This window comes from Vidua chalybeata, chromosome 1, assembly GCF_026979565.1.
Source record: "Vidua chalybeata isolate OUT-0048 chromosome 1, bVidCha1 merged haplotype, whole genome shotgun sequence".
NCBI classification, from domain to species: Eukaryota; Metazoa; Chordata; class Aves; order Passeriformes; family Viduidae; genus Vidua; species Vidua chalybeata.
In genome coordinates, this window is record NC_071530.1 from 36,348,385 (window position 1) to 36,492,563 (window position 144,179).

General features: G+C 39.0%; 1 protein-coding gene and 1 long non-coding RNA gene across 7 annotated transcripts; one reads left to right on the forward strand and one right to left on the reverse strand.

The window, feature by feature from the left end:
- Nucleotides 1-9,951: 9,951 nt before the first annotated feature.
- On the reverse strand, nt 9,952-102,063 carry SATB1 (SATB homeobox 1). Of its 5 annotated transcripts, XM_053945345.1 has the most exons (13): nt 83,286-83,515; nt 83,124-83,193; nt 80,178-80,413; nt 76,202-76,378; nt 75,272-75,398; nt 74,429-74,552; nt 56,443-56,554; nt 53,666-54,120; nt 44,982-45,194; nt 36,568-36,723; nt 14,759-14,962; nt 14,163-14,258; nt 9,952-11,670 (listed from the first exon to the last, which is right to left on the reverse strand). In XM_053945345.1, the coding sequence occupies exons 3-13, from the start codon at nt 80,386-80,388 to the stop codon at nt 11,188-11,190; spliced, it is 2,358 nt and encodes a 785-aa protein (XP_053801320.1). In that variant the 5' UTR covers nt 80,389-80,413; nt 83,124-83,193; nt 83,286-83,515; the 3' UTR covers nt 9,952-11,187. The 5 variants fall into 5 exon arrangements, with proteins under 5 accessions (XP_053801320.1, XP_053801338.1, XP_053801328.1 ...); XM_053945363.1 differs by lacking the exons at nt 83,124-83,193; nt 83,286-83,515 and adding an exon at nt 102,009-102,063; XM_053945353.1 differs by lacking the exon at nt 83,124-83,193.
- LOC128789415 (uncharacterized) lies at nt 85,005-87,456 on the forward strand. Of its 2 annotated transcripts, XR_008431406.1 has the most exons (3): nt 85,005-85,184; nt 85,831-86,081; nt 87,171-87,456. It is a non-coding gene; the product is annotated as an uncharacterized LOC128789415 (long non-coding RNA). The 2 variants fall into 2 exon arrangements; XR_008431405.1 differs by lacking the exon at nt 85,005-85,184 and having other exon boundaries at nt 85,356-86,081.
- Nucleotides 102,064-144,179: the final 42,116 nt, after the last annotated feature.

Sequence of the window (144,179 nt, forward strand, 5' to 3'; positions counted from 1 at the left end):
GACCTCTTGCTAATGCAATGGAAGGAATGGTAAGACATTGTAAGACATTATGCTGGCTCTTAGGGCTGGAAACTGCTGTGAGAAATGGGAAGAGAAGGTAAGCCCAGAAGAAGACAGGAGAGATGTTATGTAAAGGCTGGAATACAGTCACCCTCTTCCCACTGAAATATTTCTCAGGTGTAAAAAAAAAAAAATTGCTACGCAGTGTAACAGCCCATTAAGGAAGTGGTCACACAACATCTTTTTCTGAGGAGGAATTTCACTTAAAAACCTCATTCTCCCATACTATCTCAAATAAATCTAATAGACATTTTTCTGTTACTTTTCTCCCCCTTCTCCCTTAAACTCTTCTGAAAGTGTTCTTGCATGGTACAGTAGCTGGGACAGTGGAAGCAGCCTGTATTATTTGTGTACAACTTAATACTCCCTGCTAGCACCAATGAAGGGTTAACACAAAGGTGCAAATGAATGCAGATGCTCTTTAGACTATGTTGCAGTTCCAGTTCCAGAAAAGTTATATGTTCATGAATTTAAAACTGTGAAAAGCCATCTCTCCAATATCTAGAAAGTCCTCCTTCCTTTTGGGAAGTTTCTAGCCCTCAAGCTTCTTTCTGCAAGGATAATCATATGCATTGAGTGTACCCTATGGAGTCAAGAACTTGGAATATTTTTACAGAGGCCCTAAATATTTTTTAAAATGAAAAACCTAGGAAAGAATCTCAGCCTACATATCAGTGGCCTTTGAATGCTTTAGACATGACTACACAGTTCACTATCTGGAAAAGAATTGCTGCTTTTTATTTTTTTTTAAACTGAGAGTTGTATTTCTAAAAGAAATGCTTTAGCTGAATATTTTGTGTGTATGAGAAAAGCATCATCTTCCAATTGAAATGTTCAGGTGCTGTGCAAGAATGCTCAAAGAAAATAAATTTTTTGAGTTAGTATGACTTTTTTTGCATGTATTTTGAAATACTAGTACAAAATCAAATGCAAATTTAAATTTCTGTCATACTTGCCATGAGAAAGCAGGTTTTTCTAATAAAGCAATAATTTTTCTACTGGCTTTGTATTTGGTTTTTTTGGTTTTATTTTCAGAAGAAAACATATGGGGGTTTTGTCATGGTTTGTTTCGTTTTAATCAGATTTAATAATGATTAATACTTGACATTACTTTTACTGGGTCTTTATTGGCATGTGCCAAAGTTAGCACATATATTAGACATTGGCTCCAGAAATAACCAATCCAATCCAGGTAACATTAGCCTTTGCAGGTGCTCATTGCAGGAAGATCAGACAGGAAACGCTTTGCTCCTCAGACAGCTCGGTTGCTTGTTGCCAAGGAGCTGTTGCAGAGGGGGCCTGGCACTGCCGAGTAGCCAAACTTCTCCTCAGCTGAACCAGTAACACTGCAGCAATGCCAGCATTTGTGGGCTCCCAGGTTTTTGGTGGCCTTCCTGGTCACCAATACCCATGCTGGGTGGAAGCCAGCTATTTTCATCTGGGCCAGGGCAATAGTTTTCCAAGGGCTGGTCCATCCAAGAGACAGGTGATGTCTACTGTATTAACTCCTTCAAGGAATTTTTATTCAACTCCATAGGAGCTGAGTGTTGGTTTGATTTCTGCTGCATGTTTGTCTCTGTGTAAAGATGAGGCAGGACTATTTTTGCGCCAAGGAGAGGCCCATCATTGCAGGAGACAAGAGAACAAACATTCTCACAGTATAATCAATCTTATAGACCAGATGGATACAGTAATTAGAGCAAAAACAATTTTGCCAAGAATATTAACATTTCAACAGTTTATCAGAAAGGGGGTGTTGACACCGGTCAATAATTTTCTGATTATTGCAAAAACATCTTAAGTTGTTGACTATTTTGTGCAAAATAGGACAGACTAATTTTGGCCTCCTGACCTTGTTTACAGCGATGGGAGGTAGCATTGCCACCAAAATATTTTTTTAAAACAAACAAACAAATAAACATGTGTTTTTCCAGGATTTGAAGGTATTGTAGGCCATAAAGATGTATGGGGTTTCCAAAGACCATATTTATTTATATTTTACTCAGTCTCATGATACTTGGGTGCATGTTGCAAAAAATGAAACAACTGTTGTCAACAGTTAGCACAAGTCAAGCCTACCCATTCCTCCCCCTCTTCCCATACGTGGATGAGATAAACATCATGTGTATGGACCTAAAAGAAAGAATAATAATAAAAAATAACTCAGAAGAATCCAAGTCCATCAAAGTTTAAAATACTTCCCTCACTGGGGAAGCAATAGCTTCTATTTGTTTCGTTTTTTCTCTCTCAGTATAAAACTAGCAAGTCTGTGCAAGACATGAGAGGAAATATTGGAATAACATTAGTATAGATGAGGGATAAGACATTTTACTGACATTAGTGTGTATTTCTGTTGTCTTTTATTTATTTTTTTTCTCTCCTATTTTTATTATTTATTCCACTTTTTCAGTATCAAGGAAATCCTTCCCACTTGCATGTTTTCTCCTGTGCTGTTCCTCAGCCTCTGATGCTACTCTCTTGGGGCACTTTCAGTGGTGGGCCATTAACATGCTGCTACACAGACCCAGCAGATCCATTGCTCTGTGCTGAAGGACCCACTCATCTGCCTGCTGGAAGGGACACCTCTGTGGGGCATCAAGGTGCCTTGATGTAACAGCTGATTACACAGCTGGATAGAAAATTTGAAAAAAGCACAAATCCTCTGAAACAATTTCCTGACCCTACAGCCAATCCTGTAACTCACTTTGAGGTATTGTGAAAGGACTGGGCACGTGGATATGAATTCACTTTGTCTCTTGCTTTGCCTTAATGAATCACATGAACCAGGATCTGGAAGAACCCAGGAAGGAGAAATCAGCAGAAAGAGGGAATTTCCTTGATGTCAGGAATGCCCTCCTGCCTACCCTGCCAGATGCCAGTGCTGAAGGAGTGGATAAAAGACCACATGTTCAGGCAGAAAACTGCAGTTATAGCTGCTTGACTTGCATGTGGCACGTAACTTCTTACTATCAGCAATAACGCTTTGCAGCTATAGCTTTATATCCTTCAGCTCTGGCTGATGACCAGTGCTTTCAGCAAAACCAAGGAGGTGTGGGCTAGTGTGGCCTTAAATTAAATATTTTTATCCCCAGTCTCAGTGTTCTGTGACTATAAGACCAGGAAAAGCTTTCCTGTTGTGTCCCATGCCTCTCACTCATTTTCTGACTGGGTCTGCATCATGACCATGCTGGGTAGGACCTGACCATGGCATTTCACCTCCTTTGTTACAGCAACAGTGTATACTATGATGCCTAGAAAACAAGGTAGTTTTCCTCTTGCCCTAGCAAAGTAGCCAGAGACCATCAGGAGAGCAGCTCAGCAGCTGCAGTAGAAAAGGGACAGCTGCTACTCAGAGCTCTTGCAGCTGCTCCGTGTTAAACCCTGTGGGTTAAAAGTCTGGACTTGAAAGTCCTTGTGAGAATAATTGTCCCATCTACTGGCTGGCTGGCAGAGGTTGTGATCAACAGCTGACATATTGATTAAAGAGGAGAGACAACGGGTAAGCAGATAAACTTTTATTTCCAAAAATAACAGCAAGTGAAATTGAAGCTAAATCACTGGAAATATGCCCCTTCGAATCTTTAAAAGTCAGGTGTGTGGATCAAAGATCAAGTAATTGAGGAAGTGAGAGGGTAATAAATGCCCCAAAGGGCCTGAAACAGCCTGAGCTTTGGCCTTCAAAGTTTGTGCAAAGCATCTCCCAAAAGGAGGTGGAAAGCAGGAGGGCAATCTGAAGCCAAGCCCTAGGGCAGAGGGTGGCAGATGCTGCACACTGGAGCAGTGCTCCATGGGACACGATGCCAGCCCAAGGGTCTGCCTGCACAGAAATGATACATTGGATTAGGCAATTCACTCTGGCTTCAGGAATGAGCTGCATCAAATGTGAAATGCAATCACATTGCTTTGATCGGCTTTCACACTGTGCTCCTTTTGTCCAACAGTGTTTGCAAGCGGTGTTAGGCTCATGGGCTGTGTGGTGCCCTGGGGAAGTATCCCCAGCAGTGACCATCTCATCACCCAGAGTGTGTTCCAGAAAACCCAGGGAGAACTGGAGGAGGAGACCTGGAATCAAACCAGTACATTCCTGTGATTCTTCTCCTGGCCATCCTGTAGTGCATTCTTAAAAAGCTTGGGAGTGATGGCCTAGGTAAATACATACATTTTTATTTTTCTTTTTGAATGCTGTGTGAACCTCTCCTCAGGGCTTTTGAAGAAGAGAAAGGAACAGGTCAGCTAAGCCTAAATGGAAGTGGGTTGTGCAGAGAGAAGGCTGAAAGAATGGTGGTAACAAGTGATAAAAAATGGCCCAGTTTTGTAGGCAAATGGGGTCAAAGGAGTCCTACTTTACTTTTGCTGCAGTTGAAGCACAGTTGTGAACAGCGACTATACTGGTACCATGGCAATGACCAAAATGATTTGGGTATAAATTTTCATGCTGGCATGCGTGGGAGGGAATGTTTTGTAAATATGAGGTGACCTACTCCTCACTGAAATGATTCAAATCAGTTTTTTAAAAATCTGGTTATGAAGAATATAGGGAATAAAGTACACAAACTGCATTTAGCATACCTGACAAAGAAGACAGCAAATTTCAGCCCAATCAAATTTGTCACTTTTGTGCTTATGGAGGACTCAAAGCAACTGGTTGGATGCTTGACACTGCCCATATGGATGCCATCACTGTGTTGCCAGTTGTCCAGTACAAGAGTGGAAAACAGGCCTCTACAAAAGAAGGTCAGATCAACCCTTTCTTTTCACAATTTCTTTGCACTTTTAAAAAGCCATTTGTGCTCTTTGGTATGAAGGAGTGTGTATAGCAGTGAGTTCAGCAGTTGGATGTACAGAAAAATGCTCCCTTTTACTTATTTTTAATCCTGCTAATTGATAATTTCAAACATTGCCTCTAGATGTGTTACAAGAAGTTTTGAAGTTTCTTTCTGTATTCACCTTCCATGCATCACTTATGGTTGTGCAGCAAGCTGAGCTGCCTTTTTACAAGCCTTTTCTACTCAGTCTTCCCTCTGAAACAGCACTGTGTTCAATCTTTACCCATTTTCACAGGACATCCAGTATGTGAACCACAAAGTGGTCCTCACTTAGTTTTTCTTTGTGGCTAACTTAGATTTCCTTTAATTTAAACTAGTCTTGTAGTTCTCCAACCATCTCTAGGCATGACTGCCCCCAGTAAGATTTTATCTAAAATATTTTTTCTCACTCCCTTTTCCTCCTTTTCTGTCTCTTTACTCTTCTTCCAGCTGATATGAAATCCTTATTAGGTTGGAGATATAGCATTTTTCCTACTAAGGCAAGCCAACAACACATCTACTTATTTCACAGTACAAGCTGCAATGCTGTTAATGACAAAGAATCACTTCTTCCTCTGTGAAAAGACAGCCCAGATTACCTTTCCCTGCTCTGGTTTGCTCTGAGGTAAGTTGTTTTCTAAATTGCTTTTCCCAGGTGAAAATGTTGACTGCAGGTGAAAGGCCATGGCTGGTGATGGGAGAGTGAAGAAGAGTGAAGCTGTTTTGGGGCATGCTATGTTCAGGGGAACCCTCTGGAGATGGGGCACATATGAGGGACAAATAGCTGAGGCAGTGCTGCTTGTTATCAGGACAGGGTCCTGCTTTAGTGTAGATGTGGAAGGGCAACAAGGTTTGTACTGCAAAGAATCTTTATTTTGTAATGCAAATAACAAAACAGAGTGCCCTTTGTTTCAAATTCTGTTCTGGCAGAAGGTCCTCTGCAAATATAGTAGGATTGTACATGAACTTTTCTGGCCCCAACAATTTCCAATCATTGCAACTGATGTTTTGAGACAGCTACAGCAGAATGAAGTGTCTCTCTGAAGCCTCTTGGGGCAAAAATCCCAAGAGCAAGCCTCTTGGAGGAAGCCTTGGAGCAAGCCTCTTGCTCCAAAACTTCTGATTTGTGTGTGCTTCATACATCTCTGCACCTACAAAAGTCATGTTTTTTCTGTTCTCTTGCGCTATGATACACATCTGAGCTATACAACACATTTGCTGTGGCACATCTGGTCTGAGGAGAAGGAGCACTGCAGGAGACAGCTCCAAAAAGTAGGTTTGATGCTGCAAGTGCACTGCTTGTGTTTGGATGTGATCCTGGAAGAAAATGAGAGGGCTTACAGCCTGGATACTACTTTAGTACATTGTATGGGTAAGCAAGTAACCTAGAAAGAGAGTCTCAGCTGCAACTGCCATGGTAATATGTCAGCAGCTGGCAAAAAGAATCCTGCATATCCTATGCACAGGGATGGTACCAGAGGACAAACTGATAGGGGACCTCTTTAGCCATGGACTGCTGAGGAGGTTTTGGTATTAATCTAGATATTGCCCTTTGAGGCATATCCCTCAACTGGAGACAATTGTGCGTTTTCCATGGAGTCTTGGTGGTACTCTTTAGTATTTTGAGTTTTCCCACAGCACGCCTTGGAAAAAAACTTGATCGCCCATGCAATGGTAGCTATTGTGACCTTTCTGACTCTTTCATCTTTCTCTGGCACCTTCCTTCTTTCTCCCCTATGGAATGCACGTCCCCTTGCCCTCTCTACTCCATCAGCTCAGAAGCAACCTGTCTCTTGGTGGGTTTGCTCCAGGTGCCATTCTCTTTCCTATGCAAGTGGCTTATTCAAGCAACTCTGCAGGGCTCCCAGCGTGAATGGTGATGACAAAGGGCAGGTGACATCAGACACATACTGTCCTTGCTGCCTCATATTAAACTGTGGCACATATACCTGAGTAATGGCAAATAACCAGGAGAGATGACATTTGGCCAAGATGACCTGGAGCAGGAAGAGTGCCTGGGTCAGGCCAAAACTAAACAATGCAGCTTGAGATAGTGGGAGGGCTGCCAGAAGCAGAGTGGCAGGAAGGCTCCCGTATGAACCCAAAAGCAAACAAACTCACTGCCAAGTAGCACTACTCCTGCTCCAAGGAGGATCACTTATTGCAGTTTGAATTATTAGCTCATTTGTTGTAGTAAAAGAGTGTGTGGACGCAAGGCACCGTGAGGAGACCAACCTAAATTACCTCTGTGTGCAAAAAAAGGCCTGGGAGTATATTTATATCCCTGCTTTGCTATGGGACTGTTATTCAAAGCACAATATAAATCATTATGCAAAAATCAAAATACCTTTGGTCTCTCCAATGTACCTGACTTCAAAGCACAAGTTCAATAAGTTAAGCAGGATTGGTAATACTTGATGTTCTAGTAGAGCCTCTATAATATCTCATTTATACTGCTCTTAACATATGGAGCATTTGCTTTGGCAAATGAACTTAGTAATATTTGGTGCTTTCCCAGCACACAATCAAAGTACTGACTTTGTAAATCATTGCAACAAAATCACTGGTTTGGAGGAACCTTTTGCTTTCTCCATTTGCTGCACCTTCCCAACTAAAAGAAAAAAGTGCAATAATTTACTTTTATACACGGACAGTTTTTGCTGGGTCATCTTACCAATTTAAGTAGTTATACAAAACACAAATCTTAACCCGTGCATTTTATGGTAGTGAGTCTTTATAAGTAACTTGTGGATGTGACTGGGTCTTGAAACTGTCCCCAGGCCAAGGACCTTTTGGAATCTGGGGCCTATTTGGGTTTCTTTCAGGGTGGAAAAACACACACCAGGGATTCTAGCATATACATATTAATCTTATTAGTTAAATATAGAATAATGGGAATCATCAGAGAGTAAAAATACTCCATTTTTTTTATAGTAAACACTATTACATAAAACATGGTAAATACTTAGCTTCAGGTTTATAGTAAAAACTAAGTCCTGCCATCCCCTCCCAGCCCTCAGTTCCCTCTTTTTTAGGCATTTGGCTTTCTTTGCACCTTAAATTCTATTCCTCGTAATATTCCTTCCCCATTCTTTCCTAAGTGTATATGAAATACTCATTTCATACACTCAGAGAAGTCCTACTCAGTGAGTTTTACTAACAATTTCCCTACTAATAGTGGTTTTATGTCTCAATTTTTGTGCTTCATTACAGAATTCCAGTCTGATTTCTTAATCTTTGCTGAAGTGGAAAGGTGTTCGTTAGAGTGGTTTTTTTTTGTTTTTTTTTTTTTTCAAGGTGGCATATGCCTGTTGTAGCTGAATTTCCAACAGTACAAACCTCTTGCATTCACAGAAAGCTGGAATCCTTAATACCCATATCACCTTTGAAAACACTGCCAAAGATTTAACAAAAATGCTTTTGGTCACATAGGCCAAGTTAAAAGACTGTACTTGCAGCCCACCCATTGGGACACAAAAAGGCAATGATTCGAACTTCTGTGCAGGTAATGTGTGACTATAGAGGCTGAACCATTTGGAAGATAACCTCAGCTACAGCAGGAGAAAGAACAACGAAGATAATGGAAAAGAAACAGCTATAATAACCATCTGCAAGCACACATGGCCTCTACTTCAGCACCCATAAAACTTAAAATGATAAAAGAAAAGGAAATTGCTTGCAAAATAGCAAAGACTACTTCAAAACATTTCTTATGCTTTTGTAGGGTTGCCCTCTTTCTGGTATTTGGAGTGCTGTGTGTATTAGCATTTAGCGTGGAGAGAGGTACATTCAAGTCTTTCCTTCACTTCCCTGTCTACCTTGCATCTGCACACATTGTTATTTATAGAGTGTACCCAAGGGTGCCAGCAGTATCGTCCTGCCCACCAAATCAGCTTGCATTGCCTGGGCTACATACCCTGCCCCTTGGCTGTGTACAGGGGTCAGTCCTAGCTCCATCTGCATGGCTGTACACAGCAACAATGTCATTGAAATAAGGGAAGAAATCCAATCATGATCACAGTCACTTCCCTAGACTAGACTTATTTTTGTGTTTTAGTGACCACCATAGCTTTGGGCTATCAATAATTTTATAGCTACTACAAGTCCCTTAAGCAAGAGCATAGTTTTATTGCCTTTTTATTGGAATGCAATGCCAAATTACATAGATGTGTCCCTCCTAAGGCTTATTTCCCTCCCAGAGTGGTACTAAGGCTTTTTCATTCAACTGGACTGGATCCCAAGCCCAAACCATGGTGCAGCCCCAACACAGTCCTGGAAGAAGCCAAGAGGTGCCACAGCTGAGAGCTGCTCAATGGACCCACAAAGGACATTGAGACAAAGGACAGCCTGCAGCAGTTTTAAATTTCCTTATGAGCTTAATGGAACTAAACCAAGACTTTTGCTAAGAGTCATGTGTGCCTTTGAAATTCACGTTGAGTTTTGCAAACTTTTAGTCATTTCAGGAAGAACTGAGCTGAATCCCCATCCCAAGTCACACCACTTGTGAGTTATTTATCTTCTAGGAGAACAACAGTGCAGACTGCTCTTTAGACTAGACATGAGCCTTGCATAAATTCAGAGGTCACCAATTGTTATGGCTTTATCAAGAACCTTATTAGTGATCATTACAAATAATCTTGCTTAGAAGGAGACTGCTATGAGCAAAACCCATCTTTCCTATTTATTTTATGACTATTAATGTTTTTTTTAATGTTTATACATTAGTGCAAGGAACAGTGTTAGCATAATTCTAGTGTAAAATAAAACCAGCTGTATCCATTATAAGTGCATTACTGCCAGGAACTGTAAATATGTTTATGCCTGATAGCCTTCTGACTCAATAATATCCTGCTATCTCTGTTGGGCAGGCAAGTTTTTAAACCAAGAAAAGACAGGTTATGATTTTCATAACCAAACTGTGTTTTTCCTTTTGAAGTATGTTATCTAAATTCAAATTTTAAGAAGGTCATTAAAAAAAATCCGTCTGTGATTTTAAAGGAGAACAAAGTGGTGGCAAGAAGGTATGATGTGCACTAAGAACAAGTTATTCCTCCCAGATATACATATACGCAGACAAACCCTGCCATATCATACCATACAAACAATTTTAATTGTGTAGTTACAGTCAATAACCACTCCTAGTCAGAACATTTCTGCATAAAGAAAATTGTGATACACTTATAAAAACAGCCAGCTGTAACAAAATAACTGGTGTTTTCATAGCAATAAACTCATAAAAAAGAAATACACCTTTATACAGAAAATTTATACAGCTGTAGCTTTAAAATTGATTGTAAACCAAAGGAAGACACATTGCAAACATCAATTATTTTCACATTAATTGCATAAGTTTCTAAGGTGATCTATTAGTTTTATTTACCTAAGCTTATTTGCATGATAGTAAAAATTGCATACAACAATAAGAGTGAAGCTTATAGTATGAATTGCTTGGATAACATAGAGCACTTTTTATAGGCAACTGTGTAAAGCACATTTTCTCTATTTAAAACTTTTAAGACACTTTGTTTTACTGCCCATCAAAATACATTTATAAATAGAAAAAAAAATCAGTATGGTAACAAGAGAAGCAATATTACATTTAACGGAAACTTCCAAAAAAATTAATTACAACATGATGCTGCAGGATCTACAAATAAATAATGAGGACTAAATCGTGTTTCACATTTTCTTTTTCTTTTTCTCTAAAACCATGTAACAATGAGAATGGAAAAAAAAAATACAGTGACCTTTATTTCCAAAAGAAAACAAATCTGAATTACGGCAGTGCCATATAATACAAGGCATTTGTTGGCATATGTTATCTTTAAACTGCATTCCACAGTCTATAGTTCTTTTGTAACATACAATAGAACAAGAGTAACAAACTCTTTTTATTTTATTTTTTTAAATAAATGTGATTTTTCAAAGATCAAGTGTGGAGTGCTACAGTAATAATTAAAAAACAAGAACAAAACAGAAACAAAAAAACAGTAAATCACAAAAGTTGTAATGCTTGTCTGAAGGCTCCAGAATCAAAATCACTGGTATCATGCTTATTGGGTACACTCACAGTGTATCCAGTGAACACAAATTAATATCAAACAATCCTCAACGCTTCATCTGTTGCTGCGAAGCAGTTTGTAAAATAGAGTAAAACATCTAGTGCAGTCTGCATTATCCTTTTTTTCAACTTTTGTGCAAGTTTTGGAAGATTCATTGGCCAAACAATGAATAATAAGGGTTTTTGACACAACGCAAGATGGAATTTTCATTTCATTAGTAAATACCAGCGGCACTGTTGAAAGAAAATAATACTTTTAGATCAGTCTTTCAATTCAGCATTAATCTCTGTGTTCCCTTCTGCTGATAACTCTTCTTCTAGTTTAACTGAAAAAAGCGTGTTTGCATTTTTGTCTTGAATGCTGTCTTCTAAATCCTTGAGCAGCTCTTCTTCCTTGTATTCTGCAACATCCACCTCCAAACCAGAATTGTCCTTCAGCTTCCCATGGTGCTTGAGATAATATCGCTGGTTCTGAAAGAACTTGATAATGGTGTACTTGGGCAGGTCAAGCTGAGCGGAGAGAGTCTGGATTGCTTCTTCATCTGGATACAGGCCTACATCTTGTATGAAACTCTGTAGGATCCCTAGGGCCTCAACAGAAATCTTTGTTCGCGGTCGGGGTTTCTGACGATTTTCATCCTCAGATTCAGCTGGTGATGCTACTGTCGGTTGCCTTGGGGGTAGTCTGGGACCTGGTTGTTGTTGCTGTTGCTGCTGCTGTTGTTGCTGTTGCTGCTGCTGCTGCTGCAAGACAAAGAACAGCATTTTTTTGTACATGTATTCTTGCTCATATTTTGTTACTGAGAAAATCCTGAGGAGGGAGTGGGGGGAAGAAATTGCAAAGCTACAAACAAAGGCTTAGTAAGCTTAAAGAAAAAAAAGGAAGAGAAAAAAAGAAAGAACAAAAAAGAATACAGACCAAAAGCACCGATGATACAACATTGGTGCGGTTTAGCTCACAAATTTTAATGAACATGCTCCATGAATCAAGTGCAGACAAGACAAAATGCTAAATGACATAGTATAGGATTAACTTGACCAGCTTAGCCAGAACTGTAGCGAGGGCAAAGTGAGAAAAGTGCCAGATGAGGGCAAACGTGCCGGAGCTCTGCCAGCAACAGCAGCTGCTGCCCAAAAACAAGGGCTGCAACTCTCTAGCAATAGCTAGACGAATGGGCTGGGGAGTCAGGGGGAAGGAGAGCGTTTTAGCTCTTTAAGTACAGAAATATCTCACTGCTGATCTGACCTCAGCATGCACTGAAGTCTCGTCAAACTTCCAAACATTACAACAGAATATGCTGGCTGGAAGTGCCTAACGTGGCGCTGTCAAACCCAGCCTCAGCAAGGACAAAGGGATCTGGAGGTAGAAAATCTGTGCTTCCCCTTCTGGATCTGATCTCTTCTGCCTGTGGTCTCTGAGCAGGCCTGCACTGCCTGTATCCCAACTAACAAATGGGGAACAGACCTATTTACCTGCCTCTGGGTTTGTGCTGGGGATTATTTAGTTAATATTTATAAAGCACTAAGATGCAAAGCTCTAAATAAGTTGCACTATTATTATTAGAAGGGAACATGCTGCATTCCAAAAACTCAGGCAATAAAAATGAGCCAATATGCACATCAGAAGAATAAGATAAAGCAATTCATGATGTAAATAATTAACAAGAGCTTAAAATGAAGTTTTGCAAGCATGGATTCAGAAACATTTTTAAAAGGTGAGGCACTGAGCCCTAGGGATAGAAATGTTTTTCTCATCTACCACCAGAGTACAGTACACTATAAGATCACGTTTAAAGTCAAAAGTAAATTTATCAGTTACTGTTTGTGTTGACAATTCTTTTGCTGTGTAGCACAGGAAGCACTGGTTAGTAAGATATTTTGGATCAGCAAATTTCTTGTCATATGGTACAAACCACCAGTTATTATTAAAAAACAACCACAGCAAAACAAGCAGTTGCTATCACTGCATTTTATTTCCCTTTGAGAGTCTCCCTTCAACAATTTTTGTGTTTTGGTAGTGGTTTCCAGGCTTCTAGTAGCAGTTCTTTGAGACCCTAAGAAGCCAAGAATGCCGTACAAATGGTATAAATACTGGAGGGATTATAATTCTGTCCACTTCATAGGGACTCTTGTGGTTGTGGAAGCTGCACAGACAGACATCCACAACGGATTTAGAAGCCACTGCTTTAAGTGATCTTCATATTTTAAGATCTGACACAAATGCCCTGGAACTGGGGCTCCTTCCTCATCCCTGTTCAGGTCTTTCCATGTTTTATGGTCTGTGCGCAGTCTCATTCAAGGCTCCTGTCCTGAAGAGATTCAAGACTACTCCCAGCACATTAAATTCTTATAAGACTGGAGGCTTTATATATACAGTTTGAAAACTTGTGTCTGAGCTACATATTTATGCATCTTTAACAATTACCATGTAGAACAGCAGAGACAAAACTCAGGCCCAATCTCCCAATCCTTACTCTTACAAGTCATATTAAGAGATTACAATGCAACTGCTTATGTGAATAATATTTATGAGATCAAACACACAACTTTTATCAACAAGGCAAGAAAATCTAAGTAAGTGGCATAGTGGTTGTATGTTTATACTGTGCATAAGCTTCTCCTTTTATCCCCTTAAGAAGCGATTTTATTAAAAACAATGTACATTTTCAAACAAGTGCTGTTTTATTACTCAATATAGATCTTTCTCTCTCTTTTTGCTAAATCAAACAGCAAGTTTCCAGGCTTTCACAATTATTTTAGTACTTGATATCCTAAGGGATTGTCTTATTCAGTTTGCTTTATCTTTAATATACACTTGTGTTGTTTCTGGCTGTGAGATAACTCTATCCTTCCTAGCTTTGTAAATATTTTTCTGTATAGGTAATACAAGTGATACACAGGGTCTCAGCTGAGGCTGGAAAAGCGTGGGGTAATATCTGCCCTTTAAGAAGGAGCAGTTATAAGGCTGACCTCAGGCATTTTGTGAGAAGTGATCAAAGAGTCCCCAGCTCAGAGAGACAGCAGTCCCCACTGACAACCTGGGCTACCCAGCTTAGCACAACAGCCAGCTCCGCTCCCAGCTGGCAGTGCCTGTGCCAGCAAAAAGGGTGTGTGCAGTTCCTGGAGGAGGCCCCGCTAGGGCTGCCCTGAAGCAGAGGGAAGCTCTTCCAAGTCTCATCGTGTGGGTCTTGCATCCCCTCCTCTCTCCCTGACATGGTGCCCTTGTGCCAGCTCACCTGCGGAGCAGCACCCAGCCAAGGTCCAGTGGTCAGCAGGCCTGGTAGGAAAGCTCCTCTATGCTCTCCTTTCCCAAGGGTGGTGGGAGAGGGGCTCTGAAGGAAAAACAAACAAATATTGACTCACCCCAGTCTGAACTGGGGTTAAAGTGGGATTAGAAATCCCCTTCCCTTCACTCCTACCCAGGTCGAGCTGCTACTGCTAAGGGTTCTTGCTTGGTTTTCAAAAAGCAGCACAACAAGGTCCTCCTGCTTTGCTGGGAAGGAAGAACTTTGACTGGTGCCACACACCCCTGCCTTCTGGCTCTGGTGCCTGTCCAGCCAGGCACAGCCAGCACGGGGCTCGCCCTGCCCCGCACACAGCTGCCTCTGCACTGCCACCACACACATTAGCAAACAATCGGCGAAGCGAAACAAGAACTGTGGGTGGTCGCACGGTCTCCTTTGAACCGCGGTGGTGGACGGCAGCGCGCTCTTATCTTGCACCGGGAGACCTGCGTTTAGCCTGACCAGGAGGGAAGAAACACTAATTTCCTTTGCTCCGTTTAAAGCTTTATTTACTTAGCGCTCTGTGGGATTGGCCAAGGTAAACTAACCTGAATCTGTTCTGCTGGCACATGGATAATGTGGGAAGGCCTGTCACCATGGTGATGAACTGCATTGCTTTCTTGTTCATAAATGGCATCGCGTTCAGGCTGAGGAAGACTGAGGAACCTTCGGATCATGGAGAGATTCTCCCAGAGGGTCCTGTTTTCTGGTGATGGATCTTCTTTCCAACGTAACAGCTCACAGAGCCACCCCTTGAAGACAAAACCAGCAAAACAGTAGGTTTTTTTTTTGGTCACACTGCAAGGGGCAAAATGAGGGCAAAACATGTACTTTAGAAGTGCTGCATTCTCTCATCCTCTCACCTGATCAAAAGCGCTTTCACTGCACAGGCTGGGGTTAAAGCAAAGACCAATGCACTGAAAGGCTGCCCAGCCATTTCACAGACCCTTACCAACCACAGGCATTTTGGAAAGCATCTTCTCCTTGGTCTCACACCACAGTGCTGCTATTTGTTTGCTTGACTGTAGGGCTGCCTAACGTAAATCACAGCAGTACAGGAACTCCCTAATATCTCTTCAAAAGACAGGAATCCTATGACTAGATGCAGTCAAGCAATAACATCTTAATTTCTGCTACAAGAAGAGGTTTCTCTGCAGGTGAACTTATTTCAAGTGATACATAACTGTTTCCAGACTGTCCTCATAGACCCAGAAAAAAATCAGTCTCTCAGTTTTACATACAGGATTATTAGGGGTTGGGGGAAGGAAGATGTGCTCTAGCTTCTGATATACATTTCTACATCAAGGACAGCAAGGTGCCTAAGAGTCTTTGGGGTACATAATATGAAGTCGGCTACAGAATCCCTTGCAAGAATTGAAGCAGTTGCTAATTTGCTTCCAAAAGAGACATATGAGTTCATCACGAAAATTTAATGTTTCTTTACATCTTCTTAAAATTTAATTGAGGATTTTTTTCTCAACTGTGCACTGGTAGTTCTAGAAGAGGAATGCAAACCCTCTAGCTAGGACAGTGTACATCAGCAGAAATTTTCTAATATATTAAAATTTAGGAACAAAATATTACATGTATAAAACATTTATTTTAGCTTCAAGGATCTGTTTTCAAAAATAGGTCCATGCAGTTTTCTTTCTTAATGCTGTAGGAAAGATAATGTGACATTTTATTGAATCAACAAATAATATAAATGTACAGAAGCTTTTAGGTCCTTTTTATATGTACTCGTAGTGGATTAATGGTTTACTAACACATACAATAGACTCATAGATACAATATAGATATGTATTTTCTTGAAGATCCTCATATCTTTAGCTAATAGTTTATAAATGCAGTGTAAAAATATTGCCACAACAGGAAGAGTAAAAGTAAGCAAATAATGCTAATGCATTCATATTGTATATGAAGATATTTAGTGAGGTGTGTATAAAAAGTTGAAGTACATTTGCTTGGATATAAGTGAAAAACTGAACAAATGACACAGAAGAAAATGCCCCCAAGAAACTATCAAAATGACAAATGTTATAGAGATGGTGGTAGCAGAGCTGAAAAAGCAAAAATTTAAATGGGGCCAAAATCTGCCAGGTGCTCATGAGGTGTGCGAGGGAGGAGCGGAGACAGGGGAGAGCAGAGGCAGCAGAAGGGCTCCCCTACACCCTAGGGATGGAGCACACCCCATTCCTTGACCGTGCACTAAGTGGGGATGCTGGGTATTGCCCCAGGGTTTAGCAAAACGACTTGGAAATGTGGCCAAATGCCTTCACACAGAACACACAACCCTCAGCCTGTCCTGGCTGGAATTGTATGGCATGTTTTCAAACCAGTAGCAAGGGTCTCTGGGATCTCACTGGAATGTATTAGCAGGGCGAGCTCTCCCTGCCCCTAACAAAAACAACATGTTGCTTCGGTGGCTCTCTGCTCACCTTGCATCCACAGGGACACTAAGTGCTGGATTATGCTCAACAGCAGTATTCATTTATTGCAGTAAGTTAAAAGCAGTGCACTCAGCAGAGGCAGCTTCTTGGGGACAGAGGAGAGATGATGATGAAGATAAACCAATCTAGATCTTTTAACTGAAGAGCAGTTACAAAATTTTTAATTAAAGAACCCCAAAGCTGCAAACTACCCCATGCCAAAGCATAAAAATTGTCCTTTGGTTGTCTGGAATCTGCACTGCTTTACACTGAAACTGTTGGTTTTCTTTCTAAAGTGGTGAAACAAAGAGCAGAGCTGTCTATCATGACAGTTTGGTTGAAGTTAAAAAAAAAAGACAGGATAACCCATCTCCACTCATGACACCTCTCCAAGGCATACAAACAGGCTGGAAAAGAACTTTTAGAAGCTGCAGATGTTTTGTCTGCTGACCACAGGAATCACAGGGTTTGTTTTTCCTTAAAAATGCAGTAGAGATCCTTTAAAAAAGCATCCATTAGAAAAAATAATTCCTATGCAATAACATTTTCTGTTCATTAAACATATTTCACAACAGTTTTTGTTAACTAAGAAATATCTTCTGCCCTTACTGTCTTTTCTGTTTCTGTATTTATTAGGTCAGACCTTATTTTTATTAACTACTGATAGCTAACATTGTATTTCTAACGCTTTTCTCTCATTTTTTGCACTGAAATAATACTTCTAATGCCTTATCTAAAATTATTTGATGAATTGTAACCTGAAACATGTCTCTGCTAGCCTTTCAGGGATTTTGAGATAATGAAGACAGATACTTCTGACAGGGTACACAGAAAAGATTACTGTTCTACCAAAATGTCTCTATTCCACTCGGCACATTTTTAAAGAAGTAGACACACTCTGATGAAACATTTGATGGAAAACATGGAAACAAACAACTGAATTATTTCACAATTACAAGGATAGAAACAATTTTTTAGTCTTTACTTCAATAAGTATTTCTATACTTATTTTTGAAAGCTGATCTCACCAATGTTCTCAGAAGAGATAGCGGACGGACAGTAGGAGAGGCTGTAGGGGCTTAGTTTGTTAAGAGAGTAAGAACTTTATCCCAATATGCTTTCTTTTGGTTCAAGATAAACAATTAAAAATAGAAGTATTTTATTTAGTTTCTGGTTCAGAATTCTGGACATGAAATAAAGCTCATTCATAAAAGTCACCTGCATGAGAAAGCATTAAATGTTTTTACAAAATTTAGGGGAAAAAAAAATCATCCAGATTCTTTTAATGGTTAATTTTAAGTTCTGTAAAATTTATAAGTTTTGTTTCCATTTGTTCTAAAAAAGGAATGACTTGTTGCAAATAGTGCAGTTGAATTTATAAGTGAATGTAACAGGGCCAGTTTTTCTCCTTTCATACTTTTTTAAGTCTAGTGCAATTTCTGCCTAGTTTCCTTTTTTTCTTGTCTTTATAGTTTTACAGGAAGTGGAAATGGCCACAAAATAATAAGGAAATATTTATAAATCAGATTAGATCACAGCCAGTTTATACAGTATATAGAGTACATTATTAAGAAAACAGCATTAAAATAATGAAGTTGATACATTTATGCAGAAAGGCAAACCCCCCAAAAATTCTGCAATGACATTGGGAACAACCTTGATTTTAAAACAGAGTAAATTTGCCAGGCAACATTACACTGAATATAAAGAGAGTACAAAGCAAAATATAAACATTAGCCACATGTAAATATGTTTGGAGAACTTTCAGGATGTTACTACTTTTCAAACTGACAAAGTTTAATTTGACACCTTCTGTTCTAAAACCTTTGTTTCTATTCAAAATCACGCCTTTAGCTGCTATCAATCACTATGCTCTCCCTATTACTTAAAATACTGGCATGGGCCCTGGATAAGCTGAAAATGCCATGCAGATGAATTCTGAGATAATATGTTCAAACCTGTTATATACAACACAAATCCTGTAAAGTTATGTATTGTAAACCTACATTTATTGGGAACTAAAAGTCTTAAATCCATCTGCTACAAAGAAAATACTGTTATGCACTTTCAAGTAACCAAGTACCATCTGCAAAGGTCTTGCTACAGTAAGCAAGAAAATGGTGAAAAAAAAAAAAGATGCTAAACCTAAGATATTTAAAATAAATAAGAGTCTTCTGTCTGGTTTTCTGATAGGGATTTAGTAAAGAAACACAAGACATTAGAGGGAAAAAAACCTGTGAAAGCTGAACTGCTAAACTATTGCAGGAAAAGCGCAAAGAGGATAACTGCCAAAACTTAGGCTCTGCAATACCCATGAGCATGATTATTTTAAAGAAAGCATCTATGCATTTTATCCATATATCCAAATTCTATTCGTTTCAGTTAGACCTCTGCTGTGCTTAAATAAAATCTGCTGCTCTTTCACAGAGTTTCTAATAAAATATTCTTCCATTCTTTATTATTGAAAGAAAAAAAAAATCTACACCTATTTACAAGGTATAAATATCTACCCTAATTACATCAAAGAGGATAGCATTACAATAATGAAAAATGTTCTCTGGCCAAAGCTTTCCAAATCAGCAACAAACACATCTAGTCTGAGAAGGGAAGGCAAGGTGAAGTAATTGGACTTGTTTGGTTAATTTGTTACATTGATAATAATTTGCCAAATTATTAATATTTCTTACAGAATAACAATTAATTCAGCATTTTTAGAAAGGCTGTAGCTTAAATCTAAAATATGAAAACATTTTTAGAGTATCAATGCTAAGACATGCTCATGTGTTTTTTGGTTATAGTATATTTAAGATTATTTTGTATCATTCTCTGGGGCATACAGTATAATAAAAATATATGGTGTTAAAAGAAATCAAGCTAAATAGGGAGGTTTTTGATACAAACATTTTAGCAGAAAGTGTGAATTGCATTTCAGCATCTACTGTGAACAAAGACTAAGTACGTAATCCATTAAACAGTACTTCTAACTAAAAAAAATTGAGTATTGTAGACTAAACTAAAGTAGGCATTTTGAATGAGCACATTTTCAGCAACTAACTAGAAAGCTAGCAATTTATCATTCAACAAATAATTTTCTACTTTTAAAAGAATCTGTAAGTGTTACTTATGCTAATGAAGACTGTTTTTAATCTGCCCACAAACATGCTAATAGAGGGCAATTTTTATTATTTACAATGCTGAAGGCACTCCAGTTTATAGAACGCAGATATGAAATTACACTTGGTAAAATGGGCTCTTAATTGTCTGAGCAATCCAAATCCTTCACCTTTAACAGGAAAGCTTATAGACAAAACAAAGGAAAAGAACTCATGGACTAAACTTTAAATATTGACTTTTTCCCCTTCAAAAGCCATCCAACTTGCTTTACAATCTCATTATTGTTCCAAACAGCTGCACTCATCTTAGATACTTCTATTTCTTTACCCAACAGATTCCACATATACAAGGGAAGAAAAAGGGTCAACACAACCACTACCATATAGATAGTATTAGTCTTTAGTATTAAACTTGTAAGCTACACATTGCCCAGAAAGGTTGCTTTTGGAAAAGTCATAATACTTTGAGTGAGATACATAATGGTAGCAAAGGAGTACTGAAAGCATTTTAAATTATTTACTAGGTTAAAAGGGTGAAATGGTACTTTAAATACATCAAATTTCATCATCTGGGCCATTTTTTGGTGGCAAAGTGGTATTGATCTTTCCAAATGCTTAAAATTAACTATTTCCAGAAGGTCATTATTTGATTAAAGGCATTAAAGTTGAGGGCAAGAAATGATGCACTTTGTCTTCTTTCCCATTCAAATAATCGTGTAATTTAATCAGAACTATCCCTTCATGTCATGTAATAAAAATGTTTGTCTTAAGATATTGTTCTTTACCTAACATATTAACCTTTAAATGTTATGAAGTTCTTAAGAATAATCTCTGCTTAGAGAAGATTCTTCCATAATGCAATGAAAGGATCTCCAGCATTTAAATTGATAAGGCCAAATTTCCCCTACACATTGATTGGAAAATGCATTAAACCCTTCAGCTGAGATTTCTCACAGTGTTGAACAGGATCAAAAATTCAGGAAGTTCTGAATCAGTACACTCATGCATATGGCATTGAGAAGCAAAAATAAGCAAATGTCACTTCAGCACAAACAAATATGACCAATAAGTAACAATGGACACTGCTTATTTTCTCTGGGAAATGTTGTTTGTGCTACGTTTACATTATCTGAAAAAACAGAACAAGGAAAACAGGGAACACCCACTGCAGGGTAAAAACAGAGCATTTAATTCAAAATTCATTTTCATGCTAAAATCCCTTAAATCTGACTTCCTTCAGTGTGAAATACCTGTGGGTTCAGACGTGGGAACAAGCCTACATGACAAGAGCAGTCCTTTTTACCCTTACATGTTATTCTGGAATTTCCTGCTGCAGGAAAATTCCTTCTGACTGCAGGTTTATCTTTCCTAAAATACATAAAGTGTCCTGGCTAGCTCCTATGCAAAGCTGAATAGACTTAAGGGCTTCACAGAAGAACTGAAGTCTATTAAAAGAAAGGCCACTGAGTATTTTTATAAAGATCTGGGAAAACTAATAACCTACTGGACTTAGCAATTTTTGATACTGACCAAAACATTTGTTAGAGTTCATTTTAGCTTATTTTCTCAGGAAATTTTAAGCACCGATTTCCTTCTGTGAGGCATAGTTTTGACTAATTTTAAAAACTGCAGTGAATATTCAATACTTTGGGATTTCCCTATTTTTCTAAGAAAATTGTGCATCTTGAACTTAGGAAGCAAAAGCTCATTTTCAGCTGGTTCCAGAAGATGAATAGAGATACCAGGATACGAATTCTCTTCTTGATATGTGGCCTAAAGTGATAATAAATGTGCCCATAACAATGCTTGCATTAGTATTTTATTTATGCTAATCAGACTTAAGTTTCAGGCTTTGCCTTTGAGCATTGTCCTAAATCATAGAAAGTGTGAAACCTGAATCTGTCCTTTATCTCCAGATATTCCTGGTTCATCTATTTTACTGGCTTTCATTACTAGAATGTTGAAAAGGGAAGCCAGATGTGGATTTTAAGTAAATCTGTATCTACCATCATCATAGATGAGATTTGAAACTGAAAACCCCACAACCTCATACAGCTTTTCAGAAGAAAGGTAAACTTCACTGGCAGAAAAAAAAAACTTCCTTTGAAGAATACTGAGACAGATGATGCCATTCCTTAACTTTCTTATCCAACCTATTATTCAGCTACACCATCTGTCTGCATGGTACCTCCACCTTTTGTCTGTGTGGTGAAAAACAAATGACCAAATACCTAGCAGTGGTACACAAATTTTCAGTGATATTTTAGGGGAAAATATGTCTCTTCATCCTTCTGCCCTTTCCTCTCCCTAGCTGCAGCATTTCAAAGTTAAATACATATATCTACGCTTGTAAACATCCAAACAAATAAACAGGAAAGGGAAATTTGCTAAAGCAACCTCTAAAATTCAGTGACAAGCATCTGACAAGTACAGAAGCAAAATGACATGGAGAGCTGTTGTGCTGCTCCCAGAGCCTTGTCTGTCATACCATACCTCTGTTTCTATGCAGAGCCACCCATGGTGAGTGGCCAAAAGCCAGTTCTTGCAAAAGACTACCTAGATTAAGGTCTGAGGCTGTATCAAAACTGGTCCAGGCATCCCCCATGTATGAGCACTACAAACACCACCAGCTCATGGACAGAAAAAACCTAACCTGTAATTCTAAACCTGACTGAAAACATAAGTATCATTACTTTTTAGTTGAGTAGAGAGGAAATTCAATAATCTAAATGAAGGGCTTCTCCCAAGCTTGGTTTTTCTGCTCTCAGCTTCCTTCACCTTTTCTTTCTCCTGTTCAAATGTATCTTTTTTACAGCATTGCCTTCACTTACCTAGCAATGATAGATAGGCACAAGCCCTCATCAAAACCACAATGTATATATGTATATACCTTTGAGAATCTTATATAAAATGCAACTACATTCATATGCAAAAAGAGAAAAAAGTAACAGATGCAAAAAATAATGGGTGCAGCTTTACTATGCCTTTCTCTCTTCCAGATCCTTCCTCTTTCACACACACCTGATTCAATTGGCATTGTAACCATGAGAGAACATCTGACAAAAATGGACTTAACAATAATAAAAAAAAACCTAGAAAGGAAAACCACCTGCTAATTATTAAATAACCCAGTCTTAGTCTGGTACATTACTTTTTATAGTACAGTCATATAAAATGGGTCAATGGGTTTCACAAAGGGTGACTGATAATATATATCAGCCCTTTATCTTTTATTTAAGCAGAAAGAAGTACTGATTTCACTGCAATATCAATGTGTCCCTTGAAAGTAAATACAACCTGAAATTCAACCACGACCCTTAACAGCCCACATTTATTTTTTCTTAAACATGCAATCAATTTTGTATGGCAGCTATATCTGCAGTTTAGTTAGAGAAGAGTCTTTAATAGAAAGAGCCTGGCAATTTTAAAAATCTTTTTTACTACTATCAATTTACAGTGAACAGCAAATGTTTATTATTACATTGCTTACAGAGATTTAACATTTGCTTTGGGGGAAAAGACCTCCAGTAAAAGAGCCATTGGGCCAAAGTGTCACTTTTGTAATTACTTATATGTTAACCCATCATGTTGTTATATATATATATATATTTAATATTATAATTTCCCAGATGGAGCAATTTAATTTCATGGCTTCTTGTCACTTGTTTTTTTCTTTCCAGAATTCATTTTGGATCAGGGGAAGATCTACCACACATTGAGGAATCACAGGCTCACAGATATTTGGACTTCATTGTAAATGCAGTTCAGCTGACAAGATATTCCAACAAGTGACATCATTCCAAAACATACACAGCTCAAATCCATTCTCAGACATCCCTTCAAATTTTCACATCCTAACTAAAAGCTTTCATATAGATTTGAATTAGACATTTAAATATTCTGAGAAAATGTCTTGTCTCTTGCAGTTAAGCTGGATTCTGTGGGTCTCAGTTTCACAGTGAAGAACACTTAATACCCTGATAAAGCCAAGGGTGAGGGGAGTCTTAAGAAAATTGAAAAGAAATTTTTCTCTGACTTTCCCCCAGATTTTGTTAACCACAGCAAGAGTCAGAAAATTAATAATATTCATTATCTCAAAGCAGTTAAAAGAAAAAAATCTTTAAAATCCACACCTGTGAGACTTGATGCCTCCCAGCAAACAAGAAGGGAGCAGCCAGAAGCACGTATCTCACTCATGGAAAAAGGCAATGAAATCCTCAGAAAGCTAAAATACCCTTACTTGGAGCACAATTGCTTGCAGCAGAAGCTTAAAATAATAGGAAAGCTGGATCAAAAGGGAAGCTGGAGAAATCAGGTTTCTCTCTCCTGGGTGGGAACCAACACAAGAGTACTTCCAGGTAGTTTGCCGTCAGGATGAGGTCAAGAACAGCCACAAGGGAAGAGTTCGTAGAGAGAGCAGTTCTTAGTGTTACAATTTTCCTCACTGGCCAAGAAGAGTGCCAGCCCAGCTGTATTTCCAGACAGCAGTTTCGGCAGTACCTTCTGCCCTTAAGAGGGACTGCAGGGAGCAGCACGTGTCTTCCTGCCCTGATCCCTCCCATCTGGTTCCTCAGGTGAAAAAGATCAATCCTTTTAGACTCTCTCTTTATGTAAAAATAGGAGTAGCAAATGATTCATTGGAGGTGAAGTAAACTGGCTCCCTTAAAGCAAAAAATATAAAGAAACTAATTCAAGCCTTTTCATAATTTTTTTAATTTTTTTTTAATAACTGGTCTTACATAAAGAGTGGAAACTTCCTGTATCACTAGAGCTTTCTCTTGCATGCTATAGATACTAAAGATGCTAAGCACCAGGCTCAGCAAAATAACCAGTCACCTGAGTAAACCCACAGATGTTAACTGACATGTGTATCATTCTTGCTAAGTTGGGGTCCAAAACTTCAGGGAATTCTGCTAAGGACTTCTCAGTCCAAACATTTTTGCTTTACAAAGATTCTGAAAATTACATGCTTTTAAAATTCCATCCTGAAGTAAGGGAACATAACAATGCACAGGAATAAAAATGAGATGACCCCCGAATAACAATGTGCTTTCAGATAGAATCTGGCAGATTTGAAATTAGGTAAATATTTGTAAATTGGAAATTTCCCCACTTAGCTAGCTGCATGCCTGCTCTAGCCTATTCAATAGATGCCAACAGTTTGGGCTAACACATAACCAAAAATCTGAAGTTTGACTTAGAGGTGAAATTTGAAGAAAATAAATTAAAAAAAAAAAAAAAAAAAGGATGCAATAAGAAATTATTAGGAACAGCAAAATAAAAATTTATCTGGAACAAATTATCATCTCCTTTCTCACCTTGCATCTAGAAATCCTGCAACGTTCTTTCAGGTGTATTGTGTTTTGAATTACAAAGTTTAGGGGAGAAAACACGCATCTGTTATTTCCTGCTCCTGCCTTTGCCCAGCAGCCCTTCACCTGATTTGTGATTGGTCACTCCTTCAGCAAATTACTTCTCAGACCGTTAGTGTATATTTGTGCTTGCACAAGATGCCTTTACTCTTTGCAGTTACATATTTAGCAGCTTTCGGTTTTTCAGCAGGAATTCTACTCTGTCATTTCCTGTTTAGTTACGGGTTGAGCTTGCTTTTGTTTTCTGTGCTGTTTACTTGGTACCCTGCTTCCCCCACAGCCGGGAACCACAGGCTGCTCACTAACTCCTCAGCCTCCTCCTCGCCTCTGCCACCACAGCTTTGTTTTCTTCTATGCCCCTAGTTAACTCTCATACATCTCACTCAAACTTTCTCCCTTTTTATTAATAGTTAAAACACTGATATACTCAATCTTCAAAAACCTCCTGAATCAGTGATCTGCTCACAGAAGCCACAAGCAACCTGAAAAATCAAAGAGTATGGCTCTTTCCCTGGCTAAATCTGTGTCACCACACAGAGAAAGGAACAATGCTTCACCCTAAAAGCCAGCAGTGTTGGTGACCAGTCCAGCAAAGGCCAAGAGCATGGAATGCCCACACTGTGCCCCACACACAAAGGAATATGTGTACAAAATCATGGAGTATGTGGGGATGTGCCTAGGGTGGGATTCCAGCAGTCAGGGGACAGGGGTGGGACAGGATAAAGAGGCAGATGGTGCAAGAGTAGGTGGTGAGGGTATTTAAGGGACAGGAAGGTGTGGGAAAAGTCAAAGGCGAACTAAAAGAAAAGCTATACTGAGAGGAATAAGAGAAGGTGGTGAGATAAAAACAAAACAGAAGGTGAGGATATAGAAAGCAGGAAGAGAGATTAAGAAAATCCATCCTGCCAGAAACAGCACCTCTTGTCAGGCAGACAGCAGGTGCTGCCTGGGGAAGAGCTGATTCACACATCTGGAGTGTAGGAACCAGAACACCTCTACCTAAGAGAGAAAAACTAAAAATAAAAGACTCAGAAGGTGGCAGAGGGTGCCATACTTTCTTCTTTTGGCAACCCAGTGCTTCCCAACTGCATGACATTTTTTTGAATAGCTTTCTGGAGAAATGAGTGCTGTATTTCCAGATCTTTGCAAGAATCTTGACAGTTCATTTCAGCATTTCCTCATTCAATATGAACCCTTCCTGTCCTCCTCTTCATCTTACTTCAGACTTATTTTTCTGATATCTACAGCCATAGCACTTCCAGGACTTTGGCTGCTCCTCCAGAATATGATTTTCACTTTTTTTGGGGCCTGCACGGATCCTGAGGGGGCAACTAATGGAGATGCACTGCCATGCAGTGAGGGACACTGATGGCACACCTGCATCGACCAACTCAGCTCTGGGAAACTAGTGATGCAGTCAGAAATGCAGTCACTAGCTGCTGGCCAACTGGAATGAGCATGGGTCTTTGTCTGCATCAGCCTGGGGGGGGCATCTAAATTGCCAAATTTCCTGCTACAAACTGCACCTTCACCTGTCGTGTTCACCTTCTTGTAACTGACTTCGAACACTGAGTCTTAGCTCCCTGGCTCTTGCACTTTCAATATTGCCACTGCATCACAAATCACTGCCAATGGCTAAAACAACCTCTTACTAAAGCTACCTTTTTTTAAACTGCCCCTGGAAGCCTTATTACAGATTAGACTTGAGGAATTTCTATCCAGTGTACTGCTCCATTCTTCCTGCCTGATAATACCTGGAACAGCTTTCAGAGAATCTGCTCAGTTCCATTCTGTACACTTACTTTTTTTTTTCCTTGCTGCAAAAATTGTTTTAGAATCTTATAATTAAAACTTTCTATCAAAATAGCATTGATTTTTTTTCTCAGTGTAGGAAAACTAGACAACTGTGATCTACTAAAGAGTAGATGGTTAAAAAAAAAACACCTTACCAAGTACTGATGGCTGTTTAATAAGGGAAAGCTGAACAATTTACCTGAAAAAATGAATTTATGAAAAAAAGACAAAACAATTTACAGAAATTTCTAGTTTCCTAAAAAGTGTTTTCATAAGAAAATATTTAATTTTTCAAAAGAAATATGGGAGTATTTTAATAAAAAAACTGATCAATTTTCCATTTCCAAAAATTTCTAAAGACTTTGAGGATTCTTTTTTAAAAAGAATCTTTTCCCCAAAGGAAGAGGTACTGGGAAGGGTTAGCAAGGAGACAAAAAACACGGTGAAAAACTTTGGCAGAAAATTTTGTTTCTGCTAAATTTAAGTAGCAGTGAAGACTACATTTTTTGGTTAGAAGCTCTTCTTAAAGTGAGGTGTTTGCTGGCATGTTATTTTGAAAACCAGCACAGTAGGATGATTTCTTTAATAAGTGGGCATAAACCCCAGATATTAGAAAGTCTCAGAGTGAGTGACAAACCCCTGTGCAGTATCTGATTTCTTTGCCAAAACAGGGAAGGTTTTTAATAAAGGTCAAAGAGAAATAATCTCCAAAGATGGTAGTGTCTCTTCCCCCTGTATGTTTACTCTTTTATTTCACCCCTTTACAGCTAAAGGCAAACCTTAACACACACACGCACACACAAAAGGAAACAAGAACCAAAGAGGAGGGGAAAAAAAAAAAGCGCCTGAAATTTTAGTTACACCACATGTGGTTTTCATTTGTGAAAAATGAACAAGCTGTTTGTGGTTAAACTGTCTAATCTGCTGTTATCAATCTAGCACTGCATTCAAGATTTACAGGATGCATCAGCTTCTGTGCCACATTAGCTGTAAAAGGGAGAGGGGGTGGGAGGAAAAAGGAGGAGGAGAGAGTTTATCCTGAGGAATAATATTTCCAATGCAGCCACACTCACACTACATCTGGTTGTGCTGGTAGCGGCAGTTAAATTGAAATATTTCACAGCGTGTGTCAGAAACATGCAGAATGGTAATTATGACAGATCTGATTAAGCCTGAGTGCCACTAGCTCCCTGGCCAGCTCCGGTTGTGCAGGTGTGACCTTGTGCGTGCCTGCGTGTGTAAATAAAATTAATTACAAGCGAGAGGGCGAAGGCTTCGGTGACATCACAAAGCGGAGAAACTCCCAAGGGGGAGACCTAATGGAATATTTTCCCTCAGTCTAATAATACAGTTCATATTGACTTGAGGTAATTAGTGGGATCATTAAAGCAGTTTTCCCGGCGTATTTGGCTGCCTGATCAGATTAGTGAAAATGTTCTTCAGAACAAGCCCTGTGTGGTCTGCCAGAGAAGGAGGAAATAAAAAGCAACAAAGCATATTTTGGAATGATAAGCAGTGCTGGACTTTTTTCACGGCATTTTGCAGGGTCAGTCCCAGGAGCCTGGGTGCTTGACTCTCCTGACCAGTTCAATCTTTCATCCCAGGTGCACATGCTCCTGCTGCACATCACCTGAGACTTTTAAGTTTTTGTTCTTCTATACTTCAAAACTATGCCATCCCTACCCCTCAATGCTTAAAAAAATCAGATAAAATCTTCTAGGGCTTGTGGGATCACAAGCCCTAGAAGAAATACATTAAGATAACTGGGGGAAGGAAGAATAAATATGTGATCAGATCCTCCCCACCTCTCCGCAGAAGTCTAACAGAAGATTGAAGGACTGGTTTGAGAATCATTAATGTTTTCATTTCCTAATGAGCTTGCCCCAGGAGAAGAAAAAGGGGGAAAAAACCCAAGAAGTTTAACTATGATATAAAGTCTTCCACAGTAACAGAACACAGAGCCCTAATCGAGAAATGGACCATTTGTTTAAAAACAGTCTATTGAGCATGCTCTACCTTGCAAATGGAATATGCCAAGCTCTGTCACAGATGGCAAGCTTTGACAGTTCCCATCCGTAGCGTCGATACTCGACAGTTCAGCACAAGATCAGTGACATTCTGTCTCATTAGAGCCACGCTAATTATCACAGCTAGTTTCAGGGGAAACCATGTGTTGCAATGGTCAATTTGAAGGAGTCTGTGCATCAACAAACTGGTAATAAGGATCAGACACCTTATTATATGACAGCATGCTGCCTATGATCTGATTTACTGAATCAGAGGTACTGAGGCAACACTGAAGCCTGATGGGTTATGGAATCGCGTGTACACAATGAGTAGCTGAAATATGCTTTAAAAATAAAAAGGAGCTATATAGAAACAATACAAATAAAAAATTTAAAATGGTGAAGTTATAATAGGGAGTTTTTTTCATTTGACGTTAAGACATGCAGAGATGTTAGAGATCTTGTCAGCCAGTTTTATCTTTAATCAAATCATATAAGATAAATAATTCAAAATGAAAACTGTAAAATTATGGATTATGCTAAATTATAATTCATTCCATGCTCTGATTTTTCAGTTTCAATAACATGTACCAAACATTCCTTATGTTGTGCCGTCTTGATGCTTTAACATAATTTTATATTTTGTAAAGAGCTTTCTCTTCTTGGCTCTCTTTTTTCATTTGTACATTTAATGACTTAAACTTGTACTTCTCCTAGCTTCTCTCATTTATGCTCTTTCCACCAGACAAAAACCATCCAACCGAAACCCCCTGCTCTGCTGTTTCTGGACACCTGCGGGCCACATCCTGCCAGGCACTCAGCGGTCCCAGAGCCTCCCAGGGACGCGCCACAGGCTGCGGCCGCGAGAGCGTTGAGCATTAACTCCCAACCAGAGCAGGGCAGGTGTGCACTGTATCCCTCCAGGGAAACTCTCCTCAGGGCTCAAATACACTCCATCTCCTGAAGCTGCTACCAGTCCTTTAAACAGCAGCATTTGAACAGCTCCTGCTGCCACCCATCTGACTGGGAATCTCCAGCCTCAGCCGATTTGACCCCACATGTAAAGCATGTTCAAGGAAGCACTCTTTTTCATCAGTGTGTCAACAAATCTAGCCTCTGCCTAATGTGTTGAAAGGGCTACCTGGCTCCAAGGAGGTGTTTGAAGAGGTCAATATAATCCTCTTAACAATTAAGTATTCTCTGTACCTGTTTATTTTTTCTTATTTCTATTTTGTTATTTCAGGTTTTAATGACTTTTTCTCCCTCCCTTACATAGATTTACATGGGCAATTACATGCTGATGTGAACCACCTTGAAGATTTTAAGGTGGTTTCTCTTCAGTGCACCTTTGTTCATTCATGAAGCTGCTGTCTGTTCTGTATTAGGGGGAACCCAAGGTTCACTGAAGTCAAGCCACTTCACCAAAGCCATACCAATAATGTGGGATATAGTCAGGATCAATGCCAGCCCTTTCTTGGGACTATCATGATCAGGAGATAAGAGAGTCAACTGAACTCGATTTTCTACTCCCTTTCTGAGAAGTATTTTTTTTTTAAAGCTACAAAAATTTCCTGAGCTTTTAACCTTTATTTCTGAGAAGAGATGTTGTAAAAAAGACTAGGACATGGGGCAGAGGAAGGACATGGAACATTCTTTTTTTTTTCCCTACCAGAAACCTGAAAATCTTTTTTCCTCTGACCTGGACAAGACAGAACACACTATGACTCTGTAACTCGATATTTTGTGAAAGAAACAAATCAGCTCTATCTGCCAACTTTCACAGTTTCACTGAATGACATGCTGCTTTATGGGGCAATTCTTGATCGCATGCAAAAGCCCATCTTGCTTTCTCAGTTCACACTCTTCCTCCTGCATCCCGATCCCTCCCGGACTCCTGCTGCTCATGGCACCTCTTCAACTGCCAGAGCAATCACCCCCAGGCAATGAGGGGGGAGGAAAACAACATTAAAAAATAATAAAAATATATGTTCTTGTGTGTTTTTGCAGCTAATGTTTTCTAACTACTGTATCTCACCTTTGCACTGGGGTGAGGGGTTTATTTCCAGGTGGATCTGTGAAACAGCAGACCTCAGAGTACATTGTGTTTCCACCTCGCGTCTCCCCGTGCAGCATCCCTCCCTGCTCCACAGAGAATCCATTGTACACTGAGGTTGGAGGGGGAAGGGGGGTGGGGGGGGAAGGAGGTTTTTAAGCCAAGATTTAAACCCAGGAAGTGACTCAGCTGCTCTGAGGGAGACAAAGGCAGGAGAGAAACTGACGGAGAGCAGGGTGATGGGCAAAGGACAGAGCCCCCTCCTGCCCTGCAGGTTGCACCCCTCTGGGCAGCCTGAGGTGCAGTGCCCTGAGGAAACAGCTTTGGAAATAAATTTCAAGATCCTCTTCTAAAGCCACATTGTTACCAGAGGGTTACTCTTGGTGATAAAAAGGTTTCTTTTCCTCCAGCTGGAAAATAGTTGAATAGATTGTTCTATATCTGCGGTAATGGCATGTTACATCTCTGTGCCAGATCCACAATACCGTGCTTGTTCAGTGTGGGAAGCTGTTTAAAAATGACTTTCCTATTAGAGTATATAGCTTAGTCTCTAGATGGAAAAAGCCAGATCAAAGATATAGCATTTATAAAACTGCTGGTTAAAAAGATAAAAGTGAGATAACAGACATCAATTCTTCACTATAAATCTCTAGGTTTACTACAACATTAAAATTTCCAGTAAAAGCAGGGTTTTATATACCTGAACTCTAATGGCCTATTCTGAAAATATTTATGTCAGGAAAAGCATGGTATTTGCATGCCAAAAGCATTTTTAGTGCCAATGTTTAGCATTCCCTTCCCATTTAACTCCTTCCCATCTACTCATGAGTGCTAGATGCTCTGCCTAGCGCCTACCTGTTGGATCTCCTCACGCAGCCTCCTGGAAGACAAAACTCCGGGTGCATACAAAGACAAAAAGTCAAATGCTTCTAATTAAATAGCCACTGCATAAAATACTTGCCTGATGGCTCAGGATGGAGTCTCTAGCATGGTCTGAAACCCATTATTTTACCTCCACACTTTGTACATGAAATGACTACTAATCAAAGCGAAAGCCAGGGACGGAAGGACAGAAAACTGGGCAACACAACACAACAGCTCAGAAGTAACAGGTCAGAACTCTACATCATTAGATGAGGTTTCTGGAGGTATGGGTAGTACACCATTAGATTTATTTTAAAATCAAAGCATGATCCTGTGAGAACCAATTGTCTCACCCTCCACATACAGGCATTTTCATTTGGTGAGAAGGGCATTTGGCACCTATGGGGCCATAAAAAGAGCCATTGGTAGGATTGATGCTGCAGAAGAGTATTGATTTCACCCGTTTATTTCACTAAAAATTAAACTTCTTTAGGCAAATAATGCAGGCTAGCGGCCTTAAACTGTAGTGCATGGGACTCTCAGAGGTATGGAGCTTGATATTACTGCAGTTTTTGTAAACTGTAATTTCTGAAATTTAAAAAAGCTTTAGAAATTTAACTTGAATTTCAGCAAAGTATTGCTTTCTTCCCTGCTACATACTAGCACATGCAAGCCACAGGTTTTCAGGATAAACCATAACATAAATCTAACTTCTCAAAACATAGCAAACATACAGAAACGCTTCAAGTCTCTACCTGCCTTATCTCTCACGGCTCTTAGGTATGGGGGTTTTGTTTGCTTGTTTATCTGTTTTTATGGAATAAAATTAGATTTCAGCATCTGTCACCATCAAGGAAAACTCATCCCTGGCTCCCACATGAGAACATCGTAACCACTGCAGAGTTACTGAACCATGATACCTTAATGATCATTATACAAATCAACTTTTTTTTTTTAATAACAAAATTAAGAATGTGCTTCCATAAGTACTCGAATCAGACTTTCAGGTTACAAATTTAATAAAAACCCAATACGATGAAATTGTAAAAGTAACGTACTCCACAAAATTTTATGTGTGGATTCTTTTAATTTAGAGTTATTCAGGTGTGCTGATTAAATTTTAGCAAATAATTCTGTTGGCATTGCCACTCTACCATTAAGAATCAACAATCTGCGAGAAGAGACAAAACACTTGGTAAACCTTTCTGTCTTCCTTTTGTGTGCATTTTTGCAAAGCTTTCTTTTCAACATAATCTAACAAAAAAACCATGCAGGCCTATTAGAAAGACAACCTACAATAAAAGCATAAGATTTTAAACACGGACATTAGGTGTTTTGCTAATTAAAGTTTTAAAATTACCCAAAGATATGTTGTATTCAGGAATTTGAATTGTAATATCTTCCTTAGCTCCTCAGTATAATCATATTAACTTTTGAAGTCTATATTTTGAATTTAACAGATTTTTAATTTATTCTGTAGATAATATATCATTAAAAACATAGAAACTTAAAAAAATATGCAGAATGTATGCATTCCTGTATGGAAAAAGACTTCAACAATTGAAGGAATGTCCTAGCTGTCTCCCCAAACCCATTCAAACCCATGCACCAGATAGGCCCTTTCCTTTGGGATCACCAACAAGCTGCCAGTAAAGTGCACTCTGAAACTTCAAGCAGGCAAATCATCCCTCACCTGAGTCAGCAAATAAACTCTCTAACAGCGCTGCAACCTCTGCCTAATCCCACGACCTCTGCCACAGCAGGCCCCAGCACCCAGCTGCTTTGTTGAGCATCAGGTCCACATGCGGTTGGTCCTCCACAACTCAGGAGGATTTAAAAATAAAACTGTTAATAAACACATTATTTTCTAATATGTTTCCTCCAGACTTTTCACTGTAATGAAGTGATTATCCCAGGATTTCCAGTTCCACTCTTGCCAAAGGCACAAACACAGCGCAAGGGAAGACGCTAGTTTTTTACCTTGGCGCTACCCAAATAGAAACTCCTCTAGCGCATCATTTAGTAACAATTCTGTACAAAGTGCTCTAGTCAGCAGAACATTATCTGCAGTCTCTTGGCTCAGGCAAGCCCAGCCACCTTGCAGATGCTGGCTGCTTAGACATCCAATCTAATGTTGCCCCAAATCAGTTTATTAAGGGAAAAAAAAAAAAAAAAAAAAAAAAAAGGCAAGGCCTTCTAGGCCTTTGTCCTCTCTAAGAGCTGGTTTAGGTCACATATGATTTTATACCACAACTCCAGACTGCACTCAGAAATTAATTTTTGATATCCAAAATAAGATAAAATCAGCAACGTTCAATTTTAGCAATTTTTAAAAACAAAAATGTTAACCAACACATCATGTTCTAATATGTGTCCTTCAGACTTTTTACTATAACTTGGGTTGTTTCAGGATTTCCAGTTCTGAGTATGGAACCAATACCTCCAAATTGAAAAAATATCAGTAAGAGATTTCTCTCAAGAGAGGCTCTTTTAGAGAATATGTTTGAACAAGCCTCCTTTTGTGCAAGGGAGACTTTTTTGCCCTAAGAAATGTTTACTTATACCACTGAAGAGTTCCAATGAGAATCTTTTACAATACGTGTACCTCCTTTAGTATATGTGGCAGTGCTACCTATTCAAAGATTATTAATTGGGTTACTAACAGTCAGCTAGTTTGAGAAGGCCCAGCACATCCTAGTCTACCTAGGAGGTTACTTCTGCAAAGCAGCTTTCTGGTACAAATAACACTATCTAACTACAGACCTGAAAACTTGCTAGACACATAAATTAACATTACATTGCTGAAATTGGGAAGAAAAATAACCCCTGAGAACACAGGTATGATCACCAGAATAAAATGGAAAAGAACTATGTGTTTGGTGTTGTTTTCAGTACTTAGTAGCAAAGTTTGTACAAGAATCTAAATTTTATACCAATGCTCAAATAAACCTGCACTGCATCCTCTGGAAGCTTTCAGGCTTCATTTTGGTTGCCTGTCCCTTGGAAAGTCAGCACTGGAAGAGCTGACCCACCTAGAAATTTTAAGGCTTTGCACTTAAATAAATACACTATCACACAAATCAGATCAGAACAAAATTATGTGGGCTGACAGGTTGGCTTCATACCTTAGCCATACAGAAGACTGCAGTGGAAAGGAGAAGGTGCAGAAAACGGACAGTTCTCTAACCCCAAGTTTTGACATGTAAATAAAGACATGTGAAGAGTACACAGGTTGGAAGCTGCTGTAACATTCTATCATAATTAGAAACATTTCAAGAGCTCTGTAATTTCCAATCAAAATTACAGTAATTTCTGATATACAAGCCATGATTCATGATAGAATTTTTACATTCCATGGGAGATTATAGTGGCCTGATGTATGACACACTGAGTACAGCACTAACATAAACAATTCAGTTTAATGTTTAAACAGCACTTGGTGTTTAGAATCCCACAATAAAAGAAACATATTATTGTTGAAATTATCACTTTGACAGTGATTGAAGGGTAGGCAGGCATGTGGCCTATAAAGCTATAATTTTTACAGTCCACAGCTTGAGTTTAATCATTTTGATACAACATTTCCAAAATATCCCTTTAAGTGCTCCTTACACCATATAACTTAAGAGACAACATCCTTTCTGTACAATGAAGTGAACTCCAAAATGTGAACAGCACAGAAGTCAAAAGTTAAAGCCCTGTTAAAAAGAAAACCAGCACTAAAATGCTGATGGCCCAAGAAACATCAGTCTAACTGAGCTTCACTAGCATTCCCTGGAGGATGCTGAATTTTTCTATGAAGTAATTTTAGAAAAATAAAGAAGTGATTAAGTGCATTTAACACTTAATCTAATATGAAAATTCAACATTTGCAACCATTGGTGCCTTTTCTTTCAAGCATTTGTATAACCGTAGTCTTTCATTTCTCTATATGTTTTTCCTTTACTTCTTGAGTACATTCTCACTTAAATCAATGCATTCATATACTCCAGTGATCCTTCTCAGAAGACATGTCATTTATGAGAATCACACCCAACAAGTGCTTTCTGATTTCCCTTTTGCCACTAAACTTGACAGAAAATCTTCAGTTAAAGAAAACAGAATAGGAAACCACAAAACAAAGGCTAAAAAACTGAATATGCAACGTATACATATGCAACCAAGCAAACATTGTGCTCCACAAAATTATACATATTTTCTCAGCTATAACTTGTACAACTGTAATTTTTGGGGGGTCTTTTTCTGTTGGTATTCTTTTTTTTTTTTTTTTTTTTTGACAGCCACACTCATGTGTGGGTCTGTCAAAATTTTTTTTTTTTGCAAAAAATACAGCACCCCAGCATTCCTCATTGCAGCACATGTAATTGCAAAACACCAAAGCCTCAAGATGACTTTGGTAGCAATACCCAGATCCTGACCATTACTTTTGCCTGATCCACACCAGCTAAGAACTGATGAACCTCATATCCCTTCTGAGCCATGCCACAATCCATGGGCACACAGGGAAGGTGTCTGGCTGGTGCGGAAAAGGGAGTGAGAGATCTCAGGAAGCTGCTTCTCTACCCTGCCTGGGGAAACAGAGGTTACCTCCAGACTCAGCAAGGAACTCTGAGTTGTTGTACTGGGCTGATACACTGACCCAGCTACCCATTTTAACTCACATAGAAACTGATCTGGGAGAACAAGTGCACAGGACATGGAGCTCTTTGAGCCCTGGGAATTTTACCTGGCTTTTGGTTGCCGCAACCTTCGCAAACAGTGCTTGGGACACCTTAGCTCTCTTCATTTCCTGCTGAATCTCATCATAAATAGAAGCATTAATGTTCATGGAATTGTTTTCTGGTTTTCCATTCCTCTCTGTAGCAATAGTAGCAGTTTTGACCTAGAAAATATGAGACATTTTTCATTATGAAAAAGTTATTTTCCTCTCTTTCCCTCCCTAAGCAGTTCCCCTTTGCATTTTATTCCTTTTATCCAATCTTTCTCTGATATTCTTTCAGAGTTTTGCAGAATAAACATTGTAAGTCATCTATGGTTCAAGCAATTGGGAAACAGGAAAATTCAGTGCATTGTAAGAGGTGAGTGCATCTGAAATACGAGTTACCATTAACAGATCACTGCAAATTTCAATATCATAAATTAGGTGGAAACCTGTCAGTCTTGTAGAGACTTGTGAATCCTTACATGATTTCTTTGCCCCACACAAATTAAATAAAAATTGTAAGTGCAACATAAAAGAATCTCTAATGAAATAGAAATCTGACAGATATATCTTGATTCATGTCTTATGCCCAGTACACTCAAATGCATGATAATGTTGAAAAGTTGTGGCGTTAGATTGAATTTTTAAAAAATTATCTTATCAGTTTGGTTCTTAAGCTGTTTTTAAGAGACAGTTTAGAATAATGCATACTTTAACCACTCCTTCATGAAACCAAGATAGGACTTTCTTAAAGCTACTGATTCTAGTTGTATTTCACTTACATACATCAAATATTTATTCTTCTTCCAGTCCAGATTAAATAAACACCAAACATGTAAACAAGACAGAATGATTACAGTACCACCTTTATGCTGCATCTGCAGCATTAAGGAAAACAACAAAAAAATAAATCAGTAGCTTCGTGATGTGCAGGAGACTATCCTTTCCTTCATCCTCTGGAAATGATGGAAGTGATGTTTCAACACCAAGCATCATCCCACCAAGGTTAGACTGCAGTTTCTGCAATATCAGTTGAGAGGTACAAAAAATCAGCAGGTACTCAGCTTATCCTACAATACTCTCAGTAGTTAAGGATAACGTCTGTCTTTAGCAGTTACTTTTGCAAGACTTGCTCAAGATCAGTGGACCTAATGGGCCACTAATCCTAAAGTGGATCAGAGGAAAGGAAAACTGGATTTCTGCCAAGAACCCACAAGGTGATGATGCAAACAAAATCAAACCTAAGATTTAAATTCTAACCTACTGATTCATACTGAGGTTATTGAGAGCTGAAGTTACACAGCTAGTTTAAGACAGTCCTTCAGGCTAATTCTAAGTCTAATGGACAGAGCCTAGCACTTCCAGAAGGTGATTCAGCCTACTCTTAAGTACGTGTCTAAACCCACACTTTCACTATCAGTTTGATCCAGTGCAAGTCAGCATCTTCCTGTGCTCTGAAGTCCCTTGAGGTTCAAAAGGAAACCATGACAACATGATAATTCATCTTCTAATCTCACTCTCTATGAGCTTTCATATGTCACAGGTCTCACAATATGGAGAGTTGAAGGCTTTGGATGAGAGATGTACTTAGGCAAATCAGCAGCCCATTTTTTCCTAGAAATGCCATGCTCAGTTTGTGTTAGCTATCATCCATAGTGCTTTTAATATAAAATAATCAAGCCCAGAAACTGGGAGTGCATGCCACTTTTGCTGAATGAGATTTGTCCATCAGGCTTTTCAGGAACTGTGCTAACACATGCCCATTAACTACAAGGGGCAAAACACCAGAAGAACAAGGTGTCCACAAGCACTTCCCCTTGCCCCTATTAGGGCAGGCATTAGCACTTTCTGGTGTCTGAAAACAAGGGTCCTAAGTAGAAATAGAGAAAAATCCCAGAATGTGGCATACAGGTAATCATGTGATTTTTTTTCATCTAAAAACAATTAGTACTTTGCAGCCATGTCTTTTTCTGCAGTAGCAGAGACATTGCAGAAGAGGATGGCCAAGCCTGGACCAAAGGCTACTGAGAAACATTTGAGGCACCTGGCAGCAGGCAGTGAGGAGCAGCACCATGAAACTCTCTCCTTCCTACTGCAGAGCAGGAAAAGGTATGCCTCACACCAGACAAATCAGTACAGGACTGCAAGAGCAAGTGCATCTCCTAAACATCATACGGTGAAATAATTTAAAAATACAAAATCAGTGGCAATTTTATAACCTTTAAATAAGAAGGACATGATAGAAGATAACTGACAACTGGTGGGGATGTTAAACATACAACTGAAGACAGACTTATTTCTGTGCATTTTTCTGTAAAAATCAGCCTAAGCTAAATTAGAGAATGAAAAAGTGATGGCTTTGTCAACATGCCTTCTTGAACCTTGGGTTTAAATTTTGGGAAACAAATTTCAGTCCTTCTCCCCAGAAATAATTTTAACTTGAAACTAATCTTTGAAGGACCCAAGAGGAAGATGAAAAGATGAAGGTATTCAGCTAGCATACACAAGTTTTTTGGGAAGGAAACACTTTGCTCTTGTGATCTTGATCAAAATGTGTCTCTTCTGTAAGCACACTGCCTTTTTGATTGCTACTGAGCTTCAAAGGACAGCTTCATGTTGTAGCAGTACTTCACAGATCACTTAACTGAGCTGCGAACATGCAGACCATCAAAAACTATCACACACCATGCTGTAGACATAATTTAAACTATGCTACTCGGTTCACACTTCTCAATGTCCAATTTAATGTGGATATGCATTTAACCCAAGGGAATTACTGAAAATCCTCATTCTGGTTTTCAAATCACATCTGTCTTTATACAGGTACAATAAATTCAACAGCATCTAATATGTCATCAAAGTTAAAACAAACAAACAAACTCCTATTGCCTTCTGTTGATATTTAATTAGGGAACACTAATTGAATTCAGAAAACACAAATATCTGCATCAAAAAGCAGTATTAGCCCAAAGATCTTCAGGGGAATAAAGTCTTAAAGTTATAAAATGATGGGTTTGGGGATTACCTAGAGTTGTGATTTGCAGTCATACCTTCTCCCTCTCCAACTCAAGTATAAAAATTCTTCTCCTGTGTCTTAATAATTTCTCTTCAAAGATCAGGTATAGACTCTGGCTGGTCTAGATGGACTATTGGTCTTCTCTGGTCTGATGAATTCCATGCAATAATGCCAATTAACCTCTTGGAGAATATCCATACATATAACTGTTTCATAATTTATACATAAGCAGCATCCAGGCTGTTGTGTTGAATTTAAAATTGAGTTCAAGACAGAGGCTGTTTGAAGCTGGGTTGAAAAAACACCCTCCTCCTCAAAAAAACCCAACAGAAAACAAAAAAGCTCTCAACGGTGCAACTTCAGGACTTGGGAGAGGAGGTGGAAAAAGTATTCATTTTGGAGAGAAAAACAAAACAAAACATAATCTCTCATCTCATCCACACTTAAGCACAACCTCCCACCCCACCCACACCTACAGCCACATTTTCTGTTTAGGAAAGAAACCATAGATCAGCTAGTTTTTTTTTTTTTTTTTTTTTTTTTTTAGTAACCAAATTTTGCAAATACTGACTGAAGAGGGGAGCATTATTTTACAAATGCAACACACTGAGAATCAGGAATTCATTTGGCCATCTTCCTATCACCAATCAATCTAGTCTTCTAAGAATACTTGAAACAAAATAACATTTCCATCTCCTCCTGGCCTACCCAGATATATCTTCTCATCAAATAAGACTGATTACAGCAGTAAGAAGTTCTGGATTAACTCAATTTTCCTAAAAAAAGGGTAAGTTGTTGTCATAGAAGGAATAACCAGTATGAAGAGGTTTCACAAACACGGAAGTTCATTCCTTCCCCATCGAAACTGAAACAAAAAAATCTTATATAACACATTCTCATAAGTACTGTTTTAGCTTGGGAACAAAAATCTTCTTTAATCCTGGTTTAGCTTTTAATATTACATTGTACATTAAAATTCATAAAGTAGTTCATTCCAGGCAAAACAAACTACTTTTCAGTTCTGCTCTGCAAATAGCAGAGGAGGTACAATAAACGCTGTTGCTTTCAGAACAGCTTTTATCAGGACAAGGTTTACTACTCCATTATTACAGTGGCGCCTGGAAGTGCAGTTATAGTTAAGTGTCAGGGTTTCCATTAACTCTCCTCCATGGTGGTTTTTGTGGGGGTGGGAGGAGAGGATTGCATTTATTATTTTGTTCATTTTACTTTTGTTAAAATGCAACTTGGCACAAAGATTATCAACCTAAATCTAAAATTTTGCCAACTTGAAAAAAAATAGAAAAAAATTGTTGGTGGTGATACATGGCACATGCATATGGGACTCCACCATAAAGTTTCAGGGAAGCTGGTGTTATCCAGAACTTCTTGCAATGGAGATTCACTGGTCCTCAAACACCACCAAAGTAGTGTTCTCCTAGATAGCAGTCTTTCAAGAGTAACATCTTATCTCTGAGACCCAACCCACGATTGCTTTAACTTGAAGGAACTGTAATTTATCTGCAGTTAGAGAGACCAGGATTGTATTTATGAGATGAAGGTTTTGGTCAATGAATACCTAGAACCATGACTCATGCAAGATTTTGGCTACTTCTTAAAACATTGCCTTATTAAAATAATATTCTACTCTTGACATTACATGTACTCTATTTTTACACAGGATGATGACGGGCCTCAAGAGTTAACACAAATTTTCTTCAGGGAATATGGGTGGCAAGAAAGATTTCTTCCTCAGCTCTGCGGAAATGGGGATTACTTGTGTTGAGAAAAAAGTGCTTGTAACTGCAGGATGGCTAAAAACCTTTAAGCAGAATATTTTGGAAAAGAAAATCTGTAACTTGGCTATCTCTATCCTCCTCCACAAATTGTACAGAGGAGGGGGGAATCATCTTCCCTCCACATCCCAAACTGCCCTTACATAAAGGCCATCCCTAGCACCTCATCATCCTCTAAAGTATCCCCAGATTCTCTCATTTCCACATAACATGCAATAGACTCGTTCTCTCAGCCTGACCTAGGAATACCCCAAAAAGGCCTCTGTGGGGTGATCTGCAAGATGAAGGTGTTGAAGAATGGGGAGAAATTATTAAAATAAATAGAACATGAAAGGACCTTTTCCTTTCCTTCTAGATTGCAGAGGTTAAACGATGTCTCCATGCAGTACCTACCTGATGGAGATGCTAATACTTATAAATTCCAGTGCCCCAGGAAACAGCCTGACAGACAGGCTTCTGCCCCAGGGGTGGCAACTCGAACAATGTCCAAGGGAAAAATCCTTGTGTACGCCGTCTCCTTGTGCTCAGTCCACCAGTGTGGAAGATAGTAGCAGACTTTTACAACTTGACCAGCTTAGAGGGCTATATACGCATCCCAAAAGCTCATGCATTAGAGGCTAATGATTTCAATTAAAAAAAAAAAAAGTAAGATTTTGCATTTTGTTTAAGTCAGAGAGAAAGGGAGAAGTAACGGGGACAAAGAGCTTCTTAAAGGATTTCAAAAAAGAATTGGAAACAATCCAGATACATTAGCTCAAGTAGCAACTAGTGAGAATGCTGTAAAAATGAGATAAATTCAACAGTGTTCCTTCTAAGTCAGACACCAAGGTTTATGCTTGGTGAGTTCCTACTATCCAATCAGACCTGCAAGGTCACAATTTCTGTTTTTGCATACAAGAGAATGCAAAATTTACACAGAACAAGCTCAGTTGCTAAATGGTTAAGTCTGCTCTACTGTCTGGCCACCAGTTGGCAACACAAAAATGCAAAATAGATCCTTTTCAGGATGTTTATTTTCACATCCTTCCGAAACTGATAACTTGCAATTGCAAAATAAACCTTCATGTGTGGCATATTAGCTCCCATTTTACATGGTTTCATAGTTTAATTGTTTCAAACATTGCACTGGTCTAAAGATTTAATATTAAATATGTTGGCTCTTGTGTAAATTCTGTTAGGATAAACGGTCTGTTTTCTCTTTCAATGGTTATCCGAGAAGCTCACAGTCAAGCTGGAAAAATATTATGCTGTATTCCTGCAAAGTGATCTTTAAATAATTTCTTATAATAAATTTAGTAGCAAGGATGATAGTAGTTTTATTTCCTTAGCATCAAATATTCAATAAACTGTGGACATTTTGGGGAAGGTATCACAGTAGCAGTTTGCACTGAAAATTTTGCAGTATCCTGACTGTAATTTATTTCTGCTGTGATTTGTAAAGTTATACTTGCCAGTCTTACAACTAGGACAATTTCACTATTATTTCAAACATCAAGTATTGTAGTTATCTTACCAACACAGATATTTCAATTTTCAAACTTAGGACTCTGAACACTTAGCAGCAGGTGAAAAGTGCTTCAGATGTTTATGGTGGGGAATTCTGGAAACATGTAAGAAGGTCACAAAGAATCACAACTCAGAGGTTTCAACATTCTCAATCTATTCACTAGGGAAAACGTGAGTGTTTTGCTGAATGACAGAGAACAGCACAACAACTGGAAAAATAAGTGCTTTGTTCTGTAGACCTCAAGAATTAGTCTATAATGTTTCCTTGTAAACTTGCTTTCCTTTTGAAAAGGATTAAAACAAAAACGTATGCTGTTTCCACTTTGAACTGTCACAATTAGGTTAACTATACTCCTGACTCACACTAAAAAAATGAAATGTAATTATGAACAAGAGCACAGTAGAGACAGATAGATTTAGCCCCCCTTTCCCACCGAATCTGGACTTACAGTATGTTTTGTCAGAAGAAAACCCCTAAGTCTCACTTTCTTTCTGGCTGCAAGGGATTTATACAGTTTAAAGTGTGAATTAAAACCAGTACAAGGACTACCTCTGACTTGACATCCTTCAGGAAGGTCCTGTAATTAACTCTGTTCTTTAGCTGTGAAATTGCCCAAGACCACTTGAGACAGAGTGAGACATTACCTTGGCAGAAAGAGATAAGTTAAGAAGGAGGGTTAGCCTTGGCTCTGAATTACCTGGGCTGTGGGAGCAGGTATAGATATTAAAACAAACTCAAATGTTATTTTAAACAGTTATCTCTATTTAACTATTTCCCACAAAAGCATTACTATGTAAATAGATTTTTGTCCTTTATCTTGAAGCATATCTATAGTGGATTTTATAGACTAAACTCAGTTAATGACAACAAAAACTACACCATTAGTACAGTCTGTTTTTTCTGCTAAAAATTTCTTCTGTTGTGGAAAGTACTGCAGCAGGTCAAGGTGATCTTCTGTCCTCCCTCCTACAATTTTGTTATTCGTTACTTTAGTGTGGTCCTTAGTATCCATTAGCTGAAGGAAACTTAGAAAAATAATCTCAAGAGGAATTTATAGCATTCTGAATGGGTATGGAACATAGTCACAGTCACAAGCCTATGACTGGATAACAAAAACCTGCTGTTTTTGTCAAAAAATCACCCGTCACAAAATTCACACAATCCTAAAGCTTTGCTTTGTTTAGCAAAACTGGACTGTGTATACAGCATGATTCCCATATATCTGCAGATCAGTTTGGATTCTCCTTGCATAAGTACAACCTTGAGCCAGAGCAACGCAGAGTATTTCTGAAAATATACAGGTTTTGGAGTGAACCATGTTTCTTTGTGGAAAGCCTGTGCATTCCTATGGCTCACATGCATTTCTCATATACCTTAAAACAAGCACCAGTTTCCTTGATCCACACAAGGACTGCCCCATTGAATCTCTCGATCCTACTCTATCAAACTCTGTAATTTTTGAAGAATTAAATAAAATAAATTTTAGAGAAATCAATAGGAGTTTCATTTTAACAGGTACTACATGAAGCTTTAATGAACATATCCAAATCATTCAGAGCAATGAATATAGCAAGCTGTTATTTTAAGCAGTTGTCAGTAGCTCAAGATGGTAAAAGCATGCCGAGCATTTTGGGACGGGATCTTCTTCCCCTCATCACTTTAATTTTACCTGTTTGCTTTCTGGAAAAAAAATTTTTAAGGCACTAGAAGGTACTCACACTTCTGTTTTCATTCCCTCTCAGCTTAATGGTCCAAATCCTTCAAAATCCCTATCTGAAGTTATAACATTAAGAACCTAAGAATTTTAAGAAAAGATGACAGCTAAAAGCGATTATCTTCCGTGCCCAGTAAAGCTTGTACCTCAATAAAATGAGCAAAAAATTCTGTAGGAACCATAATGGATAGAATTTATCTTAAAATTAGAAAATAGGTAGTAATAAAGTGCTACTATCATCCATTATATTTCTTAAATTTAATTTGCAATATGCACTGCAAGTAATGATTCTGAGAGTGTTTAAAAAGTGCAACAGCAAAAGGTTTCTTCTTTTTCAGAAAGGTCTCACCCAGAGGGACAGTGAGAGAACACAACAAGCAAATCCCAAAGGCAGAGAGAGAGGTTTACTTGTGGAGGGCGGCTGGGCGGTGTGCTTATGAGAGGTGCCGGGCCCATCGCAGAGGCTGCGTTCAAGCTCCTTTCCCTTTCATCCTGGTAAATTCGATCTCGTTCTGCTTCCGGCAGCTGCAAGAAGTTCTGCATAGCCCGAAGATTTACCAGCAAGGACTGCGAGGCAGTCTTGGGATCCTCTTCTTTTCGGAGTATTTCTGAGAGCAAGCCCTGTAAGGAAGGAAGAAAAAAATAGGCTCGAGAGTTAGCCTAGGTGAGTGTCTGTAAAACTGCCCTCTGTGAAGCCACTGCTCATCAGCCCTCATTCTTCTTACCTATAGTCTGGGAATGAGAACAGCAAATGCACAGTTCACTCCACATAGGATTATATTAATGGCATTTTAGGTAGCAGAGAAGAGAGCCTCAATTGTACCCTTAATTTTATTAAGCATCTATTTTAAATACAACATAAACTGAATCTTCCTAATACGTCTTCCTCCTTTTACTGGCTTAACTTGCCATGATATCTTTCACAGTTCACAGATAATCACGAGACATTAAGGGTAAGTGAGATACACTGGGGGGTTCTCAAGCTTCACAGGCAAAATGCATACCCAACCTTAAAAAAAGGCTTTCCACATTTCTAGCGACTTAAATAGATCTTTGAAAGGATGTGATATTTCACAACTAATCTGAAACTATAAACTTGCAAGGTTCCTAAAGTACTGCTTCACTGACTCAGGGCCATATTTTTTATAAGTCAATATTTCTTTCTAAGAGTTGCATATTGGAGTTTAACAAGTAAGGAAACTCGCTGGATGCTGTCACGCTCCGCCTTCTTCTTGCACCTTCCTCTCTCTTCATGAGGATAACCCTAATCCTCAAACAGTCCATTGCCTGGACTATTTATATTTAATGTCAACAGGTTCTTGACACCTCCTCTCCCTGTCAGATTCTCCTTTTAAATATTCAGGCATTCAAAATGGTCTGCTGTCTTGGATTAACAAGATGGTGATAAGAAAGGTAACTTTTGGAAAACCAGATGTGGACTACTAAGAATAAATATTGTTGCCATGCTGGGAAAGAGAGAGGATTGGCATGGGAGGCTCTTACTCATAGTATAACAAGGAAACACACATGGGAATTTCAAGCAATAAAGTAACCCAATGTTTCTTTTCCTAAAGAACTGTTGTAAGTTATTCAGGATAATGGAGGGGTAAATAGAGAGAGGGAAGCAGACAATAAAAAGCCAAAACTAAGATAGGCAATACTGACTGAGAATATATATTCCTAAGGGGGTACAAGAGAATGATATGGCCAAGGGAATCTTTTTGGGAAGTCTGATGCCCACAGCACCTGTGGAAGTTGTCACCTCTCTCAAAGGTCTTATCCTTTCAGGCAAAAGACCCTTAGGGAGGTGCTGCTGCAAAGCCACTGCTCTCAAGCAGCTGTGCTTAGGCAGGTCTAGGGCCCACCCAGTGTGGTGTGAGCTCTGCACTTCCCTGTCAGGCGATGAGGACAGGGGTATCAACCACTACACCTCAGCCAGTGTGGTCCTCATGGCCCTGTCAGTGCCTGCACACATAACAGGGAAATGGGATGGAAAAAAACAAACAGTCTTTCCAGCATTAAGCATGAAAAATATTTCAGAGGAGGATAGAAAAACATAATATTGGGGGATTCTTTCTTACCACTTTTCATGATCCCTCCTGTTTTCTGGTATCCAGGCATAAATTTCTCAGAGGGTAAATAAACAAGTTACTGACAAAAGTAGCATTTGGGTAATGTTTTAATTTTTTTTCTTAATGGTTAGTCTAATAATAAATTTACTCATTAGCAAACATGGAAAATAAATTTGTGTCTATAATTTTTTCTACTTTTAAGTACTCAAACCCACAGTTACCAATGTTTGTTAGTGATAGGGTTACACAATCCACCTCAAGAGGAGGTACAAAATGATTTTGTTCTACTGGAGACAAGGCAAAGCTGCCTGTAGAGCACAGGATATGGAGAACATAATAGAAAAAATTAGGTTGGAAGGGACCTTTAAGATCATTGTGTCCATCCATTAACCGTGCACTACCAAGCCCACCACTAAACCACGTCCCCAAGTGCCACATTTATATGTCTTTTAGATACCTCCAGGGATGGTTATTCCACCACTTCCCTGTCTGCCTGTTCCAGTGCTGGACAACATTTTCGAAGAAGAAATTCTTTCTAATATCCAATCTAAACATCCCCTGACATAACCTGAGAACATTCTCTCTCACTCTGTTGCTTGTTACTTGGCAGAAGAGACCAAAGCCCACATCGTTCATCTCCTTTTAGGTAGTTGTAAACATGTGTGATTTCTGAGTGTTTCTGTGCTATAGACATCTCTCCATGAAAAAATGAGCAAGAAAAACTAAACTCAAGTGGACTGATCATTATCAGGAGAGAAGACGCCTTACAAACAGCCACCCCACTGTCAGCCAGAGGAAATGTCCTTAAAAAATACTTTAGCCCATAATAGAAAATATTTGCTTTTATAAGCCTTAGCCACATAGTGGACAGCTAAAAAAGTTAGAAAAGACTGGTTTACTTGTATAACTTTTCCCTCTTCAGTGAAATAAGTAAATAAAGTAAATGCTGTTGGTGGTTTTTTGTTTTTTGTTTTTTTTTTTTTTTTAACACTTGCCTGCATTTCCACTGCTGTGGGACACCTCTTGGTGATTAGAAATGACACTAAGTATTGATTTTCCTCTCTTGCCCAATCACTGTCATGACTCTTTGTCTGAGCTGGAAGCAGAGCAGAGGACAGCAATACAGAGAGAGGAGGGGAGATGACAGAGCATGAAGAAGGCAAGGAGGAGTTTGCTTCTAGGCTCTTAACCTAAATGTCAGAATATGTGAGGAAAACCCATGAAAATGAAGATGTAGTACCAGGGCAGGCAGTCTTAGAACACAGTTTGCCTGCTTCATATATTATTTCGTTGCTGCTACTTCAATTTTTGAGCACAAAACTTTAGCTAAAAGTTGTTAGACAAGATGTACAATGGGAAAATCCTAGAAAGAAAATACTGGCTTTCACATTGTGGCCTGTGCTGATGTGCACAGACTAACTGTTCATTTTACCAAGCTCGAACTGGTTTTCCAGGATACTAGTCTTGGTGTGATCTCCCGATACTGTACTCCCGATACTGTTAATTGCATAAAAACTAAGCTTGTTTTGCAAAGAGATTATAAACACTGGTAGGCTCAGAGCCCTTATCACTGTTCCTCCCTTGTATTCTCTTTGCAAAGGAAATGTATTTTTAAAAAATATTTCCAGGTTCCATTGAAAAAAAAAAGGAAGTTTACATGTCATCACAAGTATTACTCATTACTAATGGCACAAAAATGTTCAATAAAAATTATCAAGGCTTTCAAAAGCTCATTACAAATTCTTTAAAAATGGAGATAAATTAAAGTGTCTGCAAATATGAACAAAAACACTGCCTGTCTGGCCCCCAGTTTGTCTCCTCCTTGAACATAATCACTGATTCAAACAGATTTTTATCAGCGTGATAGAACTTTAAAGCTTCCAGAAGAAACATGCAATTTGCCCAAACCTTCCCAAACATGCAGAATATCCCTGAATACTATCCCTCTTGGTTGCAGGGCCCTCCTATCCCATGTCCAGGTGGAAGATTACTCCCAAACTCCACTCCCAAGCCTGGAACCTAGCCAAGTAAGTTATAAGCAGACACATTTATCTATGTCGCTTAGTAGCAAGAGGAGAGCTGTCATGATAGTGTAATAGCACCTTTTTACCTTTTATTCAATAGTGATATGGATAGTGTACTTTTTCTTAAATTACACTATGAAGAATTATATGAATACAGTGGCAATTTCTGTTATATTTAAGCAGGCAAATTTCTCTCTACCACATAATTTACAGAACTCAAATTCAATAAAACATTACATGATGGTCCATTACTGTTATCAATTTTGAATAATCCATCTTCATTTTTCATTTTACTGGAAAATAAAGTGTGCCAAAGACAAAGTGGAAGGGAAAAAAAAAAAGTAGTGCCTGAGAAGGTGGTTTGTGTAAACTTAGATTTTGTTTTACAATTACACAGAGCCGTTTAGTGCATCCAAGCATTCTCCTTTGAAATAGCATTTGCCCAGAATTAGCATGAGAACAGTCCTAAATACACAGAAATTTTCACATATGAGAAAAGGCATTATACATGAACAAAAGACAGTACATCCTGGCAGCTAATGTTTTAAACAACCATGAGGCTCAAGAAAGAACGGAGTGAGAAAAGTGAGAAACACTGAGAAATATTCAGAAACCTTCAGATTAAATGATGTCACTTGTGGGAAAAAGAAGAGTATCAAAATTCAGACACGGAAAAGCGGCAAAAAGCACTCTTCCTTCTTTCATGAAGACAGAGCCACGAGGTCACCTCCATATAACAGCACCCAAGTCCCTGCAACAAACCTTACAGCTGAAAGTGTATACAAACAGAGACAGGCAGCCCCCAGTTCCAGTTCCAACCACAACCATGACTAACATAATTCCTTTCTCACACAGTGCGGGCTCGTCACCCTGCCATGCACCATGCTAAGCTACATCTTCCAGTCAAATGTCAGACTGGTTGTGGGAACCCAAGCCTTTCGCTTCCTGACTCATGGTAACATTTAAAAACACAAAATACAAATGGGAGAGGAGTTTATTTATTTGTTTAGGGCTCTGAGGTCAGTTCAGCCCAACAAATGTTGATGTTGCACTCCAGCTTTAAGAACAAAACAGAGTAGAGGAACTCCCAGTTTAACTTAATATTTGAAAGAGCAGGAGGAGCCTCTCTGCTGACAGGGGCCTGTGGCACCACACTCTAGGGGGCTACCCCAATGCATCATCACTGTCACCCTGGCTGCCTGGGGCTACCCAGGGCAGCAAACTGATCACAAATACCATTTTCTAGCCTTCAAAGCACAAAAAAATACTGAACTTGCTCTTTCAAGACAGTAGTGGTATCTGCACAGTGCAATGACATCAGCTAAAACAAAAACAAAATATTGTATTTATTAATTTGATGAACTGGCAACAGAAACATAAGTGTCTCAATTTACCAAAATTATCCTGGCAGACTGGTGACCTTTGGACACCTTGCTTGAGGTGAAACTCAGATCTGCCTGCACAAGTACTAACTCAACAAAATTTTCCACGGTGCGCTGAAAGGAGGTGCTAACAGGATTCAACCTGTTTCTTTGCATCCAGTGAGTTGGAATAACAACTGCTGAAGGACATGCAAAACTTCAGATCCTACTGTACTCTGAAGATTTCCTAGAAGGACCACAGAGAAATTCCTCCCACCAAAACTTCTTCTGCTCTCTGCAACAGTTGTCCTATTGTGCCTGTATAGATGTGAAAGTTATTTCATTGAAGTTATAGGTATCTGGACCTTGATTAAAGTTTACAAGGCACATTCCTGAGAATTCAGTTTTGAAATTACCATTTGGAACTTCAGGGTGGGGGGGAAATTATTCAAGAACACATTACAGTCACACTCTTTCTTAAGGACACACTTCTAAGTTGTAGCTGAGGGGGGTTTTTTTCTGCTTTATAGCTAATTAATATCAGTTAAAAAAAGAGACACTCAGTTCTCAGAAGTATTTTTGCCAAATCCTTGGGTTGTGGAAAGACAGAAATATTTCTAGTTGATGTTTTTGCAGCCAAGTTAAAAAATCTTGAAAATTAGGATTAAGTGTTGAATTACCACACTGTACTGGTAAAAACTTCCTACCCAAAATCATCACCAAATTTTGTATTCATATTGTAGAGCCTAAGTCTGAAAAACAAAAGCATCTTCAGCCTATTTCAAAGTCCATTTTATTGCCTAAACATTAAGCTAAATAACTCTTAATTTATAGATTGCTTCCTTCCTTAACTTTTACAGTGAAAGCAAATCTCTCCCTTCATCTGAGACTGTATCTTGACACCACGGTTTTCTTTGTACAGAACTCCTAACCAGTTTCAGAGAGTTCTTATGTCTTTAGAAACTGATGGCATGATATGGTCCCTGGACACAGCTCAAATATGCTTATGACAGTTTCAAAAATGTCAGTGGCAAGCCTGAGTCAGCTTTCTATCTCAGAAAACAGAACATGAATTTAAACAAGCATTTTTACTTTTCCAGAAAAAAAGAAAAAAAAGCTTAGGATATTACATCACTATTAGAAAATAACTCCTCAACAGCATCAGTTATTAAAGTACTATCTGAATTTTAGCTCAATGTGATGTATCCTTGAATAATAAGCTGTGAGGAATTCAGAAATACAGCAAGCAGCACAAATTTTTAAAGTTTTCATGTAAGAATTGCTGGTACCTGTGTTTACCCTTGGATATTAGCTGTCACTGTGGATAAAATTAACAATTTCCAGGTTTGTTAAGGTGAAATGCACCCGCAATAAACTACTCTGTATTTCAGTGGGGCTTTGCTTCATATAAAAAGTATGCTGAGATATTTTTCTTGGCAAAACTGAGGTTGACACTCTCTAGGCTCCTAGTATTTTTCCTTTTTGCTCGTTATGTTTGCCACAAAACATAACAAATACTGCAAAATCTTACCTAGCTAACAGCAAATACTAACTTGATTAGCAAAAACAACTTGTAGAATGTAGGTATACTGCTCTGTGTTCTTTCATATAGATTTGATTGAAAATTGCCGAAATATATGGGTGTATTTCATATAGGGAATATTTCATTAGGGAATTGTTTTCAATGTTCATTTTGGGGTTTCCTGTCAGTTCTGGGTCACTTTCAACACATTGTACCAAGTTGGTTAACCACAAAGTCTGGGGAAGAATTGAACTTTAAACAAATATTTAATAACATTTGTAGTAAGAAAAATACATAGCAATACATATTTTAATATATATTTAGTGAAATAATACTAATATTAAAGAATCAGTATTTGCACTAGAAATCTTTTTCTACAGTTGCATTCTTCACATTGAAAGAGCATTTTCTCCTACTCTGCCATATAAATTCAATGTCCAGTCAGAAGCACTCATCTTTGTTTTTCAGGTAACAAGTATTGCTTATGAACAAAAAAAAAAAAAAAAAAAAAAGAAAGGCTGTATGCAAAACTAACTGACAAAAACTGACCACTTCAGAGAGGGGAAAGTTCAGATAAAACAATGTGCTTTTATGCAAACCTGAGAAAGAAGTAAATATAAAATAAACTTTATTTTCTGAATTACTTGCTTGCCTTTTTGTCCAGGTAAGATGGCAGCTGCAAACCACTGTAACATGAAGGTACCACTATTGCTTTAATACTTTAGAGTATTAATAATTAATATTTTAAACACTGTATGAAGCAAGACTCACTTATTTGTAAGTATAACAACTAACACTGTCTGGACCTAACTTAATGCAAATAATCCTTAATGAGTTCATGTAACCCATGAAATTTGGTATGAGAGGCCCAGATCTTGAAAACCTCCTCTGCTGTAAAGAGGAAAGCCCCCCACCACACACACACACAGAGCCCTACAGAGAATTCACACAATGCCTCTACTTTCTTTTAGCTAAAGGAGGATGTAAAATATTGTAAGGCAATAGTAATTCAGAACAATTATAAATGACATGCTGATTCAAACCTGCACCAGGGCATATGAATCAGAATTTTTATTCTCTAAGCTATGCAGGGAGAAACAAAAACGTTTCAAGAGAAGCTCAAATTATGATATTTTTTGTTATACTATAATCTACAACAGGCAAATTGTTCCCTAAGTATGTGTTTTCATTTAAAAATAGGGAACCCAAAGCAAATTTACCTATGTCTTTTTGAAATGTTTCCCATTTTACAAAGTCCTATTAAAAATATTTTATTTTGTGTTATAATATACTTCTAAAATTTTGAGATCTTATTATTTGCATCCAATATACTGACATTTCTTCCATAATTTCTGCTTGATTAAATTCCATGCAACATGGCATTAAGTTAAATTCATAGAGCAGAATAAATTATAACAGGGTTAGCTTCTAAAACAGGTGTAAAAAATAACACATTTTAGTGTTACTTATCAGCTTTGCTAGGGCTGGCTTTTTCTGCATTGAAGAGCTGAAGTATATGTTCTGACGTGGACACCGGCAAGCTCAGCAACTACTGTTTTTGCAACAAACTACAAAAATACATGAAGAGAGTAGATGATCTAGAGATAAAGCTTTTAATTTTTAATCTTTTCAAAAGCCTGAAAAGATGCTATTGGGACTTTCACGGGGAAATAATAAAATTAAATGCAAGTATAGATAAAAGACCATCTTCAGTACACCTGTGAAAGAAGCCAGGTTGTTCAGTGCGTGCAGGTGGTCAGAGCGGGTACAACTCTACAACACAAAAGGCAATCTCTTGGGTGACTTTGTGAATGGTTCTGCATAGAGGTGTTCATTTCCTTTACTGGGATATTCAGCTATTCATAAAACATCACAACTGGAGAGGAACCATGCTTTCTGTAAGAACAGTGGATATTTCCACAAACCAATCCCTGAGGATTTCAGTACTGTGTCAATATAGACAGTGATCCTGCAAGGAAGCATGGTTCCTTCAGAGGAGCTAAGTGACAAAGTAGAAATGAGAAGACAGACTTCGAAGATGGCAATTACTAATTAGAGAGAGAAAGAAGGGTCTCTTAGACTTTAAAAAAAAATAAGAAAAAAGACAACTGACCTGAGTTCGGTTAAAAGCCACGCGTGCAAATACTGCCTGTGAGATTCCTGCTCGTTTCAATTCATCACGGACCCACTGGTAGATTTCGGAAGACACCTCTGTGTTCGTTGAGACCTGCTGCTCCAACGGCTTGTTCATGGATCTACTGACAGGAGGAGGGTGGTTCAAGTACTGTTGGTTTAAGGACTGCTGGGCTAGAAGTCTGTTCACTGCATACTGCTGGTTCAGCAACTGGGCCATTACCAGCTGCTGATTTACCAGCTGAGGGCTAATGGGAGTAGATACAAGTCCAGGGTGCAGGTTTGGAAGCGGGGTCCGAACTGATGGTTGACTACCATGAGAAAGCTGAACAGGAGATGGAGGCTGTTCGGCTGTGTTCCCTGGGACTGGCTGCTGACCGAAGTTGACATGGTTGGCACCTTGCTGGGATAGTTCAGAAAGGCTATCCATCTCAACTACAGCAGAAAAGAAACATTGAAAAGGCCAACATCAGACTGAAAATCACAACCTTGACTGTCCTCACAAGACATGCTAACAAAAATAAACAAATCTAAAATGATGCAATGCAACGCAACCATGAGCGGGTTGTTGCATCCCACTGTGACAGACACAGGGGACTTTGGACAAAGCAGTAACGAACTAGAGATGGGGCAAAGCCAATAGACAAAAACCCACTCTGTGCTGCAGATGATGCAGGTGAAACAGCAAGTGCATCTGTGCAAAGGGTAAGGAGGGCTTTTGTGGGAAAACGTGTCCCAGCAGGAGAGACAGAAACCCCCAGTGGCTGGTTTTGCTCCTCCCATGAGGTCCCTGCCATGACATCTGCAGCTCCCAGCCACTGGAAATCTATAGTAAGCAGGGTGAGGTCCAGACCTCCCTATGCTCCTCTAATTTCTAGATGCTGCATCAATTGTATGGGACTGCTAGGAACTAGTATAATTTATGTAAATTACACAGATGGGCTGCTTTATCTTGCAACCATGTATGCATGTTTTTTTTCAGTGACTTGCAACATGGTTGAATTTTTTTCTTATATTAACTCATCTGTGTTTGACACACCCTCCTTTTTAAATAACAGCACAGTTTTTTTAAACTACAAGAGTTCTTCCAGTTCCCCTCCTGTGCATGATTAAACAATATAAAATAAGTCAAGGTTGATATGAAGGAGTCTCCTTTTTATCAGCATTTGTAACTTTTTTTATTCTAGAGCTTTAGCAGCTCTGGTCTGGAAATAGCCTTAAGAAAATAAACTTTATTTAAAAACCAAAAGTCCAGTATTTTCACAAAAGTGTTATAGCAATTTTTTTTCTTATTTTAGTAAGGCTTTTTTTTTTTCCAAGGCAGTGTCTGAACTCGTCACAGTAGTTATGATCTTCACTAACAATCATCAGTGCAAGGCCACCCTTTCCTTCACAAGTGTCAGAGCTGGATGAAGAAATCAGCACTTGGATTCTCACCTGCATACTCATCTTCCTCCCGTCTTATCACAGGCAGAAATTTGATAAATAAAAAGCAAGCCACTTGTTCTGCAGAGAGTTCTGGTGTCCATAGCCTGGATCAATACCCAAGCAGAGGCCCAGCTACTCCTCACACATGTAGCTTTGGGGGCAATGCTGCCTCTTGTGCCAGTATTAGTTTACACAAGAATACACTAACACACATTTTCTATTCGCTGGCTTCACTGGCTCCAAATGAATGGAAGATTAACCTGTCTTGTCAGACCATTTAAGTAAAATTTTGCAGGGGTTGCCCCATGTATGAGCACTGCTGCAAAGGACATGGGAGAGGCTGCTGTGGAAAGGTCACTCTGCCCATTTGGCCACTCTGCTGCCTCACGCATGGACCATCTGAAACCAAGTGAAGTCTTACCACTAAATTTGGTGGTCTCAGAAGAAGGGTTCCATGTTGCACAGAAGGTACAAAGTAGATTAAGGAAAGAAGCTGCCTTTTTTCACTCAGGGAAAGTAGAGATCAACCCAAGTGGGCCATTTACTCGGAACAGTAATTCAAGCAATTATCACAAAAGTGATGCATTGTCTTCATTACAGCCTTAAGCTATAAAAGGCAAGGAATCCGTTTGGGTAGATGAATGATTTTGCGTCAAATACTGAAAGCTAAGTCAAGCTCAAAATTCAATCCAAATTGAGGTCCTATTTTTCCATTCTGTTGAAATCTATGTAGAATTTTCTGACATAAAGTGTTCAAAATTATGTGAACAGGTTTAAGAAAGATAAAAGGTATCACAGAATTGATAGATTTTTTTTCTCCAATAATTTACTTGTGCTTACTACAACAAGCAAACAATTGTCACAACCATTATTTGCTAAAATTAATTGAAATTAGGGTCCCAAGGTTAGAGAAAGCTATGAATTTATAAAATTACAGCATTCTTGCTGGAAGGTAGTGATAGCTGTAGAAGCCTGTTTCTTTAAATATACATTAGCCAGCACAAGAAAAAAAATATATACATTAAAAAATCAGTTCGTCACAGTTCCAGGAACAGGTTTTCTAAACAATTATTCTGGGTGGTAGAAGATCTCTAGATTTACAGAATGACAGCTTTACATCTCTGGCAACCCAAGTCAGCTTGGCTGTTTCAATAGCAAATATTTATTTAAATGAATTCTTTCACTATATATGTACTTTCTACATCTACTCATCAAAAGCATCCTAAACTTATCATGAAGGGAACTGGCTTCTTATATGACTGTGACAGACCTCAATGTGACACATAATGGTATGTAACCACCATCAAGGCAATTTTTTTTTTTGCTTACCCATCATATCTTTTGCCTTCTTGAAATGTTTATACCACCTTCCAAATTCCTGACATTTTGCTGCTGAGACATTTGCATAGTAAGTGCTGTTCACAATGGAAGAAATCATACTCTGTGTGAAAATGGGAGAAGAAAAAAAAATCTGTAATACAGAGCAGTACGTCAAAGCACAAATTATTTCAATTGTTGAACCAATATATTTTTAAAGTTTGAGAACCATATTGCATTTTAAATCCTATCATCCAAAGCCTTTTAAAAAACTCATTAATTGAGCATGACAACAAACCAAGGTATACTATAAAAGGGAGCAAAAATAGCAGATGTACTAAGGGAAGAACAAAGTTATCGACCAAGAAACATCAAGCAATGGGATGGGCTCTGGACAGAAGATGCTAATCTTGAAAGTGAATTTTGTTCATCCTATTTCTGCTTTTAAATTTGATTGACCCTTCACACGCCACACAGGCATATAGTTCCTACACTGCCTTTACAAATGCAAGCAGTGACCCAAGTTACCCATGTCCAGTTCCTCTGTGCCACTTATAAAAGAGTAGACACCAAAAAACCACATAGATAGGATAGAACTTTATATGAATAACCTATGAATAGGATAAAATACGGGGTTTATAGTAGAATAAAATATGTATCTAATAACCCAAGATGAACCCTTGTTTTTCCTAAACAGGGTATTTTAAGTGATTTGCAAAAACAGGCTTATGAAAAGCTTATTGTCATGTCTAATTCTGTAACTGAATATTAGCTGTAAAATAGACCAAAGGAAGATCAAGATGATTTTTTTTCTCAAAGGTTCTCGAGATATCAGATAGCTACAGTGAGAAATTTACCTTCTGCTCAGTTTTGACCAATTTTAAAATAGTGGAATTTTTAATGCATAAAACTTTCAGTTCCAGTACATTCTTTTACAAATCAATTAAGACTAAGCCTTGCAAAATGAGATAATGCTCCAACTTGAAAATTATACTCAGTATATGATGTATGAGCAACAAAATTAGCAAATATAATTTCAACAGACTGAACTTTGCCACCCTTTAAATGTCTATGCGGAAAGTAGTTACTTTTGGCTTAACTACAAGAATTGTCCAGTGTATCAAAACAGCAATGACAGTCAAGAAGACAAAGCCTTGATTATCACATTTTTTCACTATTCAGCATGTAACATTTAGATATATTTCTGCTGTCTGAAGAATCATTTAGAGCATCAACCCTTTGTTCCAGCAACTACAATAGCCAATGGAAGGAAGAGTCTGGAGTAAAAATGCAAAAAAATATCTTCTTTCTTTTAAATGGCTAATTCAATTTCTGACTAAAAGTACCTTCCTTACTGATCTTAGTGAAGTTCAATATAATCATTTTCTAAGGCACTGCACAGTAGCAAGGTGTTCGTGGAGGCTCAGAACTGCTAGAGTGAGGCAGTATTATTTATGCCAAATGTGGATATCCCCAGGCAGGTATTTTAATGATTCTCCAAATCACCAAAATTCTTGCCATTTCTTGATACTAATCTGGCATTTCTGAAACTAGCTAGAAGTCTTTTGTCAGTGGTATAAAAGGAGAGTGAAATTTTAATAGACTACCACAAGTCTAGCCTGAATAATCAGAACCAAGCTCAGCTGAACCCAATTCCAACTTCCACTATAACAGCAGTATACATGTTTAATATGTACCAAATTATCTTTTAAGCTCTTTTATAGATTAAACATGGGCACACGATGCATAAGGTGTGATTTTAAAAGTCCTGTGGATCTGAACTGGCAAATTATATGACTGCACAGACTACTGCAGAAACTGCAGATCTGTATGTGCAAAATGGGGAACTGTACCTGTCAGAGGCCATCATCCCACACCACCTCATGTGTATTTTGCAGATGTCATTTAGATTTCAAGGTGGGTTTCTCTTATTTTGTTTTGCCCCTTTCAGATGTGTTCTCCTGCCTAACTAACTTAAAGTATGAAAACACGTATATTAATTTTAGTAAATTACCTGTTATTGAAGACGTTTGTCTAAGATTTCCTAGTGCTCCCTTCCATGTCATTTTACAAAAACAATACACAAATGACATGGCAGTTTGCAACACATTCCCTGCTTCTTCACGAATAAATTTAATGCAGTGACTTTACAACCAAATAGGGGACTGGTCTGTTTAAGAAACACTGCTGGGAGTTTTAGCTTCTCTGACACAATGTGAATTTCAAGCTTTGATGGCTAACACTGTGATGGCACTCCTGCTCTTCGAAGTAGATTAAAAAAAAAAAAAAGACAGACATTATAAACACATTTAAAAATGAAAATTATCCTGCATTTTCTTTGAGAACACTTCATGCAAACATTCAAGTGATATTACCTACGCTAAGAATCCTCATCAGGAGGAATCAATGATTTATTTACTAATTCACTGAAGGCAAAATTTTACAAGCCAGATAAAATATTATTACCTTGTTAACTCAGAAAATATCTTGACAACACTGAATTTCATTGTTTCTATTCTTTATTTATTGTCATCAAATGTGCAGTCACATTAGTGCAGAGAGATACACTTGGCTATAGAAATTTCCTGTTGCTATAGAATTCTTGTACATTTTAATACCAATCTACATATATAAATGTCTGGTATGCTTATGGCCTAAAACTTAAGATTAACCCCAGGAGTTAGTGGTCTTCAGAGATTTACTATCTAGACTGAAGGCATATTGATGCTTTTCATATTACCTGGGTCATTACAAATGAGGAGTTCCCCATGCCTTGAATTATCAATAATCAATATCAAAATTATTTGAAGCACATCATATCCTGGTACTACTGCACATATCCTCCTTATTTGTGAGGCACAGAGGCAGATGCCCACCCCCCCACAGAATGATGACGAATATAAATATATCATACAAATATTCAAATGCATCACATGCATCACTCACAATCAGATTTCTTTTTCAGATGTTGCAAAGAAAATTGAGAGAACACAAAAACTGTTCACAGATAAGCAGTCTTAACTTATCTCCTTGTAGTTTATCCATGAAACTAAGTTGTGAGCCTTCAAGATCTCAAATTTCCCTCTTTTCCCTCTCCCATATCTCCCTCCCCCCAACCACATCACTTGCAGTCATGTTCTGAGAATCGGGAGATCTCATCTGAAATGGTGCCACCTTCACAGAAATCCCACTATTCTGGAATGATACCATCTGCTGCAGCCCAAGTGCTCTTTTTTTAGCCAAATAAGTTAATTATAATTAGGCATCCAACAACTGTGTGAAGGTAGGGGTAGAATTTGTTCTGAGGTTCAGCTGAGGTTCACCCAGCGTAGATTGAACCAAATCCCATTTTCTCTGGAAGATTAAATACCAGAGATTAAATACCAGACACCATCTTTTTCTCAAAGAAGTTGGGGAACTCCCTGGGGAAATATCATAAATCTCAAGCAGGAATCGTTTCATATGCCCATAAAACAAAACCCAATAAAATGGTAGCATCAGACACCTTTTGTTTTGTGCCAGAATCTAACGCAAGGTGCATCCTGCAAGATACGGGAAGGACCCGAGCCTTTCATGCCGGCTCGTTGCTGCAGCCACCGCTGCAGGTGCTTCAAGGGAGGCATTTCTGAGTCATTGCCTCTAACACTGCTCTTCAACCAGGTGAAGTGTTGCTCGATCATCGCTAAAAGTATACTGTTGTCCTTTTTGCAAAACAACAAAAACAATGTTAATCAGGTTAATTCAATCATCTAAACCAAAACTGTTCATGCTTTTCTGCCAAATCAACCAACCACAGCAAAATCTGTTATCAGTGATTGCTCAGCTTCCAGTCAAAAAAGCTTTTAACCCCCACAGTCCCAAAACTTCCACTAAATAACCTTAAAATTATTTTTATATGGGCAGAATAAGGTTGTTTTCATGCCTCATGAAGGGGTACTTGGGCTGCAGTATTTACACAGAGCAAACACATGCTAACAGACTTAGGAGAGAGTAACAGACACAGCAGCTTCCTAGAACAACTCGGCTGAATTAGATATCAGGGATTCCTTTGCAATTTAAACATTTTTCTCAAAAGAAGCACTGTAACCAAAACTTATTTAGGCCTTCCAGGTTGTTTAACTAGGGAAAAAAATATCTGAGCTTTTTCGCAACTCATTCATTGGTGTTTAAAGCTTCAAGCCTGCTCAGTGGAAGGGGCAAGGGCTGCAACAACTTATTTACACAATTATCTAAATACGATTAAACAGCTGATGGACAAATATTAAACTGGAAAATGTATAGTCATTTCAGCTTAATGTAATCCCCTTTCTGTAAACACCCAAGATGATTTTTTTTCAACCAGAACAGTCCTGACATCTCATAAGCCTAAGGGTGAATAGCAAGAGATTGTTTTTGATAGTTATAAATATTCAAAAGACATGCAGACCATCTGCTTTCATAATACAGGTAAAGCAAGACTGAAATGGTGACTGCTGTATAAAAATGGTTCTTTTAACAAAGTCTTCCTCTCCTCGAAAACTATAAAGACAGATGTCAAAAACTGTTTACACAGGGTAATCAGGAGCGTGCAAAATGTAATATTCCTTTTACACACAGTGCTTGCTAAAGAGATTTTTTTTTCTTTTTCTTCCCATCTGTGTGTTGCAACACATTTCTACAAGTTAAAAACATTTTTTCAAACAGAGATCTCATGAATACCCAAAAACATGCTATCTGGTTTCTGAATGCTAATTAATTTCAACTAAGGAATCTGATTTTTTTTTTTTTTCTGTAGAAAGGAATGCATGCTTTTGAAATGGAGTATTTCAACAATGACAGACACTGAAAACAGAACACCCCACAAGTTTAATTTTGCACTAGTTTTACACTGGCTATTTTCACAACTGTTTTACATTCAAACCCGCATCTGCTAAATCTGGCTATAAGACAGGCAGCAACTATCCTCTCACTTTTCAAATGAGATTTTATTTACATTTTACTATTTATCAAGTTTTTCAGTATAAAGCCTTGTAACAACATAATAGTTTTGTAAAGCGGTAAGTAGAAGATACCTCATCTTACAAGCAGAGTATGAACAGTGCTGCCCATAAACCCTACAGTCAATTTTCAGAGCTGAAACACTAATCTTGACAGTACCCTTTTAATGTCTTATATTAATGGTACAGAGGCGTTAAGCACCTTTTTTATAATTCTCAATAAAATGAACATTTACTGAACAATCTGTCAAACCACTGGCTCCATTTTTTAAAGCCAAACTTTTAAGACTTGATTCTATTTTGTCTCCCATAAATCCTCTGCTTTACATCCCTAGACACCAGCAGGGAGGCATGTTCCAATGCTGCAAACTTAACATGCTTTTTATAAAAAAAGTAAAAGAGAAAAGCTATAAGCTTTTGTCCCTAGACCTAGTTTGAACAGTGATAAAGTTCCAGAAGAGAACTTAAAGATTTGGGGGCAGATGGGGGGGGGGATCTTTTCATAAAGGACAGAGAAACTTTGTTTCCCCTATTCTAGCCACTATCAGTGGCTTTTGTTTGCATGGAAATAGCAAGCATCAGTTCTAACAGAAGCCAAACACTTACGAGCCCTTATTTCTCAGGAGGTTCCACGTTAACCTTTTTTCAAATGAGAAGGGAACATTCAAGCCCCAACCAGATAACACAAGATTATCCCCAAATCAAAAGATTTTAGCCTGCCTGAGCCTATGCCAGACCACATACTACAAAAACCCAACCAGGGCAAACTGCTGTTCCTAGTATTATGACATGGCAGAGAAATATCATCTTCCATTCTGAATAAAAGCAGGACAAATATATCCAGCCACTAGCTGTTTTTTTTGGGCAAGAAATCTTGACACAGACAGTTTAACTGCACTGTACAAAGAATTATGTGAAATTCCTTGGTCCATTAGCTTGAACTATAGCAAATAATGCAACTGAATTTGTTGTCATATGCCCTATAAACATGTAGGATCAGGGAAAAACCCACAGATGGACAGAGAAGAAAAAAACTTTTGTTTGTGCCTTTGGCATTGCACTTGGATGGCTATCTGACCTCCACACTGTTGCCAGGGTCAGGAGAATAAGGATCTGCATGGCAAATGCTGGTCATATAAGTTAAAATGGAATAAAAGGCAGATTTACAGTGACGGCACAAGCTTTTCTTCCAATACATTAGTATGTCTTTCCTCCTTTCTCCTATCCTTGAAAAACTGAAATTATCTCCTCCTCCTTTTCTCTCTTATGTTGTCTTTAAGTATTATAAATGTATGTATTAATGTAAACATAGAGCTACATTGGTGTAATGAGGGAAGATATAAAACTAAAAGAACCCAAATTATATATACATATATACACATATATTTATATATGGATAGAAATATACCCACACATGGGAAGATTTTGAAAATCAGAAATGAGGATTCAGCATCTGAAGGAACTGATCCTTGCACTATTTTTACCATTCTGTAATGTAAATTCCCAGTTGCTGCATGACAGAGCAGCATTCTCCCAGTGTTTTCTGAACATCTCCCACTGATGGATATAAATAAAGCTCAAATAAAAAGCTGCTTCCCAAGATACTACTCTTATATCTACAAAGGTTAAAAGCTTAAAAGAGAGAAAGATAGGTAGGTGGGAAATGTTAATTCAGATTTGAAGAACTTCATAACTGCGTTACAAGCTTCATGGCACAGTGCCTTAGACTAAAAAATTTAAAAAAAAAGAAAGAAAATGAAGTCACAACCTCAACCTATAAAAGACAAGGAGACATAACGCATTTTTGTCTTCATTGTCAGATGTCCAACACAAATGTTTTTAAGAATCCCAATTCTACTGCACACGATTTGTAAATGGCAGATACTTAGTAGTAAAAGTCCTGGCTAAACCCTTCCTAAAAACAACTTGGATAAAATACAGAATGCAAAATAATCACTATTTAATAAGTTAATTCTTGGTTTATTTCACAGAATGAAAATGAAATTGAGGGGTGAGTTATTACACCCTAAGATTTTGATTATGCAAGTGCCTTTGCCAGCAAAGCCCTGAAATTTGAGAGTTCCATGGGTAAGAAATGTGCTATCCATTTCAGCCAGAAATCCATTTGAAAGAGCTGTTATGAAATGAAGAGATTGCTTTAAACTTCTCTTTCAGCTTGAGCTGGGGATGCATGTTTTCAGGAGCTCTCCCCACTGGTGTCCACCACAACACTATCTGGTACAGGCAGAATTTGTGCTGGATGAAGACAAACCCAGAAGCCATGCTCCAACGTGGGCTGGACTTTAAGTCCACAGAACCAGAATTAAACTACTCCACGGTAAGATACATCCCTCCTTACCAGTTCTGTGTGGTGACAGCCTCAACCTCTCTCCAGAAGGCTGCTGTTCTTACACTCGGCTATGGACTACATGAAGCCTGTGCACCTGCAGTCGCCTCTTCTTGGGATGCAATGAATGGGACTAGGGGAAACTAGAAACCCAAGAGGACAATCCGAATAATCCTAGATACAAACCAGCATTTCTTGTATGGGAATAGAGGTAGTTCGGGTCTTGGAGACCTCACAGACTGGTTTGGTGAAAATATGAGACACCGTCAGCATTCCTCTCTGGTGAATTGCTTTTCTTTCCAACCACTCTGTTCCAGCCAGGTCAGAGCGCTTCTGCCTTGTTTCCTATCTGGGATGCTTGTCCTAAATGAATGTGCTTTCAAATACTAACCTAATGCAAATGCTTTGTGCGATACAAGACATTTTAGACCTATTAATGCATTAAAGTCAGCTTCGTGTACTGTAAAATTTTCTACAAATCTGCAGTATATACATACTCCTGATAGAGATGTTGATAATTGCACTACGTTTCTCCAGCCACAATGTTTGTTTTCATTTCAGTTTTTGCTTAATATTACCCACCATGTTAAGGAAGATTTCCTTTCTGGGAAATAGGACATGATTTTCAGCAAGTCTCTTCTCAGATTCCACTGTTCTGCTAAGCAAAGCATCAGATGTCTGGCATGAAGATGAGCCCTAAGGCACAATGTCCAGACAAGAAGTCATCAGACTCAGTAGCACTAACAGTTGTCTTGCTGAATTTCTTTTGGTGTTAAGGATAAGCCTTTCCTTTGACCTCTTTTCCATTTTCTACATAAGTTTTTGCAGATTTTTAAAGTCAAAAGAGGCCAATTTGAGCAACCATTTTGGAATCTACATAAAATGAGATCCTAGAACTTCATCCAGCAATTTCTGAGTTCAGCCAAGTTACCAGTGGCTGAGCTAGAGAAATCATCAAGTATTTATCTGAAGACTTCTTGTGCTGGATCTTTCATCACAGCCATTGTAATCTCTTTTTGTAACCTCTAAATGTACCTTTCATCTACCTTTTTTCTTTCTTTTCTTGAATGTATGACTAGCTTTCTGAACTTCATTGATTTTTGCTCCTAGAGAGTGCATTTCTCATGCCTCTGCTTGCTTAAATACCCCTCTTGTGCCAAATGTAACATCCCTTATCTATCCTTTGTTCAAATGGTTAAGTCTCAGTTTTGCTGTTTCACGTCACATGCCTCTTTATGAACCACATGTACATCTGATTATTCTTAATCATATAGACCCAAATTCTATGAGGGATGTGCTGCTAAAAGCACACAAACATACTTCTTTCTGTACTGAGAAAACCATAAAATTTGTCAGGAGAAAATTAATTTATAGTATGAAATTCACTATGGATTCTTAACTTTTGCTGTGTAAAATTGTAAAGGTGACATTGTAAGCAGCTGTGTAAACCAAGGGATTAGTTTTGCCTCTGTGTTGCTGTCTTTCACTAACAAGAGTTTGTGAAAAGTGTAAATGCTCTGAAGAATTCATAAAAAGATCCAAGATTCAATGAAGGTATCTCAAAAGAGAAATGTTCCAGCTAGCTTTCTGTAAGGAATATGTATGTGCACTTTAGGGTTCTATTCTAGGGTTCTACTAAATTTTTTTAAGTAGTCAATGCATTAACATTAAAATATATAAATTAAAAAAAATTAGCTGAATCAGACTTAGCACACAAAGATTCTCCTTACAAGAAGTGCAGAGTAAGGAACACACCTTTAGGAGCTTGGGGATGTGCAAGCTGGCACATATATCTTGGTGGAATTTTATTGTGAGATATATATATATATATATGTATATACAAATACACACACAACCCTTAAAATTCTAAGGAAGTCCCAATATACTGATTCAAGTACAAACACCCTAGGTAAACTTATGGAGCTGAAATCTTCTCTCTGGCTCTAGAAAGGCCATTGATACCAATGATACCATCCTTCTGATGGGTTTTGTGATGATGAAAAACTGAGACACATGCAAAGGACATTGGTATCAATGGCCTTTCTAGAGACCCTGACAGTTTACTGTAAATTATCAAATCCCTTGGAACAGAGGCACAGCCAGGCACGCTTTCCCCTCTTCTGGTACAAGCTTATAGAAGAACTGCAGTTCTGAGTGTAGGAATTCTTAGTACTTAAAAAACAAAATAAAAATAAATGAGACAGGTGTACATGAGGAGAACATTTCATCCTTTCCCACCTCTGAGGAAGAGAACTTTTCCCTTTTGAGCAGTTTATTCCACGGCTTCGAGTGAGGCATATCTGAGGTTGCTACTGTCCTGAAAAACCTGTCCTCCAATCACTGCTGCAAGGCACCAGTGGAATCTGATACCATTTGTGCTGCTCTTAAGGAAGTGTCCAAGGAAAGAGAGACAAAGTTCACCCTTGCCTTAGAGTTCTCCTATCATGGTTCTTGGATATAAAAAGGAAGAACTTAATTACTAATTAAAAAAGAAAAAAGTGGTGATGGTGGGGGAGCAAACTTTCAGAGTTTTGCTCAGTCTGAGAAGCTCATCTCTTTTCTTCTAAGTTACAATTATAGTGAAGGCATGCAATGAGTCTGGCCTGACAAGGTGAGAGTTGCATGTCTCTGAGCACTGCCTCTCAACAAGTGGGTCCTGTTTGCTTTTGCTCCTGCCAGGTAAAAATTATTACCAATGCAAGTAATTTTTCCCTGGCTCATCTTTATGCCTACACCCCTTCGTCCCCTAACACAGATGTACTTCAGCTTCAAATCTGCTGACAGTGACGCTACAGCACCTACAGAATTTGCTCAGCTTTTGGGTAGGTTTTATAACCACGCTGATCCCTGTGCCTCCCACCACTGCTAGTAATAACTGAACCAGTCAGAGAAGGTCTCTGCAAACCAGTCACAGCAGTGATTAAGATGTAGACATACGTATCTCCTCGCCCTTTAAATAGAAGGCTTAATTGGCGATGTGGATCGCAGCTTTCTAATGGACAGAAATTAAACTCCATTTAATTCCTGAGCAGACACTTCCAATGCACAAGGTTTACCACACATTTGGAGTGGGGAGGGAGGGGGGAAGGAAGGAGCCACATGCACAGCTCTCTCTACCTCTGACAATCACTGAGGAAAAGCAACATGAGGACCAGAATGGCATAAGTGTGGCAGGTGTGAATTGACCTGCACTGGCAAAGCTGCGAGCTGGGAAACTTGCAAATCACATGATTGTGCAATACTTGGCTCCAGTCAGTGCTATCGTGTTCTTTATTAAAAAAAAAAAATCTTAAAGACATGTACATCAAGTTAAGGGATTAACTGTCAAGTGACATTACTGAAAATAGAGACAATATATTTCTTTATTGTTAATGAAATTCAGTTAAAAGTGAAGGAAGTGATAAAGAATGTACTGTTTTGTAATGTATTTTACATAAGAACATAATATAGAAAGGGAAGTGCAATTAAATCTTAATGTGGACTTTTTTATTTTTAGTTTATCATCTGGTTTACATTTTGAGCCCCTTTGCAGCAGTAAATTATGCTGGCATTTCTTAGGGAATAACTGCCATGTTAATTTAGTTTAATAAAATAACTGACAGAAAAGGGGGAAAAGAAGCAAGAAAAGACAGTACTGCCCCCCCAACTCCTTATCGTTAGCTAAGTATTCAAATGCTTTCTCTATGAATTGTCCGTGGTCCAACTCCAGTACCATGTAATAATACAATACATTACAACACAGTACAATACAATCTTGGGTTTCTGTAGCGCCCTTCATGCAAGCATCCCAGGGTGCTTTACAATCATTATGAGTTAAAATTAAAACTGAAGCACATACAATTCCTAATAGAATCATTTTAAAAATGCTAAACAGAACAAATAACTTTTAAGTCTAGATTTAAAAGTCCCAACAGCCAAGCTTTCCTTACTTCAATTGGCAATGAGTTCCAAAGCTAGGGAGCAAAGCGACTAAAGGCTCTCTCATGTTATGTTAAAGGATCTCTCATGTTGTTTATACTTGTGCAGTACTCCACAGCCAAAAATTTGCCAATAAGAAGAAAAAAAAAAAAAAAAAAAAGATTTATTTGCAATCTTGCTTTAAAGAACACTGGAGAAGTGGTTTGTTAACTCTCTAATAAAGTTATGGAAAAAATAAATGAATCAGGGTTTGCACTTGGCCTTGACTGTGCTAAGAGGTATGCAAGAAACATGAACAAATAGGAATGAATACAAAATTCTGTAGAAGTGCATTATTTGACTGCCTCTTAACCCATTAAATTTACCCAGAAGAAAAAAAAAACAAAACAAAACAAAACATGGTTATGTGTATATGTCTATCTACAAAAAGAAGAACATCACTACAAATACTTGAAATGCAAGTTATTCTATATACCATTCTCAAGAACACTGAGTGAAAACAGAAGTCAGGTAGGGCTCAGTTCTACAACACATGCATGCTTTAGGAGGAAAACAGAAGAAAACGTGCTGTGTTTCTTTTGCATCCTGTAACTTCCCTACAACTTGAAGTCCATATGATGCAGATACTCATTCATGTGACACAGTTCTCAAAATTGCCGAGATACAATCAAAAATGGTTGGTACTCAAAGTGGGATGCACAGTCCCAAAAAAGCATTAATTTTGTACTTTTCACAAGAGAGCCTGGTGGAGGACAGGTGCTTTTAACTCCTGACTTTAGGAATGTAAAAACAAAATTTAAAAAAATCAAACAGCAACAACAGCAGCAACAAAACCAAAACAAAACAAAACAACCTTCAACACTAGCACCATTCCTCTCTTGGACTCCTCCACTTTTCAGAAGCAGAAACAGAAGATCACATTACAGCACAGATACCAAGGTACACACTGACACCTTACAGACTCCCCTGAAGTCAGATACTGCATTTATTTGAAGAACAAAGCGTGTTTTCCCCCTCCTCCCACAATAATTTCAGGCCACATAACTGATTTGGAAAGTGACTTAACATCCTTGTTATACTTAATTCTTATGAAGAGGCAGAAAAAAACAGCTATATATTTTTGCTTTTCATGATAGCCTTTATCAACGCAGATAAAACAGTTGCAGATAGACTGGCATAGCTTTAACACTGAGAGTGTTTAGGTGCATCTAAAGAACATAAATCAAACGATCAATCGATTGAAAGGTTGAGTACCCTGTGAATGTCCTCACACAGCTCTACCCAAACACCTATTACATACATCTTGCTCATCCCATCAGCAATAGGCTCTGCAGTGCCCATTCTATCTGGATGACTAAAAATTCTAGGCACAAATTTTAATAGTTAATTAAAAATATTTTAAAAATCCAGATACCATGTCAGCTTGAAGAGACATCACAGTGAATGCTCTTGAGTACCTGGGGGGGTGGGTTGAAAAGCCCTGCCTGCCAAAAGCTGAGCCCAGGCCCTCAAGGATTTACTTCCCCGAAATAATTAATGACATCTTTAAAATCTAAAATACAGTAACTTCTAAAGCAGAAAAAAGAGCTGCATTCCTTACTTAGGTTATTAATTATTGGGGGAAGGGAGGAAGACAGAAGAGACTTACAAGCAACAAAGAAATCCAAGGACTTGATCTCAGGTCTAGGCAGGTAAAAGTGAAAGGGGAGGGGGTAAAAAACACCTTTTGGTTCAGTAAAGCATGAATCAAAAACTTCTCATAAAAAGTATATATTCTGGCAACCCTTAATAGCTCATTCCTTGATTATCTATAGGTACAGAAATTTTAATTTTGGCAAACACAACTTTTTGCTTAGGATTTTGGAAGGGTGGATCAGAACAGCAGTGTGGAAATGTGAGAGGATTTCTATTGAGCTGCCTATTTGCTATGATGGCCAAGTGCTTTCACATCAGGTGAACTCAGAAACACTGATGTTCCAAGAAAGCTTTCTGTCTGTTGTCTCTGCCAGATCTCATAAAGTCTGAACAAAACAGCATGCAAATTCAGGGCAGGGTATTTGAACAGAAAGGAAAATATATGACCTATACTATGCCCACGTCAGGTGAAGAGAATCATTCACTACAGCATGTAAGCTTGTTAAAAATGCAGTCAGAATCGTTATATTTGTCACAAGTGCAAAGCTATGCAGACTTGGGTACCGTACCAGCACTTGTACTGTGTATGCATACGTTTCATGCAATACAAGCATACATCCCTCTGACTAAAATAACACTATTCCCTCATCACCAAGAGCAAAATTATGTAAATGCCATTATAGGTGGGGGAAGGGGGGGAACACACAAATATCTTCCAAAAATTTTAGAATAGTCTGTAAATTACTGTGTCTCTTAGTATCACAGCCTCTGGATACTTTTTTTTTTTTTTTTAAACTGCATGTCGCCTACAAAATATTGAACAAAAAGCCATTGAGATTTAAGATTCTACTATATATCAGGCCTGGAATTTCTCATCTATAATGTACTGACTTGTGGTTGTCCTGAGAGTCAGACTAGATACAAGCAGTGTCAAAGGATGAGCAAAAGGGAGGGGGGAAAAAAACCCCAACCAAATACATTCACATTTCAGGATACTATGGGGTAAGAAAAAGAATACCTTGCTTGAGAAGGGCTTTTGCAGTGCTTTGTTAGTGCCTGTTTGTGAATACTAACAACAATAATTTAGAATATCTTTTTGTAGAAACAAAATCAGGAAAGATAATACCAGTAGAAAAGTCAATGTTATTTGATCACTGCCATATTTTTAAAGCAGTGCCCAGATACTAATTAATCTCTACAATCTCTTCATTTGGTAGGTGACTTGTTATCATCTTTTCATGGAAAAGGTTACAGGAACTCAAGATAAGGGATACATCTAAATGTTCAAAAGCACGGTGAGTTTGTTCTAGAATTATCAAAAGGATTTCCTGTCCTTTTCTTAGACTAATACCCCATGTTGCTCTCCTCTTCATCATAAAAGTTGATCAAACTATATATATATCATATCATATTTATAAAATACACAGAGAAACAGAAAGATGTAGTAATTCAATAGAAGCAAAAGAGGAAAAAAACCCTTATTAATATCAGAATAAATATATAATACAATAATATTTCAGTTATTAACTGTGGAAGTAAGAAGAAACTCCTGCACTAAAAAACAAAAGAGAGCGAAACTGTGAAAGTGAAGTATGAAAATGCTAAGACTAAGGCAAGACATTGAAGGACAAACATTAAAGTAAGTAAATGCAACCGAGCTGCCTGCCTGCCTGATCACTTTAGAGCAGCTCCCAGAAGGCTGACATAGAGTAGAGCTTCTGTGCAAGGGTTTGGAAATAAGAATTGATGGTAGAACAATTTCTTTACAACCCTTTGGAGACTGAAGAACCAAAACAGGAGGGAAATGAGATCTAGGCCACTCGCGAGGTAGACCAATTTAATGGAATGCACAAGACAGCCCAAAATTGAGCCCTAGATTAAATTCCAAGTTACCTTCCCGATCAAAAGAGGTCTGGAGAGGAAAGAGAAATGAACCAAGCTGTGTGTATCAAATGCAAAAGGTCTTTCAGTCGGCATCTGCACACACTGCCAGTCCCTAGCAATAAAATCCGCAAACCTGATGTAAAGCATGAAAATATGCACTTTAGTGCATAATTCAGAACAGGCTTGGGTTTTCCATGCAAAATTTGAAGTGTCCTTTTACCTTGACTGCTTGATACCAAAAATTTGAGGCTAAATGTCTGAATGGCTGTTTGCAATTCCACAGCAATTCAGAGGCGTGCATTTGCTCCGGTCTGTCCTAAGCACTCCAAGTCATGTTGACAGGGATTCTCCATGATGTGGGCTCATACACTGAGCAATAAAACTGACCTTCAGGGGTGGGCACACAGTCACAGAGTGAAAATTACAGCAGCTTCAAAAGTACCATGTATTCAACTCTCCTAATGAGAGCAAGAGTCACAGTGGTATTTTATCAAGGCATGAAGAGTTCGTACCTTTACACCTCAGGGTTTTAGTTGGACAAGAAAATAAATGGCTAAAAAATTAAAAAAAAAACCCCACACTCTAGCAAATAATAATGTTAAGTTTTCAAGACTCTATAATTGAAACACACTGGTTATCAAAGTTTTGTTCATGTATTTTCAAGTTATTAAGTATGTCTGCACTATAAAATAGTTGGCTTGTTTGTTATTAAGCTTTTTCAGTACATAGAATGCCAGTATTCTGAACAAATATGAGCAATTTTTTAATATACAAAATGCAAGACTGCTTCAGAAAATAGAGTAAACACTAAGTGAAAATGGGGCTTCAGAGATGCCATGCATTGAGCACAGCGGCTTAATTACTTTAAAGCAAGTCCTTCCATACCTACACAAAACAGAGTATTGCTAATGACAGTGACAGAAAACGATAACTACTCTCGTTTCCACTTTGAGTCATTTTTCTGTGGTTAATAAATTATATCCATAACAGTGTTAATAAGTTATGGTACGGTGTCACTGCATTAGTTTGCATTTATGATGAAGCACTTCATATGGCATTACCTATACCCATGGAAGAACAGAACAGGAGAGAGCCTTTCTCTGCTCTCCTAAGAATTTCCTATGCTTTGATGGATCCCCTAAATAAATGCTGTCTCCTGGCCTCTGCCTTGCCCTTACTTCTCACCTCTGCTGCAGGAGCACGCCATGGCAGGGCAATTCAAAAACTTTAATACCTTTAATAAAACACTGGCACTCTTAAATCAGTGCCCTTTCCATAGGAATGATATACAAGGAGTTAGAGGTAAGGCAAATATGGGAAGTATTCAGATCAATTTACTCATGTGAAAAGGACACTGTCAGATCAACTCATCTTCCCTCAAGCTCCCAGAGGGAAACAGGAAGACTTAAACTGACTGATGGGCTTGTGATCAACTACTGTAAAAGCTTGTTTTTCCAAAAGTTAAGAATAAATAAATAAATAAATAAATGTACTTTAAGCTTAATATTATTTGGTTTTTAAAGAAAAAAGAAAAGCAGCAGCTATTTAAATTCTTGCAACCCAACTGTGGCAGCACTGGTGAAGACAGAGATGGCAAAAGTAATAAGCACACTTTTAACAACAGAAAGAAGCTCATGGCTTTAAGTATATTCTTTTACAAATAAAGAAATACAAACCAGTAAACAAAGCATCCCAAATCAGAGTTCTGTAGTGTGGAGTTTTAGTCATCTCAAGCATTAACTTGAAGAGCTGCTATTAAGAAAGGTGGCTTTTTGTCCATCAAAGTTATTACATAAAAATTCAATATTGTTTGAAAGAATTTTTTAGAAGAATGGAATTATTGAGTTGTCTCCACTACCATGATACTTTCTATAGTAAAGCATTCATTTTAAAAGCTTTTTTTTCTGCTTTTATATAAAGAAACTCCTTTGTGAAACACAATATCCAAACAGAAATGAGATATTCCACCTCAATAGAAGTTATTTGCTTTCCATCAGTACCAAGTAAAAAGTAGCACTATTAGATTAAAACAGAGAAAAATCCCAAGTTATCTGCAGTCTCCATAAGCCAGCAGTGCAAAAGATCACATGCTTTTACAGTAGGTACATACAAGATAACTTCACAGACATATTACTGGAATGGTTTGCAACCAGTGAAGATAATTTTGATTATTTCCACTTCAAAACTTCCTATATTGGAGCCACATCATGAAAATAATCTAACCGTAGGGGGAAAAAAAGTGATGGAAATAAGTCTGCTAATCTCTTCATGAAAACTAGGCAGAAGAAGAGCGTAGTCTCCTGTAGATTAACTGAAGTCTTTCAGAGACAAAGACTCCAGTATTCTAAGCAAAAGAAATAAAATCCCCATAAAAATACCTTCATGTAATTTCTCTTTCTCCCTCCCTGCCACAACTGGCATCATTTATTTGTATATTGAATTCGTCTCCACTGCACCACAATGAAATACATTTTAAAATTTAAAAGGTAGAAAAAATACCACGTTCCCACCACAGCATCATTGGACACCATACTGCATAGAAAAATGAGTCGTGCCTTTGCAGTAATTTGACAAGAGAAGAACAAAAAGAAAGGCAAAAATAGAACAATACGACTAAGGTTTGAAGAACGCATCGGTTTGAAGAATGCATCGGTTCAATATTTAGCAATGCATAAATTGAGGTTTCATTTTTGTTTAGGTATATTTTGATTAGAACTAATAAATGACTGATTTTCCTTTGGTTCTTTGCAACAACAACATATCACCCGAAGAGCTTTATTCTTTATTCCCTTCTCATATAGCATGCCAAAGACTGTCTCAGTTTATGAATTAGCATTTAAAACTACTGTAGGTTATCTAACAAGCATTCAGATTCAATAGTACTTTTGACAGCAGTAAGTAAAGAGCCTTTTAACATCTTGAACACACGTGCTTGAAAAAAGTAGTTGCATCAAAGCAGTTCAAAGACTGCAGACAAAAACCAGTTAAAATCCAGTTTGCTGTGAGATGATTTTAGTGTGGTGTAAACAACCTTTCACGACTCCCCATGGGAAATGTTGTAAGACTATGTTCAAAATGAATCAGGCATATTTATAAAGATCATGAAGTGGTCAAATGCATTTGCATTTTTGGCAGATCCACTCCACGGGTACTACTTACTACAGTCTGTAGAAATCTCAAATCTCACATCAATGTTGCCTATATTGCTTTATTATTTATTACATGTTATGCTAAGTACCTGCGAAAGGGGACATTCCTTGGCCAATGAACTCTGGTTCATATCCTTCAGTAAGTCCTTCAGAGCATTTCTTACTGTTGTGTGAGACCATTGTTCAGGAGGCAAGTCTTCTAGTTTAGGGCAACTATTTGAAACACAGATTAGAAAAGGGATTATTACAAGATTGCATCCTGCTGCAGAACATTCCTTTAAGACAGACAGATTTCATTTTGCGCATCAAGCAGATGCATCTGGAGATTGCTCTCGGTCTCCTGATTGTTCCGATTAGTTAATTACTTTATACAACACATCTGCTGTATTGATGCATGAATTATACATCAGCTGCATGTGGCGACTATTTTTTCATGTTACTTCTACCTTCCTGCTCTGATGCGCTTGGTAAAACAATTTAAGGTGTAATGCTTTCTCACGACTGATCATGAAAAACATTAATATATTAACCATTTTTTCTTTTTTGTTGCTGTGAAATTTAAGAACCTAGACAACAACAATAAGTGCGAGCAAGTCATTCTTTTACAAAATGCACACAGATGGTACTGTTCATGATATGCAAAAATATTTTTCTCTTAAGTAAACTTTATGTAAAATGCCTTCTTGTAATGCATCATTTAATTGACTAAAATGCAATATAGTTTTAATGAGATATCCAAAGAAAATCTATGTATCAGAGCTATAAAAGTTTTCTGCAATAGTATACTGTAAGTTAAAGAAAAATTAGAGTAACTAAAAAGGAATTTAGGCAAGCCTTTGAGCACAAAGCACAGTGGGAATTAAATACAAGCAATATTAACAGTTAAGAACAGACAAGTAACAGTTCACATCCCAGAACTGCATATGACTTACCTGTGTAACTGGATTTTCAGTGTGACCACATGATAGACGTCTTGCAGCATGTCTGCTACCGTAGCATCAGGGGCATCTGTCACATAGGAGAGTGGAACTGGATTCCACTTCCCAACCTGGATAAGCCCTGCAGGATTGTAATTTTTGGAGGGGAGGGGGAGTGGGCAAGAAGGGCAGGAAAAATTGAAAGTAAGTGATTTACCTAATTCCTAGGGGCAAAAGAAATATCTGACTTTAACAAGATCACCACCTTTGTTTCTAACCTCTTAAATCTGGCAAAACAAAAGAATACTCCCCCCCCAAACTCCCCACCCACATACCACCAAGGATAGGCCTTATCTATATTATGAAATTATAGAAATTCATTGCAGTAGAGATTTTTTTAATATGTATAGAAGAATATTTTCCTAAGTTCCCATGAATTCAATAGGACATGATATAACAGCATTCCTCTTAACAAATTGGTAAGAATTTTGCAATGCAAGAATTGAGCGCAAGAAAAATTACTTTGCAGTCTATAAAACCATCAGGAACAAAATAAAAGAAACAGAGCTGGATATTCAGTCATAAATGCAAGTTGACTCTCAACAGTCCATCTGCTCAAATATGCTTTACACTTCCTTGTGGATCCTCAGTGGAGCAGATTATTAAGGTCAATAAGCATACTAATGATTCAGTTGAAGTCTTTTTTCTTCTTTAAAAAAAAATTTTAAAAAGGAATTTACCTCCACATTCCCCACGAACAAAATGTGCACTAACTAAATAAAAACACATCAAGGAAAAAAAAAAAAAACAAAACTATACAGACACAGAATCAGCAAGAAGTTTAAGAAGTAAAACCTGCATTGCATTCCTGAAAGAAATCCTGCCCCTCCCCCAAGACCCCACAAACAAACACAATTCATTGTACAATTTCATAATCTTATTTACCTTTTGCTTGGGCAGCAGAGCTGTGAGAATATCCAAGAGATAGCAATGCCATTTCAATCAGCTGGTTGAAAAGCATATCCTTCCTCACCAACACAAATTCTGCATGCTCCTCCTTAGAATCATATTCAATGGCATTTTCATAATGTTCCACTACACAGAAAACTGGAAGCATACTTCCTATTAAAAAAATTAAATTTAACATATTAAACTTGAGTTATAGTAGAGTAGGTGGGTCTATACAGAGTTATGTAAATAAAACCTGTATGAACAGGCAGAGGAGGCATCAAGAATCATCACAAATATTTGATCAACATATTCCCCGAGTCCTTTTCCCTCACCCTCCTCAAAAAACAGAAAGTTCTACAAAACATACATCTCCCTGAAAGGCAGAAATGTAAATTTATCTCCCTTGATCAGATGCAGATTTAAAGAATTACCTTCCATAGAAATAACAAGGTTGACTGAAGAGAAGTTGATTCTCTCTGTCCTGCCTGATTTGTTGTGAGTAGCAGGCAGTATAAGAACCTAAATACATACTGCAGATGTCTTCACTGTAAGCCATTTTAGTACCAGCCACATAATTTTGTTTGTTAACATTAAAACTTTCTTAGTCCTGCCAAAAATATTTAATTGGTTTCAACATCAACAACAAATCACCTTGTGTGTTATATATTCACTCTGAAAAGAGTACACAAGGAAACAAGGCAAAAGTTAACACTAACGCGTGCTTCATTCACTGAGTGCAATTGAGCACTACTTTCACTCACATCTTTAAGGAACAAATCATTACTTCAATACTGCTTTAAGAAGTGTACCTGCAGTTTTCAGGCTGATTTTTGTTGTTCTTGCTGTTGTGTCCTGCACTTTACATCCCTCAACACTATTTTAGCATGCCTGAAAGTTAATTACTAGTTTCCAGTTTTGTAGCATCATATGGCAAACTCTTCCATACACTGCACAGAATATTAAGCAAATAACCTTTTTTCTTTCATTTTGCCTTTTTTTTTTTTAATTTAGTTTTGTTTTGTTTGTTTTTTTCCTCCCTTTCGATGACAGAAAGAGAAGTAACAAATGACCCAAGCTGGTTTAGGGACAAACTCTCTCACAGCAATCAGATTCCTGGACTTTATGAAAATCCCTCCCAGCCTCCCAGATGGACATGGATGACACAGTGACCTGTGGTTTTAAGCTCCAATCCTGTTCTGCTGTCTGCAGCAGCACAGGTTAGGATCTCTTAATGACAGAAAGCAGAAGGGTTAAAAGGAGATGTACAGAACTGTCTTATGGCAGCCTGCCAGAGGGGTATCATCTTTAGCATAAATGATGACAAGGGTTATTTTAACAGGGCACCCAGGAACTCCAATTAGTCCTACAATGTTAATGCCTCTATAACCACTGCCCTCTGCACTTACAGAAACCTCCTAACCTGCTAAGGTGCACCAGACATGCTGTAGTCTAAAAGGAAGCTTTACTCTTGACAATCGAGTAAGACCACATCTGCTGTTTTGTGCTCTTAACGTATAGTAAGAAATCATGATAAAAAAGATACCTCTTAAGCACGTATATTTAAACTACATCTGTTCATCAGATAGCCAATCTCTGGCAAACAAACCCCTTCAGGTTTGCAAGGAAAAGCTCACAAACTCACTCCAGTTTGCCCAATAGGCTCAGCATGAAAGACTGAAACACAAGTGCAAAAGCTTGCCAATATTTATGTAGTGCAGGAAGGAGATTTTTTTTTTTTGCTTTTTAATTTTTTTTTTGGTTTTTTTGTTTTTTTTTTTTTGTAATCTGAGTGAGACTGGCCAGGAAGGGAGAGAAGACCAAAGCAAAAGCAGTACATGCAAAGCGGTGTTTATTTCACTGGTTTTAAATAAGCTGTGGACGCACACGATTCATCTGCAAAAAGGTAGTGGTTTGTTTTTTGGGTTTTTTCTCCCTTTCAGGCTCTGACAATTGATGTTTCACCTACTTCCATCTGACTCAGAGTAAGGGCTCAAAATTCTTAAGTAGTTTCACTAGTAATTCCTGAAGATAAAGCGTAAGCAAAGCTTTATTCTAACAAACAGTGCAGATACATCCTAAAGCAGCTAAAAGCATATTGTTTTTCCCCTTATCAGCTCCTACAAATTAAGCTATGATCAGACACAACATACAGGTACTTAGCTGCTTATCAGCACCTTTTTTTGCCAGGTACATGGTTTCTTCAGTTGCAGCATTTTGGGAAATGTGGTACTTTAAACAACACAGGCCTCCTGGCCAAATTTTGAGGCACAGCATAGATCCACAGAGGTGGATCCCGGTAGTGTGACACAGGTATCATCTGACTACAAATCAAGCCACTAAATCTTTTAGCAAACTGTCACTAGTGTCCTTCTGTTAATGTGAAAAATGTTATACAGGAGAGCACAATCTCAGCTGGCTGATCACTCCTGCTAGTACTTGGCAAGACCTCCAAGTGCAGCAACTTCATAACCTTCTAGTATTAAAGGGGAGAGCATTGGTCAGTGCTCCCTGCTAAAAATACAGCATGATTTAAACCTGAAGGCAGTGTTAGAGCTTTTGCTGAAGGTTTACGAGTCTGTGTAAACAGCACGTCTGCCATAAGGAGCACTGAAGTCTGTAGAATCCTTGTCTAAAACTGTCCTGGCATTAAAGTTTGCTGTGCAAATATCACATAATACCAGAGACAGCTGAAATCTCCTATTTAGGAATTTATGGAACTTATATGTTTGCAGGCGTCAGAAAGTCCTTTTTATACAGCCCCACTGCTTCACTGTACAATGTTAATGCACTCTGCTTGAAAAGCCGTAATAAATTATATTTTTAATGCTCTTACCCTGGGCTTTCTTAAGATGCATACATTCTTGGCAAACAATCAATAAATAGGGTAATCATGAGCAGAGGCCAAAGAATTTGCTGAAGTGCTGTTTTTCCATTTTTAATAGATAAAGATCTAACAATACGGACTGCTGTGTCTGTTCATTTCAGGATCAATATATTCTTTGTTTTCGCCAAACCGAGGAAAAAATAAATGATTGTACGATAAATGTTATGCATCAGACACAATGAAATTCCTCTGCCTTCTAACTTTGTGCGTTTAATAGTCTTGGTTGCATTTTGCACTTTGCTTAACAAATACAAGAAAAATCTGGATTATAAATGTAACTGATTATACTAGGAAAAGTAGAGGCTGTTTTAAGATATATGCCAAATTACATGCAGCGGATTTCGATTTAAATTAGCAAGCCTGCCGGACATGGTCAAAAAGACTTACAAATTTTGATAAGTAAAATTTGCATATTATTGTCCATTAAAGGTATTTTCAATGCAAACAAAAGCCATCCATATACAAACATCAATGATTCTAAATGTGCCTTTTCCTTGTGTAAATGTCTAATTACAGCAAACCAGCCACTGAAAAATATGACACCCAAGTTGTTCATTGTTCAATAATGAATTGTACTTAAGAAAATAAACTGCGAAGATTGACATCATAAATGACTTTTCCAATGTGATACCTAAAGATTTACACTCTCTCCTTTAAACCAACTTGCAACTGTTATGGAAATACTGCTGCCCTTCCAATCATAGCACCATCATTAGGAGGAAAGGTGAGAATTTGTTTTGGGGTTCAGTATTTACTCTTACATATTTTCACATTTCTTCGCCCAGCGCTTACTCAAAGAATTAATGCACCAAATTACTTACATTTCAATGTAAGAATTTACTTTAATCACACAGCTAGCCTTTACCTTAACAAAAATCAGACTCCACCCTGAAAAGCAAGATGCTCCACCCAAGAATGAACCTTACATTTCCCAAATGTGATTTATATCAGAATTGGGAATAGATAGTATTTTAGAATGGCGGCTTTAATCTTGAAATATAAATGAAGTAGAGTCTGCAAAAGTATGCTTCCCCCCCAAATATTATAAATCATATTTCTCTAATGCAGAATTATCAAAAGTGTTACCTTTTCTAATATTAGTTTTCATCAGGTGTCCAGAGTGTTTTAAAGGCACTCCTTGCATTTTAGTTCCTGTACTTCCAAGTCTTCCTCTTCCTAATGGACTCCCATTCTGTTCCAAGCGCGCAATTTTGGCTGGTGGACCCTTCGGATCGCTTACATTGTTAGACATTTCTGAATGTTCTTTCCCCTGAGTTGCCTCGTTCAAATGATCCATACTCAGTCCCGCCTCTAAAGATCACCTGCCATGATTAAAAAAAAAATATATATATATGTTGTACACGTGTGCGCATATGTATACGTACACAGCCTGCACATATACAGAGACAGATATATATGTATCACAAGCTCATAAAGAAGAATAGATAACTATTTTAACTAGGAAAAAATGCCTTTTTTAAAAGAAACAAACTTATTCTTCAAAAATTACCTCATACCCAGTTTACAGAGAGATTGTATCATAATCTAGTGGAATGGTTTTTTAAAAGCCAACCAGAGTACCTCTTAAAAAAGAATTTTAAAAAAATCTTTGGAGATATTCTACCAAAACCAAGAGAGTCTAAAACTCATATAAGTGATGATGATTGTCAAGGTGCATACTCCAAGCCAGCTATTGTTACAAATCTCACAGAAAGGTTTGTTATTAATCGCAGATATTTTTATTGTGGAGAGAGAGAGAAAGATTCTAATGAAAAATTTCTTTATCTATTTGATTATAAAATGGACGAACAACAACAATAGAGAGATTGTTAAAACTTTAGTTGAAGAAGCAACAGATTTATTAGAGATGTAGACTATTGTCCATTTACAATTCCTCTCCCCCTTAAAAATAGAAGTTAGAAAAGAATTTGACATTTAACTTCAGAAAGCAGTGGCGGGAGATGGTAGCTTTTGAGTTTCCTAACCAATATTCCTAACCAATACAGAGTTTATCAACTTTTGCAAGGTTCAAAATATGCAATTTTTCAGATATTAAGCTTCAAGTGTTAAACAGAGTAGTTTATTCAATTAAGATAAATAACTGAATAGTTTCTCACCAAACATAAAGCTGAGGAAAAATCCTCTACAATTTCTACAGTACTTTTGATGCCCTTAAATATAAAAAAACCCCAAAACCTGGGTCATGCTGACACAGCTATTTGAAACCAAAAAAACAGAATTTCAATAGCAAAGTAAGAAAAGGTATATATTAGCATGCTTGTACTTCCCGTTTTATAAACTTTTGAAACCTCTGTCCATGAATAACAATTACAGTTAAATCACTAACAATCTCCCAAGCCCACAACATAACAGAGTAAGTTTTAAGGATTTTTGCCACTCATCAGAATCTGTTTTGCCAACTATATTAAAAAACCTTGCTGACAGTAAAGGCATCTTTCTGGTTATGATTTCACTAATCAATACTGTTGTGATTGTTAGATATTTTATCTACCTTTCCCTGACAGGGAAAGGTATAACTACACAGACAATTATGTTTTATATATATATATGTGTATATAAAAATAATATAATCTAATATAATCACTAAGGACAGGTCAACAGACATTAATCTTTGAACTAGTATTTACATTAGCAAGTACAAATACTAATACTGGGGAAGTCATATTTAGAAAGACTGGTGTGAATCGGATAATTGTTACTTTTCTTTCAGTTGCCTAGTAATTCAATACATTTTCTTGCACATTTCATAGCCAAGTTATTAGAGCCTAAATATCTTGGAATCTTTATATGTAGATATACACACTTCTATGTCACTAGTATACATGCCAGTGATAATTTTGTAGACTATTTTTTTCTTGTTTGAACATCATGCTCTTTTTCCCGATACGGTGAAGAAAAAGGCAATGTATTAATTCAAACCTTTACTAGCAACCTCAAGAATGCAACCAAATAGATGAAGTTCAGACAATCATTATTTTTCCTTATGCTGTTAGGTGACAGGCTAAGGTTCACCATTCATCTTTATCGCATCTGTTTTAGGTCATGCGTCTCATTAACAGTAAACATGCCTATTTTAGCCACTTTTCAAAAAGAATTTTTTTAACTGTGTTAAGTGTAACCTAAGCAAAGAATTACAGACTCAAACTGTTAACATCTTCCGATGTTTCTAACAACACTAACATACCATAAGGCTGCTATTCTGAGACTGGTCTATCTCAAGAAAGAGGATTAACAAAAAAAAAAGGAAAAAAAAAGGAGTGGGGGGGGAGAGTAAAAGAAAACACACATAAAAAAGCTACAAACAAGAAATTCCTCATCACTTTTGGCAACTTCAGAAGTACTCTAAGGCAGGAAGGTTCTTTGCTACAAAAGTATCTAGTCATCATGAGTCAGAATCGCACTACATCATGTACAGTGAATAAAAGTGATAGATCGCCACTTAGTTAATACACTGACTGCAACCAAAACACCAAATGGGTCATTTTCGCTTGGCCTGAGAATACCCACCCATCGGCATCATTTCACCGCTTAGTCATCTTGTAAAAAGCTTTATGTTACAAAGCAAAATTACATGCACATAAAACACCTAATTTACTAATTTAAACTCCATGCCCAAGGCTAAAGTTCACTGAAACCTCAGTTTGGAATAGTGATGAGCAACAACCAGCATGGCCTGCCCAGGGAGAGAGGGTGGCAGGAAAGACCTATCATCTCCGCCGGTTCCAGGCCAGGAGTTTCCCCGGGTTTCGCATTTAGGCATCTTTCACAACTACAAGTTTTCATCACAGATCAGTGAGAGAAGAGCACGATTTCAAGGCACAGTTTCCCGGAGCCAGCGTACACGTACAGGCACACCGCGCAATTTCTGAATGAGAGTCGGTGCCGTATCGCCTTTTGTCGCGATGTAACGCTGCCGGTATTATATTATTTCATTCTCTCCTCCTGAATCAGCCCCCTCCCCATGCCTTTCCCCTCCTCTTCCCTCCCTCCCCCATAAAAACCCATAATCACATTTGAGAGAGGCTCCGCACTTATCCGTTCCATATGGCTCTCACAATCCAGGCCAAGCTTTCCCTGTGACCTTTTAAAGAGACAAAGAAGCAAAGTACTTATCTAGAAACAGAAACACTGCAGTTTTCTGAGTGAAATTAGCAAAACCGACCCGAAACTCACCACTTCAAAACTTGACAGCATATAAATAACAAAAACAAAGGAGGTTTCCTTTGCAGCCCGAGCTCTTGAAGAGGAAGAAGTTCAAGACTGATGTTTTTAGGTCCCCCCCTTTCTGAAGGGGGGTGGGGGGGGCAGCAGACCTGAGGACTACTTCCCCTAATATTCTCTTATTTTTTTCTTTTTTTTTTTCTTGTTGCTATTTTCCTCTAGGCGGGGAGGGGCAAAAACAGATAGCGAGAAACAGAGTAGCCATGAGCAAAAATGGCAATGGACAAAAAAAAAAAAAAAAAAAAAAGAGATTAAATATCTTTTGAGAGAGCCAGTTTTCGAGGTTTAGCAACGGAAGATAGAGCTGCAGATCAAATTGATCAGACAAGTGTAACGCTCAAAACCAGGAATTAATAATAATAATAATTTAAAAATAAGTAGCAGGTTTAAATTAAGGTGGAGGGTGATTTAAGTCTAGCTATCCTTTCAAAAATAAAACCAATGCATAAATGATCAAGTGAGAAAGGGGGTTATTAAAAAAATAAAAAAGCAAAGAAAAAAAAAAAGGCAGCTTTTCTATCCAGTGTGAAGAGCAGAAAGTCTACTTCTAGGTTGTCACTTACACTATTATTCTCCAATAGGCACCCAGAGGAGCAGCACACACAGAAGGAGCCCGCTCCCCTCCCCCTCCGCAAAAATATACACCGTAACAGCCCCCAAACTTTCTGCGGAAACCTCAGCCCCAGAGATCGCTACTGAAGATAAAAAGAGAAAAAAAAAGTGGAGAGAAAATTGCAGGAAAAGGCACTAAAATGCCACTTTTAATCTCGCCTCTGCGGTCCGGGGAGGGAAAAAAAAAAAAAAAAAGAAAAAAAAAAAAGGCAGAGAGGACCTGTCTCCTCTCATTTACCGGGGGCTGTTGTGCGAGTGACGGGGGGAGAGAGGGAGCGAGAGAGGAGGGGAGAGAGAAAAAGAACAGAGGGGAGGAAGGAAACACACAACAAGGCACACCACCACCACTACAAAAAAGTGACGAGGTTTCACTCCCTCCGAGTCCAACACCGGGAGAAATTATAATTAAAAAAAAAAACCCGATCCTATTGGAAAAAAAAAAAAAGAAAAAATAAAAAGGATAAAAAGAAAACCAACAACAAAAAGACTGGTTCTGCTTCTGCAAAGAAAAAAAAAAAAAGAAAATCTGGGAACTCCGAGAAGAGTTACTCACAAGACGGGGTAAAAATATAAAATAGAAAGGTTGCAAAAAGCCAACAACAACAAAAACCCAGCCAGCAAAAAAAACCCAGTAACAATTGAAAAAGATTAATAATAGTAGGCTTTGTATTTTGTCTTTTTTTTTTTTTTTCTTTAATTCTCGTTTCCCCTGGCTGCCTGGGTATGGTTGTTATTTAGGCCGGTTTGGTGGTTGTTGCTGGATGTTACATGGATATGTGTGTGTATGTGTGTGTGTCCCCGGACGGAGCTGCCTCGCTCTGCTCTGCTCCCCCCCCCCTCTCTCTCTCCCTCTCTGTTTCTGTCCCCATTAAATTATTAGTTGACTCATCACTACTCCTCCTCCTCCTGCTGCTGCCGCCGCCGTCCCCTGCTCACAGCCTCCTTTCCTCCTCTCCGCTACCGCTCGCTGCCGCTGCTGCCGCTGCTTCTTCTTCCTCCTCCTCATTTTAATACAAAATAACACCGAGGCCACCGGCTTGCCTTTTTTTTTTTTTTTTTTTTTTTTTTTTTTTTTTTTTTTTTTTTCTCCTCTCTCTCTACAGCCGGAGACGGGAGGAGGACGCAGCCTCCCTGCTGCTGCCCGGAGCCCTTCCCCAGCGGCCCCGGATCATCCGACGCGTCCTGGGAGAGAGAGAGAAAGTGGCAGAGGAGGAGGATGAGGAGGAGGAGGTGGTGGTGGTGGTGAAGGGGATAGGCGTGGGGGAGGGGAGGCCGGAGAAGGGGGAGGGGGTCGGCAGAAGCGCGGTGGCAGAGGGGGACCTAGCGGGGAGGGGGCGCCGGGCCAGGCCGAGCCGGGCCGGGCCGGGCCGGGGGGGGGGCGGCCGCCGGCGGCGGTAGGTGAGCGGGGGGGCCGGGGGAAGAGGGCGTGCGGCTTCCGGGCGCGCACGAATTTGCAGCTCGCTGGGTGCGGGTGAGGCGGCCCTGCCTGCGCCGCGCACAATGCCCGCTCCGCGCCGCCCCGCGCCACAGCGCGCCCCCCCGGCAGATGGGGCCTGCGGCGGAGGGGGCGAGCCGGGGGGGACGGGCATGGGGGCACAGCAGCAGCACCAGCAGCAGCAGCAGCAGCAGCAGCAGCAGGAGGAGGAGGAGGAAGAGGGGCGGGGGTGAAGGCTGAACAATATCCTGCCGGCGCTGCCGGGTGCGCCGCGCTAGCGCAGCCCCCGCCCCTCCGCGCGGAGCCTGCGCGGGCCGCGCCGGGCAGGTGCGCGGCGGCCCCGGAGGTGGGGGCGCGCCGCGGGGGCCGCCCCCGGGAGCCAGCGGCCCACGTGGGGGAAAAAAGTTTCTCTTTCACTCCCCTTGCCTTCGATACCGACGGGGGTGAAAGAACAGCAACAACCACGCTTCTGAAAGGCGGCCGAGGCTGAGTGAAACTGGCCTCATTCCGCGGCAGGCATCATCCACCGCGGCTCTTGTGGCTCCAGTGGGCGCCGCGGCCAACCAGAGCAAGCTGCAACACACCGTGGATGAGAGCGATACATCGCTCCGGGCTCGGGACGGCGAGATGCCACATCCCCACGCCACAGAACTGTCCCTGTGTCAAGTCCGCAGCGCGGGACCGAAAGACAGCCCTGAAAGGTGAAAGCTAAAAGGTGGTAAAGTATTGACAAAATAAGTATCTGCGAGACAGACATGGCTTTTTCCCATCATGCACTTGGAAGAAAGTAACCCAACTAGACAAACTTGAAAGCAACAAGTTTGTACAAGCTGCGAGATAAGGGAAAAATTAAACTTCTTTATTGATTAAATGCATAGTGTTTGAATAGACTATGTCTAAAGGGAAAGTTGCATCATCGACCAAACAAAACATGAATTACCGCATAGACAGGTATATAACCAAAATGTTTAGGGCAGTAACTTTTAAAACAACCGACGACAAAATACAAACATGAGGCAGCAGCAAAAGTAGGTGAATGAGAAGGCTAATACCAGTCCTGTAATACACAAAGTAGTATGGCCTCTGAACACAGAAAGGGCAAATCATTAAATCTATAAAGAGAAAATTTTGCACTACGCATATATTACTTATTATTAAGGAAGAGGAATACATCAAGACAACATAAAGAATCACATTGATGTTTACTAAAATAAGCACAAACAGCATATAGGACATGCAGGAAAAAGAAAATGGTAATAGGGCGAAATGCATGAAATATTTATCATATTCTGTAGTGCATAAAATAGATTATAATCTCAGAAGCAAAGAAATGCCAGGTTGGAAAATGAATACACTGTTACATAATACTATTATTCAAAGCAGAGCAAGTGGAGGTGGCATATGTATGAAACATGAAAAGTTGTACCTATGTTGTGTGTCTTGAAAAGGCTTACTAAGATCATTACCGAGACTGCTTAAAAGGAAAAATAAAAACCAAAACCCAAAACCAAAGAAACATGTTTCACAAAGAAAAACAAGGGAAAATGTAGATGACATCTTCCATAACATATGATCAAGGGGTAACTGTCTAGCAGGTTGTTTGTTTAGAAACTAATCTTTTTTCAACAAGATAGAGTATTAATCAGTCCCTCTTAAAAAATATATAAATATATATCTGTATATTTCCCAATACATTTGAATATTTGGAAGAAAACTGTATTAACAAGTTGAATTCAAACTTTGTGGGCACAATGGAAAATATCAAGGCATTATTTTTTCAACCTTTTCAGAAAAGCCTGACAAGGTAAACTTAAACTTCAGCACTAAGCAAGACTGGCTACTAAAGAAGAAAATCATGAAGGATGTGAGAGTTTCAGCTGGCAGTATGCTGCCTGCAGCATGATGGAGGAAAAGGACACTGAAGATAATTTAAGAGAAGCAGAGCTGATTAGAATAGAGCAAATATGATCTGGAACAAGATTTGGGACTAAAATACCACCTTATAAAAATAATTACCAGATATGACAATAACAAAAACAAATAACAACAACAAAAGATTAAAATAATTTAAAATAACTTTTGCTTTGGTGTTCAAAAATCATTCTGTTCCTGGTAAAAAAAAAAAAAAAAAAAGCAAACAAAAGCCAAACCAAAACAACACAATGTTTGGATTAAAACTAATTGATTAATCTAAAAAGCAGAGATGGTGAATTAAAGGAGCAGGGAGATAACAATCTGATAATACAGGAGCACAGAAGGCCTAATAATGATATTATTACGCACATAACCAAACACTGACAAACAAATATTCTGTTAATTATATAATCGTGCATATGCTTCCTATGCTTGAGATAAATGATTATGGAAAAGAACTCTCTTCTTGAAATTGCATATAGTCACTAAACCTTATAAACTCCCTACCACATGGATTAATCTAATTCCCATACACCACTTATGCCTGGTAAAGTATTTACTACAGACTTGGAAAGCTGAGCGTGAAACCCTTGCTTTGACTAGAAAGCACGAATTACTGAAGGCTGCTACATCTTGACAGATAGACAACAATCAGATACCTCTTATCAATACCGAACTACTTGGAAATAATTCAAGATACAGATATCTGATTTTCATTTGACCTATTCCAATTTGAACTTCACTGTGTCAACTTTGATATTAAAATGTTCAGCTAGAATAAAGATATTTATAATAAAAACATATATAAAGAACAGAAGATGAATAGATATTGTCATGGATACATATGCAGGCAATCATTTAAACACGCGGCAATAGTTACATCACATTTTTCATAGCTTCTAGTCAACATACAGCAGGCAAATATATGCTTAATAAAGGTTATTAATCCTTAATAAAATTGTTGCACTGTTTTTATTATATATAAATGCATTTTGCCCTAGCTTATGTTGAAGTAAGACAAATATTTAAAAAGTTGGGCTGCGTATTTTCAACCCCATGGTGAATTAACTCTCGAGCAGCAGTCTCAGTAGCTGCAAAGCAAAACAAATTCTCCAGTGTGGCATGCTGCCTCAGTGCCTCCTAAGGTCTCTGTTCCAATATTTTCTTGTTCAAAATAAATTAGGAAATATGGGCCCAAATCTTGAGGCTTGGCTCTTGTGCAATGCAAACAGAAATGACCTGGCAGCAGAGCAAAACCAGCATGGCTATGTATTCTCTTTTATCAGATTTCTTTGGGGAGATCAGGCTGATTGCCTTTTACATATACGTACTTCTGACAATGCTGCAGCCCTTTGGGCAACCTGTAAGCGCTATCCCATGTTGGAGATGATGCAGAGCTCTGCAGCAGCAGTGGGACAGCTGGGAAATTCCCTTCAGTGGGAATTTGAATGCATTTCCTCCACTGCAAGGTGTGATGGGTGCACATCTATGGGTAGTGGTAACCGCTGGACAGCAGGGCAATGGCAGTACCATTCCGTGGCTTTCTGAAGGTAAACATCTGTGGCCGGAAGGTGGGTGACGCCCCGGAGGGCTTGTGCCTACTTGCCACCTGGGTTAGACAGAAGTGTGGGTGAAGGGGAAGGATGCACCCCACAGTCCTTTCCCATGTCTGCCTGTGCAAACCTCAGCATATCACCACTGTTGCTCCAATGCAGTCTCATAGCCGTACAAGTTTTGCACCTCGGACTGAAGTTGTTTTTCAGTCTCCTCAGACTAACTTCCCTTTCGCTTTGCCCTGAGCCACAGTAGTTGCCTGACACCGCTCAAATGCTTCAACCAACCTGACTGCGGCAATCTCATTTTACATACGACCCAAGAATCCAATGCACACCAATGTGAATCACAGCATTCTGCGACATCCCCCACGCTGAACTCGAAAGTTACATACCAACCTAGATTTTTTTGACTGCAACCTGCCCCAGCCTGGATAGGATGCCTGTCAAAAAGCAAAAGTGCTATGAAATGAAATTCATAGCACTGAAAGGCATCACACACAAGCTGTCGTCCCCTCTCACATTTTGCATGAGCAATTTCTGCTCGTTTGTGTTCTCTCACACACCATGTCCTGAAACAGTTACGTAAAATGAATATTTAACTTACGATAGTCAGCTGTATTGAACTGCACTTAATTGGTTATTAAGTGAAGTAAATTATCCTTACCATATTTGTCAGAGGTGAAAAACCTACATATATGGCTACATGTAGTGCATTCATTAGTTTACAGACCCCAAGGCCCCTGGGAAGTATCAGATATCTACATAGTGTCCCATGGTGCAGCATTTTTTAGCTGGATGTCTCAGCTAGCTTGCAGATATGTAAAATCATATACAGACATCTCCCTATTGATTGCCTCTGCGACGAGGCTCGTTTACTCCTGCAAATATTATCTGCAATGTACTTCAATCACAGAATCTTTTTTTAAATGGAGTTGAAAAAGAATATGCAAAATGTGATTTTGGATAAAACAAGTTACTTTTAGTCAAACTACTGCATCATTTTGTGCAAGTTATTTCATAGCTGTATGTCTATTTTGACTAAGATGCTTGTGCAACTGAAGTAAATGCATACTTCTGCAGATGTGGCCCCAACAGTTATTTCAGTTCACCCCTTGGTGAGTCATGGAGAGGCAAAATACTGGAAGAAAATTATGGAGTAAAATCCAACAAATCTGCTTGGCATGATGTAGTGAAGGGTGAACAAGAGCGCTAATGAGAATAGTTAGTCTTTCACCCCTGGTTGCCACAAGAAATCTTAGCTGCTTAAAATTGTAATAGAGAGGTGCCCACTTTCCCATAAAAGATCACAGCAATCAATATTAATGGTTAATCACATAAATCTGTAGTTGCACAGTCTCTTGCCTGCTATGTGGACAAACTGAGTTCACTTTTTGCTATCAATAGTAGGACATCAACTCCCATAAACACTACCTATATGTTATTTAATATAAGCCAGTATATTTTATGACTGTGGACTTCAGAACCACTTCAAATAAAAAGCTTCAACTTTAAAAAAAGCATTTTGAAGACCATATTCTCTTCCATCCTTAGCACTAGACTAGGACCTTGATGAGTCATGCTCATAATTTCCATGTGGCAACTACAGCCAACTACTTCCACAAAAGAGAATAAATAAAAAAAAAATGCAATAGAGCTTTATATAATAATATTTTATGCAATTAGGCAGCTTGAAGAAAGGAGGAAAGTTGGCATCTTAGGATCAGCCAAGTTTCCCATGTCATAAATATATGTTCAGCAGGTCACTAATTTCACAGCTTTCTCCCCAGAGGTATAATTTTTAGGTCTTTCATGTGAAGATGCTTAATGTGGGACAGTGAGAGATGAAAAAAAAAGTGGTTCCTGTTAAAGCCCTCATCATCACAGCACTAGATAACTCCTAGGCATGAGATGGGCATATAATTGTTACCTAAAAGAGTCAGTTGATAAGTGGTTATTTTAGGGATGTATCTGAATAGAAGCTCTATTAATTTAACAGTATGTAAATCATGATCCCTGGACATAAAAACCCATAGTTCCTGTTATTTTTACTTGTTAAAAGGAAAGTTACACCAAGTTATCTCCAAAGTGTTTTTCAATGTTGTTTGCAATTTTTTGACTGGTTCTGCTTATTTTTTTCCATTTTGTGACTCATTTTCCCTCACTCCCAACCACTGTGCTTCTATCCCAGTTAGTATGCTTTTACAAATACAGAAATTTGATCCAACAATTCTGGGTAAGGATGAATTTCACACAGCCCAAGCAAAGCTTTGCATTACGGCAGAAAACATCTGAACTGTTGCACTTAGCCCTACAGAGGATTATTTAAGTATTATTATCTAGAGCTTAGATGTTCATGCTGTAGAGCTCAAACCACAGTGAGTTCTTACATAGGGATTCTTCACCAACATGAGAATCATCTCTGTCACTGACCTGATAGTACAACTAAAAATCTAGTGACACAAACTGAAAATATGGAAGAGTTTTAAGTCGAAGGAAATGGTTAGAACTGATTGATGAATTGAACTATGTCAAACTTTCATTATGAAACACAAAACCACATGAAATGTCCTGTTTCCAGTTTCATTAACTCAGAACTCTGCACATGTTCTGCTACACTTTTTCTAAGGTTCAAAACCTTTTAAGTAAAATTGTGCATCTAATTACAGCCAAACTTGACAGGAGTCAATATTCACTGTACATGAAATACATGCAAAATGTGTGGTTTTGGTTTAAAACAAAATGAAAGTTCGTGGTTTTGGCCAAATTAGCATTTTATTCTAGGGCTCCTTCCAATCTCAAACTCAGATGATTCCACAGTAACAAAGATGAAATGAATGAGCTTTTCAGTTCTTTTCAGGAGCAATTAGCTCTTAATATTCACAGCTCTTTTAAGGAACAAGATACCTGTTAATATTACCAGGTGGTAACTAAAAAAGGTTTAGCATATGCAGTGTCACCAAGATAAAGGTCATTTATACATGTGTCAGAGTATACTTAGTTTAATGCAAACAACATAAAGCAAACCAAATAACTTCAAAATGTTAAACATACTTGTTCTGATTTAGGAAAAAAAAATCCAACAAAAACACCAAAAAAACCCAAAACAAACACACACACACACACAAAGAGAAATTAACAAACGTATTGAAGTATTTGATGTATATATTTGCTTTAAGCAACTATGTTTCTAGATTTCCTGCTAAGTGGCTACAATGGAAACAAACTGAGATAGAGAGCAGCAGTTAGAAACTCACTGGAATACAGTATTTTTAGGGCAAAATTAGGTTAATATTTATGATAGTAATTTATACTCATGAAAACACATGAAATGCCATAACAGGTGTGTAAAAAGTTAGTTCCTGTGTTAAATACAAAAATTTGTGGGGAAAGTTGTTTTCTCTGTAATTTGCTTGTGGCAGGTTTATACTACAAACTCCTTCCTGTATTAGACTTTTCCTTCACAAATGTTGATAAAATGAGAAGTTTTGGAATATTCTGCTCATGAAAGATGCAGTGCATTATTTCAATTCACTTTTCCTTTATGGATATACAGATGGAAAACCTCTCTGCACCACATCTGCAAATGTGCCACTTCCAAAGTGGATGGGGCCAGGTGAAGAAATGCTCCAAATCATTACAGTCATAGAAAAATAACATCCAAATCAACTTACCCCCATTTTTTTCAAACACCTTCAAATACAAGAATCGCTCAATATGCTGCCACGAATTAACTACACAGAAACACATCTCACATCTAAGCCCATGCTTAAAACTCTTTTAGATACTTTTGTATAAAAAGAAAACATATTCAGATCTTCACTTACTTAATACCAAGTGGTCATTGCTGTGGGCATATCAAAAGAGTTATTGTCATTTTTGCTTGATTGAGTTCTGTAAAAATCTTTCCATGACCAAAAGAAGTATTGCGTTCAGTCCATCCTGAACTTTTTAATAAAAAGCAGTAAAGCAATCTACTTCATTGTCAAATGATTGAAAGAAATTTAATTAATGCCTTTGGAGGGAACGCCTATATAAGTATCACAATCACAAGAATGTGCATATATGCATATATGAATACATATGCCCAGCCGCAGTCTACCCTGTTGCTTTAATGTCATAACACTATAGTCCATGCAAAGCTGAAGGCAAAAATGAACTCCTATAATTTAAAATATCGTGCTGACACAATTTTAAGGTCAAATGACATTGTGTAGTTTATTAGAAGATTAAATGCTCGCTTCATCACAGGACACTTCAGCCCTAGGAAAGGCAGGCAGTATAGAAATGTTCACAGACAAACAAATTAAAAATAGTAAGTTATAAACAGGGGAAAATAAGTTTATGCCACACCAACAAAACAAAAAAGAAACAAAAAAATACCAAACCCAAAAAGCAAAAAACACAAAGATGCATGAAAAGCAGTATGCTATGTTAGATGTTTATCTATACATAAGAGACAGGTGTCACAAAAACAAAACAAAAAAATCACGAAGCTAAAGAGAAACTTTAACTCACCAGTTTCCATCTGTTATATCTGAATTCATGCATAATTGATTATCCATGACTGGTAAGTTCTTTTTTTTCACTAGCCTAACACAGTTTTCTAAACATTATGTGTTAAATCACCACCAAAGTAAAGGGTGTTTGAGAAACCGTAAGGGCAGAATAAAAATTTTTTAATGAAAAATAACATGTCAGTTAATAATAGAGCTGACCTATGTTTAAGAGAGAAATTTTAATCATGTGCATATTAAATATTAATAACCTATTCTGTTATTGTTATAATAAGGTTAAGTAAGCTTCTCCAGGCTTAAGGAAAGAGAAGAAGTAGGAATATATAACAGTGAAAAAAAAGCGCTGAGAAGCAGAGACATAAGGAAAATGTGTCAACAATAAACAAGAGGAAATGAGAAAGAAGGAAAAGATGAAGGTGGAAACTAATCTCTATGTGTCATTATGACTGCCAGAGTACTGGCAAAGCAGCAGCATCCTTTTATTTCAATTTTAATCATTTCTGAATTTTAATACCCTGCTCCTTTTGTAATTCTCCTGGCATTCCCTATATGCATCCATCCCAGCCAAAACACCAGTGTAAATTAAATGGCACACAACCACACCACTGATGTAGTTCTCCCAGTAGAACCAATTGAGTGACCAAAAAGCAGAGAAGGTATGACTACTTTGTATCCCTACAGACTACTGGCCAATTAAGTGACTTAATGTTCTTCAATTCCTTTAATTTTGAAAAGAAGGGCAGTGGTTAGGTAACCCAGCAATATAGAGCCATTAAAAAAAAATAAAGCAAGCCAGTAGTAATACAATAATCAGTGACCATCAGGGCCTGGAAAAATGAGTTTGCTCTCACTGGCACTAAGGAGCATCACATGATTATTTAATTACAGCTCTAATTTTTGTCTCGTGGATGGCAACATATCAACAATTAATAGGGCAAATAGAGGAGACTGCATTTTTAAAGAGACAGAACCTATATGAAATAGTGCTTGGTAATGCAATTTATCAGGCAATATAATGCTTCTTACGGCATATCTGTCATCCTGCCAAACATATAAAGAAATTCTACTGGTTCAATTCTCCTGCATGGTATCCATAAAATTCTTCTGGAATGCTTAGAAAACAATAACTATACCTATGAGTATCCTAATTGTCATTTTAAGCAGCAGTGCAGAAGTCGGTTACTTGGAGAGCTCGCAGCCCAAATAAAGTAGTGCAATCACAAGTTTCAAATGCAAACATGATATAGAATTGTCTTGAAAAGACTTTAGCAAAAGTCATCAGGAATGGCAAAAATGATTATAGTATTCAGTGAGTCAAGTGAAGAAAAACGAAACAGAAACTCAATAAAATACAGTCAATGGGACAGAGATTGATTTTGACCGATTGACTACTGTGCGATTTTCTTACAAAGCATATTGAAACTAGGGGCTCAAAACCTATATCATACTGCTCCTGCACAGGACTGCTAGATCAGAAATGAAAAACAAGACCTAAAAGAAAATGTATGATACATATTATTGACTGGAGAGCTCTACTTTGAAACAGCTGGATGCGGTTTCCCTTGTGCCTCATCCTGCAATGATGGCAGTGTGGAACCTAGGAACTGTGGGAAGTTCACTATGTCGAGAAGCATTTTTCACAGTTAGGGGAATCTGAAAATATATCAAAAGAAAAACTAATTTTATGCACCTTTTTGCAAATGTATTCACTTTTTCACAGCAATGACTAAGCTACGAACCCCATACATTTATATTATCTAGTGTATGTTTCAGACAATAGTCAATAGCTCCAAATTTCCTCTCAGCAATAAACTGTACCTGTGAAAAACCTACCGTACTATGCTTAGAAGTTTTTTTAATCCCACTTCTCAATATAAAAATTAGACATGCTTTTTCATTTGATATTCTAAAATCTACCCTTTGAACAAGCAAACAAATGCTGAGTTTGGGCCCTTACACAGAAAAAAGCCCCACTGCTAAACAGCAGTTCAAGTATTATTGCAAAAAGTGTGACTAGAGAAGCAGTACTATAAATGCTCCATTCCTCCCTAAAATTGTGTCAAATTAAGTTGTTTTCATTGAAGTCATGAACATTCTGGATTGGAGATCTTAATCTATAATCTTAAAAAGAAAGCTGGCAAGCAAGAGCTTGTATGTAAAAGTAAATATCATTCTTTTTATGCACTGGTTACTATACAGATAACATGTCTCACAAAGACTGTAATTAAATGTCTAGTGCAGAAGTAACACTAAAAAGCATACAGTATTATTACATTACAATGAATCCTTAGAAGCTAAAATTGTCATTTTTAAGTTTTAAGATGCCTTTAATTATTCTTGAGACTTCTTATATTTATCAAGAAAGCCCACCTATGATGAAAAGCACTAATGATTTAAAATCTTTCTAATACTGCTCTCCACAAAAATATTAATTTAATCTTTGATTATAAACATTTTAAAACTCAGTCTGGAATTCCTCTCCGCTTCATTTTTTGCCTTTGGTCCTTCTGAGAGCCTGCATGCACGCACGCTCTCTCCCACTCTCTTTCCCCTCCTCTCTTTTCTATCTTTTATTTAATGTAATAGAAGTAGGAATATAGGGTGTGTATGATGTTTAGAACTTTCCTCCTTTTCATTGAAAATGTTTTTAATTACCTGGCTATTATGACCAGACATATATTCTAAGTGCAGTTACTAAAAAGGAAATACCTTTCTCATACCTTTGTGGGTTTGAGTTCAGAGCAGCAATTCTTGGCACTTCTGCTGAAATTTTTTTCCATTCTAGGACTGATTTACAAATATAAAGAATTACTTAATCCTTCACTGTTCTATGAAACACATATACTACTAATTTTATAGCTGGGTAAATAAGTCAGGAGCATATGAAGGCCGCATTTATAAAAGGATAGTGTGCTGCAGCTTCCTTTTCCTTCATATGAAGTTATGTGCTGAGCATTTTCAAAATCAGGGTTACAACATCAAAGATGGCAAACATGGCATGGACAGTTATTAACCCAAAATTACACATTTTTTCAGGGCTGAAACCAGAACTAGGAGTAAAGACACCAGAAAAGATTATGAGACAGTTCTCCAAACACAGGTGGTCTGAATGCATCACGACTTCGTCTAGTGAGCAGCAAGTGTAACGACCCACAAATGATTGCTGCTGGCCAAATAAATCCTGTCAGAGCAGGATCCCGGGAAGACGAGATGCACTTGAGGTTTAAAGCACCTCCCTCATCTCCTCAGGTCACATCATGTCATAATGTGCCACGGGAAAGAGATAGAGCAGATAGTCCCTGGAAGTTATGTAAGGCCAACGCAGTTGACAGACATGGCCCATCCTGATGTTCTGCACCCAGGTGCAGCTGGGGTGAGAGAGGCCCATCTGCAGGCCAGCAGGCTCCTCTGCCTCTCCAACCTGCAGTTCACAGCAGCAAAGCACGAGGTAGTGAGAGATAACTTCTGTGAGCCGACAGCTGTGCAGAGGTGTCACCAGCAATGCTTTACAACAGCTCAGAGACAGCAGCTAGCCTGCACTCTGGTGAAAGCAAGTCTTACAGTCCCCATCCCAGCAAACACAAATGCACAGTGTTTCACAGGGGAATCAACCTGCAAAGACACTGCTGTGCATTGGTGTTCTAAATAAATAGCTGCAAGGTGGACCTTGGTGCAAATACTAAGTGTTGGTGTGTCCCTCAGCCCATCTGAGCGCCTAACACTGATCCTCTACAGGACCAGTGAAAACCCAGCTCTCCAGTGACACACCAGTGTGCATGGGAGCAAAGTCAGGCTCAGCAAGTTTAAAAGGAAATATTTAGAATTCAGACAGTGCCTGAGGTATGTTACTACACTCTACTACTGTACTCTGCTATTACTATGCCATTCCTAGTACACAGCACCAGATAAAACAGATTAAGAGTAGGTTACAACTGTTACAGGGCACAAAGACCAGTTCAGAACATATGTGCAAGATCAATGCTGGCAAGTCTCCTTAAAATTAATCTCTATCAAGAGTTAAACCTGCTGAGAGCAATGCTGTGCAGAAACCATGAGAAAGTTGACATTTGCAAAGCAATAGAATGGATACCCATTATGTAATGAAGTGTTGGTGATAACTGTGGTAAACTTAGATGCCACAGGATGGCAAATGTTCAAAACCACCAGCATTTTTGAAGGGAATATCATAGTATATCCTCTTGGATATACTAGTTGTGGTCAGGGCTGTTGAGAGTTCATGATACCACAGCCAAGGGAACTGACCAACAAGCCAACTTAGTGTTAAGTATAATACTTTGAGAATCTGAGGGAGGAATTAACCTCTCAGGTAAAAGTTATTAATAGAGTCCTTCAACAGAGAATTTAGAGAAGTTTTTTGCAAACTGTGGGTTATTCTGACTGCAGTTTATCTTCAGTTCAAATGCTGGCTACTTGGACTCATCACTCCAAGATTAAAAGTAACGTCAACAGGGCTTTTTGAGACTGACTTTATAAAGTTGCAAAATTTCCGTATAGCAGGCAGTAAGAACTGTAAGTTACTCTTTAACCGTCAAACTGTTTTACTTCTTTTTTTTTTTTTTTTTTTTTTTTAGAATCAGTAGCAACTTTGTGACAACTAAAGTTTAAAAAATGCACTTGATTGCATAGTGACAGATTTGCAGAACATTTTTCATCACACACACATATGTGCTTTCAGTTATTAATAAAATGCTTCTGCCCTTAATCTGCCATTGCCTGAATATACAATTACAGTGTCTTGGATAGACAAATACTGTTAAGGAATTCTGTTTTCCCTGTTTGAGATGCAATTCAATTACACCAAGTAAAACCGAATACTATGTCTTTAAAACTGGCTTTGGCTTGCCACAGAAAGGAATACTGAATCACTTTTCTATTAAGTTCCTCTTAGAGTGGAATGATAACAAAACTTTCTTCTCTTCCTAACCCCCACCTTCCTTTTTTGCTTCTTTTAAACAAGGAAGAGCCAGCTGCCCTGGGTAACACCACAGGTAGATATTAAAATGGAGACAGCCATTATTTAGTGGCGACAGGAATATAAATACAGGCACTAACCTATAAACTGGTGTTTACTTCAGGAAAGTAAGTCATATTTTTTCCTCTGATTGCCGTGCTGTCAGTTTAATGCAGCGTAAATAAACAGTAGGTGCATGATAGCTTTAAGTAGAAAGTGTTCATTCCACAAGAGGAGCAGATTACTGAAGCCTGATGCCTATAACGGCAAAAACAGAACTTCCATTTTACCTGGCTAAGAGACTTGTGGCTTTTCTATTAAATTAATTTGTCAGAATTCTATGAAAAATATTATGCACTCAAAGAACTTTACAAAAAACATTCATTTTTGCAGCCCTCAACTTGAACCATTTGAAAAAACAAAAGCCAATCACTCCTCTGTAATTTCATCATCCCATCGCTCTAAATGAAAGCTTTATATAATCAACCTAATATAACAGAAAATAAAATGATATATAGAATTGCCTATACTTTGAGTTATTTTGTTCTTATAAATATATTCCCTGACTGAAAGTAAAAAAATTCCCCTTTGGAAAAAGCAATGATGTCTAGGAAGATTGTATATACACTCTACATCTATTAACATAAATTATAAGAAAGTAAAATGTTCCAGATGTGTTTAAACTGTTGCAGAAGGAAAGTTTGTGGCTTCACTGGATATATATTAAATATATCTAGAGAGAGCAATGGCAGTTATATACAAGAAGGCAATAAAATGCTTCACTAGAGTCTATGTTAAAATACCATAGTTCCTAGAAATATGACTAAAACATTTCAGAAGTCGTATTTCCTCCAGTTTTAATTCAGAAATCTACTTTAATGTATTTTTCTATATATTATGAACTATTTTATTAATAATATTTTTAATTTTTTTTCAAATACTGCTGGAAACCTAAGGAATTACTTCAAATTCTTCTGACAATACTTAGACTAAAAAAAATAGGTGACATTAAAAAGGTAACAGTATTTGGAAAAACCAAGTAGTTGATACATTTAAAAGATTTGGTGTGGTTTTTTTTTTTTTTTTTTTTTTTTTTTTGTTGGTCTTTTTTTTAAAGAACACCAGACTTCAGCTGATTATCTTCTAAATGGCAGTTTCACACATGTAAAGCCCTCTCTATCCCAAACCTGTAATGTGTGAGAAACATTCTCTTTAGAGAAACCTCTCTAAAGAGGTTTTCGTGCTGCAGGGGTGGACGTGCCCACGTCCCCAGCAGGGCTGAACATGGTGGCTGGTGCCTGTGGGATGCTGGCAGGGCTGCAGGCAGGGCTGGTGCTGCCTTGGGAAGCACAGCCACAGAGGGCAGGTGCTCATCCTCTCACCCGCTGGGCCTACGCTGCAAACCAAAGAGGTGCCCTGCTCGTGTATGAGCTGGGGCTGGTGTGGCAGCCTCTCTCTGCTTCTGATACTGCCAAAGCACTGTGTCCCATCAGTGAGTTACAGATCGACTCTGCTTCACACTGCTTTCTCGGGAGCACAGCAGCAGGTTAGGATTCACACGAGTCACTAAAATAGCATGAGAGGGGAAACTGCGAGAGTTACTTTGCTATTTAAAGTATCAGGAACAAAGAATATAAAAAGGAAATGGCCAGTTTTTCAAAATTCATGCACAAAAAGCATTTCATTTAAATATTTTTTGTTCCAGTAAACTATTTTGCATACAAAGGACTTATTTATTACATATTTGAACTTGTGGGAAAAAGGGAAGGAATGCACTGATTCCTGAAATAACTCTACAGCCTTTTTGGAGGCTTTGCTCTTCTGTGCTCTTGTTCTACTCTGAACAGTTTTATTACAGGGACAGAGGAATTCCTTGGAGTCAGTTGTTTCTTTTCCACTAGCTGTGCTGAAGAGTGGGCATACATAGCATACTAGCCAAGGATTTTAATTTCTCTTCTATTGCCTTATTATGTGTGTGCACTATCTGTTCCGACGCATGCTTATATGTGAACACGTTGCATTTTCTGCCTGCTCATTTTTTTTACCTACTCTATGTTATTTCACATTTCCTTGCAAAACCATCGCTTCAACATGAAAAGCAAGATAATATCAATAACAACCTCAAATAGAAAGTGAATTAGAAAATTAGTGTATGTATGTATAAACATATTGAAGAGCATATAGGCGTACGGGACTGGAAAGAGGATTCTCAAATTCTACAAATAGTGCTGAAGAGTAATTAGAAGATAGAAATTGCAGAGAACATGCTATATTCATGTCTATACACTCTATGCTTACAGTTTCAAGTTGTTTTTGAATAGTGCGCCTGATTTGACACATTTCTATCTGGTGATTGTGTTAAATGCTTGATAGTGAAATATCCAAGCATTCCTTGTGCTAACTACAGCTGAAATTTTACACTTATTGTAACCTTTCCTAACAATGTGAGAAAAACAGAGTAAATATATTAAATTTGTTTCACAACAGATGCTTAGGTTGTTAATATTTAAGATGCCTATTCATGCTATTCCTGTCTGCACATTTGTCAAAAATGTAAGCTTGAATGCTAATGTTTGCCAGCAGACTACAGCAGACAAATATATGAATGCACTGTACCAAAATAATATAAAGTAGAAATAAGGGGCCGCTACTAACTCCCACCCAAGCAGCAAGGACCAGAATGAAAGGGCACCTCCAGATCACACACCCTGGAGTCTCTGCATCTGAATTTGTGAATTATTTTCGCAGAAGCGCTGTGCTTACTTGCACGGACTAAAACCAGCGGAGAGCTTTTCTCAGTTTAAATTCATTTCAGCTTAGGAGCTGGTGCAAAGTGTTTCAGAAAACTTAGATTGTAACGAAGTTTCTCCCGCAGTCAGAAAAAGCTGGAGACTGGCAGAGGGAAACTCCGGGTCGGGCAGGTGCCTGTCAGGAGCGCTCCCCCCGGCAGCCGGCGGAGCCGGCGACAAAGGGCCGAGGATTTAGCAAAACCTCGGGTGGCGGGTTCGGAGACGGAGCAGAAAAATCAAAAGTAAATCCTGGAGCACACGGACGAGCTCCCGGCGCTGCTCCCCATGACAGCGGCAGCGCCGGGTTGTGCCGCGGGCGGGGGGGACGTGCCACCCACCGCCACGGGCGCGCCCCCGGCTGGGGCAGCCGCCGCCGCTCGGCCGCCCGCGCAACCCCCGCGCCACCCCCGCGCCCCGCGGAAGCGCCACCCCGAGACCCCCCCCCCCCCCTCCCGCCCGCGACCCCCCGGCCCCGCCGCTTCGCCCCGCGCCGTCGGGGGCGCCGCCGCCCCGCGCCCGTCGCTGCCGGGAGGCGCGCGGGGCTGGGTAAGAACTTTGCCAAACTTCTGGGGTTTTTTCCCTCTGCCCCCACCCCCACCTCCCCCCGCTCCCCCCGTGCCAGCGGCGGGTGAGGCGGCAGCGGGCAAGGGAGCGGTGCGGAGCGGGGCCGGCGGCGCGGCGGCAGGTGTGAGTCCGTGCCGGCCGGGAAGCTCCGGCAGCGGTAGCGCCAAGCGCAGCCACCCGCCCCGCGCCTCCCTCCCGCCCGCCCTCCCGGGCCGGCACAGCCGGGTAAATCGCCGCGGCGGGTGCCCCCGGCACGGCTCTGTCCCCCCCGTCCCCCACGTCCCCGAGGAGAGACGCCGAAGGAGCGGGACCGACTCACTCATGGGAGCGCGGCGGGCGAGGCCGGCGACACCTCCGGCTTCCGAGGCGCCGGCGAAGTTAATTGCACTGAAGTTCAAGTTGTCTTTTCACCCATCAGGAGTGGGCGTTTAAAGGAAGGAGAGCGAGGAGGAGGAGGGGGAGGGGGGAGAGTCTCTCTCGCTTGCTCGCTCTCGCACACACACACACACACACACACACACACACACACAGGGGCACACGCATGCACGCACGCACACACACACACGCACACGCACCCGCCCGCTCGGCTCCGCTCCCGAGCTGCCTCAGCAAGGAGGAGCCCGGACGGAAAACACCAGGGCAGCAAGGTACCGGCGTGGGGCAGCCCTGCCTCTGCCTGCGTGTGTCTGTGCGGGTGTGCCTGCGTGTGCGTGTGTATATGTGTGTGAGCGTGTGTGTGTGTGTGTGTGCCCGCGCTCCCCCCGCCTGCTGCCTCGCACGGCCCCTCCAGGCGGGGAGGTGCGCGCTGCCCCCGGGGAGGGGGCGGCGGTGCCGTCGGGGCAGCGCGGCCGCTGGAGGCCGGTCTGACTGGGGCCGGGGTCTCCGAGCCTTGCGCCGCCCGCTCTGTTCCGCGCCCGCTGCCTCCTGCCTGCGCGGCGGCGGTGGGAGGGGGGGAGAACGGAGCGGCGGCTGGAGCGCAGCGGTGGCGTGTGTCTGTGTGTGTGTGTGCGCGGCGGCTTCTTCCCTCCGGCGGCTCCCGGCCCCGCGGGGCGATGGGGCTGACTTGGTGGAAGTGCCGGGGGATGGTGGTGTGCGTGTGTCCATCCATGCCTGCCGTGTCCCCCTTCTCCCCGGAACTCGGGTCGAAACCCTCCACCGTCCCCGCATTGCCTTCCCCGGCACCGCGCCCCCGCCCCCCTCTTCCCCCTTCTCTCCATGCTTTCCCCGTTCCTTTATTTCCACAGCTGTCCCCGCGCCCTCTGGCCGCCCCCCGCCGCTACTCCCAGAGCCCCGGCGGCAGCCCCTTTCGGGCAGGCAGCGCTCCACGGCCACCCGCGATTTGAGGTGGCTGAGGCAGAGAAGCTCCGCTACCGCGCTGGCGGTCTCCGCGGGCTGGGGATGCCCGGGTGCGGGCAGGCATCCCCCGGAGGCCTCTGCCTGCCGGCAGTTCCGCTGCCCCGTCGGGCCGGGAGCGGGGCCGAGTCCCGCATCACTGTGGTGCTCCTGCCTGGTGTTTCACCTGGCACCACGTGCTCCTCCGTAACGCTGTTTGAGAATTGCCTTTATTCATGAAACTTCTCCTAGGGGAAGTACTTTTCTCTCTTTTTTTTTTGTTTTTAAGACCTTCTTTTCCCTCTTCACTGATGCAGGATTTGGAAATGGAGTTCCTGGAGCATGACCCTGGCAATGAGCGCATGTTTCCCTAAAAGCTGAGGCTATTTCTTATTCTCTAGGAGACTGACGAGAGAGGGGACCCCGGATGTCAGCCCAATCTCCGTTTTATTTCTCTCGACTTTTAGGCAGATTTTCTCTTTCAGCTCTGGGAACTGACAGGTACAATTCCTGTAGGCACCTTTGCATGAAACAAGACCAAGGCCAAGAAGTTGATTCGTCATTGCTTTTCCTAGTTAGCCAGCAGTATGTCCTTCTATTAATTGCTATTAGTAAGTTAACCTTGTAGCTCAGTTATTGAATAATCATTAATCCATGGAGGATACACAAGCCCAAAGGTTAATAATAGGAATAGCAATTAATATATTGACCTTGCCAGTGGGCAGAGTATTTTTGTCACAGTTATTAAAAGGCACTACTATTTATACTAGGTATAGTGATGCGAATTTGGACTCAATATGTTGAATACCAAATTACTGCAACAACACCAGAAATTAATTCACCCCTTTATCTCCATGTTATCAGTCCTCTGACTTTTTCTCAGTTTAAAATGTATCATCCCCTACTCTCTCATTTTAAATAGAAATGCTAGGTCTTTAATCAATTCTGACATTTCCACTAGAAAATAACATTGAGCTCACTTACACAGATAAAAATTTATTTGCCTGCAGCTGATTTGTTGTAGTGCTTTGGACCTATTCATTTCTCAGAGAGGATGTAGCTTTTTATGGTCTTTTGATACCATGGGGTAATAAATAGGAGATCAGTACAAAGGGGACATTCTCTCTTTTATAGGTCCAACTCTCCACTCCCTGGAGTTGCCTCCTTGCAGAGTTACTCTGACTGACTGACTGACTGACTGACTAACATGCATCTTTCTATTGTCAAAGACCCATCTCCTTTATTTGTATCACATTTCTGACTGGCTGGTCAGTAAGCCCTAATAATAATCATGTTTCATGTCTCAGAAATCTAATAATCAAGTTACTCATTGCTACAAATTGCAGCTAAGCTATTTGGGTTAGTCACGTTATCCCCACTTTAAAGGCAGGGAAACTGAAACAGGAAAATTAACACATTTGCCTGAGGCTACACATGGATTTAAGACTAGATCCAGAACTGGAACTGAGTTTAGACCAAGCTCCCTTTTAAAGATCCTCAAGTGCACTATGGAAAATCCTTCCTTAAAATAGAAAAGTAACATAAACCTTATTTTTCATCAACTTCATATATTAGTCAAAACACACACACTTTTTTTAAGGTCACATTTTGTTTTTAAAAGGTAAGGTTTATTCAGCTTTTTTAAAAAAAGTGTAATACTTTTCAGCTACATCAGGCAGTTTATTTTGGAAACAAATATTTAATACCAGACTGTGAGCAGTAATGGGAATAGAATTGCTTGGTATTAGGCTACTGTAAACAATATTAGCTGAATGCTATAGTATTGTTACAAACCAACAAACTATGATGGGAAGTCCCGCATTAGTATAGATAAGGTGCTCTTGCTTACCTAGTGTGCACTGGTTTGCACCATAATGTTCCTTCAGTGCTTTCAGTATCAAAATAGCTAGTATGAGTCTAAACATTGAAAAACGTATGGGACAACCATACATTTGAGAGTTACGATTTATATAATTAAGCACTGAGTTTTACCAAGTTCTGTCATTCATGTCACTGAAGCAAGACTTATATTGCCTGCCCTTTAACTGTGGCATGTCATCAAAGCTATTTGGTGTGACTGAGCACAGATGCATGCCTAAAAACCAGGTGTACAATATAACTTTCCTATTACTGACACGTAGATATTTCCTCTTCCTCAATTTCCCCCCCTAGATGTTTGCTTGCCCAGCCTTGCACAGGAGACATAGAAAGTCCTGTTCATCCTGCTCATCCCTGATGCCTGGAATTGTGCAGTTGAAAGCCTATACAGAATAAGTGTTCACATTCTTTTTTAATTATTTTTTTATTTATGCTGACAGCTCCTTTCTGAGCATTTTTAGAGTCCTGATTTGAGGGAAGTGGGTGCAGATCTCATTCAAATAGTCATTCTCCAATACCATTAGCATTACCTGCCAAAAATGAAAGTGGCATATGAATCACAATAAGCCACTCATGAATTTGTGGATTTAGAACCTGCCAAGGAACAACAGATACACACATGATTTCAAAGACCCATCAGTTTTAGGTACTTCCAGCAGTGCATAACAGTACATTTATCCAAAGACCATCTTATTGATGGCACATCCTATAAGGCCTACAGACATAACTGATTCCAGGGAAGGATAATACTAACTGAAAATATTTCTGTTCCAGTCTTTCTTTTACAAGTGATGTAGTGAAAGTGACGAATCTGCTAATCATAACCATGTCAGAGGCCCTTCCTGAGGTGTCCCTTATAGAAGTGCTACTGTGACATAATGATGTGTTGCTTTTGTGTGAGAGGAGCTTTAAAATCCTCTGGGAAATACACAGTTGCTTTCCAGTTCCTTTCAGACATGTAAATACCTTTATGTTTAGACATGAGTACAGAGGGGTGGAAAGTGAAGTTCAGCGAGGAGTAGAGTGGGGTTAAAAGCATCCACATGGATCCAGAAACCAAATACATATATATGTGGGCTTTTTTCTGTATCTGATATTACCTGAGGCATGAAATGAAATGTTCATTTTTAAGAAGAAACGCTGTAGGAACGTGTGCCTAATGGAAAGTTATGTTGACCCATGGTTGACAGAGAAGGCCATCTTCTGCCTGAAATTACACATGAGCAACAGAACTCTCAGTAGTGCTCAGACACTTGTGTTGTTCTCAAGTAATATGTACATTATCAAGTATGGTTTATTTCCAGCTTGTGGATAATGCTATATCACTGAAAACCACCACATGCCACCTATCATTCTTTATAATTGCTTGCTTTCATCATGGTTTGCTTAAGCTGAGCACATCAGAAACTGAAAATAACATTTGGGTATTTTTTCCTTCTTAACATACAAAAACTCCAGCCTACATTTTGAAAACTATTTATATGTTATTATTTGTGAAACACAGCAAAGAAACCTGCATATTGGCATGGAGTACACATGGATGTCTCAGCAGCTTGATGAAATGTTAAGACTTGGCTTGAACTGTGTTCCAACCAGTTATAAATGTTACCTGTTGTAGATGAAAACGATAATCAACAGATATAACCATGCTGAAGTAGCCTTCTGTGCATATCTTAAATGCAAGTGGCCATTACCAGCTGTGCCACAGCTTTTTTTTTCTGATGTTTCATTTTGCTAGTGGCTCAGTGGAAGGTAGTCAGATGTCTTTTTCTGAATAAATCTTCAGTGCATTTCTGCAGTCAGTTGGTTATTCTACTCTTTGTTGGTTAGACACCAATCTCTCGAGCTCAAGCCTATATGACCTTGCTACTTGAGTGTCTATTCTGAAAATTTCTTTACTGAAGTGGGCATCATGTCAATAATAACATATTCATTTGTCTGTCTCCAGACTGGCTTAAGTTCTCTCCAATCATACAGTGAAGGCCTATGTTTCCAGGCCCATATGCTACACAGTACCTCAGTCCATTCAGCCTCTCTCCAAGATGGAAACTTCTTTCTGCTCCACATCTCTGTTACAGGAGGTCTTTGGATTACCTAAAAAAGTAAAGTGCATTCTGTAGATTGCCTCGTAAAACTTTGCTTTTTGGAAAAGAATATCAAGTTTTTGCAGATGCATCAGTGATGTCAGACTCACTTCTGTTTTGCCTGGTTGCTGTCTCCTTCTTCCATCAGTCTGAAAGTATCACTTTTAAAGGATTGAAGGAGATATATTAATATTTGTGTGAACCACTTTTCCTGCACATTGTCTGTTCTTTTCTCCTTCCACTTGGTGTCTGGTTTGTCTTGGCTGCTTTTAAAAATTCTGTTGCCTGTATTGAGAGACTGCCAGATTAAACCAGTGAAGAGAAACCAGGTGACTGTCTACTTTTATGAATATAGGTTGTGTATAATAAATTCTGGTTTTACATCTATGCAAATTAAATCATCATATGATTCTGACTACATGCATTTTTTATCAAATATGGCATATATTTCACAAATTATATTTAACTTGTAGTCATGTTGCAATTTTGAATACCTAACTAGGAATTACAAGGTGTGCCACTAGATCTTAGTAAATAGGTTTACAAACCCAGAAGAAATAGGATAAATTTAGCTTTTTTTCTTGTATTCTTGTTATATCTAGTGAAAAAGCTTTTCCTGCTATAGGTGATAATATAAACACTTCACTACTGTGCTGTTTAGAGACAAAAGTACACTTGGTTTCTAGAAATGTAGAGATTCTGTAAGGGCCTAAACAGAATGTGCCCAGAATAAGGAAGTTTCAGAGAAGCATGTCTTTGGTCTGGAGTTTACAGTGTCTAGTTACTGAGGCCTTTTATTAATGTTTCTTGTCACAGAGTAGCAGACATCAGTCACAATGTCAAAATAAACATTTTACTTCTGCAAAATTATATTTTCACCTTGGGAATATTGTGAAGTGAAAACGGGATTTAGCACAATTGTTCCTGTGGACAGATAGGACAGTTTTAGTGTGAAACCCTAAGCCTTGCAATATGATTCCCAACCATAGGTGCACCAGACTTTGAATAATCAGTCTGTCAGATAAGCTGTAACAGGCATTATGCTGTGAAGGTAACCACTCGATGCTTTCAATGTTAATGATCTTCAGTAACTGCTGCTGTTTTTTTCCTAAATAAAAAGATATTTTGGTGAGCACAAAGATGTCTCTGTCAATAGTTGTGTTTCGGTCAATAAAAGGATCTGGATGGTTGAAATGTGGAAATCAGGTAGAATTAAAACATGTGAACAAAGAGCTGTGATTCACAAAACCTCTTCTAAGAAGTTGCCTAAACCTCAAAGCACTAGGTTTGCCTTAGAGTTAGTTCCTTTTCCACCTGGGACTCCTAAGTGGCCATTCAGGACTGATCATGCCCACCCAAGTCCTCTAGACCTGCAATATTCTGCTTGAGTGTCTTGGTCAGATTGGCCTCCTGGTTACTTGTGGAGTGTACCCAAACTCCCTGACATGACTGCATTCTTGACAAAATGCAGCAGGGTCACTGTGGTAATAATGGGACTTAATTCCAGGACTGTTTTTATTTTTACTCTTATTTTTGTTTTTGTTTTTAATTTTTTAGGGGGATGTTGTATGTATTTCACAAAAATTTAACATAGTGAAGACAAAAATAATCCCGAGAAAACTCAGTGTGTGCCCCAGCCCTGGGAATAAACTAAACATAAGATTATGATCTAAGGAATCTTGAATTCGTTTGTGCTCAAGGGCACTGTTTCAGCAAAAGGGTCGAGACTGCCTCTTCTAAAATAACCATCAGCCTGGTGGTCAGAGTCCTCCCTGGGGTGAGAGGAGTTGTAAATTGGGGCCTTTCAGGGCAACAGAGATGAATCCCATGATTGCATTAGTGCTCTAATCACAGAGTTGTTATATAGAGGGAGATGGGAAGCCAGCTTCTCCTCCAGCTATGTTTTAATAAAACATAAGTTTTGAAGGAAAGATCACAGGGACCTATTTTCATAAAAAGAACAAGGGTGTAGATACTGAGTGGATGGAGGCATCTCTCAGACAGCCCTGGGTAGAGCCCTGTATTTAGAGGTAACCCTCAGGTAGAGCCTTCGCTTTAGAAGGAGGCAGGATTTTAGATTTGGGACAAACCTAATTTTTCCCCTGGTTAACTCCAGTTGTCTTATGTTGAGGTCAAGACATGCTGTGCTGGCTGTTTTCCAGGCCACCCAGGTGTCTCCTGCTACCCTGCAGGAAAGTCATGCTTTCAAAACATGATTCTGGATACCTGACAGGGAACCATGGGACAAAAAAATCAGAGTTGGAGCACCAGGATGCTTTATAAGATTAGGCCATAAACTATATAAATGAGTACCTAATTATTAATAACAGTTTATTTCATAATAACAGCAATACTTGGTATCTGCTGGGAACTGTTCTCTTGGTACAGCTTCTGGTCCATTTTTATTTTGCATCACAAAGGACAGCACAGGAAACTGTTGGATTGCATATTACTTATAATGAAAATTCTCTCTGTAAGTGTTTCCCATTAGAAGCTCTAATGGCTAACATGGCTAGACACTCATATTTGTTTTGAGTCCTGTGGGATGCAAGGTTAAAATTATATTTTTATGGAATTTATCTAAATTAAAATGGAAATACATACTAAAATATTGGCCTTTTCTAGGAAAAGTGTAATAATATTTAAAGATGCTTATTTTGCCTATTTGAAAACTTCCAAAATCAGGGACAATATAGTCCTCAAAAAACTTGACAGCAGTGCATTGCATGGATTTCCTCTGCCATGGCATAACTGACTGCTTTTGTCACATATAGGATGTATGGGTACAGTTCAGAGAGTCTGCCCCATCTGTGTTTCCTTCCCCAAACCTGCTTGATACAACTGAAGAGTAGGTTACAAAGCTGTCCTGGAACCCTTCCACTTGTGATCTACATCCTACAATATGGAATATTCTAAATATCTTGGGCTTTCCCTAGCTAACAAGCTGGTTATTCTGGCTATGCATGAAGATACAGATTTGGGTCTTAATTAACATCTGTAGTTTAATCAAACCATTTATGATCCTGAGAAATCTGAACTGTAGACTTTCTGGTTTTTCTGATGACAGACAAATACCACGAACTAAAATAGTAGTTTAATATATAAAGCATTTGCACCAGCTCTATGGCCGTGGTAACTTTTGTGGAAGCGTGAGAAGTCTGAAGATCATATTTTTCAATGTCTGATGAAGAATTCAAAGATAATAGATATGAGATCAGATACACTAGGGACTTGACAAAAGTTTTTGGGGTATAAATTTAAACAGCATTCTATGCCACTTTACTGGGGCTACTCTCCTGTGGTGACAATCCTGTAAATTTCTAGCTAGGCCCAGTTTTTTTATAAAAGAAGTTGGCTGGCCCAAAAGAGAAAATATGGAATAAATTGCTGTGAAAGTGGATTGGCCTGTTTAGTCTGGTGACCCAGTGAAACAGTGGAGGACTTTATAATCTGCAGTGCAGACAGGTCTTCATTGTTGAAGGAAGCAGGAAGTGCTAAGAGGGCTGTAATTGCATATTCTTTAATAAGAAATATAATTGTTGCTTTCGCCAAACAGATCTCAGACAGATTTTAATAGTGTGCACACATTCAGAAGCCTCTGGAACACACCTTTTTACCCTAATTTGTTCATATACATTGATATATTCTAATGTATTTACACCCTCTAAAAATGTAGTCCGTGTGGAGCACCTCTGAATTGCAGGGTTCCTTACTCTTTTTTTTTTCCTTTTTAGATTGACTATGACGATTCAGTAAGACAAAAGAAGATCCTGTAGATGTGTTTCTTTTCATACCTTTAATTTTCTATCCTAGAATAAAGACTTATGTTTGCAGTGATTACAGTGGTCAGTCTTCACTGCACTGTCAGGGCCTTGCCATCTTTCATTGTGCAGTATGTTTAAAAAAACCTACAAACCCTTCAGTACTGTATTTTGTTTTTTCAAAAACTTCAAATTAGGAAACTATATTTGTGACATAGTGTAATTTTCTTTGTTGAATCTGAAGGGATAAAATCTTGTGTTACATCAGTATCAATGTAAGTCTTGGTTGATATGAGGGAAAGCAGTGTTGTGCAAAGCCTATTATAACCACTGAATGTGAAATCAGCAAAAGGAGACATGATCTTCTAACACTGCTTCAGGTGGCTGAAATTCAGTTTTTCTTATTTCACATTCTATAATCTTCTTGTAGTCATTGCAAAGCCAATAGTTTTCTTAACTGGCATTAGGTGTATGGCTTCCTGTGAACCATGGTAACCGAGGCTTGAGATTTATGAACGATTGTTTAGTTTTCATCAAACTCCCTCAATCTGTAGATCTAAGCAAAAATCACACCATATGTTGAAAATTAGTTCAGTAGTGACTGTCTTTCAGCAGCTGTGCTAAATTTGTATTGTTCTGCAGTGTTATGGACAGCTTTTTTCAAGACAATTGAGATCACACATATATACTTAATTATTTTTATTACTGTTGAGTATCATATTTTAAAAGGCTGGAAACCTTTTTTCTGTGAAAGATGAAGCTAGGAAAACATTTCCTTTTTGTTCCAGGATGCTCATGCTTTCAGTTTATCTGTAGAAAAGCTAAATCATGGATAGATAGATAGATAGATAGATAGATAGATAGATAGATCCATCCATCCATCCATACATACACAGATGCTCCATGATGACCAAATTCTAGAATAATCAGTTGAAAGGTTCAAATGTAAAAGGTTAAAATGTAAAAGGTTTCAAGCTCTGCACCATAAATGTCATGTATTTTTTGCTTTACTACCAAAAAAAAAAAAAAAAGAAGAAAAGAAAAAAAAGTGCTGCATTGTCTTGTAGATTGGACATTGGCTTTAGAATACAAATGCTTGACTGATAGTAACTCGTGTGAGTTCATCAATTCCTTTTAGATTGTCTGCTAATCAATCACATCCTGTTAAAGGCTTCCATTGCTCAGGTGGCCTACGTGTGAAGTATCTCACTTTAGTCCCAGGGGGGTATTCAATATCATTTTTCAGATCAAGGAAAGGGTAGGACAGTCTACAATATCTGCTGATAATATTCAAACAACTGAGGTTTAGGAAGAGATTTTGTTAAAAAGAACATCTACAGAAAGAAGAAAAGTACCACTACAGTTGGTCACAGTTCATATTTGTCTCTTTTAAAACCACATGTCAAGGTAAGTTGCATCTGTGCAAGCAGGAGAATGAAATCGTGGTTTGCTACTGCTGGGCAATATTCATGCAGTGAGTCAAGTCAACAATACTGAGGTTGAGCAGAATACAAACCAAGGAGGCCGCCCATGCAAATGATACATCCTGGTTGCTTCCTCATGAACTCTTCCATGAAATCTTGCTGCACCCATCTTGATTGCATATGCTAATCCTGGCTTCTTAATTGACTCATAACAGATTTATCTGGATTTCCAACTTCCTCTTCTCTTTTGAATGTTAATTAAAAGAAAAAAGATTACATTTAAGATATTCATTACAGTAGCAGAGTTTTCTGCTAGAGGTGTTCAGAGCCAAATTTTGGTTTTATTTAGATGGACTATTTAAAATCAATGAGCTTAAGTCTGTTTTGCACTTGGGACTTTTTGATACCCACATAGTAAAAAATGGCCTTAGCAGCAATTGAAGAATTTATAAAGATCATAGTCTATATTTTCTACATTTTACCTCATACAGTAAAATTGAGAAAAAGTCCACAGTTTTTAATATAAAATATATGTAACAATTCAAAGCCAGTTTGTTTGGATGAAAATGAGCTCAGAACTGCTTATGTAGACTTTTAGATTCTCTCTGTCTTCCCCTAAATCACTCACTATCATTCTTAGACCTGCAGAAGCAGGAAAAAGAGGGCTTTGATATCCTCTGTGTGGAATATGGAGATTTCAAGTCATGTCTCTAGCCTAAACAGATAATTTTCCTTTGGTATTTTCTAAGCCAGATGCAGAGCTTGTTTATTTTTAGCCAATATTTAGGAACACTTTAAATAGTAGCTATTTTTTTTTTTTGTCATATGGACAAAATAGGACTTAATTAAAGAAGAAGAATGAAAATTCTCTTTTTCCTTAAAAAAAAAGAGCAAACCTCATTCCTACTGTGGAGTTGCACAGGGCTTTTTTCCCCTCATTTTTGTTATTGTTATTGTTTGTGTTTCTCCTAAGTAAGATATTTTGTAGTTATACTCTTGCTTGGCAACCCACCATATTGTTGTTGGTAATTTGAGTTTTTTTATATTCAGTAGATTAAATCATACTATCCTATTTGGGATCTTCCCACCATTACAGCTTTTGCCACCCATAACCTTATTTTATGATCAAAGGGGAAATAAAGGGAAAGCAGTCATGTTAATAGGCTTTCCCATGCAGTCTCTCTGGGAATGGTCTTTTTATAAGTGTCTTGAACTTGACCTCTTCAGAAGGCCCAAAGGTCCAACACACATTTTTAAAGTTGCATTTAAATTTTAATATTTTTATTCTGTGAAGCCATTTAAAACCTGGCCCTCAAAACACAAAGCATAAATCTTTCAGGACAGTCATCCAGTAAAATTGATGTGTGCGGAAGAGAAATTCCGGAAAACCCCTACAGCTCTATTGCTTTGCTTTTCATGTTGTTTTATAGATACGTTCCCTACAACACTACCAAATAATCAAACAAAATCCAATGAATAATATTGTGATTTCATCACTCTGGCATTTGAACTTGCAAATACAATTTAGCAATGAATTAGGAGAGGAAAAGTTTTGCATTGCCCCACCCTCATTATAAAAATGTTCTTCTGAGCCAAGCATTTGAGGCATTAGAAAGATTTACAGTAATAATATAAGTAGCAATAATGAACTTGGGAACAAGGGAGTCTTGTAAGGGGTTCTCAGAATGAGAGAGAGGTTTTGTAAGCAATTCTATCAACTCTAAATAAATATTTAGGAAGATTGTCTTCTCTTAGTGAGTCTGTATAATAATTGTACTGCTAATAGGAAGTATATGATTTGGATATGAGAAGATATGTATCTCTGAGTCCATTCAACTCGTTTGTGTGGGTGAATCTAGTTCTCATTAAAGGTACTGGTTTGACTGTCCTGATTGCTACTGTCTTCTTTCCATGAAAATGTCAGCTTTGTCACCTGCTGTGCAAGGTTTCCAGCCATCCCAGTTCATCTGAGGGCAAGCTCTTCTATCTGTAGTCTCTTTTATTTTGGAATGGTCAACAATGCAGCCAGGTGTGACAGGGCAATTTGCTAATGTAGTTGGAAAGGAAAAAAGCATGTGTTAAATTATTGAACTTGACCTGTAGGTGAGGGTCACACTCTTGTCCATCACCATAATGTCAGTGTGCACTCCCCACAGAATTCATGTTTAAATTTCTTCTGCATGTCCTACCCCTGCATTCCTAAATTCAAGTCTCTGACTGTACCAATAAACAGAAAAAACTGGGGAGCAGGAGAAGGCAAGGCATGAGGGAGGGAGGCAGGCAGGGGTGGCTATTTGTCTGCCTTACCTCCTTGCTCAGTGTCCTGCTGTGAAGGGAGCAGCCAGGATTGAGTCTGACCTCTTGCTCCCAACGCTCACCCTGGCGTCCCGAGTGCGCGGCTGAGCTGAGGATGCGGGCACAGAAACAGGGAATCCCGTTGGAATTGCTGGAAAAAACTCTCATTAACTTAATGAGATTTGGAACATTACAAGGGAACTCCAGCTGGAACCAGATCTGAACCTGAGTGCGAAACATTCCTGAATACACTACCACAAACTTGTTTCAAGGAGAATATGTGCTCAGACATACAAATGGCTAGATTCTGATCTCAGTAATGCCAGTGTGAGTGTCTTGACTCATACAAACTGCACTCAGAGGACTAGCCCTGAAGACTATAAAATGAAGATGCACACATGCCACAGGAGACTGCAAAAGGAGGGTGGAGCTACGAGGATTCAGCCACACACCTTGCTGGAACACCTTAAGACAGGTAGACCTGGCAGCAGCTGGCTGAGACGAGACTTTGATCCTGCATAATCACTACTTTCCATAATTAAGTGCAGAGTCTGACTGGGTTCACACTTCATTGTGCTGCAGTCTAGCTATGCTCACATCCTCACTACCAGACTCCTTGACCAGCGCTGTAACACTCTCCGCTTTCATTTCTTTAAGATCAGTAGCTGAGCTGCCATGACTGCTGGGCTTCTGAGGGAAAGAGAACTGCCTTGTGAATATCAGAAATATAGATGGAGGAGAGAAGAAACAGATTCTCCTTTCAGCATAGTGTGATATGGCAGCAGGCTGGTCTCAAAATAGACAGAGGAAATGCTGAATGACCCAAGTGATGACAGGCTTGGTGGCATTCTCCTGCATGTATAGAAGACACTTGTTTTGTCCATATGTCTCCATATCCATACTGTAGCTGAGAAACTACTGTAGTGTTCTTCTGGAGTGATATTCAGACCACAAGTTTAGTCTGAAGGAGAAAGCCAGTGTGTTTCCATCTAGTTTATAAACTGTTGAAAAATGTCAGTAGAATAAAGATCTTTACGTTAACTAGTCTGTATTTTTTTCCATCAGTGGAAGAACCAAAAGCTCTTGGTTCAGTCAAAGTTAATGTGAGATTTCCTGGAATATGAATTGGCCCTTTAGATAGAGCTTCGACTTGTCACCTATTTAAGAGTGTTTTCATTATTTTCTGATTACTTACCCGGCATTGCCAAATTTTACTTTTCTTTTATTAAGTAATTTAATACTCAGAGCTCACAGAAAACATGTCATCCATCTCTTTCAGTTTAAATGATTAAAAGCAAACTCCATTTCTTAAAGTAGATCCTTTTTTTTACACATTGCACATCTGAACTTGCAGTGAGACTAATACCAAACAAATAAAAACTTTCTTTTTTGAAACTTTTGAACAAGTTAAAACACATCAAAAACTGCATCGCAGTAATTGATACTAATTAAAATGCTGAAGCTGCATTAACAAGAAATGAAAAGAAGTATTTTGGGTCTTATCTTTTGCAACCTGAATGTTTTTCAGGCTCAGCTTTTCATAAATGCAGAAATATTATACCTTGTATTATTTCCATGGAAAATGCTATTGCTGCTTGGTATTTTATGGGGTGTGGTTTATAATTTTATTAACACCATCTGTTGTTTAAAAGATAATATAGAATGTTTAAAAATTACCAAAAATGCTGGTGTACACAGAATTAGGAGCAACATTTGCAGTTTGCTCTTTGCCTGGCAATTCATCTGCACATAAAGCTGATTCATATTGAAGACAGTTGAATTTAACTCCTTATGGTTGATGGGATGCTTTAAATATCTCCATTGGCTTGTGTATTGAAACACTGTTAGTATCATGAACACATTCTGTATCTGAAACAGCCCTTGCTGCCAGATCTTAAAAATGCTAAAGAGTAAGAAGGAAAATGAAAGGCCATATTATGAAAGGACTAAGAACCCTGAAGATCACCTTCCACCAAAATTACTGAATTACATGGCTTTAAAAGGGAAAGGCAGCAAGAAGGCCAGCAAGATGGATGAGAAATTGAATGTTTGCATGTCTTATGCTCTGCTAGAAGCACTTAGGCACATCCAAAGAAAAAAAGAGGTTTTAATTACTGAATAAACCTTTTTTCCTGAAGCTGAATGGAAACACATCATCATGGGCAGGTGGTTTTACACATTTCTCTCCACCCACAGCCTGAGAGCAGAACCAGTTAAAACACAAAGGCAGGAGAGGTCATAAATACAGGAGGTAAGAAATGCCTGAGTGAACTTGGAGAAAGATTGGTGCTACAGGACCAGGAAAGATGCCTGTGGCTGGCTGGTGTCTCGGCCAGGTGGAGAGCTATTTCAGCTTTGCTTAACAGGCCAAGCATCAAAGCTTTCTCAAATCTTTGTCTATTACCTAACTGCTTAAAATAAATAGCCAGTTGCATTTAGGGAGAAAAGAGAGACAAAACACTATTAGATAAGAGTTTGCCAGTCACAATTTGATTCTTCTGGATTTATGGGCCAGAGAAAAATTGTTCTTTTTGCTAGAGATATACAAAAAAGAAGATATTTTCCAGCATGATCCCATATTGTTCCAAATAAAATTTGTAAAACTTTGGCTTCCCGCTACATATTTCCTATCTAAAGAATATGCTGGGGAGGACAAGTCCTCCTGTTACCAAGGAATGGAAAATCCTTGTCAAGGAAAGGTACATCAGCCTGTTACAGGCTGCCAACACAAATATTTTGGACTGAGAAAAACTACATTTCAAACTAACAAGACTCCAGGTGACATATGCTTTATTTAACTCAATATCATAACCTCATCTATAAGGAAAAATTGACTGACATAGCTATTCTAGGGGAAAAAGAAAGTGTTCTAACTACTCATGTAGAGAATTAATATTCTGTCATAAAAAAACCAAAGTCCAAGCAAACAGACAAAACCTCCTGCATGGGTGTGTATACTTTATCTTGGAATTAGGCTGGGTTTTATTTTAGAATAATTATTCCACTAGTCACAATGCATGGTAATTATTCCCAAATAAAGTATTTTTTTTTATTGCAATGAAGTGTCCACAGGGAGGTATCACAGAGTAGTTATCCTGGAATTGCTATGCTGTTTAACTTTCCCCAAGTAGACAAGCCTTAAGAAATCATATCCAAAAGAAGATCAAGGAGAAAAAAAGTGTCTCTGCATGTGTTACAGCATCAAGTGAGTGAGTGCTAAAAGTTATAAATTGTAATGTAGATGCTGTAAACCACACATTTATCCCAGGAAGGTACATGGTAATAGCAGCAGAAAAGGATTTTGTGGAAACGTGTAATAAGAGTTTATGCCTTTTCTTTTTTCTTTAAAAATTACTTTCAAATATTTCAAATTGGGCTTTCATCTTTATTCAAAACAGATGCACTGTTTACTAAACAATTTTATGGTATTCCCTCTCTGGATCTGCTGGGAAGCTGTGATTAACAGTGATGTTCAGTCTTTTGGAATACAGTAGCCATGGTATGGTGCTGGGTCATAACACCTTAAATGAGCTGAAATGTTCAACCTGTGGTATGTGTCTCAACAACAAATTAAAATCAAGGATGAGAATGAAGAATGTTTTATAAGCTAAGCTTATAAATAGGAGCTTATAACCTCCTATTATATTAATATTTTACTGAAGTGCACAGCACTGTTCAGCATAGTACTCTTGCTTCAGCTTGAGTGATGTACAGTTGTAGCTGAATCCATTATATTTAGGTCATATTTTCACGCTCTTTGAACTTGTAGAAAGGTCCATAAAAACTATGCATATGGCACAAGACTCCTGGAGTTTGTGGTTCTGGGCAGAAGTTGGACTATCCTGTCACTATATGTCAACCTCAAGGTATCTTTAACTATTTGTGACCCAGAGAGGATCATCTCCTCAGACTCCTGTCATTTCCTCATGAGAGAGGTACCCTTGCAGTGTCCTGGACTGTTTCAATGTCATCCTTGTGGCACACAGTGTGACATGCCACTGGACTTGTCCCCACTCCCATAGTCACTGTGGTATCCTTGGTAAAGCCATCCTAACACTTGATCCCCTGTGAAGGTCCCACCAATATGCATGCTCGCTGCAGTATGTGACCACTCATGGGGCTGAAAAAGGCAGGGAGGAAGAACACAATGGTCCAGCCTAGAGCAGAACCAGCCAGCTAGTTCTGTTGGGAGCATGAAAACCAGCTGATCAGGCACTATATCTATCATCCAAGGTACCTTGGCAAGCACCAGTGGTAGCTCCATGCCTGGTGCACAGTATCTGGCTGGTGAGAGCTGCTACCTCTGAGCCCAGATCCAATATTCTCAGCTGCTCTGGGTGCCTATCACAAGCCAAATAATGCTGCAGTGGTCTCCTAGGTAAGGAACAACTTGACCCTCTGACTGTAATTTTGGGATAGGTGGAAGAGTACCACTGTTTTTTGCTTTGCTTTTTCTTTATTTTTCCAGGAGCAGGCAAGTCGTTCATGCCAGGGCAAAGGCTGGTAGGCACTGTCTTCTGGAAGGTCACCAGGTAGCTCTCCCCAGCTTGGGGGAGAGCAGCTTGTCATTTGCTAACCCACTGGCCTTCCAAATCCAAGCAACTGTGGGCGGAGAGGGAGGTCTGCAAGGTCTCTGCCAAGGCTTGCCGTGACCTTAGGTGCTGCCTCAGCAGACACAGCTCCAGCAAGAGGAGAGCCACGTGCAATGCCATCTGGACCCACGCTGGCGAGGTGACCCTCCCTCCGGCACTCTGGTCACGGACACCTGTGCCTGAGTCTGCCTCCAGAGCCCCAGTCCCTGCTCCTCTTGGATCTCACCCTGCTCAGGCATCTCCCTCTGTCCCTCCTCTCTGTGGACAATGGTGACAAGCTGCTGTCTGTCCACCCCAGCTAGTCCAGGGCTCAGCAACACGCACATTTGGGATGTGGGTCTCTGTGGCTCCTGTACGAGGAGATGTTTGTGCAACCTCCTGGAACCCTTGCTTGCCTCTGCAGCCACCCAGCAGATGTAGGCACTACCAGGGACTGGCTTGTCCTCTCTCTCACAGCCCTCTACAGCTCTCCCAGAAAATGGAGCAAAGCAGGGGAATTCGCCTTAATGTCCCTTTGATTTCAATCAGTTTGAGAGGACACAGTCGGCAAGTATGAATAAATAATATTCTAATCAATGATCAGCATTGAAAAGAATACTTGAAATAAAGTAGGGATATTATCCTCAATATACAAACACTTCTCCTAACTTCTTGTTTGGAGAAATGGGAAAAAGAAAAGAAAAAGATCCACCAAAAAAACTGTTGGGAGGGTTTGTTTGTTTTTGTGAGTCTTCTAGCTCGTCTTGTGTTTTCATCTTGCTCAGCAGGACTGCCAGACCTTTCTGATACTTCCTCTTTGTGATCTGGATGAAAACAGTAATTGCAGAAACATTTGAATTTTTTAAAAACATGTTACAGAACTTTTTTTAAAGAATTGTCAGTAATGTTTGGACTCAAATTTGAGAGCTGGCTCATGAATCCCATGCTGGAGCGATAATATTTGTATTTTTTTGGCACCAGATACTTGTTCCTATTGCTTTCAACTATTTTCAGGCAGGAAAATAAAAAATTTGTGCTGTTTCTGATAACTGTTCCTGCACACTTTCTTAACTGGTATATTGCTGATGATAATCTTGTTACCCTTTCAAACACCATGAGAAATGTCCCAGTTAATGCCTTTGCAATAAATGGGGCAGTTGGTCCACAAACATGGAGGTATTCTAGTATTCTCACTTAGTTTATGATCTTCATAGTTTTTCTTACTGCAATCGTGATCATTAGCACTAGAAAAATGAGCTACACTACAATTCAGGCTAATTACTGTGTTTTAACACATTTCAAGTAAGAGTAGTACTGTTTAAAATCATGTCAGCAGGCTGCACACTGATGGAAATATAACTCGCTTTTTTACTCTGTATCACTTGTATTACTGTCCCCTCAAAACCTCTCCACTGTGTCCCATATACCTCACCTTTGCATGAGCAGCCTGCCCTCAGTCCATCAGCTGTTGTGACTGCAATAGTAAGAATGCTGATTATTTAGCTATGAATTCCCTTGTCTTGTTTGCCCTCAACTTTAGGGTTTCTTTGTCATGTTTCCAAATCTAAAGCATTGGGAAAAAAAAAGAAAACAAATGCTTCTTTGTTTTAAAGCTTGTTTTGTTTTGTTCTGCTGTAGATCATGAAGTATATCACTCCAACACTGTAAAAGGTCCAGGTAGTATGGAGGCCTACAAGAGACTACCTGTTGTGGTTTTACTTTGCACGCCTGAAAGAAAGGTCTTTTCCTTCCAGCACATTCCCTGCATTTCTGTAGGAGGCTCATTTTCCATTTGCAACTTATGTTGTCATTCATGTCCCCAACATTCTTTTACAGAGACATGCAAAGTGATCAGCCTGACATCTCTGAGTCTCCAGTTGCATCAGGGGGGTTGTGGCTGGTGTAGATGGAATGATCTTGGCCTCATGAAGATCAATATGAGGATTGCAACTGAAACTATATTCCTTTTTTTTTTTCTTTAATTTTAGAGAACCTCATTGGTCTGAATTCTGTTTTGATCCTGAGATGAAACTGGCTAAGAAAACTCAGCCTGGCTTTTCAAAGTTGTGAACAACTGGACAGAAATGGTGGCCAGGAATCCCCTGGGGATGGAGCTCACATGGTTCATATCATTCTTAAGTTCTCCTTGGCACTTAATTAAAAAAAAAAAAAAAAAACCAAAACAACAAAAACCAACCAACCAAATTCAAGTCTGACGTTTTTCCGAAACAGTGTGTTGCCATGTGAATCTACTGGCCCAATCTACATGGGCTGCCTATGTAGTGACCACAGTCCCTATGGACTGTCAGCCACAGAGCTAAAAATGGAATTAATCCTGGCACGGCATCTCATGTACAAAAAAGAAGATTTGTTCTGGTGGAATGTCTGTGACCCCCTTTATTCTTTATTACTCTTGATGTTTCACCTCCTGATACCAAGGTATGTCAGAATATAAAAATAAGTTTCTTTTGTGCACTGGATACAAACAGAATCGATTTAAATGTGCCATTTCACTCTCACAGACCCAACAAAAAGTTCCTTATGGTTTAGCTTCATCAGGTGTATTAATTTTACCCAAGACCCATGGTGCTGACAACCGTATGAGTCATAAAGAAGCATACCATCATGAACCTCAAGGAGTAGAATTTAGATGTGGCTTGAAATATAAGACAGAAATTCAATGTAATAATGAAAAGCATTTGATTTTCCCATAAAAGTGGCAGATACAAGGTCAGCAAGTGAAATATGAATATGGGTACTAATTTCAGAACTTCAGTCAGGCTTCCAACCCAAAGTTTTTGTTCAGAGGCTTGTGACTCATTTATAAATATTTACTAAGGTGGCAAAACTGTCACTGAGGAGCTTGGGAGGTTTCTCTAAACAAACATTTTATCAGAAGAATAGGTGTTCCATCTTGAAGCTTTGTGAAATGATGTGGGAAATTTCTCCTCTGAGTTGGAGTATCCTAATGCAAAACATTCGTAGGACTGCAAAACAACAAATGCAGAAATGGACAGTTTTTCATTTACTTATCTTGGTTTTTCTTTAAACCAAGCTTGGATCAAAACAGATTTCAAAGAAAAAAATAACCAGTTTTCAAATACTTAAGAATAATTTAAGCACAGTTCTACTTAAAGCCATCTATCCTGAAAATGGTCCAGTCCAGAGCTAACAAGGTCTGTACACACCTCTTTCAGCTTTCCAACTAGTTGAGCCCTGAATTTTCAGGAAAAAAAAATGTGTTATAATAAATCTCAGAAGCATTATTTCACTTGGAAACACATTTGAGAGAAATGCATGTCCTCAGAAGTGTACTCACATTAGTAGTAGTTCATTAAATGGTTCTAACTTTTTGAAGCGTGTTAAGTCTGCAGTATCTATCCATGTGAGGTAAAATTGCAGACTGAAAAACTTGATGTCTGATAGTACAGAAGTTACTGCTGTTATAAATCAGTCTTTTTTGTGGTTAAATTATAGGGTGGAGAAGGGTGAGGGTGAAACAAGTAACTATCTCTCCTCTCCATCTAATTTGAAGGAACATTAAAAGATGAATGAGAAAAGGGTTTTCTTAAATTTAATTTTACAGCATCTCTACAGCTCTCTGAGTTTAGCTTTTTTTTGTTTGTTTGTTTGTTTGTTTTTTCTTTTTTTTTTTTTATTTTAATTTTCTGGTAAAATTTGCCTTCACTGAAAGAATGCTAGATGTGTAAGATACTGCCTGAAGAAGCAAAATTTCCAAGCAGCGTCAGATGCTGTTTGGGAGCAGAGTCCTGGCTCTCTCTGCTCTATCTCCCATATGTTGGCTGCTCATGTTGGAGGACACTGATGAACTCTAATAGACCTTAATGATGAGGAAGTTCTGCTGAAACCAAAGGTATACACAGGACAGCACCACTTCTCTCCACAGCAGGACAACAATCAGAAGTTATGTGCAAATGGCCACTGGCAGATGCTTGTAAGAGATTGATGACTTTTTTTTTTTCTTATATTTTTATTCTTTTTTTCTTTTCCCCTAGCAGTTCTTGGTGGCTTCCTAATTTACATAGCAAAATGTAAATAGAAAATGAGTCCTTAATTGTAGGGCTGCACATCCATGATCCTCACTTTTAAAGAACAGTGCATGGCCAGTGTCTCTGAATATTAAAAAGATTTTATTTATGTGTCTTTTTTTTTGGGAAGCTGTAAGAGTGTTATTTGATTTACCATGATCTGTGAAATTGCACCCAGGAATTGCCTAAACTTTTTTTTTTTCTTTTTTCCTCCACGACTGTATATTTATTATTTAACTGCTGTGGAGCATTTGGTCAACTAGTAAGATTATATTTAAATTCTAGCAGTGATATATGACCTCAGTCAGAGATCAGAGCTAGATCATGGGCTTTTTTACAAGTTGCTTTGGTTTTGTTAAATTAATAGGAAAAGAGATTATTCTGACCCAGCAAGTTTACAAGTTTACATCAGGATACAACAAGGTGCTGAGACAGATGAACAAGCGGTAAATGTGTCAAGAGGAAAAGGAGGAGGAGGAGAAAAGCATATTTTTTCCATAAGAAATAGTAATTTCCACTCTTTACCTGTTTAGTCACTGTTTCTTCTGGGATATAGATTCCAGGACAGATTATTTGCAAGTGAATGAGTCCTCCGTCCTGCAAAAACCTGCACAGGTGACTAAATCCATACATTTGCTTTAGAGGATTGAGGCTTCAGGGTTTTACACTTTTGCAACTTCAGCCTTATGTTTGATTCTGTCTTTTGATTACCTTCTTGCCTAATGGCATAATGACAAAATGGCAATCAGGCACTTCTGCTTTTATATTTACAGTAACTTTGAGTGATCATATGGGGACTCACACAGGAAAGCATAACTTACTTTGAACCTCCTACCCTTTCCTCATGCATGGCTTAAAATAAGTAGGCACAGTTATCAGACTCTTGTCAGGACTTGTAACTTGTCTGCAATAACAAGGTTAACCAGCAATAGCTGTCTGTGCTCTGTGGTTGCATGCCAGTAAAACACTGACAAATTGAAAACTGTAATGAGAATAAACACATTATGAATATACCGAGCACATTGACACTTTTACATTAGAAACTGCGGTCATGGTAAGTTGCCTTGTCCTAACCAACCCCTGCTGTTTGAAATAGGGCCCCATTTTAAACTTATCATGTGCTCTAAAACAGTGGTAATAAACGTGTCCCGTGTGCCATAACCCTAGGTTTTCAAGACATGGTTTAAAATGATTTGCCTGCTTGGTGTATTCCTACTTCCCTCAGTAAACAAGATTGAAAGTTAATAACAAGAATGGTTTCATAAATGAAAACATAAATTGTCACAGAGCTGAATAGACTTATAATTTATAGACAATCAGAATTTTCAAGCAATAATTGTTCTATTATTTTTGTTTGGGCTTCTTTTAGAATTTTGGTTTTCCCCTGCAGATATGATTTGGCACATGTAGATTAATAAAAGATTCACCAAAAATCATTTTTCAGCACTGAATTGTCTTAAAATGTGCTCAGTGATGTTCTGTAAATCACACAGAGGATTCTACAGACAGAAAAGTGTGACTTCCTGGTTTGGTATATGGTACATACACAGGTGGTAAGGATGCAAAGGATGTGTTACTACATCAGGACTGAGAGCTGTAGGCCTGAATTTGGCTGTTTGCACTTAAAAGTGGAGTGAACGGGGTGGTTTGGCTCCGTGTGCATTGCACAGTCGGTGCGGTGGGCAGCCCTGGCACGGGCAGCGCATCTCTCAGCAAGCAGGTGTGTCGCAGTCAGGAGCGAGCTACATTGGCAGCGCTGCGTGGGGAAGTTTGTGCCGTGGTTGCCAGTGCTGGCTGGAGCAGTGATTATCTTTCTGCTTTATGTGAGCCTTCTCAATGACTGTTTAATCTCACCCCGCTTCCGGCCCCTCCAGCGGGTGTCGTTTGGCCAGTAGGGGACATGACATGCAGGAGTGGAATGGCTGGGTAAGAAGGAAACTTTGGACCCTGGAGTAATTCAGGGAACCCAGCAGCTGGAAAAGGAAGGAAGTGCTTTTGAGTCTCCAGAGCTGTTTGTGTTATGGAGGATTTGCTCCCAGCTGAGCCTTGGCATCCATGCAGGACCTGACAGGTTGCCTTGTGGGTGTCCTAGGCAGCCCAAGAACTACGGTAGCCTTTGTTGTCACTCAGATTTGGGGAGCAGGATGTCAAAAAGGCAAAGGAAGGAGGTGGGGCTGTAGACCTATTATCCCTCTTTATCAGCCTGTGGAGCTGGGCCAGTACCTGAGGGAACAACGTGGCGTGTGATTGCTCACCTCCCATGAAGAGAGAGTGCATGCCTTGAGACTGTAGCTGGGTGGTTTTAGTATCCTGCCAAAATTTCAGAAATTTCCCTTTTTGTATCAGGATGAAACAAGTGTTCTAAGGCAACTCTGGAGAAGCAAGTAACATACAGGATATTAGGACACACATGGAAGATGCTAGTGTCCCATGCTTCAAGCCCTGATTTTGCTTCATTCTAATTTAACATTTGAACCTGCCAAAGGCCATGTACAAAACATGCCCTCTTTTCACCATCCTAGCATTTTTTCAAGGGTGGGATTTTCCCCACCTCTCTGCACAAATATCACCTCCACCCTGTGTGAATTTAAATTAAGTGCAATTCACAGTCAGACAGAGGCCAAGCAGAAGAGGTGAGATCCAGCAGCCTGGATTAAGACAGCCTGAAGCTGCAGGCTTCAGCATCAGGCAGAGTTTTGCCATTGCCTCACTTCAATAAAGGTCTCTCCTGGACAAGGACAGAAGTCAGCAGAGGGAAAATGACTCCAGCACTGCACGACAGTAGACTCAATCCCATCCTAGTCTTGGTGGCAGGAGTGAAAGGTCACTAATACTGAGGGGAGGATTTGTATTTCCAACAGTGAATGGACAAGGCCACCTGTCTGTGTAAATACTTTCTGAGGGATGTAATGATGTTCTCTAACTTCAGCACCCTGAATTAACTGACACAGGTGCCTACATCTTTCTGGAGGCTACAAAGAGAAATTAGGCTCTCAGATAGGTTTCCTGAAGGCAGGAGACACCCTCCTGTCACCTGCCTGGCCTGCAGCTGCTGCAGCAGAAGGGCATCGCTCTCCTATACAGTGTCTGTGTTACACCTGTCACCCTGGGCTGATATCTTAGCTATCCTAACTTATTCCATGAACTTGATGCCTAATTTGGAAGAAAGCAATTTAATCCTGGGCTCCTACTTTTAATTACCTTGAATTTCAACTGGTCTAGGTTGAGTAAAGCATGCCTATACATGACAATCTCCTCCCTCACTGGAGTCTGTGCAGATCAGCTGGGAGCCCCAATCTTGCAGTCCTGGCACCCTTGAGAAAAGCACAAACTTGGTTTGGAAAACTCACACAGGTGCTCCCATCACATTGGGCTCTGCTGGCAGAGGTCAGATGGCAGGTCTTATACCATGTTTCCATTCAGCCTCCTACACTCCTGTTCATTTTCTCATCTCTCCCTGATGACTGATGACTAGACTCATCTGTGATTCCAGGCAAAAGCTTACATTAATGCAATTTCTCAGATCACCTTCACATTTGGCTTCTTCAATAAAAATATTCTATTTTCTTTTATCCCCAATCAACAGACTTAAATGCTTTTCATTTCTGAAATTTACAGATTCAGATGGCATTGAACTGGCTCTTGGAAAATACTAAATGAAGTAGATAAAAATGTTGAAGCAACAGTATTCATTTACTCATTTTTCAGTCCTAAGCTGTTAACTACAGAAATGATGCTCTAGAATAATTTTATTTTGAGTGAGATGAGGTTTGAGCTTTTACCCAGGAACAACATTCCTAAGAAGACTAAATTGTTTTAACTACTGGTTCTGTCAGGTCATCTGCCATATTGATGTGTTTGGCACACATGTAATCTTTGTTGCTGCTGAAGAAAGCCTTTCCAGTGATTCTCTGCTTTTCTACAGCACTGCCTTTGGCTACTCTTAGTAGCCAAGCTAAAGGTAAACCTGTGCTGCAGACACCAGCATCACATGGAGCTGTGCAGTAATACAGAGCTTCATGGAGGTTAATCTGCTCTGCCAAATAGACTTTGGCTGAACTAGCCAATAGCCACCATCTCCTATTCAATTTTATATGATTTAGTCCAAAACCAACTGTCAGTCACAGTAGGGGCTGTGTTACTAAACTATCAGTGCAGTGTCAAGGAAAAAATGCTTCAGGTGCATGGCAAAGTGGTACCCACACAGTGCTTTGCTATAATTACATGGATGTAACTAACGAGGGAAAAGGTGTTGTAAATCTTTTTCATCCAGTCTTTCACTGTTCTCTTGTCTTTCTCCAAACAATGGTTACAAAAGGCCTGGAATCTAGATAAAAATAACAAGCATTAGAATTCAACATTTAGAAGAAATAAACATCGGTAAACTGAAATGAAAATTGACCCTTTTAAATTGCCCCTTTAACTGATGTTTTCTTCCCAACATTTAGGATTATATTAGCATTTTGAAAAGATTTTTGATAAATATGGATGTGGGAAAGAAATACTGCAAAGGTATCTACCATATATAGCTTAGAAAAACCATGTGCGTGTTCATGTCAGAAGGAGAAATGTATTACCTGGCACCAAGGCAAAGAGCTTGCAGAAGATATGAGTGCTCTAATCTGAGTTCAAATTTTTTTTATTTAAATATTGTTTTGTTCATGTTACATTAGGTCTTAGAAGTTATGGCTGAGAACAAGACCCTAATGAGAATGCAAATAATAAAATGACACTCTAAAGAAAAAAAATATTATCAGAGGTAAACAATAAATTATTTTGAAATGGCACTAATATTCAAAAAATTATATTTCTGTTCCAGAAAAGGATGAACTGTCATAATCTGAAATGTCTGACGTATCTCATTATTATATTGCATTGTAGATAAGCCTTTTTCTGCTACTCCTTTACTCAAAGCTGTGGCAAGGTTATAAAATTCCATGCAGTATAGAAGGGTTCAGTAAATCTGTTTTGTAAAATACAGAGGATCTTTCACTCTTCTTCTAAAATTTCTCTAGAAAATAATAGATGTTTTCCCACCACTATTTTTTTGTAGCCAAACAAGTCCCAGCTACCTACTGTGTGGGGGGAGAGAATCTAAAATGTAAACAGGTTAATACTACACCATGACATCTGGTAGTGATGAAGCTGAAAGAAAGAGATGGTTGGAACAATGCTGATGAAAGGTTGCTTCAACTCAAGCAGAGGAGAGAAAGTTCTTCAAGAAATTGAGTGAAATGGAGAAGCAGATGAGAAAATCATGCTGCAGGCTAAGCTGCAGGAATCAAAATGAAATTTCCTTGAATAAGTGTTTTGTAACTGTGCTTTCTAGTCCAAGAAACTAAGCAGACTGAAAATAGAAAGTTGCAGCATTCAGGTAAAGGGCCAAAACCCCTTTTTGAGACTACTCTTTCAATCAGGGCACTTCTAATGATTTTTTCTTGATTACCTTGTCTTTCACAGACAATTCTTTAAGTGTTAAGAGCATAAACAGCATAATTTTCACATGTACTTTTATGAAAGTAACAGAATTACAACACAGTGCAAGTTATACAAATAATTTAGGAACCAAAATGCCACCGCCATATTACTGAAGGACCTGTGCCATTCCCTGCCAACTCTTCTCTTTTGCATGACTTTGAGCGCTGGTTTTAAAAGTTATCCTTGCCAACCATTTAGACAGACATTAGGCAATCTGCTTATTCTCTTGTTTGCTGCTTCACTTGTATGAAAAGCACACTTTTCCATTTCTATTTTTTAGCATTTTTTCATCAATCTTTTTTAACTAGGCAGAGACAGCTTTAGCAAGCAGCAGTAATATGTAAGTGGGATAAATTTATCTTTCAAAAGCTTACACTTGGTCTTGCATGTTTTCTTGTTATTAAGGTTAGATCTCTCTTTCTCATTTTAAAATACTCAGTGTTGCATTTTTAGATATCCTGCCAATCCAGTTTTAACTTTAGGGTGTCAGTTTTTACTTTTCACTCAAAATTCAATTCATTTGTTCTACATGAACTTGAAATCATCTTCCTAATGCTTAGTCCCTTCTGGCTGTAAAAAAATAAATCTATGTATTGATAAAAGCATGATAACTGCTTTATATGCTTAACAATAGTGTTTTTCTGATAATACAATTAATCATTTCTGTCTTATTTATTTGAAATAAAATAAGCATTAAAATTGGTCTCCAAGAGCTCTGCTAGAGTTATACTTCATTTGTAGACTTCTGAAGGATTATTTTTACTTGGATCATTTCAAGGATCTGGTTTATTTCACAGCCCAACATCTAGTTGTGTCAGCATGACCAGGGGGAGGCAAACTGTGAAGTGGGGAGTGGGAAGGAGGAAATAGAAAGTTTCTTCCCTGCCAACTCCTCTGTACCATTTAATGACAACTTGCATCACTCCCTAATTTTTTCTGCACCTGAACCCTTTAACTCCAAAACAAGGGTTAATTTTCATAAAATGACCAGCTGAATTAACTAGGCAGGGCAGGTTAGAGCCTGGACTCTACTTGCATTAGCCTTTCTGTAGTGAGGATGCAGTCTCTAGCAAAAGCATTATGTGCTTCTTCTCAAGCCTCCCCACACATCCACAAGGTCAGATACAGGTTTCCTGTGGTTACTGGGAACAAATCACAAGATAGCCAGCTCATCACACTTTAACTAACAATTTCTATATAACTTTTACCCATACGAACAAGGAGGAAAGAAAAGCCTTTGGTTTTGTGTTGTTTTGCAATGCGGTTCTCAGAAAAGCGAGTTTAATCTGAGTCGTCAGGTATTGGTCATCAAGACTAATTTTGATATGGCTTCAGAGTTTCCATCTCTGAAAGACACTGATTTAATCACTATTTTCCCTTCGCAAACATTTGGAGGAGAAATTTACAGTAAAACCCCTAAGAGTGCCCTAACCAATGACATATACAGCAACACTGATGAGAATGAGAAGCCACCTCTGACACAGATGAAAATGTCTGTTTGTGGCTCATACTTTTTGCACATAATGGACACAAAGAGATGGCTGTTACACTGCCTTTTTTTTTTCCAGTTTTTTTAATTGTATATATTACTTTGTATACGTAAAGTACTCTTACTGCAATTGCTTATGGGAAGCACAGGAGAAAAATAACTTTTCAGAAAGAAACAGCAACAAATTTATATTCTGTGGAAGAAACTAAAAACTTGTTGGCATTTAAAGAACCTGTAGGATAGCTTTAAATGAAGCTGCAAAACTTGGAGAAACTTTACTTTCAAGTGCTGATGACACTTAAAACTTCTTGCAGCAGCTAAGGAATCACACAAAAATGATGCTGCCTTTGTGTTTCTCAGTGAAAATAACATGTAAATATGGACATAGTTCATTACTTCTAAAAGGAAGACTATCAATTACTTTTAACAACTAAGTAGTTCCTCACAAATACAAAAAGTTCAGGTTTGTTTTTTTTTATTTGCTGCAAGTATTTCGGAGCCTACAGTTTTTCAGCCTTTTTAAATTAATGGAGAAGCTAACAAACATTTGGTTTTCTGAAAAAAAAGAAGGATTTTCTCATGTTGTACAACTACCACACTTTTTATTTAAAATCAAATAGTTGTGAATATTTACTATTACCTCCTATTTGTTTTAACTCCTTCCTTATGTAAATGTTGGTAATTAAATGTTGCAATGGTATTACTGTCCATTACAATGCTAAGAAATGCTGGTCTACATTACCTAATCATTTTCCAAACCTAGTGGTTGTGATTCACCTCAAAAATTATTCCAAGAGTTTTCCCATAATGCCGTTCACAAGCTAGCAGCATTATCCTGATAGCAGCAAAACCAGCGAGATCTGTCCTGGTTCCTATTGTTATGGCAAACACGTATGATATATATAGATACACTGGTATTTCCAGCATAGTGTGAAATAAGTGGGTCAACTGGATCCACGTTCTGCTGGCAGATGAAGTACATTGTGCTAAATGATCTGCATTGACTAACAACTGACAACACAAGGATGTGGACATGGGGCATATCATGGAGAATATTATTCACTTCCTACATACCCAAAACATAGCAGAAAAGACATGTTACGAACCTTAGTTTCCCAGAGCAGGCTTTTGGGAATGTGAGTTTAACACCACCAAGCACATGTCCAGCCCAAGTAACATAGGAGACAGGTAGACATGAAGATGCAGGCTGGTTGTGGTAAGACCAGGCTGTGACAGAGCTGTTACTGACAGTGCATTACTTCTCTTCCTCCTAAAACTGACAAGCTCTTCTCTGATGCATGCTGTTGCAAGCATCTTTTTTATTCCTTGCAGACTAAAATTATGCCATGTGTCTTTTCCAGTGAATATAGTTTTTCAGCAATTATAAATGAAATTTAATCCTGAACATATATGTGTAAAAATGTGGTTAATAATCATTTTACACCATGCTTCTATAAAATATGCTAAATTAAGTTTGCAGTACTAATGACATTGCTGTTTTTCATTGCCCTTTTTCATTCTTGGATGTCTGAAACTACAGCTTTATCCCTAGACTCCTGAGCTCTGTGAGGGTCTTCCCTTGGCATCAGAAAACTTTGGACCAGTTGTGTCAGTTCATCAAGAGAAAAACCCTATTCTTTGAATTCATCAGTGCTCAGTAAACAAGGTGAGTTTGCTGGGTCAGGGATTGATGGTTCATGTGAGTTCATAACTGTTCTAAACTACACAGTGGAGACCTTGCTCAAATGGTGGTTCTATGAATAGAAAAAAATAGTAAGTGAAATTCAAACTCTGAAACCATGCAATTAATTTCTGTTCTGGAGAACTAAGAGACTCCAAAAAGAATGAGTTCTCAAGTACTGAGGTGACCAACATTTCTAAAATACACCAGTACGCAAGCTTTTGCTGAGTAAACTATAAACTCCCACGCTATTGCAGAATGACTGTCAGTTCCTGCCTTATAACATCTGAACACCATTTTTTTTTCAAAGAGTTAATCAAAGTACACCACCAAGAATAAGTAATTCCAAGAAGTGTCATCAACGAACTCACTTGAACCCAGATGAGGTGCTGCCCTACAACTTCAAACAAATGCATCACTTATGCCAAACCCTCTCCTTTCCTCCCTGTCCATCACACCTCCCTGGAGCAACTATCACAGATATAGAAAAGTCTAGAGAATGACTGACACGAAAAATGTAGTATTCCTTTCTCAACATGCTAATCTTGTTTTTGCTTTTACTAACAGTGGCTTATATACAATTTTGCAGTTTTCTGTTCATGGCTTGCTTTTAGATCACCTATGGCTAAGGGCCATGGATATTACAATGAAATAGTAGTTTTGGTTTGTTTATTTATAACATCTCATTTTTTTCTGGACTTTTAAAATTAAATTAAAATCTCTCTGCCCACAGACAAGCTGTAGTAACTTTCAGTGGGAAAGTAACTTTCTGTCAGCAGTTTTTTTCATTTTTTCTCTTAAAAAAACCCGTGTTCTGAAAAAAACTGCAAACTTCACGGTTGCTTGCAAGAAAAAAGAAATTGTAATTGATTTCTACAACAGAGAAAAAATTCTTTGATATTTGCACTATTCACAAGGAGTCCATCAGTGAAACAACAGCACATCCTGGGAAGCACACTCCAACGTTGTCAAAGCTTTTTATAGTAAAATAGACTAAGTGTGAAGGATTCATGTAAGTGGACGAGAATGTAACTCATACATTAATCAGTGATTGTGAATCAAAATTATTCTGGGTAATTAAGTAACTCTGAAGGTGTTTAAGTACACTAAAATTAAAAAAAAAAAAAAACAAACAAAAAACTAAGACAGTATGAAATACCTTTGGCCTAAAGAAATCATAGGTCACATTAATTTACCCTTGAATTCAGCCCAGCCATAGCTTAAGGTAGAGTACTGTGTAAACCTACAAAGCCAGCTACTACAAGCTCTCAGTTTGTTAAATGTTTTAATTAAGGGGATTCTGTCAAAGTATTTCTCACTATTAGGAGAATATTGTACACAAAACAACTAGAGATGGGTGAACTCATTTCACCTCATTACAAGCCCATTCAAAGACCACTTCTAATCATGAAATATTATTAGCTTCTTGTTCTTCTTAGAAGATGATGACATAGAATAATACCTAATGATAAAATAAGAGAAGTAAAGAGAAGAAAGCAGCATGGGAAAAAATATCAACACTGTGTGAAGAATGAATTTGATAATATGGGCAGAAGAAAGGAAATACTAGTAATAGTAAATACTAGTACAGGAATTGTAGTAATACCTTCTATTCATGGTCCAAAGACATATCTGGCAGACTAGGTAACTGTGTGAGGTTTATTTACCATAACCTACCTGCTAAGTTATAGCACAGTTCCAATTCCTACATGGAAAAAAAAAAAAAAAAAGGGTTTAAGTTACACCAAAGAAATGTCTGCAAAGTCAAGCTAGCTCTTCAAAACCAGAAGAAGGTTCTGTGGTCCAGAAGAATAATGTAGGATGTTCACAGACAGTAAGTTTGTTCAAGACTAATGATAATCCCTTGTGAAATGCAAACTGAAATTTGTTTGCCTACCAAAACAAGGCCTTTTCCCTAACCCCTTTCCATTCACTGATGCTGGCATGTGTTGGCTTGTTATTGTAGTTTATGAATGTTGGCCTTTATTTCTGTGAAATAAATGTTATCAACTTCATTTGACAAAATGTAAAATTATATGTAAAGCTGACAGACTTGGAAAAAGTAATAGAAATTAAAAGGAGATAAACATAGCTTTAGGAATATGTGTTCTCTTGAACAGTTCTTTTACTCTGAAGGGCTACATAATTATACCAAGCCATATGTGTGTCTTTTTTTTTTTTTTTTTAATAAATATTCCTGAAACTGGACAAGTGCTAATAGCACTGCTCAGAAGAATGACATCTATCATCCAGAAACTTCTCATTATAGCTTACTTTATCAGTTCAATGAGGAAAAAAAAATAGCTATAAATCAGAATCTCTAATGTTTTAGCTGAACTTAAAATAATATTCTAAAGTCTGACCATAAAACTGTAGGATTAGGCTATCCAGCCACACAAGATGTCACCTCTCCTTTATCTGGAGATCTACATGATGAATTATACTGTTCCCACACAGCACAGGACAGGTGGAATCTGAATGATACACCCCATAGCATATAAATCATATAATATAAAGTAAACACTCCATAGGTTATGGATTTTAGGATGCTGGAATCAAGATTGCTTATGCCAGTTAGTAGCTCTTAATGTTCTTCATTGGTTTTTTAATAACAAGCTATTTGATCTTTCTGTCTAATTGCTCTCATGTTAATAATTATGCAGGATTAGGAAAGCTCTAACTCTTAACCGTGCATATGGAAGGATGTATAGTTATGACATCCCTGTAAAATCTTTGTGAGAAAGACATGACCCAGGGCAGTGAGGAAACTCTCCTGGCAGAGCTGACAAGTTGGGCACAATGCCATGCTGATGTAGCTGCCCTGTGCCAGCTTGCTGTGCTGGCATGGGTGGTCGCCACCCCTCAGAGACAGAAATCTGCCCCAGAACCCCGTGTCTGAGAGTGGCAGGGACTTCCTAGCTCCAGTGCTTTTATGGGTTCCATTTTAACTATATCAGAGTATGCCACAGTCTTTTGCTTACTTGCTGTCTCAGGCAGGGAAGCAGATTTTGCAGGTGTCAGGCTAAGGTTCCACGGGGCTTTGCAGGACTCCCTGAGAGTCACCAAACAGGGACTTGAAGTCCATGTCTTTGTATCACACACAGAAATGATAGGAACATTTTTTCCTGTGACTCTGATGGTTCAGCAATGGTGGAAACCAGCAGACATCATCTTGGAAAAGCTGGCTGAAGAATGCTGCCTTTCTGCTTACTCCAACAGCTCCATGAGGCAATACAACGGATCCAAATCTTTTGAGGACAATCACCCTATTTTAATTTTCAAAGTATTTCTTCAGGCTTGGCTACTTCAGCTACTGCTTTACTAAGCAGCTCCATAAAAACTTGCACAAGCATGACAGAGGGGCAGAGGCTGATACAGAGGTAGGAACATGTCAGACCCACTATGTTTCTAGCAATATGTTGGAATAACAAGATCCTTGCTGTTCTTGTTTAGCCACAGTGGCTATTGCACAGAGCAATCTGGAAATGGAGGAGGAACTCAATTTCTTTGCCTTCTCCCTGACTGCATAGGAAGCTGAAGCTCCTGGTAGGAACATTCTACTCCTCCCCGAGTCTTATGGCCAGTGGCATGGCTGTACAGCAGGCATGGCTTTTTAGACATAAAATTTTGCCCCTTATGTGGAAGATCATGTCTGTTTTAGCTGATTATGGAAGGATGAATCTAAGGATGAAGAAAAGACCAAGGTGGACAGAAATGTCAAAATAGTTTGGGCGATCAGTTTCTTCAGTCTTGTTCAAGTTTGAAGATAAGGGGTCTGGGGGACTCCTGTTTTAGCCCTGTGTGTGTAGGAAGCCATTTCTATACCCCTGTGCTTGAAAAACAGGTCTGACAGGGTACTGGCCTGCAACACTCTGGCAGAGCATGAGGCATGATTTCCCCTTTTCCCATTTCCTTATGCTTTTTGATTCACTAAGTAAAAAACAGGGCTGCAAACAACCTGGTGCACTTGGGAGCAAGTTGGTTTCTGTTTCCTTCCCGCAGGCTGCTCAGGTGTTCACGTGCTGGCCCCACTGCGAGGAGAGATACAGAGCAAGAGTGGAGGGAGCAAGGAGGGAGCTCCAGGTGCTGCTCTTCCTGCCTCATTCCTCGCAGCCTCTCCACATGCCCACTGGTTAGAAAAAAATAATGAACCACACACTCACAAAAAAAAAACCAACCAAACAAGCCAAAAAACAAACAAACAAAAAAAACCCCAAACCAAACCAAAACAAAAAAAAAACCACCAAAAAACAAACCAACAAACAAAAATACACCCAACCCAGTCAAGTCCTTTCAGCAGTTGTTTACCTTGGCGGAGGCTCAGGAAGGACCTCATCCCTCTCTACAACTCCCTGAAAGGAGAATGTAGTGAGCTGGGGGCCGGTCTCTTCTACTGTGACTGCAGCGAGAGGACCAGAGGAAACAGCCTTCAGCTGAGACAGGGGAGACTCAGATTAGGTATTATGTAAAATTTTTCACTCTTAAGGTGGTCAGGCACTGTAATAGGTTGCCCCGGGGAAGTTGTGCAGTCACCATTCCTGGGGTGGTTTAAGAGGCATTTGGATCTGATGCTGGGTGTGGTTTAGGGGTTAGGCCTGGTTTAGTGGTTTAGGGGTTACAGTGTTGGTGCTGGACTGATAGTTGGACTGGATTACTATAGAGGTCTCTTCCAATCCTGATGATTCTATGATTCTGTGATTTGTCAGTGTAGTGACTACTAACTCTCCATGCAAAAGACACTATTTTTTCATACCTTTGTACTATTCATCATAAGACAGATGATGAGTATTTCACAGAACAATTTTCTTTTCCCTGGAATGGTCTTTCCCAAGCTGATCTTTTCTTCCCTCCCTCCACAGCAGCAGAAAGGGATGGTGCAAGGATGGGATTTGTGAGAGCGCTCTTCAGCCTCTCGTCTCAAGCAGGCTGTGACTGTTCCCTAATACAAGCCAAGTACTTCACCTGAGGACAGTCATTATACCTTTTTCCACGCCAGCAGAAGATATTTCTGCCACTGTGCTCTGCCTGCCCCTCCGTGTTCCAACTACAACAGCCGATGTGGGCTTGCACCGGCACTGCTCTTGCCAGAGCCACGGTGAACCAGAACCACAGAAGGGTTCGGGCAACGCTCTCAGGCACATGGTGTGTGATTCCTGGGGACGTGCTGTGCAGAGCTAAGGGTTGGACTCGCTGGTGCGTGTGGGTCCCTTCCAGCTCAGGCTGTTCTGTGATTCTGTGCTCACCTGCAGGGTGTGCGAGGCGGCGGCGGGCCCCGAGCGGGGCGCGGGGCGGGGAAGCCGGAGCGGGCACAGCTCCTGGACCAGCACGGCTCCTGGGCCAGCACGGCTCCCCGGGAAGGAGGAGCGCGGGGCCGGGAGGGCGGCTGGCTGCCGTTCCCGGCGCGGGCCACGAGGTGGCTCCGCGCGGGTGACCCGGAGCCCGCAGAGCCCCCGGGGCCGCGCCGGCTGGGAGCACAAAATCCGCGTTTCTCGTTCTGTCACATTTCACAGGCGCTTGCTCATCGCCGGGTCTGCCGGAGGACAGACACACCCCTCAGGCAGACCTGAGAGCTGTGCTTGGGAAAGAAGGAGGCGGCCTGAGCTGCCCCGGGAGAGTTCGGGCTGGGGTGAGGCTGGCGAGCGCCGGCCCCGGGAGGTCACCGGCGGCTGCCGCCCTCCCCTCGCCTGCCCCCTAAGAGCGGCGAAGCGGGCGGCTGGTTTCCACGATATGGGCGCTTGCAGCTTATTTGGAAAATAAATATCTACCGGTAGGAGATGAGTGGGGTGACTCAGTAGGTAAAGGTGAAAGAGACATTGCAAAGACTTTCAGGGCTTTAAAAGTTGTAATAGAAGGTTTTTTTTTTTTTTTTTTCTTTTTACTTTTTGCACTCCTTTGAGGTGGGCTATTTCTATGAAGAAAATTCTGCTCACATTACAAAAGGGGGATGTCAGGGGGTTTGACTGTCATTGAAGTTGAAATGAACTTTGTCACCCTGTTTAAATATTTAAGTCTCCTGACACAGGCAAATACATCACGAAGTGTGAAAAAATATATTTAAAAATACAGCTGCCTTTGAGATGAAGCATTTCTATTCCCACTGTATCAATTCACTTTGCTCAAGCAACCCTGAGGTACAGAGTATGGCAAGAAACTGGACTGGATAGGAAGATTCATTATCAGAACCTGTGCATTTGAAGGGGTAACATTTTGTTGTATGCTGTTTTAGCCACTCTGTTGATTTAACTGGTTTCCAAGAGCTTAAACATCTTATCAATATGCACATGTATCAGTTTTCTACTTCCAGTCATATTATGTCCTATTCCCTTTAGTAGCTGTAGTTTTATTATAGTTTCATATTGTTTTGCATACTAGTAATGTTTAGGGGATTTTTTTTTTACTTTCTCTTAACAGTCTCACCTTCCCTGCACACATACAATGTTTCCACTTTTATTTCTACTTTGGTTGTATTAAAAGTTCTAATTTAACTCAGAAGTCAGAAAATGGTCTTCAAACATTTCTCTGTCACACGTCTTTGCTTTGGATGCAACATTGAGGAAGGTAATGGATGTACTTTAAAATAAAAGTGGGGTTTTTTTTTTAGATTGATAAAATAATTGTCATGTGAAAACTTTAATGTGATTCAGGGCAGAAACTGGTTTTATCTTGGTGCACTTTGTCTGAGATAATCTCAAAGGGAAATAGCTTCCTGGGCAGCTGTCGAGTGTGCAAGGCTAAAGCTGGTGGATTTTGTGTGAGTGGGAGCCCTCAGTCATAATTTAAAGTGTTGTCTGAAAAGCAAACCATATGCACCATGCTGACAGCAGACAGTCTCTTTAGTTTCATTCCTTCATGAGGAGGTGGAGGGACTCATGATCAGTACACTGTTTTCATCTCCTCTGGGCCACAAAAGTAACTCTCTGAGAGGCTGGGACTGGGGATTGCCACGAAAAAGACTTGAATGAGCTGAAGGAGACCAGCTCATAGTGGAAATGATACCATAAAGGTAGAAGAGCCCAGCATGAACAAAAACCTTCATTTTGCTGATGGTTTCTCCAACTCTGGCCCTATGCCAGTTTGGTTTTGTGGGCTTAGCTGATAACACAAACATCTTCCAACCCCCAAGTGTGTGAGGGATGCTACCAAATCCTACAGCTGATGAAAAGTGAGGCATTTATACATTCTTATAGGTTGCTTTGTAAATTTCTTGAAGACAGAAAAATATTCAAGATAGATTGTTCACAAACATTTTGAGTAAATCCTTCCATATCTGAAGGAGAGACCACTCAGGTTGTGCCCTACCCTTACAACTTTTCAGTTGTTTTCAGAACAAGTGAAAAGTGCATATACAGCACCTGCTGCGATAAATAGGGGCTGAAAGTTCTCCTAGGTGTTGAAAAAAATAATCATTCCAATTTTCTTCCTGCAGTCCTTTTTTGAGTCTGAAACGATATAAACTTTATATCACATATTGACATTTATGTCCTTCAGCAGTGTGACATCACTTGTCACTTAATGTAAATTTGTCCAAGTCATACAAAAGTCAAGTATCTGAAATCTGAGCTCCTAGTTACAAAGAAATACACTCTTACTGACTGACTCATAATTTTTTGCTCTTATGTTCAAGCTCACGGAAAATGAATATGCAACCAGGAATTAAGACAGTAGTTAAAACCTACATAAAGAATTTTAAACAAACTGTACAAACTCTACAAATCTATGCCCAGATCCCATCTGTTCTCAGTCACAAAAGTACTCACTGTATAAATAAGCCCTTCCAATGTGTGCAGTGGGATGGGGAATCCTTCAGTATGACACTGATGTGTTTGACCTGTGGTTGGCCTACAGATGTGTGCCCATGTGTGAGCAGTGTGGGCACTATCTGCCTGACAAGGTATATGCAGGATAAACACATTGGGCTGGTGTTTTAAGCAATTTGAAGATAAGTTTTGAGTATATTTTTTAAAGCTGTGACTTTTGTGAAGAAAGCAACTAATGTTTTTAGTCTGTCACACCCCCAAAGACATCTCTTTGTCCGTCCGTCTGGCTTGCTTTGTTTTCAGGCTGTTTTGTTGTGAAAGTGTTTTTAGGGATACCCTGTGGGATATATGTTGTGGGATATGTGGTGAGATATATGTTGTGTTTGAGGTGATGACTCTGTGGTCCTCTTGTGCATACCAGAAGTGATTCCTTTCTAATTATGCACACCAGCTGCTGTCCAAGTCCTGTCTCCTGCATTAACATGTTTCTGCACTGGGAGAAACACTTTGTTCACATCTGGAGAGTAGCTGATACAATGAGTCATGATTTCAGAGGACAAATCCCAAGCATAATTCAGACTAGTTGTATATGTGGATTTGAAAGTGCAGGCTAAAATCTTAAACATTACCTTGTCTTCAACAGGATGCCGGAGGAAATAAAGCAGAGGAAATAAAGTAATGGTGTGATGTCTTCTCAGCAAAGAGGCTGTTCTCATGTAAATCAACTTTCTTGAGATTAGCTGTTGTAAACTTGGATACTGGGATTATACTTGTGAATTTTGATCACCAAATATGCATAGATTACTCTAAATCTAACCACAGAGGGAAGAAAGCATTACTCCAAATCTAACCACAGAAGGAAGAGAGAAAACAAGGATGAGTTGTGCAAGGAGAGAAGTGTTCAAAGGAAGCCTGAGTCTAGGCCCATCTGTAGTGATCTCAGAGGAGATGTGGGGAAAGGGAGACATTGTTGTGTGGGTGATAGTGATGTCTACAAACTTCTCTGATAAGGAATGTGATCACTTCTTTGTCTCTGCATGAGTGATCAGTATTAAAACAGAGGAAACATTTGGGAGAAGGCAGATGTGAGTAGCTCAGTTAAGAGGATAGCGGAAAAAGAACTAGGAAAATACGATAAGTGGTCTTCAAATAGGAAAAGGGTAAAGATAAAGTGTTAGGTCAAATTATTTTGAGTCATGCATGGTTTGTTTTCTTGTGTTTATTGGAACAAAAAGAAGCTACAAAAGTAGAAATTCTGTGCTGAGCTCATGAATCCTCATATATAAAACATCTGCAAGCTGGGAAGGTGTTCTCAAGCCCTAGATTTGCAACTGTGGTAGAGGTGCAGACAACATGAAAATCGGTTTTTATTTTCAGCTTTGGTCATTGATTGAGTGCATGTGAACATCTGTGTGTTTGCTGAGTATGTAAGTAAAATAACATATGGTGAATTTACCTCAAGTTTTCATGAAAGTGTCGCCTAGCTTTGCACAGCAAATATACATGTGAACAGAGTTAAAAGGGACCAAAAAAACCGGAAGTAGTTTTACTTCATTGTTATCTAAATGCTTTGCACTCAAACAGCATAGAACATTATTTATTGAACTTTGGATATATTGGGGGGGGGGGGGGGGGAGGGCGGTTATGGCGTGTCTTGTAGGTCAGTTGCAGAAATCACAGCTATGGATCTTCCAATTTCTGCCCAATTTAGATTCCAACAATTCACAGTATCATAACATTTTATATTTTTTATTTTAAAAAGGAAAAGGTGAAAAGATTTGACAACGCAATTTAAAGAATGTATTTGGACTAAGTTACATACCTACAGTATTTGAACCATTGTTTGCACACCACTGAGAATACAGTGCCTCATTTTAGATAATAGTGATTTTATCCTCATAAACAAATTCTGATGGTGGGACCTGGGTACTGTCCAGTACAATGATATGGAAAAGAGTATCAGATAAATTATTTTCCTATTGATTTGATCCTGAAAAATCAAAAATTCAGGGGAAATTCAGTCAGTTTGTTCAGTCAGTGACCATGTGGATGTGGTGAGATTTTTGGGGACGAACAGGGTGAGAAGATGTGCACGTCTATATCCATTTCAGAGTGCCTGAGCAAGTACAGAAAGTCCAAGATACTATTCTTACAGAAAAAAAAAGTAAAAATCCCATTCTTAAGAAAACCCAGCAGCAATGGAATCTGTTTGGATTTAGGAAAACTAAGTAAAGAGCATAGGACTGACTTCATTCATAATCTGAGTCAAGATTTTATCAGTGGGATTTTCTGATGGGTGGGAATGCATTTCACATCATGGGTATGGGAGATCCTGTGTGGCTCCATGACAATGGAGACTTGAAGGCTTTACTTGGCTCTGAGATCTCTGTCTTGGTAGGAATTTTGCCTTCCAGTAGTATGAGACCAGTTTCTATAACTGTGCTCCTTGGCTAAGGAAAACTGATTGTGTTCTTTATGTGTCTTTGACATACATACTGATAGCCAGAATACCTCATACCACTTTCTACAGGAAAAGTGCATGAAAGTGAGGAAAATGACCCTATTGAGTTTGGCTACATGATCTTTTGTCACAAACAAGAAGTTTCACCAGCAAAATCACAAAGCAAAAATATACTGGTCTTTCACAAAATGAAGCCTGTATTTGGCTAAGAAAAGGCAGAAAAAAAATCAGAAGTAGTTTGGCTTGATGAAGTTGTGGTTACCACAAGCATAGATGAGGTGTGAGGTTCAGCACTGACTACAGTCAGTGCAAGCAAATCTCACACCACAGGGGCAAGGATGAGAAGTAGGCCCAAAGAAGCTCATGTCCTAGTTCAGCTGAAGTTCCAGCTTTGTCAGCTTCAGGGGCAGCATCCCACCTCAGGATTCCCACCTTGAAAGTTACCATTTCTGCTGGATTTCTGGGTGCTGGGTAAGCAGATAGCCTGTTTTCTTCTCTGCCATCTTCCTTTCTGTCCTGTCCCACATAAAGCAGGCTGTGATGAGGTTACTCTCCCTTTCTTCTTTGCTGAAATCTGGAAGCAGCTCCACCTCTGCCACCTCTTTCCACCCATTCTGACTCTGAGATGTTAGAGTTGTTTCTGCCTGACTTTCTCGCTCTCTCCAGGCTGTAGGGGTTGTGTATGGGCAGAGGTGTGTATCCTTCCTTCCTCCTCGTTCACCCCCATTTCCTTGCAATAATGCAGTCACCTGATAATCTGAGTCAGCCATGCCTTTCTACCTCCCAAAATACTCCCATTCTCTCTGAGGAAAAGTCAGGCTGACAAATGAGAGTTGGGTACCTCCTGTAGACCAACTCTTTGGTCAGTCTAACCACGTGAACATGATACTTATTAAACATATAAAGGACAGGAATTTGCTAGGAGCCCAAAGTGAGGTATTGAGATATGCTTAGCACTCAGAATGAAAGTTTTTCCTAGACTTTACAAATATTCCTTTACAAGATATTTTCTTGAAGCTAAGCATATGCTTCTGAGCAGGGTCCTGTCATTAAATGGTCAAATGTGAGAGGTATGTCATCTCTAGCAATAAGAGGGAAGATGGTTTTGGTGAAAATATCATTACTCTTTAATACTGACTTGTGGAATCCAGGTTTGGAGTAATCCTTTTGGCTTTCTGTGCTGTTTGCTTCTTTTGGCCAGACTTTTTGCTTTGTTCAGAAAGCTTAAAGGAAGAGAAATATTAATGAAATTTTAAATTCACTTTCCAAGGAAGTAAGGTACAGTCTTACTTACTTAAGGTACAGTCTACTTTTTTTAGAAGTTTTACCTGAATAAAAGGACATCAAAGGGAATATGGCTTTTGTTTGTTTGGTTTTGTTATATGTTTTATAGCTTTGTCTGGTATTCAAAGACCTAAGCAACTTCACTGGGATCAATAGGAAGCACTGATCCATCCCTCAGCATTGCCCAGACTTCTCCCTTCTGGCAGCTCCAGAGCTTAAACACTCCAGGTGGACTGTGTCTGGCTCCAGGTAGAGTTTGTCAATAATTTTCATCTGACACAGTATACGTATTTTTCATATACATTAAAAAGGTAGGTTCAGCAGTATCAAACAAGTCTGAGAATTTGATTTAATTTTATCAAGTTATTTGTCCAAACCAACCAAACAAAAAGTAACTTCCCTTAAACTCCTTAAAATAAATTGGAAGACATATTTTGATTTTTCATTGCAATACCTTAAAATAAATGGTATCTTTTTCTGGTTTGAATATACTATACATGTTCAATTTTCACTGAAATATGTTTTCAAAAAGTAAATAAACTCAAAATCAAAATGAAATGTCCACTTGAGATTAAGTTAAATATTTCATGTAGTTTAAAATATTGTTAAAAAAAGCTTGTATTTGCTCAGTGTTTTTCACTTTTTCTGATTTTCCTGTGTATGGAAGCATCAACAACCACAAAATTTTAGTTAGTGACTCTTGATTTAACTTCACTCCTGGAAAAAAAGCTTCTTTTCTGTTGCTTATAGCTAGTCTCCTACAGCCAGTATTAGTGCTTATTTTTCAGGATTTGAAGCTGCCAGGTACATGTTTTTAAAGTACTCATAACAGATTATACATAGAAGTCAAAAGACAAAGTTATTCAAAATAGGGGAATACCTACTGCTATTTCCTCTCTTGATTGATTCTACACTTTTGAGTATTCTTTAGGACTCAGTCGGCTTT

Excerpts from the sequence above, each read along its gene's own strand:
- SATB1 (XM_053945363.1), bottom strand. The coding sequence starts at position 80,388 with ATGGATCATTTGAACGAGGCAACTCAGGGGAAAGAACATTCAGAAATG. Across the intron at positions 75,399-76,201 it reads CTCTGCTGCCCAAGCAAAAG|GGCTTATCCAGGTTGGGAAG; the intron begins GTAAATAAGATT and ends ACAATCCTGCAG. Across the intron at positions 11,671-14,162 it reads GGCTGGGTGCTGCTCCGCAG|CAGCAGCAGCAGCAACAGCA; the intron begins GTGAGCTGGCAC and ends TTTGTCTTGCAG.